At 37.8% G+C, this 143,176-nt stretch overlaps 12 protein-coding genes across 23 annotated transcripts; 9 read left to right on the forward strand and 3 right to left on the reverse strand.

Annotated features, from left to right (window-relative positions):
* Nucleotides 1-15,674: 15,674 nt before the first annotated feature.
* On the forward strand, nt 15,675-23,434 carry RB195_020681 (uncharacterized protein; the record flags this gene model as incomplete). Of its 4 annotated transcripts, XM_064189083.1 has the most annotated exons (14): nt 15,675-15,777; nt 16,247-16,400; nt 16,512-16,607; nt 16,701-16,800; nt 17,696-17,818; nt 17,953-18,018; nt 18,080-18,148; nt 18,239-18,330; nt 19,248-19,340; nt 19,450-19,543; nt 19,949-20,028; nt 20,258-20,391; nt 20,847-20,912; nt 21,724-21,740. In XM_064189083.1, the coding sequence occupies 14 exons, from the start codon at nt 15,675-15,677 to the stop codon at nt 21,738-21,740; spliced, it is 1,287 nt and encodes a 428-aa protein (XP_064044962.1). The 4 variants fall into 4 exon arrangements, with proteins under 4 accessions (XP_064044962.1, XP_064044963.1, XP_064044964.1 ...); XM_064189081.1 differs by lacking the exons at nt 20,847-20,912; nt 21,724-21,740 and having other exon boundaries at nt 20,258-20,408; XM_064189082.1 differs by lacking the exons at nt 15,675-15,777; nt 16,247-16,400; nt 16,512-16,607; ... (8 more) ...; nt 20,258-20,391; nt 20,847-20,912 and adding exons at nt 21,928-22,023; nt 22,120-22,254; nt 22,333-22,420; nt 23,133-23,250; nt 23,314-23,434 and having other exon boundaries at nt 21,737-21,859.
* Nucleotides 23,435-23,485: 51 nt separating this feature from the next.
* Nucleotides 23,486-25,671, forward strand: RB195_020682 (uncharacterized protein; the record flags this gene model as incomplete). Of its 2 annotated transcripts, none has more annotated exons than XM_064189085.1 (6): nt 23,486-23,686; nt 24,212-24,354; nt 24,423-24,579; nt 24,634-24,723; nt 25,203-25,330; nt 25,587-25,671. In XM_064189085.1, the coding sequence occupies 6 exons, from the start codon at nt 23,486-23,488 to the stop codon at nt 25,669-25,671; spliced, it is 804 nt and encodes a 267-aa protein (XP_064044966.1). The 2 variants fall into 2 exon arrangements, with proteins under 2 accessions (XP_064044966.1, XP_013298321.2); XM_013442867.2 differs by having other exon boundaries at nt 23,615-23,686.
* Nucleotides 25,672-27,079: 1,408 nt separating this feature from the next.
* On the forward strand, nt 27,080-31,418 carry RB195_020683 (uncharacterized protein; the record flags this gene model as incomplete). Its single annotated transcript, XM_064189086.1, has 11 exons — nt 27,080-27,208; nt 27,488-27,580; nt 27,662-27,748; nt 28,908-29,041; nt 29,104-29,255; nt 29,310-29,409; nt 29,490-29,600; nt 30,372-30,500; nt 30,576-30,676; nt 30,945-31,072; nt 31,317-31,418. The coding sequence occupies 11 exons, from the start codon at nt 27,080-27,082 to the stop codon at nt 31,416-31,418; spliced, it is 1,266 nt and encodes a 421-aa protein (XP_064044967.1).
* Nucleotides 31,419-31,944: 526 nt separating this feature from the next.
* Nucleotides 31,945-37,702, forward strand: RB195_020684 (uncharacterized protein; the record flags this gene model as incomplete). 3 transcript variants are annotated; one of them, XM_064189088.1, is made up of 14 exons in its annotated part: nt 33,032-33,166; nt 33,260-33,363; nt 33,969-34,172; nt 34,312-34,437; nt 34,535-34,701; nt 34,831-34,970; nt 35,030-35,147; nt 36,024-36,171; nt 36,249-36,423; nt 36,496-36,642; nt 36,742-36,852; nt 37,041-37,182; nt 37,263-37,429; nt 37,496-37,702. In XM_064189088.1, the coding sequence occupies 14 exons, from the start codon at nt 33,032-33,034 to the stop codon at nt 37,700-37,702; spliced, it is 2,091 nt and encodes a 696-aa protein (XP_064044969.1). The 3 variants fall into 3 exon arrangements, with proteins under 3 accessions (XP_064044968.1, XP_064044969.1, XP_013298323.2); XM_064189087.1 differs by lacking the exons at nt 36,024-36,171; nt 36,249-36,423; nt 36,496-36,642; ... (2 more) ...; nt 37,263-37,429; nt 37,496-37,702 and adding an exon at nt 31,945-31,979 and having other exon boundaries at nt 33,010-33,166; nt 35,030-35,221; XM_013442869.2 differs by lacking the exons at nt 33,032-33,166; nt 33,260-33,363; nt 33,969-34,172; ... (2 more) ...; nt 34,831-34,970; nt 35,030-35,147 and having other exon boundaries at nt 36,032-36,171.
* A 691-nt stretch (nt 37,703-38,393) lies between these two features.
* Nucleotides 38,394-40,307, reverse strand: RB195_020685 (uncharacterized protein; the record flags this gene model as incomplete). The annotated part of the gene is made up of 8 exons (XM_013442870.2): nt 38,394-38,546; nt 38,941-39,069; nt 39,136-39,246; nt 39,358-39,463; nt 39,714-39,857; nt 39,915-40,063; nt 40,129-40,202; nt 40,256-40,307. 8 exons carry the CDS (start codon nt 40,305-40,307, stop codon nt 38,394-38,396), a joined length of 918 nt encoding a protein of 305 aa, XP_013298324.2.
* A 404-nt stretch (nt 40,308-40,711) lies between these two features.
* Nucleotides 40,712-43,366, forward strand: RB195_020686 (uncharacterized protein; the record flags this gene model as incomplete). 2 transcript variants are annotated; one of them, XM_064189090.1, is made up of 6 exons in its annotated part: nt 40,748-40,812; nt 40,890-40,998; nt 41,248-41,356; nt 41,458-41,580; nt 43,200-43,262; nt 43,326-43,366. In XM_064189090.1, the coding sequence occupies 6 exons, from the start codon at nt 40,748-40,750 to the stop codon at nt 43,364-43,366; spliced, it is 510 nt and encodes a 169-aa protein (XP_064044971.1). The 2 variants fall into 2 exon arrangements, with proteins under 2 accessions (XP_064044970.1, XP_064044971.1); XM_064189089.1 differs by lacking the exons at nt 43,200-43,262; nt 43,326-43,366 and having other exon boundaries at nt 40,712-40,812; nt 41,458-41,645.
* Nucleotides 43,367-46,135: 2,769 nt separating this feature from the next.
* Nucleotides 46,136-54,749, forward strand: RB195_020687 (uncharacterized protein; the record flags this gene model as incomplete). 2 transcript variants are annotated; one of them, XM_064189092.1, is made up of 13 exons in its annotated part: nt 46,136-46,173; nt 49,575-49,723; nt 49,803-49,929; nt 50,221-50,315; nt 50,622-50,857; nt 51,748-51,888; nt 51,965-52,126; nt 52,196-52,281; nt 52,357-52,537; nt 53,150-53,277; nt 54,325-54,447; nt 54,513-54,598; nt 54,682-54,749. In XM_064189092.1, the coding sequence occupies 13 exons, from the start codon at nt 46,136-46,138 to the stop codon at nt 54,747-54,749; spliced, it is 1,620 nt and encodes a 539-aa protein (XP_064044972.1). The 2 variants fall into 2 exon arrangements, with proteins under 2 accessions (XP_064044972.1, XP_064044973.1); XM_064189091.1 differs by lacking the exon at nt 46,136-46,173 and having other exon boundaries at nt 49,579-49,723.
* A 1,025-nt stretch (nt 54,750-55,774) lies between these two features.
* On the forward strand, nt 55,775-58,760 carry RB195_020688 (uncharacterized protein; the record flags this gene model as incomplete). Its single annotated transcript, XM_064189093.1, has 3 exons — nt 55,775-55,822; nt 55,942-56,094; nt 58,707-58,760. 3 exons carry the CDS (start codon nt 55,775-55,777, stop codon nt 58,758-58,760), a joined length of 255 nt encoding a protein of 84 aa, XP_064044974.1.
* A 229-nt stretch (nt 58,761-58,989) lies between these two features.
* RB195_020689 (uncharacterized protein) lies at nt 58,990-66,344 on the reverse strand (the record flags this gene model as incomplete). Its single annotated transcript, XM_064189094.1, has 8 exons — nt 58,990-59,107; nt 59,819-59,949; nt 61,273-61,350; nt 61,428-61,597; nt 63,701-63,786; nt 65,341-65,484; nt 65,570-65,730; nt 66,288-66,344. The coding sequence occupies 8 exons, from the start codon at nt 66,342-66,344 to the stop codon at nt 58,990-58,992; spliced, it is 945 nt and encodes a 314-aa protein (XP_064044975.1).
* Nucleotides 66,345-69,479: 3,135 nt separating this feature from the next.
* RB195_020690 (uncharacterized protein) lies at nt 69,480-87,044 on the forward strand (the record flags this gene model as incomplete). Of its 2 annotated transcripts, XM_064189095.1 has the most annotated exons (11): nt 69,480-69,544; nt 73,408-73,557; nt 82,931-82,998; nt 83,232-83,317; nt 83,438-83,550; nt 83,940-84,046; nt 84,306-84,427; nt 85,642-85,742; nt 86,123-86,222; nt 86,336-86,466; nt 86,999-87,044. In XM_064189095.1, 11 exons carry the CDS (start codon nt 69,480-69,482, stop codon nt 87,042-87,044), a joined length of 1,089 nt encoding a protein of 362 aa, XP_064044976.1. The 2 variants fall into 2 exon arrangements, with proteins under 2 accessions (XP_064044976.1, XP_064044977.1); XM_064189096.1 differs by lacking the exons at nt 69,480-69,544; nt 73,408-73,557 and having other exon boundaries at nt 82,938-82,998.
* A 1,413-nt stretch (nt 87,045-88,457) lies between these two features.
* Nucleotides 88,458-90,980, forward strand: RB195_020691 (uncharacterized protein; the record flags this gene model as incomplete). 2 transcript variants are annotated; one of them, XM_064189097.1, is made up of 9 exons in its annotated part: nt 88,458-88,544; nt 88,696-88,809; nt 88,863-89,012; nt 89,277-89,360; nt 89,414-89,514; nt 89,569-89,758; nt 89,904-90,099; nt 90,261-90,337; nt 90,876-90,980. In XM_064189097.1, the coding sequence occupies 9 exons, from the start codon at nt 88,458-88,460 to the stop codon at nt 90,978-90,980; spliced, it is 1,104 nt and encodes a 367-aa protein (XP_064044978.1). The 2 variants fall into 2 exon arrangements, with proteins under 2 accessions (XP_064044978.1, XP_064044979.1); XM_064189098.1 differs by lacking the exons at nt 89,904-90,099; nt 90,261-90,337.
* A 3,143-nt stretch (nt 90,981-94,123) lies between these two features.
* Nucleotides 94,124-108,332, reverse strand: RB195_020692 (uncharacterized protein; the record flags this gene model as incomplete). Of its 2 annotated transcripts, none has more annotated exons than XM_064189099.1 (17): nt 94,124-94,252; nt 94,826-94,899; nt 95,999-96,078; nt 96,149-96,250; nt 96,460-96,541; nt 96,669-96,768; nt 97,464-97,603; nt 98,786-98,923; nt 99,093-99,152; nt 99,864-99,922; nt 100,113-100,315; nt 101,130-101,191; nt 101,256-101,332; nt 101,558-101,575; nt 105,862-105,992; nt 107,926-108,024; nt 108,249-108,332. In XM_064189099.1, 17 exons carry the CDS (start codon nt 108,330-108,332, stop codon nt 94,124-94,126), a joined length of 1,638 nt encoding a protein of 545 aa, XP_064044980.1. The 2 variants fall into 2 exon arrangements, with proteins under 2 accessions (XP_064044980.1, XP_064044981.1); XM_064189100.1 differs by having other exon boundaries at nt 108,240-108,332.
* Nucleotides 108,333-143,176: the final 34,844 nt, after the last annotated feature.

The following is a 143,176-nucleotide window of genomic DNA, read 5'->3' on the forward strand; positions in this document are numbered from 1 at the left end:
ATTCATGGAAACTTCTCGAATCTTATGGAGAGAAATCCTACCTAGGGCTTGAATCCAGCACGATTTTATTTTTCTCAAATAGTGAAGCTTTTAGAGAACTAGGTTTTAGTGGTCGAGTGAGTGCTCAGCGCTACGCTGCCTCGAGCACGTAATCACCTCCACAAGTACCTCGTTTGTGATCGCTTACAAGCACGATGTTTTTCATGGAATCAATTCGTAAATAAATATGGATTAAGGAAAAAAAGAGAAAGAAGAATAATCGACACAATAAAACAGTTGGTGCCATTTTTCGAATCGCATTTATGGAGAGAAATCCTAAATAATTGAGAATTTCATGCCTATGTATTTAGATCCTCAATCTGTGCATTTACATTTACCCGGAAAAATCATTCAATAGATTACTCGCTGATTTAAATGATAGTTTTTTTTCGTTCGAGACCTTAATTAAATAAATACAAATAAAAACCAGTAGAAATAGAAATGTAAATAACGGTATCTAATAATTCTCCAAAAAAAAAAGCTTCTATTAACGTATCCAACAATTTTTACATTCCACTTCACAGTTATAACTAACGCGCTCAAATCCATGCGGGATAATTTTAGAACGTCGGTTATAAGAACGGTAATGATTTTATACACAAAGAAGCTAGACATGAGATTGTAGATTGGGGGATCCGCGCTGGTTCCGCTCATCTCTTCTTCTTAATCGTCGTAAAAGTGGCGTGGGAATGTGCTTTAATTCCTACGAGGTACGTTAGAACGCGCCTCCATGCACACATTGCTGTCCTCCCAGCAGCCTATGTAATTGTAGCTTTGTAATTTATGAGAAAAACCAGGATGTTTGTCCGAATTACGGTGTTCTGACAAGTGTCTATATCAATACCGGGACCAAATAAGTCGAAAAAGAAGGAGAGAACGGATAGAGTTAGAAAGTAGTACGGTATATGAAGTAACTAGTTTATATTTGAAGAGAAAACTATTGAAATTTCCTTTCTACCAGAAATATTACTATAATTAGCGTTAGTAGTGTTAGCGGAACGATTTTATCACGCGGAGGTCCGCTGATATCACGGCAATGCGGCTACCTGGGTAAGCACAACGTTTTGGGCTCTTTTGGCTTCGAATTTGGATGTAGCATCCTAGGGAATGATGTCTTGTTCTGGATGATACATTTGAGAGGATATATCACAAATGATCTGACTTTCCAGGCGCTGACGAAGGCGACGACGACGAAACGTTAGCCGTAATAAAGTTTGTTAACAATCTTGGCTGTTGCTAAATTGACTATCGACATAATGCTATAGTATTTGCTTACTATTAACTTAGAATTATATTAGAACTGGACCCACGATCTGGAGAAATATTCTTAGATCCAGACCTAACAGCTGGTGAATTTTTCGTTGAAGGGATGAGCATGCACGTGATAGGTTTGAGTAACTTGAATGGTTATGACGGATGGGGACGTAAAGCGCCATCGTCATGTGTTGCACCGACGCTTTGCGATGCATCTAAACAACAATAACAGATTTTTCGTGTCATCCGTTTAGCAAGTGAGTAGCAAGCCCTGGGAGCTTGAAGATTGATCAGTTAATAAATTTAACCTAATATCTGTAAATAACGATCTGTAAAGATCGAGAACCTTCCGTTTAGTGGAATCCATTTAGTAGAAGCGAAAATCCATGTAGTTTTTGGTTGCCGAAGAAATTCCTGCGATTAGAAAACTTTAAGAAAACCTACGAAAACACGTTTTCCAGAGAATTTTTGAACTTTTTGTTCTAGAAAAATGTAGCAAATTTCTATTTGAGCTGCACACTAGTAGATAACAATTTTTTTTTTGCCTAATCGTTATACTTCAACTAAGGTGAGAGTATAAGCAAAGACCTGCTCTTCTGGAGCTCGGTTGTACTTTGAATTAACATAAAGAAAGAGGGACCTAAACGGTGGAAATGATATCCCTTCTTGGAATCCTCGATAGAATCCGGAATGATAGGCGTTGTGTTGAGAACGTTTTTGTACAGCTCGTATCCTTTCTCTGGGATTCTTTACTAGAAGAGAATAATTTTGAAAAACTTGTGAAAGAAAAATTCTCAGGAACTCCAGAAAAATAGAGAATAGAAAAGTAGTAAAAAAAATTATAAAAAAAGTAAAAAATAGTAGTCAAAAGTAGTTTAAAGAAAGTAGAAGTAGTAGTGAAAAATAAAATAATAAAATAGAATAGTAAAAGTTTTTCTATTCCTGTACCTTAAGGAATGTTCATATGAAGTGATTACCAGGATAAAGTGTGTTTATCGGCTTGAGAACGACACTTACTACGATCCTTTGCGATCTTACTTCACTTGCTCCTCTCCCGCTTTCTCCATCATCCAAAAATTGACCAAATATCGCAAAAGGTTTAGCTGGATCGTCACTAGATCCTGGGAAGGAAACCACCAGAATTTTATCTCTCTATCATATTCCTTTACCTGGCTATGATTCCAAAAGTTGCCAGGTCACCGTACCGTTAAATCCAAGTAGTATCGCTAAGATATAAATAATTATATAATCAGTCAAGGATAAAGGATAAAATCACTGGCGTATCAACCCACTTGACCCAAATTCTTAATTTTTACTGCAATTCTTAATCGTTGAGGGTTGGGTACTCGTTTTGGCCTATAAAATGACTTGCGGGGGCCATCAGCCGATAATCAAGTAAATGTTTTTATGCTCCCAGACAAGTCTGGTACCAATTTATCCATCCTGGAGGGATGAAAGGTTTGGTTTTCCCTAGGGCGGAACCATCAACCTTGTGGCTGGGTACAACGGACCCCTGCCCAGCTGTGCTCCAACGTCGAATCTAGGTGTTCAGCCTTAAATATAAAACTTAAAAATCGCAATAAATAAGTCGTCTGGGAACTAAATTCTCTCTTAATATAACATTTCTACATTTTTCCCAGAAAAAAATCTAATATAAATAAATATAAATATAGATAATAATATAAATATATTAGGTTGTTCGGAAAGAAATGCGCGTTTGAGTTAAAAAATTTTTTTATTATAAAAACGAAATTAAACAAGATTAATTCAAAAGATAAGTCTGCATCGACCGGAAGAGATGGTAATCGGATGATGCCAGGTCTGGGCTGTATGGCGGATGAGGCAGGACTTCCCAGCCCAATTCCTCAATTTTTTCCAAAGTGATTTTTGCGACATGCGGACGTGGAGGAATTTTGTCGACGTCGTTTCGACACCTTGACGCAGTGCTTGATCCACGCGGTTCAATTGATCTTTGTAGATGTCCGCCGTAACTGTTTGACCCGAATCCAGTACTTCAAAGTACACCAAACCTTTGCTGTTCCACCAAACACAGAGCATCACCTTTTTCCCCTGTTTATCCGGTTTCGGAGATTTCATTACCGTTCTTGAAACGCTGGAACCATCGTCGACACTGGCTTTCTGACAGGGCTTCTTCGCCGAATACCTCAGATAGAGCACGATGAGATTCAGCAGCCGATTTGCCTTGCTTGAAGTCGTACCACATGCAAGGTACCTATTTCTTTCTGAACGACCTAATAGGCTCGCATTCGAAATTTTTGGTCACGCATTTCCTGAACTTTTTTTTCTTTAAAAAAAAAACAAAGTAGACATAGACAAAAATATATCAAAAGATGTACAATAAAAATCTGTTTCTAATAGACAAAAACTGTTTTAAAAAATCTTCTATAGTAGAAGAGAAATAAATGGACAAATTCAACGCGCATTTCTTTCCGAACGACCTAATAGATAATAAATACATATTTAAATATGCAGTATTATTATCATATTTTATTATGAACATAAGCAAATGTAAATATATATGAATGTGAATCTGGACGCATGGATAATTCAGTTTCGCAGATTTTCTAGTTCTTTTGGTTAGGATAAAAAAAAATGCGATTATCCGTAGAAGTGTTTTTTAAAAGCGAAAAATTTTATCCCGATTGGAACCGAAGAAAGGTCGGATCGGTGCTGCGAGCTGTGATTTCTGGAAAATAAGGCGCCAAAAAGATCTGTTTTCGAGAAAGAAATAGGTTACTCTATTGTCCTTGGAAAAGTGTTTCTTCCGATTTAGCCGAAAACAGCGACCGTAAAGGCTTCTAGAAAGATACGCAGAAAATTTGTTTTCTTGTTTTCCTTCATGACCCTAAACTCGATTTTTTCTGCGACATCAACGCTCAAATTCGATTTTTGGCCCTGAAAATCAGGTTCGCATCCGTCATCACGAGGAAAATCGCACTGCAGTCCATCTAACTTTAGAATGGAATGCTTTGAGAACGTACGGTGAACTGCAAAGTGAACGAAGAATGAAAAAAGTCTGAGGAATTCTAATTTTTAGTACCGGAACTTCTGATATTTCAATGTTTCGAACCGGGAAATTCTTTAAAAAAAACACAGTAGGGCTTCATTCGAGGAGGAATCTTTTACTGGATATCCCTACAAAATGAGCATTTTGTGGGAAAAATGGCTAAGGGAAAAACATGTACCGTCATCAGCAAAAGCTGTACATTTTGAGAAAAGACTGCAAGAACTGTGGTCTCCGCCTCTACGATAGAGCAAAAAGTTTCATAAATTTAATTAAAACTACGGTGCTACGTGCGATGAAGGTCGTATTAGTCCGGAAAAGTGCAGGGTTTTTTTTCTTAAATGTTCCAGCACTTCTTTTAATGAATGTTCCCGTAGTTAGTTGAAATCTTTGATGCAACGGAACAAATTATTTTTTTTTTAAAGTTTGCAAGCTCCAGAATGTAAGTTCACATGAATGTCAAACGAACGATGACCTTAGTTGGGGAAAATTCCAATTAAAAACTTTTAAAAGAATTTGAAAAGAAAGAAGATAAGAAAAATTTTAATTCTAAAACTAAAAATAAATAAAATAAAATAATAAAGTTAAAAAAATTAAAATTTCAATTAAACGACGTTAAACAACCCCTCAAAGAAGGAAAAACTGTAGGAAAATCAGGAAAACAACTTCTGCCGTCTAGGATTTTTCTCCAGAACTCTTCAGTACCTACTCATATTCTTATACTACTGAATTCATTACTAGAATTGGTATAACGACGTTCTATCTCTTTCTTTTTCAACCACAAAAATGGCCAGCTAAGCGAAATTTCCCGCTGAACTATGGATTTAAGCCAGATTTCCAAACAGTTGATGGTTAAAAGGAAATCGATTTTTTGAAATAATTTTAAATAAAAAATAAATGGTACAGTTTATAGAAATGTAGGAATTGTAAAAAAAAAACGTTTTCAATGGATGACGCTATGCTTTTATTCCACACTGCTAGAGATAACACAATATTAATGCTTATAATCCTAGATTTTTTCAACTACTTACTTTACTAATTGATTGTTTCGAGTGGTATAAAACATTCCAGGTTACAAAATAAACACAAAATATGTAAATATTAAGAGAGGTATAACGAGGAGTGCAAACACCCTAAAAGCTAGGTAGCTTCTTGTGTGAAATGGGATACACCTCTTCCAGAGAATGGTGTCTGGAAGTAAGTAAATTATGTCTCTGGCTCTTTTAGCGCCTTCTTACAGAATTATTTACGATCCTCCTAACAATTCTGACATGACTATTTCAATATTTTTGTATTCAGTGTACTATTTGATCTTGAGGAATCCAAATTCTCTTTAAAATAATGCAGATCCCGAAAATTAATGACTTGACAGGTCCCTGACACAAGACATAAAATGTGCCACAGAATAATTCATATGATTTTACCATTTACGGATTTTTTTCCATTGTTTTTGTTTAGCAACATTTTTTCTATTCATCTAAATGTTCAATGAACGTTGAGAATGATGGCAGGCCTGGAAAAATATCCATGAAAATATTTGGAAATGTGATAGTGGTGAGACAAGACACTCTCAAAGACGACGACGTTATAAACATGGTAACGAGATCCAATGACGAGAAACAAATTCTTTTATGCCTACAGGAGGAACGGGAGGGATCTTCTTTTTCTGGAAATTTTCTTGGATATTAGAGATCAGTAGATCACAATGCTTTAATTGATCAGTCGCGGATTATTTAATTCTTGGGTCATGTTAAATAAACGAAAACAAATTGGATTGATCTACAGTACCTTGACGTTAGCGGGAAGACCTGAATCAGTGAATTATAAATAATACTGAATATATTTGCATACATTAGTTCAGTAGAGCACCTAATTATGTTGTTTTGATTTTATCCAAGTCAAAATCAACGGTAAACAAATGTTATTTTTTTTTCAGATCGAAATAAAAATGTTGTTTTGGATGTTTTGAATCCTTTTTTATGGTTGAAAGTAGGTGTCAATGCACATGAATGTTGTTTTGATACGTCTGTCGCCGTATGTTTATTATGAGTTTTCAGAGGAGTGTTTTCGGATTATCTGAAGCATGAAATTGTGGACAATAACTTGCACGTAAATATTATTATTATTTATGTATTCCACACGGAAGAAAACATCGTCGATGAGCTTGCTTGAGAAATTCGATTCAAATGTTTTTCTTTCTTCCTTTCATTATTTTGTAAAAACATTTATTTGAACTTGGAATGGTGGATTTATTTATAAATGAAATCAAATAAGAGTTCATTGAGATATTGAGCAGCAAATAGCAGAAAATAATAAATGTAAATGGTTTTCCAACACCGATAATTAATCAAAATGAGGTCAAAACTTTGGTTTTTTTTTTCAAAAAGATTCTAAGACTGCACTTTTTTTTTAAAAGAGAATTGCACTGTAAAAGCTGTTTTAAGGTTCTTGAACGAATTTTTCACTAAAAATTAAAGAAAAAATTATTTAATAGTGATAATTTTGTTGTAAATGTAGATCTAAATGAGTTAATGAGGAAAATTAATGTTTTCAGTGAACAGTTGAGAATGGCACCTGCAGAAATAGACGTTTTTTGTGCTTTCAAAGCATCAGAATTAAAGATCTCATAAATGGCATTTTTGGTGCGTGCCGCTTCGTGTCATGCTATGGAATTTAAGGATAAATCGAATAAAAAACCTGTCCTTTATATATTTACATATTTTCTTTTAAGAGATCCAACCGATGGGGTTGAGACTTGGTCCCCAGGTGGCGTATAAGTGGCTAAGCACGATCGGAAGTGACCTTGTTCTTTTCCGGAAACATGTCTCGACTAAGAGGGATGAATTTCCTTTCTGTGCTAGAATTTACTTATATTTCCCTAGGTTACATGCGCGTATGTACATATGTGCCAGATATGTTTGCAAGTCTGCACCTGCAGTAAAATGGTTTTGAGGTGAAAGAAGAAAGAAAAAAAAGATTTCAAGTCCTTCCCTTGTATTCCTAACTGGCCAGATATGGACGGGATGGGGTGATTCCGATGTGGTGTGACCGTAGACGATTTTGATTTTCTCCAAAGTTCTGCAGCTAAATATTTAGAAGTTCAAATTAGCTTCATTGGTGACTTTTCCATACGATCCACAGCAAAAAAAAACTTTAAACATCTCGGATACCGTAAAATATTGAAGTAAGTGAGTATAGTCATGCAGCATCTATAGAACCATTCCACAATCAAAATTTCTTGAAAGTAAGATTTAAATCAGATGAAGGAGCACGTTTTTATGGTCTAATTTCTATTTTTATAATTTCTAGCTTGGCATCCTTTGGGTACCGCAACAATAGAATGATCTGCAATCTGTTCGCTAAACAAAAAACCTCAACACCTGGAAAATGCAAAACTTCTCCCCGGCCGGGAATTGAACCCGGGTCTCGCATGTGACAGACGCGGATACTCACCACTATACTACCGAGGATCTGGGGATATGGCGACCCATACCCTTTAGTAAAGATCTCATCTGGAATGCAGAGATATTTAAAGGCATCACTCCACGAATCTGAGGTGGTACGGATTTCAGGTGGAGTATTCGTATACGGGATCGTAGACTAAGGATAGGGGTGATTCCGTCCATTCCTTCCTAATCCCCGTAAAAAACGGCCTGGAAGATACGCCTTCGAGCGTTCCGGTGCGCTATTTTCTACAACGAGTCCGATTGGAGCGCGCCAGCCGTGTGCACACGCCACATCTTCAGGGCCGTTTTTTTACGGCAATTAGGAAGAAATGGACGGAATCACCCCCTTCTCCGTAATCTACGATCCCGTATACGAATGCTCCACCTGAAATCCGTACCACCTCAGATTTGTGGTACGCGGCCTTTAATGAACACATTAATTCTTCTCTGCTACCGTCACTGAATGTCTGAATAGGATAAAACATTCTCCCCGGCCGGGAATTGAACCCGGGTCTCGCATGTGACAGACGCGGATACTCACCACTATACTACCGAGGATGCGTTTGAGTGTCATCGACAAATCCTTTAAATCTAGCCGCAGCAATAGTTCTACGATGTGGAGGTGGCTTTTAGTTATGCTCCTATGGTTTATGGAGGTATGGATATTTCAAATAGGTAGATCAAAGGATGTTATCAATCCACGCTAACAATATTGGGCACGTTTGCATGGTAAAATCACGCAAAAACAAACTAACCATCCTCTTAAATGCTTCTAAAACACAATTACACAAATTCTTAGGAAGCAAAGATGATCAAGCTCATACTTTGCGAAAAAAAAAACACCGATATTTTCAAATTGGACTTACACCGTATCTGCAACACACATAGAATGTAATATTTGTTTGAAAATATCATGAGAACATTACAGAAACTCGAATAGAATGAAACCCACCTAATCTTCTAATTTCCTTTTACTGGACCAAAAAACCCATTCCGCTGTTGTTTGAAAGGAAATTAGAAAATTGAGAAGAAAATGCGTTTCTCAAAAAAATGAACGAACTAAACTGAGCACAGCAGTTCGAATAAAACAATAGGGTAGTGGGATTCACGAGGTAAAGTCAAGAAGACAAATTTCCAAAGTGTACGCTGAATCACGTAGGACACGTAGGATTTTCTAAGGAACAGAAAACATCAGTAGAATTTTATTTACCCAAACTTTGAACCTAGACGGAAATTTTTCGAAGTTTGACTCACTTAATTCAATTCAGTTAGCAATACGCCGCTTCTGGACTCCTCTGATACGCTAAATATCTCACTATCAGAATCTCAGTGTCCACAGAGCGACTGTACGCAGTCAGCTTACAATTCAAAATTTTTTGAAACAGTACGGAGGGCGGGTTTCCGAGAAATTGGAAAACAGGAAATCCAAAAATGTTAACGTTTCTTGGTTAATGTCATTTTTTTTACGAACTCTTCTAACCGTTGAAGAAACACATGGTTGGGATTTTGGGACATTTGAGGTGAACCGTATTTCTCCATGGTACCATGTCCGTAACAAAATATTTTTTAACTCCAAAATTCCCTTAAAATAGTATTTACGTACTTAAGGAAAGGACGTAGCCACAATGTCGGTTAGTACTGTTTATCATGTTTTTTTCTTCGGTAAATCCTCGAAGTTTCCATCCATATTGTTCTATATCTACAACATACGGATATCTCACTATTGTTTTTCTGTTTTTACGTTAATACCGAAATGAAAAGATGAGAAAAAAGAATTTAATAGAAAAGAAAATTGCTCTACTTTCACTTCTCAATGACAATAAAAATTCTAAAGGTCAGAAAATGAAGTTATTGAGGTAAAATAGTTGCAGTAACTGGTTAAGCTGAGGTCGTCTACTTTTCAAGGTAACTCACACATTATTCCTTCTTAAATATTGTATTATTGAGGATAGATGCCAATTTTCGCGCATCACATAATCACAGAAATGCTGAGGCAAACCTATTCACCTGTTCATTCATAATTAAGTCATTATTGAGATTAATGAGGAAAATAAATAAGTAAAAAATAGTAAATAAAATGTAAAGAATCTTTGTTTTCTGTTATGAGTTAGAGTGATGGGGGGAGGGACCCTAAGCCGTACAAAAATTTTGTTGATGTGAACATATGTGAATATTTTACTTTATTTACTTTATTTTACTTTATTTACTTTTTTTCTTTATTTTATTTCAACTCAAATTCACTCTTTGAGTAAGCAAGTAAGTATCCTATAAGTGGAACCTATTCATCTTTGATGCATATCTCTTCGTAATTGCCTGTCAGATGCCAGGAACCGCGGATGTGTTCCGGATTTGCAAGGTTCATGGCAGTCTAAAGATCAGCGTTAGCATCTAGCATAGCGTTCTACGTGCGAGGTGCACGCCTGCTTTCACAAACGCGGAAGCTGAGCCTATCTGAGGGAAAAAAAGCGATTCGTATTCTATGAGACTCTAATTACATTAGATCTCCAGAATACGTATCGCTATATAATTATTCTTGCAATTTCTAATTGTAGCTCTGAAACGGATATAGTTGGATTCAATCAAGCATCAGCGGAAAAAAGCGTTTATTTGCGTCTGCGGGAGAGGTCATCGAATAAAAAAACTCTTGAATAAAAAATACTCGTGAAATAATAAGAAATTCAAAGCGAAAATAACAACAATAATAAACAACATAAATAATAAATAGAAAGATAACAATAGTCCTCGGAGTATGGCTAGAACAAAAACTGAAGATTACAAAGGTTGGGGTTTAACATTTGACGAATCGTTCGACGCATTCTGTTTTTAGGTTCAGGTTCAGGAAAAAAAAATAAGAAGATGGAAATTGAAAAAAAATGAAAATGGAAGAAGGAATTCAAAGGGAAAAGAAATAGAAGGGTAGGATTAGTTGTCGAAGTTCCGCAGGAACAAAATTGAGGATCGAGAGGACAAAAAACTTTTAGAAAAAAATTTAAAAAAATAAAATAAATGCAAAAAAATAAGAACTTAAATTGAGGCGATTTATTTATAGAATTTTTTTAGAATCTTTTATAGAATTTTTTATAGAATAGCAAATAATCTGTGGAAAGCGATTCTTTCGATGGTATTTAACATAAACAGTAGGAAACATGAACCTAAACAATCTAATTTCTAAATAAATCCATCCAGCCTTATCCAAAACAGATATGGGTGTCGATTTGGTTTTTTCAGATGTCATTTACACTAAACCGCGCACGCCATCCTATAAGAACTAGGAACAGATTTCGTGCGCAAAGTTATGGTAACTAGGAATTAGCGTGCTAATACCTAATTCCAGTCAAAAGTGCAGAATCATTCCAGAGTGTTCAGAACCTAAAAAATGATAAACAAACTTCAAACTCCTCCTCTCTCCTTCCCGAGCTTCGATATCGTTCTAAGTACATCACGTAGGAACTCAAAAAGGGAAGCAAACTGATCAGTCTCACCGACTAGCGGGACTGGTTCTCCAGAGCGTGTTTATCTCAAAATTAACCATAGGGATAAAGTAAGGATAAAATTTCTGACGTTAGTCATTCCGTTTGGAATGCGTCACCGCGTTCACCTCAATTCAGAATCGTTAGAGGTTTGCGAACCTGTATCTAGCCTATACAAAGAATTGCGGGACCCACTTATGATCAAGTCAGTGTTTTTATCCTTCCAGACAACTCTGGTACCAATTTATCGACCCCGAAGGGATGAAAGCCCTGGTGAGCACTAGGGCGGATTCGAACCTTCGATCGATCGAGCAGGAAGCGGAACCTCTAGAACTTGTGGCGGTATATGCATGACAAAAATTCCTGGTACGAATTCATGGATTCACATACATGGATTTAAGATAAAACAACTTCAAGCAATCTATTAATTGCTAACGCAATAATCGCTAGCATATGCAACCAGGAATTTTCGAAAAAAAAAATGTAGGAACATAGAAATTCCTCCAGATTCTAGTTCAGTTCTGGTGTAGATTATGCAAATACGATTTTTTTAAAGCGATTAGCTTTTCGATTGAATCGAAGGTATTATTTATTATATGGCTGACATTTCTTGATTCATTGCGCGATCATCAGCACTGAAAAATAATCTGGAGGAATTTCTACGTTCCTACATTTCTTTTTGCAATTTCTAGCCGCATACGCTAGCAGTTAATCCAGTCTCAATCGCAGAGTTAGCAAAAATACGACCAAAAACATCTTTCTTCTCGTAAATGTTGAACTGGGCTTTTTCAAAATCCAACATCCTTCACAGATTATTTTTTACGAAAAATTCTTTAATTTAGTTATTACTCCTTAACGTAGTCATCAAAAACCACGGAAGTTTTCTTCATCTAACTACATAGAGCTAAGAAGCTTTTTTTTTCTAAGATAAAACCCAGAGAAGGGGTAATATTTGATAAATTTAATAAATATATCAAGAAATATTCGCTATAGAATTATTCTCTGCGCTTTTCACTGGAGTATCAATCCACTTGGGATGCGCCAACGCATTTTACTGGAATTCGTAATCGTTGAGGTTTTGGAGCACGTATTGGCCTATACAATGATTTGGCGGGGGCCAGCCGATGTGTCAAGTCAGTGTTTTTATCCTCCCAGACAAGTCTGGTACCAATTTATTGACCCCGGAGGAGGCTTGGTTGGCAGTGGGGGTGGGGAAGGGGGGGGGTTTCGAACTATCCTATCGATCGTTCAATCGCAGCAGAACCTCTCACCGACCGTGCTACACTCGCCTCTAAAATTGACCAACCATATCCGAGAGATGAGAAAAAATGGTTGTATGTTGATCAAAAATTATAGTTTGTTTTATGACTGAGGGTACCAGATATGCGGATATTTTCGATAACGTCGGAGCATTGACATAAACATTGCATACACATTAGGTTTTTATTCCCTACAGTACTTCTCTCGAGATGTGTTGTACTTCTCATCTGAAAAAATGTCCCATTACTGTACCTGAACAACAACAACAACAACAACAATTCGTCTACGTCTACTACTTCATTCCGCAACTTATAAAACAAAATTTCGAGAAGAAAAAATTGTTCAAATTTTGTTTATTAGGAGTTTTTGTGGTGGTGACGGTGGATATCTTATTGCTGGCGCCGAAGGGAATTGCGTTGAAGTACGGAGCATACGGCTGAATCTAAACTCGTCGACGGAAAAGTACTTGTTAAAAGTTCCAATAAACTTCAGAAATGTACAGATGCCTTGAATAAAATGTTATGCTTCACACCTAACTACCCTGATGTGTGATTTTCCTTGGATCAGATAATTTGTCGACTTTTCTCGCACTCAAGTCTACCATTTTTGCCTCGTGGACGGAGACTTAAAGGCATCACTCCACGAATCTGAGGCGGTACGGATTTCCGGTGGAGTATTCGTATACGGGATAGTAGATTATGGAGAGGGGGGTGATTCCGTCCATTTTCTCCTAATAGCCGTAAAAAACGGCCCGGAAGATACGGCTTCGAGCGTTCCGGCGCGCTATTTTCTACAAGGAGTTCGACTGGAGCGCGCCAGCCTTGTGCACGCGCCGCATCTTCCGGGCCGTTTTTTTTACGGCAATTAGGAAGAAATGGACGAAATCACCTTTTTTCCCGAATCTACAACCCCGTATGCGAATACTCCACCGGAAATCCGTACCACTCCAGATTCGTGGGGTGGTGCCTTTAAGCGTAATCGGGTCAAAACGACATGAAGAGCGGTGCAGCTGCGTAAGCGATTGCGTTCGAAGCGGCGCGGTGGAGCTAGCGGTTGGAATCGAGGTGGGACCATCGCGAACCACAGCAATGAATGGTGGTAGAGAGGGTCCTCACTCGATCCTAACCACTACGCTCCATCGCACCGATTCGAGGTGTTCTGGAAGTTACACTGGAGAACAGAAAGTTTATTTTATAATTATAGATAAAATTAAAGATAAAATTAGAAACAAAATATTGCAGGAAATTTTCATGCAAGGTAACAAGAAAAAAGCACGAGAGAATGCGCCGAAAAACACGGATGTGTTTCGGAAAAGCAACAGATAAAGTAGGAAGAAATCGAAATAATTGCAGCTGTGCAGTAATTTTCATACAATATTTATGAAAGTAGGGAATTCAAACCCGAGAAGTTCCCGAGAAATTTCTTATCGAATTTCCGGGAGAGAGTGCTCTTCCTCGCCATCGTTCTCGACCTGTCATTCCGGAAATCCTGCAGAATTCAAAAAAAGTGAATTATTCACATTAAGCAACGCTGGAATTTGTATATTTCGTATAAGGTGGTGGATCCTTCAGATTAGATGGTGCACATCGCATGGTGGTGCTTCTCGTCAGTTGTTTTGATCGGGGTTGGCGAACTTAAAACCTCAATTTCTCAAAAATAATAAATGAATAAATAAATAAATAAATAATAAGTAATAAGGACCTAGTGTTCTATGCAGTTACGTAAGCGGTTGTGTTCGAGGAGGAGCCGTGGACCTGGTCGTTGGAATCCATATGGGACCCTTGTGAGTCCCACTTATCGCTGCAGTCCGAAGAGAAGCCTAGCGATGGCCACACGTCGATCCGAACTGCTAGCTCTACGGCGCCGCTTCGAGCGCAGCCGCTTATGCATCTGCTCCGAACTTCAGGGCGTTTTGTCCTGACTATATGAGGTTGGAAATGCTCCGTACTTCTGTGTGAGTAATCCGCTGCCATAGAATTTTAGTTCTTTTTTTTTAATAGCAACCAAAGCAACTGAGCTGAGCTTCTTCATATATTCCTGCTTGGAAATTTCCGAAAATAGCCATGACAAACTCTGTTGGTTACCCGCATCCGATTTCTTCAGTGTTGCAGGACCCAAAGTCGCAGGTTTGACCGTCCGCAGAAGTTCCATGTAGCTCATTTACCTGATGCTCTCTCTCTCTCTCTCTCTCTCTCTCTCTCTCTCTCTCTCTCTCTCTCTCTCTCTCTCTCTCTCTCTCTCTCTCTCTCTCTCTCTCTCTCTTTCTTTCTTTCTTTCTTTCTTTCTTTCTTTCTTTCTCTCTTTCTCTCTCTCTTTCTCTCTTTCTCTCTCTCTTTCTCTCCCTCTAATTTTTTCCCAATGACTCTCCTTCCGCCCCAAGCAGAACTAAAAAGCGACTTCAGGGTCACCATTCCGAGCTTTTGTTGTTGAAAAGGACCATTTTTTGGACTTCATTGCTCTTATTAGTGGCTCAGCGAAAAAAAAAACACTTGAAAACTCTGGCTTTATGGGAAAATCCATGTCGCTGAATGAAAGAGAAGTCTACAGCGATGCTAATCTTGGAAAATTACTGTACAGTATTGATGAAATGCATCCATGCTCGGGGTAGAACGACATGAACGACGGTGCTGTTGCGTAAGCGGCTAAACGCGAAGCGGTGCGGTGGAGCGTAGCGGTTCGAGTCCAGCTAGAATCCTTACCAGCACCATTCTTCGCTTCAGATCGGAATGGTCCCACCTCGATTCCAACCGCTAACTTCACCGCGTCGCTTTAAGCGCGGCCGCTGATGCAACTGTTCTTCATGTCGTTTTGACCCGACTATTGGAGTGTTGGTGAAGCGCCAGAAATGGACGTAAACCACCGTAACGAAAGATCCGCGGTTTGAAACTTCGTCAAAAGACTAAATAGATGAGTACGGGTAGTCGTAGTACATCCATCAAACGAAAAATCAATCACCAAGTGATCGCTTATCCACTAAGCATCGAAGACTAGCAAAAGCGCGCTCTATTTTGTCAATTGCGCCCCAGGGCCAACTTCGAAATAGGTTCTTTTTTTCATCAGCTGTTCCACACAGCTAAGTGTTATTTATTCATCGGTTTGCTTGTAAATCATTTTCGTTTGCATTAGATCTCTAATGTTTATGCAAGCGAATACTTCTACTGGGATTCTTTTCAGGGTAAGATGGATCGCCGTCTGAACGCCGACTTTTATAGTTTTATTTCTCCGGTTATGGATTTGCGGGAATTTTTAAACGAGGCTTTCACCAGCAGACAAAACATGAACGGTCAGACTTTTCATTCGTAAAATCGCTTTCATTTTTTGGATTTGGCATTTTTCTTTTGTATGATTTTTTGAGTTGTTCATAAAGTCCGCATCTAATATAACATTCTAACTGTAATCAAAATATCTTTATATTCTTCTGCATTACGTTATAGCTCTTCAGTAATCCCGGTTTTTTGCCTTTTAAATAAAAAGTTGCTTGTCTCGATGGACCTTATCTTCCAGTTCTTAACTGTAGTCAAAAGTACCATTTTTGATTGATCGATGGTGCACCAGATTGTTTTCAAACTTCACAGAGTACAGTATTTTATATATTTATCTATTTGCTGCTTGTATAATCCTATAAATATATGTATATATTCTCTCAGTTTTCCTTATGTCGAACATTCGCTACTGTTACCGTTACGAAACAGAAGTTTGCATGAATTAAAACTTCGATTTTGCTAACATGCTGCAAATTCGCTTGTTTTTAGATTTTTTTCTACTTACTGGACGAATTTCCAATTCATCATCGATGAAACCAATGGCTAAGTCCGAATCTCAGGACATCGACTGGAAGCGGGACTTTGCTACCATAGCAAACTGTAAACCGTGGACGGCAAATAAGATTTGTGATGGCGATTTGCAGTGAGTTCTTCCTCATTTTTAACTTATCTTCGAAATTAATTCCTAGTTATCCCAATCCCCCATAATATGCAGATGCTTCAATTTCTGCTTCGATGCTTGATTTTCTTTTAGACCCACGCGTTTTCTTGCTTTTCCCGACCTACGGTCGTTTGAAGAACTTAACGGTCTGAACAACATCCATCCGACTCCAAAATTAAAGACATTACAGTTAGTTGGATTTTTCGTCAATAGCTGTCCCTATTATTCTTATTGATTTGGTTCTTTTCACTTTTTTTTTTGTTAAATTCGACTACTATTTAGACTCGCTCTTGAAAGGAACGGAATTGCAAAAAATCCGCAAAGGAAGTCGAACTATCTCCGCGATTTGAAATACGACAAATATGATACATGTGAAAAGGATGTGAGTGATGCAATATAACACTTTAAAGGATAAGGTTTCTGCCGTTAAATAATCCGCTTAGGATGCGCCACCAAGTTTACTTCAATTCAGAATCGTTTGAGATTTAAAAACGTGTCGGTAAGAGGTTCCGCTATCACAGCATAATCGGAGGTTCGAATCCGCTCTGGTGCAAACCGAGTCTTTTATCGCTCCGCGGTCAATAAATTGGTACCAGCCTGTCTGGGAGGGTAAAAACACTGACTTCTGTTGGCTACTTATGCGTTCGTAAACCTTAAACGATTCTGAATTGAAGTGAACGCGTTGGCGCATCCCAAGCGGATTGATTAACTCCAGGCAATTTATCAGTTATTCTTTATGACACTCAGTACCTTTTATAGCACAATTTCCCGCTTTACTTCACTTGTGCTGTAAACGGCCTTAATTGAACCTACCTTATCGATTTTATTGTATACGTGCACTTTACACTTCCTGATGTATGATGATACGCTCATCCGGTTGGACACATTCAGCGCAGATTTTATGTTTCATGCATTTTCCAAGAAAATATGTGATTTTTTAAATATTATATTTTCGAATTCGAGAAAAAAAGTATGTGTCCTGCTTTCCGCTATCTTTCCTCACTTAGTTATTTCAGTTTTTATTGTCACTTACTTTGATTTCTAGTTTTTGATAAGAGATGCCACCTTTTAAGAGTAGCCCTCGCCCTATTTCGTAAAATTTTTGTTGTATGCATATTCTATCTTCTAGAAATTGATTTATGGATGGTGTGGTAGCCCGCGCTTACTATTATCGTAATGAATAGGGATAATTTGCCATAAACTAGACTCCATCAATGCGTGCAGTTAAGTAGGCATTTTTCTGGTTGCCAGTTAATCTATACCAAAGCTGTTTCCAGCTACGAAGAAGTCATAGCAGTCCTATTTCTCTGCCGTGTGCTAGAGACATTGTCATCACGTGTACCGTCGTTGTACCACACAACAAGATTTTATCGCAAGAAGAGACGAGAAACACAAGGCTTGTGAGTTTTTTTTTTCCGCTGAGTTCAAGAGTTGTTGGCTGTAAATCACTGCTTACATTATTGTATCTCTTCATTCTAATAGATCGACAGTGATTGAACAGCCTTCTTCTCTAAACGGCATATATCATTTTCAGCTTTTAGCAGAGCGGAAATTGATGCTTCGAGGAGATTCTACGCTGATGAGCTTAAGACAAAAACTCGTACGTGATTTCCCATGTTTTTTTCCGTCGTTAAATAAGCCTCTTACATTAATGTTTTCAGTTGTGTATTTGCGACTCTGTTGTAGAGTTGGAAGATGGTAAAGAATTGGAACCAATCGAACAAGAAAAGGTGAAACTCTGTTACTTAACCTTTGCTTTGATTACTCACAGTTATTTTAACATTTTCCGTATTTTTTTCCGTAATGAATTAGTAATTTAGACTCATATGGTGTTATATCCTTCGTCGTTTATTTTCATCCATGATACGTTTTACGTGGATTATTCGATACCTAACTCAAAGGATATTTCAGCGTGGGTATCTTTCTCCTCTCGTAGTTTTTTTTTGTGTTTAAAACTAGAAATCCGCCTTAATGCATGTCTGCATGCTCCGTATACAAATTCTAAGGATAGATTTTACCGTGACATATACATTGCACTGATATTCGCTTCCTGAAAATCGTTCTAACCTGCATTTAACATTTTTGTTCTTTCGGGGACCAACACTGTAGGATGGATCGGTGCCTTCTGTTCCCGAACGTGCTATCCAATATTATTTGGTTGATTTTCTTTCGCAGACTCGGCGCAGTGTTGCCTCAGTGCTTGAATTAACCATCCACAAAAATGTTCGGCACTGATATGGCAGAATATGTTTGAATCTGTCGGATGGTTAATGGAGAGCAACATATACATCCAACATTAATTCGTCATAGCATATTCGCTTGAAAAAGTAATGTTAGATCTAGGTCTGCGCTATGCAGAAGCTTCTAGATGTGTGCGTGGCAATAATTACTTTATGCGAGATTATATGTTTTTTCTTGCGACGATTTCCAGGCAAATTCCGAACGAAAACTCTCATTTAATAATTCTTAATTTTGTTGACAGCTCAGCTAATAGTCATTTCATAGATAGTTTTGAGCTCAGTTTCTTTTGTTTGCAAACCCCTCCTAAACTATGAGAGCAGCGCCGTGAAATCGCTTTTGGGAGGGAACCTCAAGATCTACAACCTCTTTTCAAAACAGTGCATCATAGATCGACAGTACATCATAGATCGATCTACGTAGATAGGCCATATAGAACATGATTTCTGAGCATATTCCTTTGATCTCATCAACTTCTCCATCTTATCGTTTGATCTGACATTCCTTCACTTCTTTTACCCGTTCCGCATTAATAATAAAGTTGTCCTCTCTAAAATACCATGTTTGCGATGTTACCATAGTTCTCTTCAGCCCTATACGCGAATTTATGGGAAGGAAGAAATGTTTTGATCCAGTAACATCGCGCGACATTGAAGGAGTAAGGATAATTGACTTAAAACTGCGGTGTGTTTGATTTATTTGTTGCTTTTTCAGTTTTTATTTTCGCGTGCAATTAGTATTATAAAATTCATATATCTTTTTGAACATCAGATTGCTTCGTTCTGAGTTTCAGGTTAGGACAACCCTACGTTTTTCAACACTCAGGAACATGCGAACATTTATTAATATTTCACGATCTGAGGTTATTGGAGAGGACGGATGTTCAAGTGAGATTTCAATGGTTGTAATGTGTTAATCTGGTTGATTTCCACTTATTGGTTCTTATTTTTCTTTTTTTCCATTCATAGCTGAGAAAATCCGCGTTCTTTTCCCTGTTCACTTAGAAATTTGGTGACCTCAACTTCTTTTGAATATTCGATGCAAATCCATGAAGCTTTCTTTTTGATATGAAGATTTTGGAATTCGTTCTTTTGAAACAAGGTTGGGTGCGAAGTTCAAGCCACTAGCTGTGTAGGTTCTATCTGCTTTTGAAATACTCTTTTTGAATGGTCATTGTTTACTATTCGAATAATTATATCAGCTAATAATTATAACCTGTTCATTAAATAGAGATAGAGACTAGACAACATAAATTCGTAGGATAATGAATGCTAGGAATGAAACTTTTACAGGATTTGGAACGATATCCAATGGTGATTTATGAGAAGAAAGGTGACGTTCGCTGTTCCGCGTGTAAACGAGGCTACGCGGCGTGAGTTGTGTTACATGGCTTTGCTTAATTATTTATTTTGACTGGCTAATTAGTGCACATTCCCCGAAGAGATTTTGGTTGGTAATCGGTATTAGTAATTAAACCGTTTTAATTGAATGGACGAAAATTTTTCATAATTTCAAAACGTTTGTTCAGATTTGTTCATAAAAGTCTCTGGCATTTTCGTTCAATGATGTTTTCAAAAACCATCAAGAAAAACATTTTTCAGGTTTGTGGTTGAGGAATGTGAACGTCTACCGTCCCCATACATGATGTTTTGCGAACCATGTTTCCGCGAATTCTTTTTCTTGCACGGTCACAAAATCGGTCGATTCCGTGCTCATCCGTACATGCCGATCAATCGTTTTACAATTTTATAACCTTTTTTTATGTGTTTTTAAGACGATCGTTTGACACTGTATCATTGCGGGTTTTCATCCTTTCATCAATACTTAGATCTTCTCATTTGATCTTTGTACTTTGTCCTTCTTTTCTATCTGATAATACATTTATTTAATCATGTAGCGTCAGATCTAGTGTCTATGTTGATCCTTATTTTGTGGTCTGGACAGTTGTTATTGTTTTGCCTCAGTGATCGTTATGTTTTGTGCCTTCTTCTATGTTCCCATTCGGTGAGAAAATTTTTAAAAGTTTTGCAAAAGGTTAACGTGTAACGTGTCAACGTCTGGTAAAAGGACACCGTTCCATATCTGTGGTCTTTTTATGCACACTTTGATTCATTTTTCAGCGTAAACCAGTTTCAGAATAATTATTACTTCATGAAGACGTGTAGTTTAGAGTTTAGATAAGGAATTAAGAACAAAGACATTGGAAGCTGTCTGGGTTGTTGGCATCCATATTTGATCCGGAATCCTTTAAATGTTGTAAGTTAACCTTCCACTAAATACACTGTTTTGAATTTACAAGCTCAAAGCTCTCATTTCGTTTGATACTGTTCTGCTGGAGGGTAGACATGAAACAAGCTTGCTAAAATTTATAGGGCTATTCTATTTATCTGTCGCTATGAGATTGCTCAGTGCTTCAAATAAGTAACGGTTCCAAAAATATTGGAGTTCTCCATCCCAGGGAAATGATCTGAAGATGGAAATTGTTTTTTGATGCTAACGTACAGTTTTGTTCGCTACATTTCTCTTAAGTTTAACTCGTACAGGTGCTTTGGGTACGTGTAAGTTGGGAAGAATGTGTTGTGTCACCTGGATTTACCGTTTTTACTTATTTCTTCTCCGCAACACTGATCTTTTTGTTTGCTCTTATCTGACCGATCGCAACAATGGAATAGAATTAAAATTAAATTAAAGTATAAAATTACAATAGAAAAGAGTGGTGTCGATATATTCTCATCATTTTTCATGTTTTTTTCATATTTTTAAAATTTATGTTCTTATGTTGCACTGTTCATTATTGATTAAGCTAACAGCGGTGTTGTGCACTCGGATCAAAACGAGTGAGGCTAGTTGTAATCCGTAAGCGTTTGCACTTGAGGCGGAAACGTCGTAAGATCAAATCGGACTGTAGAGATGAGCGAAAGTCCCAGTGTCCCACATGTTGGGCAACTAACTACGGAATCGCACCAAGCTTCAGGCCGTTTTGACCCTTTTGTAATTCATGAATCGTAGAACTGAAATGAGCATATCTGGTATTTTATAAATATTGTTTCAGCCTAAAACTTTCTAGATAAATCACGACTATGATTCTGTTACGATTTCCTCGCGTAATTACGTATGCGTCGCGTTCGATTTCAACTGCAACAAGAATGCAGAATAAGTACGATCCACGATTGTTCCGAGATCCAGTGACTGATATCGAACAGGTGAATTCGTGGTGCTGCTTCTCTTCGTCACTAACCTGATTCGGTCTCATTCAATTTTTATACTCTAGATGCATCAACCTCTTGATGAGAACGATGAACGCAATTTTTTATTCCTGAAAGCAATGAAAAGCGATGAAACACCCGTCATCTACAGAGATCATACGGTTAGTGTTCCGTGCGACCAACTAATTTGGAACGTTTGTTTTTTTTTTCAGAACTTCTTTGATCAGTTTATATCCTCCTTTCATTTCCTTTTTCAGGTCGACAAGCTAACACGTGTTATAATGAACAGCGGCCGAAAGGAAACAGCCAGACATCACGTTTATGCGGCCCTCGAAATCATTAAAAGGCGACAATATAAAGCTTGGCTCGCAGCCAAAACAGAGGAAGAAAAGGTGCTTATCTCAGTTGAAATGTGTCGTTTTTAAGTGGTTTTGAAAATTTTAAGGTGTAAAAGATGATTTTAATTTAAGAGTAAGATCGAACTTAATCCATTTGTGATAGCTCGCAAAGCGATTGAAAACTGTCGTCCTCTCATGAAGCTCCAGGGTGTCACTAGAGGTAAGACCTGAAGTTTTATTTCTGTTTGGGTCCCCAATAGTGGCTGTACAGGCCATAATTGTCGTAGTTATGAATTGCTCTGTTATTTTTGGAAAGTTTGAAGTTTTTGCATGTATTTGAAGCATGATAATTTCAAATACCAACTGGGAAGGGGTTTCCAGTACAGCATAATTGACACCTTCCGTTTTTTTGTATAAAAGAAATTAGTATTAAAGAGTGAGGTTCTCAAATGATTGAAGCAAATGTCACGCACTTTGTAATTTCTGTTAGTTGTGTTAGTGTTGAAAGAGATCTGATCAAAATGAAGATCCCTATTGCATACATGTTTAATCCTACGCTCATGTCCAGAAATCGATACTACAGTAAATAGAATCTTAGAGCGCTTGTGGAGAATAATTATGAGCAGAAAAAACGAGGCGGCGTATTCATTTTTCGCGTCTTCATGAAAGAACCAAACTATTCTCGGCGCTATAGTATCTTATATGAATGTTGTCATCATTCGCATACTTCTCTTACGTGTTCGCATGCTCAAGTTTCTTGTAGTTTTTGAATGCTGCGGCGTAAACTTGGAGGAAAATCTTTGTTTGGCCTTGTTGGTTCAATTTAATGACGCACATGTATGCAGTGAGATAATCATTTAAACAAATTATCAGATCATTACTGTTGCTAGATTGCTGCTGTTATTACCAGAGCAGATTATTTACTATTTAAGGAGGTACAACTTATCAAGTTCCTTTTCCTATCGAGAAAGAGGAAGCAGAATTCAGAGCTATGAAGATGATGCGTGATATTTGCCGGCAAAAAGCTGCTCATGGCGAAACACATTTGAAGTAAGTGATGTTCGAGGGAACGTATTTGCGTTTCTCTTTTTCTTTGATTTTTTCCGTTTTCAGAGATATATTGGCAAGTGAACTGTTGGCTGCTAGTCAAAATGAAGGCCTAACTATTCAAGCTAAACAAGAATTACATAAAACATGTGAAGCTAACAGAGCATATGCTCATTATAGGTCATAAAACTAGATGATATCTTTGTTAAAGTTGTTACAGTTGTACGCCACGAGTTCGATGTTATTATTTGGACGAAATGAATTATTTGCAAATTTCTGTGGTCTCTTAACGAACTGGTTTCTATTCACAGCGTACCGATTAAGTGAATTTTTGTTAGTAACGAATTTAGCTCATGTAAACTTACAGATGTCGCTTGCCGGCATGGCAACGACGACACTTGCAGAGTTCGAGCAGCAGTATTCACTACAAACAGCTGAGGTGGGTTTGTATTAAAACACTTAACGTTTCTTTTTTCCTCAATGGTTCGTTTCCCCTATTTATCTCGTTTGTATTTTACTTTTAATTTGTGAAGTTATTTTTTTTACGTTCGATATCAGCTTTCTGTCAAAGTTGCAGGATGATCACATCCATACACCTATTATCTTTTTCCTACAGTTCCTATTGTTTGAAGAATATAATAGCAATTAGAAGTACAAAAACAACTATGTTGGTGGTCATGCGTTTTCCGCAAAAAAAAAAAAAAAAAAAAACTTTTCCTTCTAATCTTATCATTACAAACTTTTCCGGTACTTGTTTGGAATGAGATTATCTGTATCTTTGGAGAAAATTTTTTTGAACCGAAACCTGATCGCATTTTACCTTTTTTGAATCGTTCGAGTGCTCAGTAAAGCACTAAAGCATCTGCTGTGTATTTTCACAATTTAAAAGTGAAATAAAAGCAAGTTAAATAGGGGAAACGAACCATTGAGGAGAAAATGTATTTTGTAGTAGTCATAATTTCAGGTGACCGCAACAATAGCTCGTCTTCCATCATTACCAGCATCAGATAGACCCGCTAGCGTACAATCAGTGCAGAGGGTTCTTAGCGATGTTGCCGATCTCCTTGAACAGATGGAATTAGCAGTACGGGACTTGGCCTCTGGAAGGTTTGAATAATTTTGGAATTCCACATAATGCAGGTAGCTAAAGCTAACTTGTAACTTTTAATTTTCAGTGCTGAAAGGAGCAAATACGAGTTGAGAGTACGCAGTTACCGCAATGATAAGCGACTTCTGGATGGAGAGCTTGAAAAGGCAGTCAAGCGTTTGAGAGAATCAGCTGATCGAGAAGAATTGCTTGCATACGACGAGGCAGTAGAAATGGACCAGCAGGTGGGTCTAAGTACGCTTTTATTGATCTGCCTAAGTTTGAGCTTTCTTATTCAGGAAGAGCAATTAATAGCGAATACGGAACGTCTAGAAAGATCGTCACGAAAAATTCAGGATGCATATCGTATGGCGGTGGAAACTGAACAGGTAGTTATTTTCGTTATCTTACAATCTTACAATCGATTTTCAAATTTAAAAACCGACAATTTCGTTCCTATTATCTATTCCGCTAGTATGTGTCACAATCAATAGAATTTCTTGTTGACTTTCTAAGATGGTTAGAAAATAAAAAAAAAAGTGAAAAAATCAAAAAACTATACTTATAATTATTGCTGAAAGCGTTTAACAAAGTTGATGGATGCAACGCGTGCGCAACGAATAAGGAAACCAGAGCAGAATATTAGAACCGCGAGACTGTGGTCGATCAGTGGGTTCATAAGAGAGAGAAACGTAACTATGTACGAACAAATCCAGGGCATGCATCACAATGCAATAACTTAACAAGTCTTGTAACTTCTTGTAACAATAATAAATTTTGTTTCATTTTAGGATTTAACACCGGGAACGCATTAAATCACTCTCCATTTTCATTCACATCCTTCAAAATATAGAGTTTATCCTTACAGATTGGTGCAGAAGTGCTTGGAAATCTTTCTTCGCAAAGAGAGACAATCGGCCGTGCACGTGATAGAATGCGTGAAGCGGACGTTGAATTGGGTAGAAGTAATCGCCTTCTAAACACAATGATCCGTAGGTAAAGGGCATTACTTGGTTTCTTTTGTTTTTCTATTTGTGCACAAGCACTGAAACATCCGGTTAGGCGCCATCACATTCCTCGTGGAATTCTTCTTGTGAATTTTTTTTTGCTATGTTTCTAGGAGATTGAAGAATGAGTGATCGTAACCCTTTCAATTTCATAGAAGTTTTATTATCAACTATATTTTTCCTTACTTTTTTTGCTTACCTTTGTCTGTTCACAATTTGTCCGCAAAAAAATTCGTTTGTTTCAGAGTAATCCAGAATCGCCTATTACTACTTGTTGTTGCCATTCTACTGATGTTTTCTCTACTATTCTTAGTTTACAAGTCTCTATAATTCACTAGTAATCATTCGAGTCTATTGGTTCTCATAAAAACATGGACATGACGTTGGGACTCGAACCATTTTGCATTCCTCAGCACAGGTAGTCAGGTCCTATTTTTTGAGAAATCGAAGATGATTATGGTGCTTTAGTCGTGTCAAAACAGCTTGAAGCTCGGCACTGTCGCCTGAACGGGAGCTCTCGAAGAGGTGCGCTGGAGCGTAGCAGTTAGGATCGAATGAAGCTTGCTAGCTCTACTAAGCGCTGCAGGTCACGATGGTCCCACCTCGATCCCAACCGCTAGCTCCACCGCACTGCTTTGAGCGCAGGCGCTTGCACATCTGCATCGAGCTCCATGTCGTTTTGCCCGGACTGTATCACATTTCCTGGCTCTGCATTTCGGTGAAAATGCGAAAGATCGCAATCTATTAGTGCGAATTTGATCAATGTTCACGAAATAATTTTTGTAAATATCCATTTAATTGAAATTTTTGCTTACGTTTGTCTCTCCATATGTGCAACTTTAGTTTTCTGTCAAGTTCGACATATGAATTTTATCTAAGGTTGGATTGATATTTTAGCCCCGCTGTGATGTTATCTGCTTGTCTATGAATGTTCTGGTCGGATTTCTCAAAGATGAAATATTTTTGAGAAAAAAAATGCCAGTATTTAAATATTTCTAGTCCGACCATTCAAATAATCCGTTTCATTTGTTGTCAGAGATTTGTGCAGTATATGGCTACGCCTTCTACTCGTGTTCTATTAGAACCGGCGCTCTTGTAATTTTTTTTTGTCTTCTGGAATTTGATTACACGCATGGCATTATTTCAGTAAGAATTCACAATGATAAAATCGGAGAAAAACTAAGGAATTCATCCTTCTTGTGATTAGATTTTTTAAAATTACGTTGATGCGATCGAATATCACTGATAAATTGGTAGAAAAATAATTCTGTTGAATTCCCCTTCTGATCTTTTTTATTCCGATTTTTTTTTTGTTTCTGTCCATTCATATCGTCCGTAACTTTTCCAGATTTGTGTGCATTACTCTAAATAGTTTGTAAATAAATATTCTGTATTGAACTTGTGTCTTTGTTGAAAAGTTCATCAATCTATTACTATTTAATCGTGTTAGAGACACCAATTGTGATAACAGTATTTTTTGTTGTTTGATCATCTGCTTATTTGGCAGTCTAGAAGGAGTATCAATACCAGTTAGCTGTAGTTTGTTCATTAAATTTGTTCAAGATTAGGTGCGTGGTACGGGGATCCAGAAAAGTTCACGCCGAAGAAGTTTGTAAAACACTAGAGGCAGGAAATCGTTTTTTTTTTATATTTTCGCTGTCCGAAAGTACGAAAGTTCTGGTGCAGCTATCGCGAACACTACTTTTGTTCAAATTTGCAAGAATTATTCCTTATAGAGATGTATTCCTATCGGAGACCACCGCAGGAACCAACACAAGCAGATCTTATTGTTATTCAGTACCCGGGCATTGTTAAAAATCTTGATCGAGCATTGGAAACACTAGGGGGATTGTCGAGAATTTCGCAGGTACAGAATTCGTTGCATTATTTGATACACTAGTAGGGTGGTGCATGCTCGTACTAAAGGAAGTACCAAGAGGTGGTGCCATATGTAAAACAATTTTTCTGGAATCAAGAATTAGAGATTCAGAGGACGCGACGACGGAGGATTTAGAGGTGACACAACACAGCAAGGAAGTGATATCTCCTATACAAAGCGTAGAGTTAGAGGCAATATGTGCAAGGAAGCACATATTTGAAAAGTGACAACCATGACATTAATTTCAATGCTATATTTTGCTCTCAGAGTCATTTTTCTGGTCATGCGCTCGAGCTACGACATACTCCAGAGAATCCATACACTAGTGCATCAATTTCGGAGAAGAAAAGTGACGTTAACGTAATTGTTGCTTTCGATTGGAAACTATCTACTTGTTTCCTATGCAAAACTTTGTAATATCTAAAAAAAAAGATTTTTCAGGTGACTTCTGGCACTTTACGAGTTGTGATGGAAATCCGCCGTAAAAAGAAAAAACCGGATGTTATTGAGACGAAATTCTTGGGTTTGGTGAGTTTTTGATCCTTATTCTTCATCTAATTACGCTATAGAAGGAGACGGAGTTTTTACTGGATCCTATCTATCGGTATCTTTTGAAATGAACAACTCTTTCTCAAAGTTTATTATATTTATAGTCGGGTCGAAAAGACAACGGTCAAAATGAAACACGTTGCAGTTGTGTAAGCGGTTGAGCTCGAAGAGCAATTGGAATCGAGATGGGACCGATCGAAATCGCGAACTGCAGCAATGAACGGTGATAGTAATGGTCTCCACTCGATCCTAACCGCTACGCTCCTCCGCACCGCTTCGAGCACAACCGCTGACGCAACTGCACCGTGCTTCATGTCGTTTTGACTTTACTACACGTACTTATACTTTCGATATATCTACTTCAAATAATTTTCAGTTCAGAATATTTCATTTTGCCTCCCGGATGTGTTTCTAGTGCTCTAATTTTTTGCGCGATTATTTCAAAATTCTTTGAAATCCTCCAGTTCACAGTTTACTTGATCTGTCTCCGTCTGAAAGTTGAAAGACTTTTCTCTTTGGAAACTTCCTCTACCATCACCAATAGGTTCCTTGGGAAATTCTAAGTTTTCCATCCGCTATCATAAGGTCTCTTCTTTATCATCGACCCACATTTGTTCTCAATGCGTTAGAATTGGTTTTATGCTTATCAACATGATGCTAATGTTTCATTCTCCTCCCAAAGAAGTTTGCGATTATACTGTAGCTGAGTAGTGATTCTCATTATCGTTCATCTTTTCTTCCTTTCGTAGCAACATTTTTCTTTAACTGCTGACAGTAATAAGTAGATATCAACTACGCAACCATTGTATAGCTCGACGTTATTCTTTCACTTTCTTTCCTCTTCTTGCCAACAATTTCCCTTTCTTCCGTTCCTAACGTGCTGTTTTTTTTAATGGTTTCCTGTAACTAGCCATTATCATATACATAGTCTAAACTGCTTCTCTTTACCTGGAATTAATTAATCACTGCTTTGTAAATGATTGAAAATTTCAACTCCCATCTGAAAAGGCTGTAATATATGTTCAAATGGGTTATGCGTACTCATAGATATCCCGTGTCCTATTCTTGCGCAGTATTAGAGCTTATTTTAAATTTTTCTTCTCTAAACGCTTACTTTCATCACATCAGTCATTTACAGGTGAACTACTTGTACACATTTGATACGATATGTGATTTTCAATATCTACCATTGAAGAAACGGGAGGAAGATGATGCATTTGACGATCTTTTACCTCGTCTCATACCACAGGATCTTCCGACAGCTTTGTGCTGGTGAAACCATTTTGTTCCTCCCACTATAGAGTTGAAGATATAGAAATTCGTTCATTTTTTAGGTGGGAGCGACCCGATCCATCTCCAGACTACACGCCACTTTATCTTCCGCCTTTCCAGTTCAGTCGCTATAATACTCCATCAAATAAACTCCTTTGTCGTGAAACCGATTTCGCCGAGGAAAAAATGCGTAGGAAGACTGGACACGGACAAAGTAAGTGCTTCTATGAACACAGTTTGTGGTAAGCGGTTCATCAAAATGTTATAGACTTGCGAGTAGAACGAAAGGCGCTCTCCGTTACCGTACAGGCAGGTGATCCGTTCCCCTCTGCTCCCACTTCTGAAGCGGTTGCTGATGCAAATTTCAGGTTTTCAGTTTCTACTCATTTCACTTTGATCTGCTACTATTTGTCTATCAGGTGAAAAAGGAACAGTTGTTTGCTTTAAGGTGCAAGAATGAAGAACCGCACAGAATGTTGTCGCTTCTGTTTGATGAACGACCATTATGGACAAGAGTCGGCATCGCGTACAAGACAGGGCTCGACGATAATTTACTCAAGTAGGTGAAATGAAGAGCAGATTCTCCGAAAGATGATAAAATAGTCTGCTGCCAACCGTTAACAAACAATACTCTTCAAAATTTTCTGCAAGACCGGTTCTCCATAGCTTCTTCCACCAGGATATTTTATAAAGCTAACGCTTATTTGCTACATATTATCGATTTTTGGAGATGAGTTACAATGAAATCCTACGCGTTATTAGCCATTTCATACAAAAATGATGGAATTCATTTTCTTCAATTCTGTAACTTTTTGACATATTTTGGGCGCAAATTCATGCAATTTTTATTTTGACAGTACTTTGCTGCTAATCAATAGTGAGAATTGAAAAATTAAAATATTCGAGGTCAAAGTCAGCTCAACTTGGCTCATAATTGCAGTAGCCAACAGAAAACGAGTGTACATCTGCAGCCACTGAAACGTTGCGTTCGTATCCTCTAGCAGCATAACTTAGCGTTATGTACTAACATAATACTATGCACAGTGAGCCTTCACAGTTTCATTCTTGCGAAAATCTGAAAAATTAAGTTCGAGCATTGCTTTTGAATTGAACATCCTAAGTTTCTGTTTTTTTTTCATGAGAAACTAAAATGAAATTGGTATGGAATTACACCGGATACCAACATCATACTAGTGCTCCACGTCGGGTTAATCCTTGAAGCTTTTCTGATGCTCGGAAATACTCAGAATAATATTTCTTCTCATACCTGTACTCCAAATATATTATTATTTTTGAAATTCCCTCATTCTAGGACAATTGTGCATTTTAGAACTCTTCTGCAGAAGTTTGCCTTCTACATTCAATCCGGACCGTGGGGAAGATTGTGGTGTAAATTTGGGTATGATCCACGAACAGATCCTGAGTCGAAAAACTACCAGACGCTCATGGTTACCTTTAGGTACATCTAGCACTATTTTCATCTTCTTTGCATGGTTTGGTAGACAATTTGTAGTCGAATAATGAAATTTTTAAGGCAACATTCTAAAATTCCGGAAAGGCAGCGCCTTAAGGTGTCAGCGGAACGCGGCTACCAGTCAGATAATTCAACTCCTATACATTTTACATATCAGCCAGGTTCGTGTCACCTTTAATGTATGTGACTTATTGATAATGTCAATTGATCAGCATGGAAAAATATTAGACTTTTATGTAAGAATTTAACTGGAAGTGGAAGGTGGAGTCGAAATTTTTGTTGTTATATTCATATATTATAGTAAAAAAAGGGATTGCCAAAGAATTCTAAGATTAGTCGTTAAAAAAGTTTTCAAGTGCTAGACTTACTTTTTACAGGAACAGGTTTTTCTGTTTATTATTATTATTTTTATCGCTGACAAATTTTAAGGTCGCTTGCCAAGAGTACGACAAATGTGGTATAGCCTTTGTGATATAAAGTTGCCATTTGCGGAGGCGATGCTCAGAAAGGACCACAGTAAAGCACAAGAACCAGAAGTTAACGGATGGATTCATGCGGTGAAAAAATTCCGAATATATTTTCGCTTTATTTTTCACAAATAATCGATTCCATACTTGTGGTTTTACTATGGAATTTCGCGATTCTACCACTTTAAAGCGAATATCGTTTTTATTGTTTACCCAATTGTTTTGTTTTTTTTTTAAACTTACTCCTAACTTATCAGAATCTTACTCATGTCAACATTGAGAGTTTCTACTCATATTAATATTATTGTTAGCTGTACAACTTTATTTGTTAAAGGACTTGTTGGAAGAGCTGCGTGAACTCATCAAGGAAGATGTTAAAAAGACGAGTAAGGATATGGATGCGGATGAGGAAATGGAGACTGGTGACGACTTTTAAACAAGATAGAAACACTAGAAAGTAATTTTCAAACGATATGATCTTGTCTAAGGTTTCTTTTTTTCTTACAAGTTGTCATGTAAGCAATGGTTACGATATTATTCCCGTTCGAATTTTTCTTTTGAATTTGTGTATATATGTGTTCCTCTGATAACTTTTTGTCTCCTCACCTTTCTATCGATCAAAGGTGTTTTAACTTGTTTTGCCTTATTTAGGCATCACTTAAGAGAAACTTTTGTGACAGTTGTATGACATGGGTGCAGTGTTCGTTGTAAGTTTGTTGCATATTGCTGTTTTTTCAATGTTTACCTTTCTCGATCTGATTTCTCAAGAATACAGTATTACATACAGGTACAATATGAGTGTATTTCAAGGTTGTGATCACCAAACTTTGTATTGAATTTCATCGTTGTCGTTTCTTGATTACGTGATCTCATACTTGTATGACAGTGAGCTATTTTATTCTATTACAGGTGAAGAGCTAAATTTACTTCAAATCTCCGAGCTCCCGCAAGTCTGGTGACGAATGTTCCTTAAAAATAGGACAATAGAAGTATTAAGGTAAATTAGGAAAAAAGATTTATTTCAGACACAAAACATCACATTTAAGAACTCAGCAGATATTGTTGCAGCTTATTTTCTATAGTGTTTTGAGTATCCCTGGCATGGACATCGTATATTTTGGGAAAACTTTGACCTCTTTTTCACAGAAATCATCAAGAGATTCTAAAAAGCGGTTTTACTTCAAGCGCTTTACTGTCCGTCAGCGATGCATTTTATGATGGTAGCTAAGGACACTAAGAATTTATTCAATCTCACATCCACATTTTGTTGTACACCAAATACACCTACGGACTCCGCCAGAATTCGATCTTTCTTGGCCGTTGTTTTGTGCATCGCTGCAACACGACACTGCTCGCGTTTTGAAATGTCGGTTATTTTCCACCGTAACGCCAGTACTCAAAATAGTTTCTCAAAATCCAAAATAATAATAATACGATAAAGTTAAAGCTATGTTTCAATGATTTCGACCACTCTCTAATGCCCAAGGAAAATCGATATGAAATGAGGGCTTGAACTAATCCAACCCAAATTTTGAAATGTGGACACCGCGGGGGCAGTGAAGTAAGTCGTCAAATCATGAACTTGAGGAATAAAATGTTACTGGGAGCTCACAGTAAAAAATAAAAAAATAAATATGAAGATCTGGAATGACAATCAGATTTCGACTGAAGTCTCGAAGCCTGCGTTCTCCGTGTCTTTCTTGTATCGATGGTTCATAAGCGTCACTTTAAACAAGAATTGCCATCCATGGATTAGCCGTTCCGATGAACCTCAACAAATTAGGGGATTATACGAGAAGCGGAAACCTGCGTCCGCTTCCCGTACTGCCTCATTAATCCCATGGGATCTAATAGCGCGTACATTCCGATGTCAATAGTGCGGCACATACTCAAGTCGAGTCTACGAATTGATTTCAATTGCAAAGCTGCTTTTCATTTATTTTATTGTTTACCGTTTCATTACATTTGTAATGGTGTTCTTTCTATTACGAAAAGTACATCTCTTACGGGTTTAGGCTAATTTGAAGGGAATTCCCAGATCCCAGAGAAATGACGCCTTCGATCCTTGACCGTTGGTGGTTCCGAGCGTTTGCTGCCGTTGCACTATTCTTTCTATGCCAACTAGGTTTTATTATTTCTAAAGTGCAAAATCTGGATGAAGAGAAGATTACGCTGCTAGCAGAGGTTAGACCCCCTGTTTCCTCTTCTGTCCACATGTTTTTTTTTTCGTTTTTTTCAGTTTTGCTGGCAGTACGTTTGATGTTTTGTTTGTTTGAGATCCAAACATTGGAACGAAAAAGGGATGGACTACTTCTGGACATCTCGAATAAAGAACGTGAAATTTATCGACTAGACAGAAGAGAACAACAATTAGAGGTCTTGTGAGTTTTTTCTTCGTTATTCCATTTGTTGTGTGACGTCGATGTTGCCCCCGTTTTATCGCGTAACAAGTTGCATCGTTGGGGAAACGAAGTCATGCCAGGCTGCTGTACATGCGTTTCTCTGGATTACTAGTTGTAATTGGGCACTTCATACTTGTGAACAACACTCTCACCCCCTACCTGTACCTCGAAAGATCCGAATAAATTATATCTGCTGCATGTAAGATTTTCTCCACGTATAAGTGATTTCTATTTGTTGACTAGTGCTTAGCTGCTGACAGAACAGCGGTGAAGAGGTCGAAATTAAAATATCATTTTGAAACTTGTAGATAGGTACGGTACTGGGAAGATATCGAGAACGTCATTTCCGAGCACAACGTTTTATTGGTGGTGGTTTTTATTGCTTTCTCGCCTCTTTTTTTATCTTCTTGGGTGAAGTTCTGAACAGAGGCGGTTTGTCATTAGTTACTGAATTCGACTGTGTAGATTGCTACAAAACAAGATCTTCCCTATCTTTTAAGAATTTTTATTGTATACCTTCCAATACTTCGTTACTTTATTTCTCAACGAGCTTATGGTCCAACATCTCAGATTCGATATTGTAGAGTTCGTGATCGTTTGAGTCTTGTGGGTCCGGATAGGAAGAATGCTCCTATGATCTATTTCGTTACTCCTACCGCTTTTCGACCTGCCCAAAAAGCTGATCTCACAAGACTGTCCTATGCTCTCTCCCATGTTCCAAACCTACATTGGATAGTGATTGAAGACGCAGATTCCGTTTCGGATAGTATCGCGAGGATACTGAAACGGTAGAGTATTAGATTATTACTTTACACATTGACTATTGCACATTAACGAAATCTATACGATTGTACAACTTATTTTCATTGTTTGTCATGTTGCTGTGTTGCTTCCTGTTTAAATTCCTAATGCAAGACGTGAATTTAGATCCCGATTGCCTCACACTCATCTAAATGTTAGAACTCCGACGAACATGAAGATGAAGTTTTCTGATCCAAGTTGGTATTTGCCTAGAGGTGTACCTCAACGAAATGCTGCCTTGTCTTGGATAAGGTGAAACTATCGTATGTATTTTCATCGAAATTGGTTCACATCAACTTCGATTCAATATTATTAGTTTATACAGTACACATTATGAGTTTATTTAAAGGACGCAGCTCTCGCGAGCAAAGACGGGAGCAATTTATTTCGGCGACGATGATAACACATATGATTTGCGATTGTTTGATGAGATCCGATCGATAAAAGTTGTGGGAATTTGGCCGGTTGGCATCGTCGGAGGTTTGGTGGTGGAAAAGCCGTTATTAGCTGGGAATGGTAGGTTGTGCAGATTTTGCGGCTCGCCTTTAGAACGCGGATATCATACGACATTTCTGTATACTACAATAATCTAAAGTTATCGTATCCCTAGGAGAAACTAAAATAACTTCGATTTCATTTCTTTAGGTTCAGTAATAGGATTTAACGCTGTTTGGAAGCCGGAACGTCCATTTCCCATCGATATGGCTGCTTTTGCAGTAAACCTTACTCGTGTTATTGCAAACCCCAAAGCTTCATTTTCGTATGACGTAGCAAGAGGCTATCAGGTTTTCTAGCATATTCTCTTCTGAAATAGTAGAACTGTTGTGATGTTTTTTCTTTTCAGGAGTCGAACTTTCTGACCGGTTTAGGACTATCACGATTGGATCTGGAACCGAAAGCGGAGAATTGTACTCGTGTTTATGTGTGGCATACTAGAACCGAAAAGAGCAAACTCTCAGAAAGTGACTGGGCAAGAATATCATCTCAAGATAGAAATTTATTCGACGACTTAGAAGCTCATAGCTTGGGGTTGTAGCCCAATAGCTCATTAAGTTTTGATGAAATTCCAGTAGGAATCGAAGGAAAATTTCTATGATAGCTTTTTATCAAATGAAAAAGCGTTCCCCAAACTTCTGCTTCATTCTTCCTGTAATCTCTTCTCCCTCAAACAAGAGGTTAGTTAGTATCTCATTCTCGATTTTTTTTTTTGAACTTCGAAATTGTGTTTTATCTGTGTGTTAACTGTGACCGGATGTACATGAATTTCTCACGAACTCATTTACTTTACTTTGTTAATCTCCAGTATTTTCGACGATTTTGAACAGTCCGTTCAGAGAATTCTTTGAAGAAATGTACATTTATAGTTGTGTGCTTTACATATGTATTGCCCAGTTTTTTATGCAGGATACATTGATACAGGTATTTTTGCTCGCCATTTTATTGGTTCTGATTGTAGTCTACAAGGTTTATCATTAACTAATGCATTCTGCCATTTCTATTGTTACAACTACTCTAATTAGTTTTGTTTGTTGATGTTTGAATCGCCATATTGCAAGAGATTTATACGCTTAAGCATTCGTAAACGTTTTCTATAATTTGCATCATTGTCGTAACATTTACGGGTAGAACAGGAATGTCACTTTTGCATAAAACATCAAGGTACATTGTTCATAATTTAGTCTTAGTTTATTTTTCTTGGTGGCTATAAAAACTTCAGTATTTGCTGTTCAAAGTGTTTGTGAATGGTTGTTTGCCTTATAGATATCGACGACCACTATTTATTTATTTCTGATAGATTTTACGACTCGTACGGTATCAAACGTGTTTGTTTATTATAGACGCAACTATGGGAGAACGAAAAGGTCAAAATTTCTACTATCCACCGGATTTTGACTACAAGAAGCACAAAAGTTTAAATCGATACCATGGCACGCATGCACTACGTGAACGAGCTCATAAAATATCGCAAGGGATTCTCATTATTAGGTTTGCCATATTTTTATACTTCAGTTAAATATTATACATGCTCTTTTACATTATCAAAAAGCATTTTCTTTATTCAGATTTGAAATGCCATTTAACATATGGTGCCTTGGTTGTAATAACCATGTTGGTATGGGTGTACGGTACAATGCGGAAAAGAAGAAAATTGGAATGTACTACACAACACCATTGTACGAATTTCGAATGAAGTGTCATTTGTGCGATAATTATTTCGTTATACGAACGGACCCAAAGGTCAGCTCATGGACCAAGTAAATAACCACTAAGACTTGAAAGAAATAGAGCAATTGAGTGCTTTTTTTTCAGAATTTTGACTATGAATTAGTAGAAGGATGTTCACGGCAAGAAAAACGATTCGAGCCATCGGAAATCGACCAAATTGATACTTCGGATAGCGACTTCAGTCACAAATTGGCTGCGGATGCAATGTTCAAGACAGAGCATCAGGAGGAGGTACATTTACTTAGCTTGATAAATTTTAGGTTGAGATTTAAACGATAAACCAAATTAAAAATATCACTTGCGCTCGGGCATACATTTAGATCTATTCAGGATAAAGGCAAAGCGACCAACGAAGAATCTCGCATGGAAAAAATTGAATGGGTTCAAGAGAGGCTTCGAGATGATTTTGCTGCAAATCAAGCTCTGCGAGCACAATTTAGGGTATGAAGACATTTAGGTCAACTACAGTTTAATCGAAACTATATTCTTGAAGTTGTATAGCAGAGATCCAGTTAAAGGCATTCTAAATGAATATTCAAACCGTTCATCAGCTTTCTTTTTATAGCCGGTGGAGGCAGAGAATTTATAGAAGGGTAGAAACATTGTAGACAGATTTTGTTTCGTTTCAGAAAGAGAAGAAGGAACTCACCGAAAAGCGAGCTCGCGACGATGATCTCCGCTCACGATGTTCTCTGAGCATTCCTCTCGTTCCAGAAGATCCACATGATAAGAAAGTGGCCGAGATGCTAGCACGATATCGAACAGTTAAATGTGAGCATTTTGATCTTCTTCTATTATAGGGGATTTCTTTTTCCATGTGACATGAGATGTTTGTCTAATGCCTTCTACAGCATATGATGAACGTAAAGAGGAGCGACGGAAGGAAATCACTGCAAAACGGATATTCCCATCAACTTCTGGACCATCGACATCATCTGCTGAGATAACCACCCCTTCTTCAATCGAGCGCTTGAAAAATAGCATACGACGAGATCGTGATCGAAGAATAAATGATAATGTAAGTGGAGGAGGGAGTTACGATATTTCAGTTCTATTTTTTTTTCAAATCTATACCAAGTTTTAGTTTGAATCCGGACCGACTCCCAAGAAATCGTCTTTGTCGCTCGGAGTTGTACGAAAGAACATAAAAAGGGAGGTGGACGAAGATGAGGAAGACGTGATGGTGGATAGTGTTGTGGCCGTGGACTTGAAAGATGCTAAGAAAGAGGAGAATGGCACCGTCTCAAAGAGTGGCCTCGTTGCTGATTATGACTCATCAGGATCAGAGTAAATTCATGTATTCACTTCAGACATATAATAAAAAATAGTAAACTGAACAAATCAACAAGCAAAACTCAACAATAAAGGACAACAACGGTGTACCAGTCAGTACTGAAGTTATTTCTACTTTCTGAAAAACAATCAATCAATCAGTGACTTACTCAATCATACTTTCTTTATAACAAATATATGCTCGGTAAGTGTGTTCAACGCGAGAGATCTGCTAATGAACGACGGCCACATACTTTCGACCGTCCAACGTCTATTTTCACTTCTTTTTTTGTGAAGTAATCGCAGTCATCCGTCGAATATATTGTACCGACTCAACATATTATATCCTTTAACTATTCACTTCCAGAGCTCGATGATCTACTGCCAATTTTACAAAAACATAATAGTTTTACGTCCCCTCCTAGCTGCGCCCGATTAGGGTTATTTCGTAGTCACAAAGACAGCAAAATCACTGGGATGATAATCGATGCAAGCAGATCAGCACCATCTTCAAATGAAACGCAATACGTTAGGTCGACACAATATGTTCAACGGTGACTACTTAGTACAGTTCTAGTTCTAGGAAATTTACCTTACTCATCCTCTCAATTAAAAGAATACAGTCTCCTCAAGTCATTTACAGTTACAGTGAATAAAAAAACTAAGGAGGTGTACTTATTGGAGAGAAAAAAAAATGAAAAAATACAGGGCTATGAATGGAAGTGAATACCGGCTTTGTTGAAGGTGAGAAGAAGAGCAAGAAACTGCTCGATGCTCATTTTTCTAGCACGTTTGTCGGCAAACCCTCCTTCTGCTAGGGTGTTTTCAATTAGCTTCTTAACGTCAAAGTCTTTAGGGATTGGCTGAAAGACAGAAAATTTACACAATGATAATAAATCCATCACTGTGAAGAACATTTGATTTACTGCAATAGAACATATAGAGACAAAGGGAGCCCATCGGTAACAGTATTTAGAAGAAAAATAGCAATTAAAAGGGAACACAGACAGAGAAAATGCAATATTCGTAGCTAGGTTGGTTCTAAAGTCATTGTATAGGCCAGCAGGCGTTCCAAAACCTCAACGATTACGAATTGCGGTAAAACGTGTTGGTGCATCCTTTGGACATTTGGATCTAATATAAAGTCCACAGGTTTGATACACCAGAGACTTTATACCAGGTCCAAATTCAGGTTTTTCATTATAAAATAGAAAAGGTATTTCAAGAAGTTCGAAGAATCCAAACTACCTAACTTACCTTATTTAATAAACTGCACAACTTCTGGTAATTTTTCTCTATCAGCTCAGCTACATTATTTTGTTTGAATATTGAGAGCAACGTTTTGTTTTTCCTCAGGAAACATAAACGAAGCATGCCTTCCCATTCCTAAACAAACGTATCGGTACTTATTTCGAAGCAACCACTTTTAATCATGAAAATAATAAATTTTACATCGAAATTAATTGGGGGTGGTGGATTTTTTGGCGCAATACGTACAACAGCAGAGTCTACTTTCGGTGGTGGCCGAAATTCAGTTCTTTTGACCTTCATGAGGTGCTCAACCTGCAAGAAATCATAGAAAAAACCAATGAAAATGAAATCATAGGAATCAAAACTATTTCTAAATGTTGGCAAGAACGAAAATTATTACGAGGAAAATCAGTAGAAACAAACTTTGGCAAGAAGTTGGACATTAACGGATAATCGGCAGTAGTCCTTGTCACCAGGTTTTGCTATCAGTCTGTCGGCAAACTCTTTTTGGAACATCAAAACAGCGTATCTGAAATCCATCAGAATGCATCTAAGGCACTATATCTGAGTAAAAAAATATGTTATTTATATAGATGCTCCAGCAGAAGCGTCGAAATATCTATTTTTATCAAAAGAAGAAGAAAACAAAAACTGCACAATAATGCTTTAAGACTTTATATTCCTCTGCTCAGAAGCCCCTAAGGTCATAACGCAACGGTACTACTAAAAAAAAAATGAAAATGTGGACGACAGACAAATGCAGACAAATGAGTTATTACCTTGGCAAAGGCCTTTGCAAGAGTAATTTGAAGACGAATGGAGAAGAGATCTGATAAGGTAAATTCGCTACACAAACATCGAAAAATGGCCATTCAGTCTTCATGACATCACCAGGACGAACTTCGAGTTTATTTTGAAGCGGTCTATAAAGTGAAAACTGATACCTAATCATCGTATTAATTAGTTAGATAGTGACTCACGTAGCCATAACACGTTTCTTCAATTCCGCAATCATTCGAGGGTCAATCTCACAAGCGATCACCTTTTTTGCGCATTCAAGCATCTTCACCGTCAAATTACCAGTTCCAGGACCTACTTCAAGCACAGTATCCGTTGATTTTAGAGCGGACTGGAAAGTGTACGATTGTTGAGGAACTAATTGAAAATGTGTGATGACGTAGGAGTTCCAAAGACCTTCTCAATTATTGAGTTGACGATTCCTGGATTTTTAAGAATGTGTTGACCTTTGTCCGTATTGAAGGGAAGTGCTGAAAAAAGACTATCTGTGTTTTATTAGGCTTCTCCGGAGAAAATTAAACACCTTGTGTGTTGAACGCAGCAGTGGGCTTCTTCGTTTTCTTCACTTTCACCATATCTAAGTATTAAATAACAGATTACAAAAACAAAACCTTCAAGCACAGTTCTCTTAACACAGAGACCGAACGAAAAATCGGAGAAAGCAAAGTGTCAAAAACAAAAGCTAATCTTAACTCCGAATAAGATCGCGTCTATGGATTTTGCGTCATGGAGTTCATAGATAGTTTCCAGTTTAGTTCCAGTTTATCAGCACAATCATTGCAAAAACAATGAAATAGACAGTTTTTCGACGAAATAGCTGATCTTTTTCTTCCACACTGTGCAGTCGTCGCGCGCTTTATGTGAGGTTGCGTCCTACATAAAAATTAAAAAATCATTCAAATCATTTCATTTTATCGCTGTTTTATCCTCTCTCTTTGCGTACTTCATTAACGTCTTATTCTTGTTTAAGATTGAAAAAATGGACAATATACATCTTCGAATGAATATGGCAGAAATGGCATTCCAACATGACGAAATCATCGATGATATGGAGTTTGCGATTCGTAGATTCTCGGAATGGTTAGATCGCTAATTTGTTTTCTTCTCCTAGATTTATTTACTATATAGGAAACACTCGCCACTTCCTTTAACTTCAGTTGTGATCAGTTGGTCCCTCATGTAATACGTCTGATGAATTCACCCATTGAATCAATACGCGCTTCGGCTTTTGGATTTGCTCTTGAGATTATCAACCAGAAGCCTCAGGTATTTTTATGGTTCGTTTGCACCTCGTTCTGGTACTTTTTGCTATTTCTGGAGAAGGATAGCTTTTTCACCGATATCTGATATTCTTTTATATTTTTGTGGTATAGGGGAGTCAATACGACCCGGAACCTGGTACCGATTTAAGTCTAAGACTACTTATATCCTATAATTTCTTATTTATATCCATTTAATGTTTGACTTTTGACGTAAGTTTTTTTTTCAGTGCTAAAGTTCAAGTCTTTTTTGCAGACCCGTACACAACTCAAGGAAGCGTACATAAATAAAATACAAAGCAACGACCTAGATGTTTCACGTCAAGCTATCACTTTTCTGCCAGATTTCGTTAAAAATTGTGTCGGTGAGCAATATCTAAGAAAATAATTCTTGTACACATTTATTCCTTCACGTATTGTCGCTAGAAGAGGCTTTTTGACGAAATTCTCATTTGAAATTTTCCAGCCTATGCCGATGAACTCATTGAGGCCGCCGTGAACTGCAGCACACGTAGAAATGCCCTTAACGATGTGAATGATTACATAGTCGAAGCAATGACCGTATTAGGGCAACGAAGTGAAGAGGATGGTCAAAACGCTGATGCGAAGAAGGAGGGGAAAAAAGGAATTCATGAGGATGGAGAGATCAGCTAGAAATTACTGCTTTCGTTTTGTTCTTCTTTCTAGAATCATGTACGGGTACGAGTCATAATTTCTGCCCCTTCAATATTGTTGAACATAACTTTTCAAGTTGAGCTTTACTATTTGAAAATGTATCATATTATATAATTATGCTTCTTAAATTTTGCACCTCACAATGACTACCTTGTCTTACTGTCGGGTTGAAAGTGTTAGTTTACGGTGCAACATAGCGTAAGCTGTTACACACAAGCAGAGCAGTTTTCAATCGCTCGCAGCTGAATCCGAGTGGTCATTGTAGCGCAGATGATTGATGGCCTCCAGCCTAATTGCATTGCAGACTCAAATTAGGGTCCCGTAGTGCAGACCCCTACTGTGGATCCGTCGGAAGCACGACAACACAGCAGCAGTAGGAGCACTCCGGATTCTGAAAGGGAACAGAAGCAACAAAATTGAAGTGTTATGCGACAGCTGTTTCAATAAGTACGGGGGCAGTTCAATAAGTACGTCATAGTATTGTGGCATTTCCTATTAATACAGCTGGAAGAGAACGGGTGTAATGCAGACGGTTAGAGGTCCCGCTGTCTGCACGATCGATCAGAGGTTCGTATCCGCCCTAGTGCTTACCAAGCCCTTCATCCCTCCGGGGTCGATAAATTGGTACCAAACTTATTCGGGAGGATAAAAACACTGACTTGATTCATTGGGTACCCCCGCAAGTCATTGTATAGACTAGTTACACGTTCGATTCTGAATTGAAGTGTACGTGGTGGCGCATCCCAAGCGGATTGATTAACGCCAGACACTTTATCCACATTTTATACAGCTGGAAGATGATGCAGTTTTTGCACTATTCGTAGCGTATAAACTGTTTCGTAGGAGTATTACTTTCAGATATTTGATTTATGTTGTATAACTCCCTAAGAAAGCCGCAGCAAGGTTCGTTAGATCATACCCTTTGCTTTGATTTGAATTTGTTACCGCTAGAAAGTAATGTTTGCAAACAATTTCAAGATATGGAATTTTAGGACTATGCTGTCGTAGCAAAGTTCTGTGTATTATTTCTTTAGGACAATTTCCGTATATGTTCAAGTAGGACATTTGATTTTAAGTGTGTGTTGTGATAAATAATATGAAATAATAAGTGGAAATGTTGTTAAAATTTATAAAATTGGAGACTGAAATCTTTGTAGAGATTTTACGATCTCGTACGAGCCAAACTATTCCTCTTTATTTGTAGCTATTTAAAAAAAGTGAAACCGCTGATGATTTCTTCATAGTGTAATGTTTTCAGAGATAGTTTTCCTAACATTTCTTAGTGCTATGACATATATATGTCACCTCGTTTTCCTCTCACACATTTTTATTTCTTACATTGAAGTTTGGAGTCAGTACAAAGTGAGCATAATGTATTTTATAGCTTGAGTTAGTAATGACATAGACGTATAGTCCTACTATACATCTATATCATTACTAACTCTGGCCAGACAATACTATGCTTATGCTGAATATGTTTAACGTGGATAGCACGATGCTGCTTGTGGGAACTTCTGAGGTGAGTTTTTCAAGGGGAGAAGGAGCATTCGTCGATTTTTCCGCTGTTGAATAGATTCGGTATCGACCGTACTGCAGGTAAAATGATTCATATTTTACTTTTTTTGCGATTAGTTAAAGAATTCAAACGCTATCGTTCAGGAATCTTCCATGAATTCATAGTGGTTCTTATGTCGCTTTGATTTCATTTGTGCGAAACTTTCGGGAAGTGTTGTCGAACAGAAACGTTGAACGTGCGAAACCAGGCGGTACACTTGGACAATCAATCATCACATTTTTCTAATTGATAAATGATGTATGATTTTTGGTGGCTAGCAACGAAATATTTTTGCTTACTTTAGCTGGTACTGACATGAACAAACACCGAACTTTAATGGAGACAAAACGATAGATGTGTAATAAAACCAATAAAGATTTGCGGAAATCTCCGCTGAGACATTTGATTAGACACATTTGATTACTGTGAATTGAAGAATCTTTGGCATTTTTTGTTTAACAAGAATGATGTTGATGTTAACATCTCTAGTCAATCGTATCGCGGCAAGAAATTGCAAATTTATTGCTCGATCACCATCAGATTTTTGTGCATCGGCGGAATCGTTGCGAGAGTGCAATATTGCAGCGAAAAGTTTGGTGGATTATGGATATGATTGATCGTATATCGTGTCTGTTTGTTTGAGTTAAACACAGGTGGCAGTAATCGAAAGCAAACATGTAGTCCGATTATTATAGTGCTGCATTTATTACACCGCTAAGAAATTTGTGGATAGTGAAGTAATCAGCCAGGACATAGTTTTACTCTTTTCCCATCTTTTCTATTGCGGAGAATATTCTTAAAAGATGTGCAGTGTTCATAGAAGAATGCAAATACATGTTTTTGGCTACGAAAAGGAGAGAAAAGAGCAAGGGAGGTTGCCTGATTCTCGAGAAATCCTCTTAGATATGGTTTTTTTTTTGCTGGTCATCTTTATCTGGAGTAAGATCATCTACGTTTTCCATGTAAGGATGAACAAAAAAGAACCCATGTGTGGGAAGTTTTCTCGAGAATCGGGCAGCAGCAGTGTCCTCTTCCAGTGACTCCCTTTTCCCCAAAACACTTGTGAGTTCTACAAGCACCACCGCTTGGTTTACGAGTTTGTCCAAACTTGTCCATCCTACGTTATTTTTCAATCATTTTCCATGGATTACAGAATTAAGAGTTTATCAGTTCACTGAAGGTCTTGAGTAGTTGTAGAAATAGTCTACATTGGAAGTAGTTCTAGCCGTGAATGCCTTTACCTCAAAAACTGATCCAAAAGTCTTAGCTTTAAATCTAAAACATAGTAATCAGTAGGAATCACACAATCATTTCCTTCCAAATTCTCAGTGGCAAAATAACAGATTGGAGAAATGATGTATTATCCATTTCAATGGCTTTGTGCGTAGGTGCATATAGTTGGAATTCACTACAGTTCGAGAAAATCATGAATTAGGTAGCTACGACGGAGAAAAAAGCCAAATTAGACAAAGGATACCCATCCGCTAATCCTCAGTGCAGAGAATATGGAGTATGTCGAGGCGACAGCCAATTCAGCCCTCAAAATTAGCGTCTGTTCGGACACATCCAATTTATTTACGACATATTTCGTATTTATTTATGTGCGTATGCACTCAAGGTGCTTCAGAGCATTGGATAAAACAACTTAGAAGAAAACAGGACAAAAAAATGAAAGAAATACATATATGTTGTGCACAGAAGTTTACCAACGGACGAGGAAACAGTCTTTGGATTGAAGTCCTCATTTTAGAGTATTTAGTTTTATAGTAGATAATTAATAATGAAACATACCAGAGAGTATTCCAAAGCTTTATCTACAAACCCCCCCTTTAAAAAGGGGGGGAAAATTTTAGGGGGGCGGTCTTATTTCTGGAAGTGAATAACTAAGTTAGTCGGAGCCCTAATACCTAAGCATTAGCCTTAAAGGATCTATTGCGTGTAAGCTGAAGCTATTAAGAGAAAAAAAGAGAAGATATAGTTTCCAGAAACAAGAGCGAGGCCAAGTACATTTTCCTCCAATAAGAGAAATGTATTATCCTACAGACGGAATACAAATTGGGGAAAATGTAGCTGGGGGGACTCATTGGCGCCCTTATTTTCCGACATTCTAACTTACTTTTTTTCTCTTAGTAAGTTTAGTTCAAATGTCATAGAACCGGTAAGACTAATGCTTAGGCTTTAGGGCCTCGATTAATTTGATTATTTACTTCGAGAAATAACGGCGCCACTGAGTGTGCCCCAACTACATTTCACCCATGTAAGTTATGTGTTTGTATTGTATTTTATGAACAATGTCCACTTTTCTTAGCCGGGTCCCATAATATCCCGAGAACTCGATTAATTTGTTGTGGTCGACGCGCCTTCTGTCATGGCAGCTGCACCGGGCCGCGCGTATCGATCGGGGACTGGGCGTTGTGTGGGGCGGTCGGCCTCACTCTTTCCATTGACTTCCACCCGATTCAGCGAGTTTCTCGCCGGTGGTCGAGTATCGTTCTCATTTCCTTTTTTCTCTGTTGCTTATTTGGCTTTATATATTTCATCTACGGTAAGTACTAATAATAAGTAATAAGGTTAGTTAGATGGGATTTTTCCTAGACAGAACAAGATCTAGTACTTTCAGAGATCTGTGATGAAACGATCACTAGAACTAATCTGAATCTAAAACTAAATCTTTCCTTACTAACAATCTGTGGTGAAGCAAACAGACGTCTTATGTGTTTTATTGTGGGTCTGTAGCGGCGGTAGCAGAATTTGTTTCATCGGGGAAAAATTCCGTCTTACTCACTCCTGCTAACGAACCCAAACAAAAACGTCTATTTCCACGTTTCATTTGAATTTACATATTTATACGCGTCACCGTTCGTATGGAGATAAGCTAGGTCAGATAAGCGAGAATGGTTTTCAAGTATTTTCAATGGTAAAACGCTCTCAATCAGACATTCTACTTTTAGGGTAGGTCTTTTGACGTTAGTATTAAGTTAAGGGTTGTTGGGATAAGAGATTAACGATGTTGTGATCTCTCTACGAAAGATAAAGGTAAATGAGTGATTCAGGAGCTTGGACGTGATGATGCCCAATTTCTTCTCTGATAATCTTGAAAACGCGTGTGAAGCAGCCTTACATGAACCTCTTTCGCAACTTACTAGGGTTATTCAGCTCTCAGTATATCCACACAACGTATTAGAGGTAGAGTCGGGTCAAAACGACATGAAGCACGGTGCATTTGCGTACGCGCTCGAAACGGTGCGGTGGAGGCAGTAGTTGGAACCGAGTTGGCCGCTACGCTCCGCCGAAGCACCTCGAGAGAAGTCCCCTACGCAATTGCGTACGTATTTCATGTCGTTTTGACCCTACTATATAGCCGTTCGAAACGACATAAAGCATGGTGCATTTGCATAAATGGGTGCGCTCGATACGCCGCTGTGGAGATATGGTTGGAATCGACGTGGGACCGTCGCGAACTGCAGCAAGAAACGGTGGTAGCAGGGGTCCCCACTCTCTCCACCGCACCGCTTCGAGCGTAACTGCACCGTGCTTCATGTTGTTTTGACCTTACTATACCCTAGCTGATTGGGTGCTGCCGAGAAGATAAGACTAGTTAAAACAAGTTATACAAAGGTTGACCAAAGGTCAAGGAACCCTAATGAAATGAGTGACCAGAAAACAGCTTGAAGTCAAGCTTTCACTCGTAAGAAAAGAAAAGGAAGGACATTTAACGGTAGCGCTCGTCGATAGTGATTGTGGTGATATAACTACTAGGATCCAGTTCTTCTTTAAAATCTAGTGCTTATGTCACCGAAATCACTATCAACGAACACTGCCGTTAAATGTCCTTCCCTTTCCTTTCGTTCGAGTAAAAGTTGGTATTCAAGCTTTCTCTGATCATTCATTTCGTTGCATTTTGGAGTTCCTGGATCAATGGTCAAACTTTGTGTTTTAACTAGTCTTGTCGGCTGCAGCCACACGATATGCGTCTGTATTAAGGTCACAACTGTAGTCATATATGACTGCGACGAGGTGCTGAAAGAATCAGAAGAGAAAAAAACAAAACAAAAGTTGGTCATCACCTTCGATGGCCGCTGCGTAAACATTAACAGCAATGACGCGTGCTTTACGTCAGAAGTCGTGTTTTCTTTTTCTCCCGCTGTTCTGAACAATGCGATCGAGAGCGAAGAACAATTGTCTTAGAGGACAATTTATGTTTCTTTCCAGAAGCGGGGCTTGAGTGTTCTGTATAGAATTGTCATCTGTTCTGGTTAACCTTGGTACATCGCAATTAGGCTGTTACTGAGACCTATCGCTCGTATGGTCATAATTACTCTTGTGTATCCTCCCTTCTAGTTTCATCTGGTGTCGTATTTTATAATGAAGAAGCCACTTTATAGTGAAAGAATCCTCTATTGAGTTTCTTATATTGTATGCATGCATTTTTGGGGGACTTCAGCCTGCCTATCCTATGAATTTTATAGGCATCCTGTCACGAAATCCATGATGTTGGAATCCCTGCTCGAATAAATAGAGGTACTTCGCAAATTTGAGGGTGTTCACCTTCTCTCAGCAATTCACAAAAAGGAGCGTGAAGCAGCTTCGTGTGACCTCGTCTCCTCGACGGAAGCTTTGTCTTCGTTCAACGTCCTCAATCCAACTGAAATATGCAGCAAAGACTGCCCACACTCTCACGATCGTAGACGACTGCCGTAGTTCTATTGTCCGTAATAAGTAGTATCGTTAGGGAGATCACAAGTTAGATGTTTAACACGTGTTCTTCCGGAATACAAGGGGGAATTGAGCGCAATCTTGCTCATACTCATGAACTACACTTCTCTTCCCACCTGTTTCTGGAGAGGTTCTAACATTATCATTCTCCCGATACGCTCTTTTATGTTCAAATTAAAAAAAAAACGGGAGAGAACTTGAAAGGGGATCGCTTTTAAATGTGTTCAGATCAGTTTTGAGTTTTGAGATGGAGAAGTCGTTTTAGAATAGAGAGATTCGTTGTTTTAAAAGGAGTTTTTCTTCTCTAGCTTGAGTTTATATATGAGTAAGTCGGGATTGAATGGATTTGGTTAAGTTGAGTAAGAAACATCTGGATAATACTGCTTGTCCCATCTCTGTCACTTGAGTTAAAAATCGCCAAATCTATAAGGAAGCTTACCTTAGGAATCGACAGCTACATCGAGTTACCTAGGAAGGTCTCTCCGTTTGTCACTCAACTTACTACCTAACTTCGTGGTCAACATTCACCGATGCGGTATCCATGGAGAGCTGCAAACTCGTCTTTTTGTGTACGCTGTGAAGCCACTGCGCACCAGTCGATATTCAACAACTAAACGCATTGACGTATTTTGCTGATGGGACTCCGTGGGCAGTTTAACATATAATGTAATATATGTGTTCATTGCAGCAGCGTCCTGTTTGTTCTCTTTCCTCTTTCGATAGTGTTTAGTGGATGTGAATAGTTTATGGTGAAATGTGGAGATTCTAGGACTTAGTGCTGCTCAACCAATATTGTAAACAATCTCCTCACTAATCTGCTGAATCGCACTCTATAATACACATGATGGAGGGACTCATGGAATGAGTTACTGAAAAAATGTCGGATCCAAGCATATCGTCGGCAGTTTGGACAACGACCGATTCGAAATCCAAATAGAATAGATGACGTGTATAAGCTGAATGGGAGGTGGATGGACGAGTTCGGACATATCAAACATATCTGGGACAGTTGAAGAATATTGATGTTCTTGCTGGTCATAGCGATAGCATATACTTCTAATGCGGAATGTGCGAAGGATTACACTATCGTCGGCACTTGACTTCGCACTTGTCCGCCGCGCATCTGCTCTTGTCTTCCTCTTTAATCGGGTCAAAACGACATAAAACTTGATGCGGTTGCCTAATTGGTTGTACACGAAATGGTGGAGTGAAGCTACAGTTTTTGATCGGTGTAGGATCCTCGTCAGCTCATATCGACTCTGCAGGACGCAAGCAGAGTTCACAGCGGCGCGATATTGCGGCGGTCAACGTTCACGATTGAACGCTCAATAACCACCTTCGAAGCCACAGATCGCGCCGCTGAGAACTCCGCCGGCAACCTGAGTCGCTGAGCTTCAGGTCCCTCTGACCCGATTATATCTTGTTCCAGTTGTCGTAGGCCTTGCAAACGTAGCTAGAGACCTCGGAGACGTCTACGTACTATTTCTTCGCTATTGTTTATGTGTCTTATTTTTACCATTAGTTAAAAATCGCTGAACTTCCAGTATCGTGTGAGATGAACCAGTTCTTATTGTGTTGTCGTTCCACAAACATCCACTTTAAACTTCGTTTATTAATATTACTGTTGCTTATTTCAGAACAATGGGTGATTCTTCTTCTTCGACGGGAACGGGAGAGAAAAGAGCGCATGAAACTTCATCAGACAGTCCGGATATTAAAATTGAAGCGGAATGGAAGAGTAACTCTGTCGAACGGTCAGACTATGTTGTTGTGGCCGACAGCAGTGGTAAGTTTCACCTTCACTAACCTTCTCCTATTTGACTGTTTGTTGGTACAATTTTGAATCTTAACTTCAAACATTGTAGGTGAAGCGATGGAATTACCAACAGCACCGGATAATTCTTTATATATGACTACACTTCAAGCCACCTATCCTGGTGCAACGGGAATGAAATATAAGAATCCTAAAACGGGCGCTTTACGAGCTGTGGCGTAAGCTATTCATTTTCTTGAAGTTTAAATATCTGTCTTTTCTATGTAAAACGCATCTGGATCTCGTGAAATTGTTTCACGTATAGAAGCCTGCACTTATATTTGCCTGGAAGGGCACAGTGCGCATTCAGTTGACGTGCATTAGGAGTGCAGAGGGAAGAATTACTTTGTGTTAAACAGAGAAGATGTGTTGTATGCAAGAATTATTGCGGTAGATGCGTCGCTGTCGCGAGGGCAAATATAAATATTGGCCTACACTTGTAAACTTTGTGATCATATTGCTCTTATCAGGGTTGATGCTACGGGCACGAAACTTCTACCTCCAGTTGATGGTTGGGAGGATAAGGTATTCACTGTGATCACATCAAGCTCGCGCAACGATCGAGGTCGGTGAATTTTCCTTGGGAAATTTTTTTTGCATACATCGTTGCTTTCAATGTGTACGAAAGGGTTGTTGTAAATGTTTTGGAAGTGTTTTCCTTGAAAGAAGTAATGCTTCTATTCTTCACTCTCCCCATAGAGATAGGAATGTGTGCGGGTCTGTATGTTCTCGTTGGCGAGCAATAAGCTTTGCAAAAATTATTGAATCATTAAATATCCAAGCTGAGAGTTCCCGAAGATAGTATTGATCTGAATCTTGTTTTTTGTTTTTTTGAAAAAGAGCGCGTGCGGTGAGAAAAGGTGGTGTCTAGGATCGGATGTAAGTGTGAAACGTCGGAAGATTGGAACAAGTGATGGAGAGTCCGACAGTGACGGTGAGGGTCGAATTGGTCGGAAACGTGCCGCGGACTCTCGAGAGACTGCGGTCGCCGAACCACCGCTACCACGCCGACCCGTTGATCTCATCGTACTCGGCGTGAATTACAAGACAACTGACGAAGGATTCAAGTCCTACTTTGAAGCTTTTGGTACAGTGGTGTTTTCTGAGGTGAGTGTGGAAACATGAATGTGAGTTCCGGTGTATTGTGGTTTTTTATTGGCAAGAGTTTCGTTCTGAATGTGTTTCGAAGCAGTTGTACGAGGCCACACGTTAGTATTTTGAACAATATATGTGACAGTTTCTCACAAACACTTTTTAATTGGAAAGTGCCATGATCCACTTTTGACTGTAAATTTGGTTGCGGGAACATTAATGCGGCAGAAAGAAAATGTACTGGACAAGAGTTTCTTTTTTTATGGCAACCGTTGCAATTCGTGTCAGATCTTTTTTCTTGGGATTGCGCAATCCAGTTTCTTAATGTTCACGCAGAAGTCTCTCTTGTGCTTCTGTGATGATATGTGACTCGAAAAAACCACGCTTTAAAATACTACATGATACTGATTGTTTTGAGAAACGTGATCAACTCAACTTATTGTTCAGTCTTATTTTTGGAATGGGACACTGAAATTCGGGAAGAAGCACATGTAAAGAGCTAGGTGTTGGGTTTTAGGAATGTTCCTTCACAGCACAAATTCCAATTTAAAAGTGAGAGAATTATTTCATCATCAGGGGATTAGAAACTGGATGCTTTTTTCGACATGGGAGCTTGAAATGGGTGCGATAAAAACTCTCATCGATTTACAAGATATAAACAGTATAAATTTTACCACAGTCCCGAAGTAATTGATGAAGCACCGTACAGTATGTGCTTTTTGTTTGCGCTTTCATTTTAAAAGCACTTCGTAGAAAATGGTGGAATGAATCTGAATTGTTAGGTGAGGTATGAGTGCGACTTGTACAGCTGAGTCAAGTGTGTGTTAGTTGCTTTGGAGTTAATTGCATGTTGTTTGAGGGTGGTAGGATTAATAAGTTCATGGAATTGAGGTCCCTGCATTTAGATCAAACGTACCCCAGAGGGTTCTTCCAAAGGTTTTGGCTTTGTACAGATGAGCACAGTAGAAGAGCAAGATAAGGTTCTTGCGACCGCCAGTCACATGCTAGACGGTCGCCGATGCGAAGTACGAATCCCTGATCAGAGAGTAAGTAATTTTACGTCTGGGATAGAGACTAGGAGTCATTTTTTGAAAGAAGTCCAGCGAAAGTTCTGAATTTCAGCACGATATCCATGGAAATACACCTGGTGCTAGCCGTGCAGTGGTTCCATCGAAAACGCTTGTGAACAAAGTGTTTGTTGGACGCCTTTCAGAGAAAATCGAAGCGGATACCTTGCGTAGCTTTTTCGACAAAGAAGCAAAACAAATCGTGGAATCTGCATCTGTAATTTATCTACTATCATTAATATTTTTACTTCCTTTCATCTATTCTCCTAATTATGATTTTCTTCAGGTAACCGACGTATTTATACCGCATCCGTTCCGAGGTTTTGCTTTTATTACATTCACACATTCCGAAGTGGCTGATAGACTGGTGAAGTACGATTCCTGTTCCGATATTTTCTGCAGTTTGGTGTATTCGACAAAGTTCAATTCTAATATATAATTATTTAGAGCAAACAATTTTGTGATTGATGGAACATCTGTGAGTGTTACACTAGCTGTTCCACGAGAAGATCCACATCAAAACGCTGCCGGGTATTTCAATGACTTTGGCTTCCCATATGGATACGCTAAAGGCGGTGCTGGATTTGGAGGAGCAGGAATACCAAATAATGGTCACTATCCCGCTCGGGTTAGTTGTGCAATTTATTTTTTCCTTAAGATATTTGCACAGAGGTAAGAGAACGCCGCCAAGAGGTGGTTCGCGCGATGCAGATGCCGGTACAAAAATACAATACAATATAATAAATACATAGGGGGTAAAATATCGAATTTCTTAGTTGCGGCAGTGTTTATGTGATTCCTTCATTTTTTATATAGCATGAAAATATGTGTTATAGGAGGTAGCCGTATAAAAGGTGCAGAAATTTATTAGGGGTGCATTCGCTACTCTATGATTTTGGTGACTGCCGACCGCAGGAGCCGCATTCACAAAGCTTAATCAATAGTCACGCACTGCCGCTTACGCAGTTTCACCGAAAGTATTGGTCTTGCATCGAAGTCGTCTTACTAAATGTTTGAATGTAAAGCTGAACGTTTACTCTCTGTAGAATGCGAATTCCGTCTTCTTCCTACTGGAATAATCCACTTGGAATGTAGCCGAAACTATCCACATGGTTTCGACCGAAAATAGCATACTTTGGCGACTCAAACTCGGTCTTTTTTCAAAAAAAAAAACATAAGTAATGGGAAAGTTAATTTTTGTTGTAAATTATTTAAACTAACAAGTTGAAGTACTTTCCAGGATGTGTTCGGGTACAGTCCTCCTCCAGGAGTGTATAGCCGTGCTCCATACGATGGATGGGTTCCACCGCCGTCTATTCAAGGCACACCTCGATCAAGCCGAAATGGACCACCCCTTGAACAACCATGGTATCGTATTATCCGCTAGTGGAAATCGGCCTTTCTCACACGTATCATTTCATCATCACCTTTTTGTTGCACTCGATTTCGAGTTATTGTTTTTGGTTGTCATTTTACTTGTTTTGAGGAAGAATCAAATATTCGTATTTTCTCTCTCTAGTAGATATGCGCCCACAAAAACTGTAAAGTGAGTGTGCTGTGGTGGGAAGTGAGGAATTGGGGACAATCAAAAAATTGAGCGTTTGCGAGCGAGAGAGAGAATTCGAATCAAATTGGTTTACTATGCGGTTGTTGCTGGTGTTTGTATTAGTGTCAGTGTTAATTAAACAGAACAATCAATTATTTTCTTCGTCAAACCGAATAAATTTGTTAAGAACAGTTTTTATGGGCATATATTTACACATCATGAATAATAGAAGTGCAGATACATATAAGTTTAATAGCCACAATTAAATTAAAGCGTGCATAGCAACAAAAATGGCGGAGGATAACTACTGTAGCATGAATATTTTGTATCTTTTAAGTATTGGTAATAGTGTTGTGCTTCGAAGTGGTTGTGCGCAGCGAACACGAGCACTAGCGAAGAAATACTTTCTACAGTTTCAAGTGCGACAAGTGCTGAAGAGTAATGTTTAGCCCGTGTTTGAGTCAACTCCGTTCTAATGAACGAGTAGTTAGTTTAAAACAGCGTAGATGAATTGTCCTTAGCATGCCTACCTTTAGTTTCTTTTCTGTTTTGCTTCCAAGAAACATCACTCTCTATTGGAAATTTTTAATTTGGTTCATTACTACATCTATATTATCAGCTGCTGTTGCAGTGGGTTTGTTGTTAAATGAAAATGTGAGTTAGAGTTTCATGAAAAAGGCGCCGACTCACTGGAATCAGAGGAATTAAACTGAACTCTTGCTATGCTTCTTTGTTTGGTGATGGTAGTTATGTGAAGGTTTCGTCCAATTCGTTTTGTGCATCCTCTTTGTGAACTTGCGCATTGAAGTGTAGATTTTTACTCTGCTTATTCATGTATCTAACATTGGAAAGAGTTAGTTTTTTTTAAGTGTACGAAATCGATATCATCCATCTATATCGAAAGAAGCAGCTTTCCCTGGCCCCGTACCTCCCCAAGGCCCATCACCGGTTGCTCCACCTCCACTAGCATATGTTTTCCATCAAAGGGATGGGTGAGTAAACTGCTACTCCTGTTTTGTCAGGTTTTAGAGCTTTATTAATGACCGAAATGTTGCAGATTGACGGGCCAAGCAGCTTCAAATCAAATAGCAAGTGGTTTGGATGCGTTAAATTTAAATCAAAAGAATCCAGAATTATTAAATGGTTAGTTTAATGCTGATGAATTCAATTCAAATAACTAAGTTCTTTATGTTTTTTGTTAACTAATGTTTAGTTTTTTTTTTCAGCTGCATGGAGTGCGTTCTTCAGTACATTAAATAACGGTGGAGCTTCACCGCAGCCACGAAAGTGGTAGATTCATTCAGGGTTGAAAAAAATATAATTTGTATTTTAATAAGTGTTTTGTTGTGTTCAGTGGACAGTACATCTCAATGATAAATAAATATGAAAGAATTCCATTGTTTGTTTCCACACGGATTTTAATTTTTTTTTTAAATGAGTCTTGTATATGTATTGCTCTAAGAACATGAGTATAAACACACTCGACGGCAGTACAGTCGAAAGAGTTCGATTTGTAGAGAAGGAAGCAAACAAAAACAAAAGAAAAAAGAAATAGAATTAGCAGTTACGAGCAATTTGATACAGACAGTTGTGTGGAAAAAGAAAAAAAAAGCGGAGAGAAGAGCTAGATCCATATTCTTCCGAGTTTTTCCTGCAGAGCAAAGATAAGGGGTCGATAATGTTGCCATTTTCATAACATTACTTACTTACCATGGAGCGCCGAAGCGTCTTCTGAAGTCCGGAGCGGATGGATGTCTTCTCAATTTTAACAACAAGCCTTACTTACAGTGGACTTGCAGGAAAGTTGACTCGCAGTAACGTACCGGACAGGAGATCGATGAAGAATTTTTCGACTGGGACTGTCTTGGTGGTTGTGGATGCAGGAGGCATAACGTCCTCACTGATCCGTTACGCACATGTAGATCAAACTTTGACTGGCGATAGCTCTGTACATTTGCTGCTTTTGTAGATTTCTTGCTGTCTTGTAGAAGAAATGAGGTACACAAAAACCTAAAGGGCCTTCAGGGCGGAACTCTCTACGAATGCCGCATTTACACCTAATTCACCTATAATTGTAAGTATTCTGATTGAGATGATGTATGGATTGATTAATGAATGAATCTGTCGACTGTAGATCATTGAAAGTACGAGAATTTCGAAAATGTCACCTTTTTATCTGGTCATTCACGGGACAGGTCCCATCCATTGTTCTCCGTGTCGGAGTAGCTTTGTTCAGCCTGTATTTGATAATGCAAACTCTTTTCATCCATTCCGGATTAGACATATTTTGATCTCCAATAAGTGGGGTATTGTTGTAATATGGGGATTTATGATCGCACCTTCGAACACGTTGTGAATTATCAACGGGTAGGTTTTTTTCGTTAATTTATAGTCTAGTTTCTGGAAAAATGAATTTAGCTGTTTTTTTTTAGATTCTAGCGTAAAGACTTTACCAAATAAATTTCTGTTTATTCCAACTTTTCAAGCTCGGAAGAAGGCAAATCCACCGAAACGTCAGCCTACTGAAGATCACATCGACCCTGTGTTCGATTCCAAGCGAGGAAGACCAAGGAAATCAATCCTTCAGGCCAAGGATCAATAGATGTTGTGATGGGACCTTGCCGTGCCCTTTTCTAGAGGTATGTTGCACAAGCCTCATTTAAAAAAAAGGCACTGAGTTCATCTCCATATGCATGTTAGTTCGCATACTTGGCTTAGCTCAATTGTAATCGATTAGCATGAAAAACACTAGACTTCCCATTTTTTTGAGACACAATGGATTGAAGGGTGGTGCGATGCAATCTCAAACTCTCTGGATTTTGAGATGGACTGGGAGCGGATAGGTTTTGCACGTAATTCGTAGAGGTGTTTTTAATCCTGAACCACCCACCAATACACCAATCAATATGACCTAGGATCATAAGAAAGGCTACTCTTGTTCAATAGCGATGCATTTCAACGTTACAGGTTTTAAATGACGTGGGTTAAGGGAGAATTTTCCGAAAAAATAATCACATTTAATCTGTATTATCCCGCCTATCTACTTGTTAATATATTGATCACCAAGAGGTTTTAATTGGTCTGAGATATAGATCCAGAGCGTTATTTTCAATCCCACTCATCCTGACCACCCACGTGTCATCTTGTCTCCCCAAAAGTAACATTTTCGTTTTATCTATTTTTCTTTGTTTTTTTTAGAACTTAACTTCAATTAATTTAAAATAGTGAACGAATGAATTGGATAACGTACGTAATGTAACGTATACTTATTTACGGAGCCTCAACAGATGCTAATCTAAAATGGGTCGTCTAGGTAGAGGTGGAACGATCCACCCTTCCAATTTTAGCTTCTAAGCCTAAGATTTTAGCCTCCTTTCTGTTTTTTCGACTTTTTTTAGTCCTACGCGTAAGTAGATCCTATATTTGGAGTTGAAACGACCTAATGCCTAGCCCAGCTGCGTAAGCGGCTGCGCTTGAAGCGAAGCGGTGAGGTCAACGACTGCGATCGAAATGGGACCTTAGTCATCTCCGCGGTCCGACTGCAAAAGTCGACGGATCCTGTCTCTCTCACTCTGATCCTCTCCTCACCGCCATCTCATACTTTTGGTATCTTCGCCTCAAATTTATTGAATTTACCCATCCGAGTCCACAGAATGCGAAAAGAATCTGCATGCGAAGGGATTCGAAAGTGCTGATTGTAGATATGTCGGTACCTCATGAATAGTAACTTTAGGAAATCGTCCATATTGTTGACATTAAACTATTTTTGCTCTGGAGAAGGTGGGAATGTGACAGTATGGTTTTTTCTTTTGAACAAACATATTCTCATCACAATTCCTAAATAATACCAACAAACTTTCGGACTTCTTATGGTAATGTAGAGCCTTCTTCTGTGATTTGTTTGTTGAATTTTTTTTCTTAAAAACATGCATTATTTCCTATGATTAATGTTGTGCTAGGAAATTCAATCGGTGCCACAAAACAGACCCGAAGATCGTGGATCGTGGTTAGAAGTGAGGTGGGACCCCTACCGTCTCTACTTATCGCTACTCTCCGAGTGAAGCTGGCGATGGTCCCACCTCGACCGTACCGCCAGCTCAATGCCTCGGCGGTTCGATCGCAGCCGCTTACGTAGCTGCATCGATCCTCAGATTGTTTTGATCCGAGTGAACCTGCGCGAGAGGAGGGGCAACCCTGTCGCTTGTGCTGATGAGTATGTAACTGGACAGAATCTTCTTTGTCGGAATAAGAGGAATTTTTATGCAATATCAACAATAATAGAAACGCATCTAAACCACAGAGTAGAAAAATTGTAGCAGTAACTCCCAAAATTGTAAAATGTTTTGTCATAAAGATGATAACAAGGTGATTCTTACGAAATAAGAACACATCAAAACAAAAGGAAGATAAAATGTTGATGGGGGCCCACTCAGTGGCGTCCTTATTTTTTGAAGTAAATAAGTCTTGAAGTCTTGAAATAATTAAATCAGTCGGGACCCTAAGTCCTAAGCATTAGTCTCATGGGACCTATGACATGTAAGCTAATTCTACTAAGAGAAAGAAGTAAGAAAGAGCGTCGAGACATAAGTGCGCCACTGAGTGCCCCCGTCATCCCCACACTATGGTCCCACCTCAATTTCAGCCGCTATCTCTACCGCGGCGGTTGGAGCGCAACCGCTTACGCAGCTCCACTGTGGTTCATGTCGTTTGTTTCGTTTTGACCCGACTATAGTTATAGTAAGGTCAAAACGAAATGAAGCACGTACGCAATTGCGTACGCGGCTTCTCTCGAGGCGCTTCGGTGGAGCTTAGCTGCTAGGAGCGTGGTGAGACGTTTGCTATCACTACCCATCGCTGCAGTTGCAGCGACGGTCCCACCCCGGTCGCAACTGCTGTCTTCACCTTGCCGTATCGAGCGCGTACGCAAATGCACCACAACTAAACTCGTGATTAGTGTCGTTTTGACCCGACTATAGGTGAAGGATTGCTCTCTTTGACTTGTACTTCTGCGAGCAAAAAAAAAAAAAACGTCCATGGAGCACTAGGATCGTTCTTTACGCTCAAATGTTCGTTTTTTTTTGTCTTTTCCCACTTGGGAAGCATTTGAGAAAAGCAATAGTTCACCAGTCGACAGTTCAGGACGAATGACCCCTTACCCTATAGTCGGTACACTCTCATTCGTTGATTTCAATCCTTCAATCATCAAAATTCTTCCTGAACTTAAAGATGCCAGATATTTTATTAAATTCAGATGGACAAACTAGGACAACCTTCTGACCACATATTCTTCACGGGACTCGGATAACCTTACGGGATCCCCCACCAGAAGAGGCCGTAGAATGAAACCAGTGCATGTGCCATGAATCCCATTTTTTGAAACTGGGACTGCGAAGAAATGAAAGAAAAGAATCGGAAATACGTACACAACAACAAATATTAAAACTGATTGGAATAATAACATGAATTGCGGAGAATTCGATAATCAAACGAAGAAGAATGTCTACTGGTACATTGCCATAGACGTCACCAGGAATTCAGGTCGAGGATTTAGTTCCGAAAGTAGGTAGTTGATCAATTGCTTTTCGACCACAAAGTAAAGCGGGGTAACCCGAATTGCAACGGAAGTTGTCGTTGAAAATGAAGATTATTAGCCTAAACAATGGCATTCGTACGAGATTATTCAAAACTTTACATAAACAAATTTAAAGTGTAGTTTATTTCAGTTTGACGCACATCTTCCTTCACCGGGAAGGACAAGGCTGCGACGCGGACACGTCGCAACTTCCGGCTTCTGGATTAGAGTGCGCTCCAAACAAGAAAATTGTAACGAACATATCGCGATTGCTGAAGTTGGGTCAAAATGACATGAAGCACGGACAGCTGCGCAAGCGGCTGCGCGCGAGGCGGCGCGGTAGAGTGGGGCGGTTCGTGTCGTGTAAGGATCCTCGCCACCGCCACCCATCTCTGCAGTTCGCCATGGTCCCACCTCGATTCCAACCGCTGTCTCCACCGCATCGCTTCGAGCGCGCAGCCGCTTACGCAGCTGTCCGTGCTTCATGCCGTTTTGACCCGACTATATGTGTGTAACAGAAGCAGAAAGTTCTACCTCACAGCTCCATGAAAAGAAAATAGGGGTGAAGTGTCGTTGTTCGTTGGGGGATGGGGCACTCAGTGGCACCCTTATTTCCCGAAGCTTTTTTTCTTACTTTTTTTCCTCTTAGTAACTAAAGTTTACATGTAGTAGATCCTCTAAGACTAATGTTTAGGCCTTAGGGCTCCGACTGCTTTGATTACTTACTTCGAGAAATAGCGGCGCCACTGAGTGCCCCCCTCAACGACACTTTATCCGAAAATAAAACTCACCCATTCATACAATGAGCCATTTCCCATGTTAGTGTTCTTGTCGCAAAAAACTGCCATTTTGTCGTTGTTAACTTGGAGAAGAAGAAATAGATGGAAAGAGCGATAACAAAGAGAACAGCTTGGGTACAACTCTGAACAGCAATAATTGGCAATTTCGGCTTTTTTCATCATAAAGTAGTTTTTACCCACTTTAGAACTTATTTATTTATTTATTTATTTGAAATCACCTTTGGGCGTGCATAGACAGATAAGAACAAGCTTTTATACAACAATGTTGGGACTTTCTAGCATATTATGGTTATTTTCTTGCTGACTGGTTATTTTCCTGTTACAGAAGATGAGAAATCCTTAAAGGCATCACTCCACGAACCTGAGGTGGTACGGATTTCAGGTGGACTATTCGTATACGAGGTCGTAGATTATAGAGAGGGTTGTGATTCCGTCCATTTCTTCCTAATTGCCGTAAAAAACGGCCCGGAAGATACGGCTTCAGGCGTTCTGGCGCACTATTTTCTACAATGAGTTCGACTGGGGCGCGTCAGCCTTGTGCGGCGCTGCATCTTCCGGGACGTTTTTTTTTAATGGCAATTAGGAAGAACTGGACGGAATCACACCTCTCTCCATAGTCTCCCATCCCGTATACGAATACTCCACTGAAATCTGCACCACCTCAGATTCGTGGGATGATGCCTTTAAGCGATATCCTTTCGCTAAGCCCAGAACGTTGCAGTAGAAAGACGATTACCACGGTTAGGATGATCAACTTAAAAGCAGCACACCACGAGACTGACGTGGTAAGGGAATCTGCGAAAAAAGCTAGAGATGGCATCGTAGAATGCGGTATCCGTAATTCCAATCATTCCTCTCTCTAATCGTCGTGAAAAACGGCGTGGGAACCGCTCTAGCCCCTAAGAGGTACGTCAGGATACTCCTCTATGTAGACGTTCCGGTCCCTCAGCAGCATATTCATTGGTTCCACTTAAATAAGTTTGTGAGACCTCATTGATCTTCGACTGCTCGCACTCACTTGTGGCGCGTGCGCAAGGGTAGCTCGTTGTAAGAGAACAGTGTCTTCAACGCGGTGGTTTTTTTTGCGACGATTAGGGAGAGATGAGCGGAGCCACCCCGGATCCTGCAATCTAAAATCCCATCTCTAGTTCCTCCCGCAGATTCCGTTACCACGTCAGATTTGTGGTATGCTGCCTTCAGCACAGAACACACGAATCTGTCAAGGGGACCCTCGGCGAACGGATGGTTGATCCCAGGCGGAAGGGCTCACCAACTTTGCTATCTTTGAACGGCTAACCACCAGTAGCAGAGAATAAGGATCAATCATAGGGATGAAGTTTATTTACGCGAGTGATTGATTCAACTCTGGATTTGAAACTTTTCGGTCGCCGCATTCAGTATTGAAACTCTGGCTTTTTTGACAAATAACCTATAAATATCCCCACCTGAAGAAAAAAGTTGAGGTTTCTCCTATGCATATTCGTCTCCATTTTTTGAAATACGTCACTTACAGATGATAATTTCTGTAATGGCAAGAATATGAGATGTAGGTGCCCCCTTCAGCAGTTTGATACAGAATAACTCAAAGTGATGTACTTACCCTGGTGTGTTTGTATAAAACAATGAATGTAATCGTATTCAGAATGATTACAGTAATGCAGATAATTGTTGCTATAATAAATTCCAGATATAGCTCAATAAACTCGATACAATCAGAGCCTCCAGCTTTCCATGTGAAAGAGAATGAATCGTGAGTTATTTCACAACCACCTGAAATACTAGGATTGTATAAATCTTGCCAGGGAGTTCTTGTTTCTCGTGCGAGCACAAAAAATGAGAGGAAAGGAGCACAGAACTCTTCTTTTACAAAATTTGTGGAGAAATTTGGTCATTCCGTGGTCAGTGGTCTTCCTTTAGTGCGTTCAATATCGCGTGGAATCCAACCGCTTACAGCTGTAGTCCATAGGTTGCCGTTGAAACGCATCATGTGTCTTATTCATCCATCTTGTTTTACTTTCCTTGAGATATGTGTGGGGCTTCTCCGATCTTTGATCGTTGAAGTAGGATGCAGGTCGAATCCTTTCTTATAGTTGTTTAAAGCGGGATACTCCTAGCGTTAGCCCTCGTACAGCATTTCCTGACGCTGAACGAATTTTTCTCTCTTTTCAGTGGCGTCCTGATTTTGAGACGTAGATCAGGTCATGGATTTCATTTTGCTCGATTTAGAATGACTGCAAGTTTCAATGTAGAGTCGTTTGAGATTTGTTAACGAGTATGTGCCTACACAATGACTTGAAGAAAAAGTGGATGTATCAAGTCTGCTCGTCAATGACCCCGGACATCTACCGTGTCTCGACATAATCTCATTGTATACATTGTAACGAAGATATCGTCGTGACATCGTAATTACCATTTTAGGAAAGAAGCAACCATTAGTTGACCTCAGTCTATTGTTGTCGATATTGGTGCACTATATAAGAGTCAGGGCGGTGTGGTGCTGTCGGTAAGAGGTTTCGCTGTGGCCATAATCTAATAGGAGGTTCGAATCCGCCTTGACACAAACCAAGCCCTTCATATCACGGGAGGATAAAAATACTGACTAAGCACATCGGCTAGCCCTCGCAAGTCATTGTACGGGTACACCATGAACCTTCATAAACCTCAACCAAAGTCTGAGTTGAAAACGAGCAGGTACATCCGCATGGAGATTGATCAATACCGTGCATTCTTCTTTTATATAAGATCCAGCATACCAGCTGACCTGAGTACGTATTCGTGTTAGTGCCTACTCTCTACGCTGTTGTTATTTGAACCGTAGGTGCTAATGCAGAGACAGATTTACTAATGAACCATCCTATATCTACACACGGCAATACACAAATTCACTGTTTTTCTTCTCTCAGACAATCCTGGTATAGTCGCGTCATAGCAATAGGGTGCGTAGGTAGCTACGCTCGAAGCGGTACGACGAACCGTAGCGGCTGGATCAAAGTGGAATCCTCCCCAGCTCTACTCATTTCGAAGTGAAACTAGCAATTGTGCTATCTCGATTCCATCCGCTTCATTCATCCGAGTGCTTCGAGCGCAGCCGCTTATGCAACTGCACCATGCTTCGCGTCGCTTTGACTCGACTACATCTCCCCCGGAGGATGAAGCGCTTTAGGTGAGGTTGACCGCTTCGAACCGTCAAACGTAGGAAGGCAGAAGAAATCTCCAGTCCTCCTAATTCGGCAGTGATAACAACAACTGTAGCTGTCCTGAAAGTGTTATCGTAACTCCTTTTTTTTGTCTTCGGTTATCCGTAGGATGGTAGTCGATGCGGTGGCGCCGATAATGCCTCTCGCAGCTCATTCCTCTCCTCTTTAGAAGTTTTTTTCTTCTTTTCGTTGGTACACGAGTAGGAGTACTGCATAGCCGTAGCGGAGTCTTTTTTTTCGTAAGCAAAGCCGTCGTCGCTCGATCGATTATTCTCTCATTGATCGGCGAGTGCAGAAAGGAAGAGTGCAAGTCTTATATTGCGCAGAGGGCGTAAGGCGCTAGAATGATGTCCGGCGGCAACTGTACACGGATGCACTGTTTCAGTTCAAGTTTGAGGAACTGAATGAGTGTACGTGGAAAATTGCGCCCGATGGACAAATGTTACTGTTTCTTTATGTTTTCTTGTTATGCCAACGAGGTTTAGGTGGAACTTTTTTATTGGGCTGACGTTTCGACAAACTCGTCTTTTTCAAAGGCCTGAAAATGGTTCGAGGTCTTTGATACCATGCATATCCCATCAAACTCTTCCTCTCCCCTCGCCAACCCTCGAGACTTGGAGATTGTTACTGTTTATGTTTACATATTCATTATAAATTGTAGTATGATGATACTCACCTATGAAGTAGACGGTGCAGCGGAATAGACCAATAACCCAAAATAGAGCGAGAAAAGAAACTGTACGTCTAGTAGAAAACAGAGTGCTAAAACAAAACAAATTAGGGAGCGCTGAACTCCTTATTTTTGTTCTCTGTCATTTCAGATTTTTCATTTCAAAACATTTAATTTCGTTGCGCTAATTGGTTCTTGTTAAATGGTATATCGAAGGATATTTAAAAGTTTTCATAGTAAATACCTGCTCTACACACTTCAACAAAGGGCTACAAAGTGCAGTTAGTGCATATTGATCGTTGCAAATTGTGTGGTGGGATGATTTCCGTAGCTAGGGCAAGCCCTTGGGCTCCGCATCTGATATGGTCGAGTCAAAACTACATGAAGGTCGCTGCTCACGCGTAAGCGGCTGCGTTCTAAGCGGTGAGGTGGAGCGTAGCGGTTAGGATCGAGGAGGGAGCCTTGTTAATACTGCTCTCGCTGCAGTTCGTGATGGTCCCACCTCGGTCCCAGCCGCTAGCTCCACCGCGCCGCTTCCGAGCGCAGCCGCTTACGCAACTGCACTGTGTTCCGCGTCGTTTTGACCGACTATACCCGCCGTACACGGTCGGGTACGCGTCAACATACGGTATATGTCACGAATACAAACGTATCGTAACATGACACGTCGTCAGTGAAGGCGAGCCTTCTCTGCCGTACGCAAGGAACTCTCTGGACTTCTTTTCTCTTCGTTTTTTGGAGTTTTTCATGTAATAGTAGATAATTTAGGTTATTTGATCTTAATGAAGCCGTTTCCATCATTTTTACCGTTTGCTTTGCTTTTAGGGCGCCTCTAAAATCTTCTCTAGTAGAGATCTAAGTTTCTAAGTTTTTCTGTAGTTCAGAAAGCTGCCGGAAATTCTCTCTGGGTCCTCAGCAGCACCGGTAGCATCTTTGCTTTCTGTCCTCGAAAACTAGAAAAAAAAACATGGGGATCGGGTGTTTTGATCCGTTCGTGAATGATAGAGAAGTATTTGCACTCAATTCTTTTGTTTTATCAAAGAAAAAAAAAACTTCTGGACTACTTTTATCTAAAAGACATCACTCCACGAATCTGAGGTAGTACGGATTTCAGGAGTATTCGTATATGGCATAGCAGATTATAGGGAGGAGAGTGATTCCGTCCATTTCTTCCTAATTGCCGTAAAAAACGGCCTGGAAGATACGGCTTCGGACATTCTGGCGCACTTTTGTCCACGAGAAGTTCGACTGGAGCGCGCCAGCCTTATGCGCCGCATCTTCCAGACCGTTTTTTACGGCAATTAGGAAGAAATGGACGGAGTCACCACCCCTCCACCCTTTCCATAATCTACGATCCCGTATACGAATACTCCACCTGAAATCCGTACCACCTCAGATTCGTGGGGTGATGCCTTTAATGAAAGGAGTTTAGAACGGCTAAGATTCTCAATTCTCAACTTACTTCTTCTTTCTACCACTATCCTAATGTAAGGCTAATCTTCTTCCATGTTTTGTATTTCATTTGATCGAAAACAATCAATTCTCTACTGACGACTCTACTACATCCACATTTAGATCCATTACTATTACTGTAGGGGGAATAGAAGTAGAATACGGTATTATACATCTAAATACACTTCACTTACCTGTATGACATTGGTGCTACGACGGCAACGAAGCGATTAAGTGCGATTTCCAGTTGACTATAAGTGGAAACACTACAGAAAAAGACTAAAAGTTGTCCAATAAGATCACCATAAACTGATATGGTCAGAGAAGGAGGCCATGCACTAAAATGGAGTAGATTTTTTCACACATTTGTACTTTTTTCACTGTTGGTACGTTCAGTTCTTAAACGCCATGGTTTAAACGTACAATATTTCCGATGGTGCAGCCCAAAAAATATGTGGAAGAAGGAAGCCAATATCGGAAATTATATGTGAAGCACATAAGATTCCGAAGGAGTTGTGGAACATTGGTGAACGATAGATAACCATAAGCGCTGAGATGTTCACTGCTCCTCCGACTAATGCAATCTGAAAAAAAAATGTGATAGGTGGCAGAAGAAGTGTTAACGACCTATCCATAACTCATTGAACTCATTGCTATAGTTCGGTCAAAACAGTTTGAAGGCCGGTGCAGTTACGGTACGGTACAGGTACGTGGGCGGCTACGCTGCGGTGCGGTGAAGCCACCGGTTACGCTTGAGGTTGGACCATCACTAGCGACTGCAGCAATAAGTGCAACTAGCAATTCCACCACGAAATGAAGCTCGGTACAGTCGCGTAAGCGGCCGCGCTCGAAGCAGCGTGGTGGAACATCGAGGTTATTGTTGAGGGGTCCCATTGCTAGCACCACCTTTTGCTGTAGATCATGATGGTTCCACTTTGATTCCAACCGTTTTCTCCACCGTACCGCTTCGTGCGCAATTGTGTACGCAATTACACATTAATTCAAGACATTATGACCCTACTATACTGAATTGCGATGACGCATATAATGAGATATATCGTCAAAAAAAAGTCTATGCTTTTTTTTGATGACCTCAAAAACTCAGACCAGAACAAAAGCGTATGAAGTAATGCTAACTCACTGCTAAAATAATTATTCCAGCAATAATCTGATCAAGACGATCACGATCCGTCTCCATCAAAAAAGGGGAAAAAGGTGCCTTTTCAAGATCTGAAAAGGAAAAAAAAATTGCCTCTGATTGAGTTATGACTCTAACGATGTTGCACTCTGTGACTCTACCTAGAAAACATTCAGGCACTAATCAACAACATTTTTCTGTTCCCGGGAATAAAGTGTAAAAATAGTGTTAGGAAAATAAGCATGTGAGGATACTAGAATAAAAAGTAGAGAAGAAAGGAGTTCGTTTAACAAAAGAAAAAAGAAAATCTCACGGGGATATCCATTTGACATATTGAGTTATTTAAATTATTCGTTAAAAGGGATTCATTAGCAAAAAAAAAACAGTCACAATTACATATTATGAGCTTTATTTATTTATTTGTTTATTTATTTATCTATTTGAAAACACCTATAGATGTGCCATGGAACAAGGTTCACTAGAATTTCACATAAGCTCTACTCAATAATGTTGACCTTTCCGGAATAATGTGTGGATGGACAGGTCATTCTCTTGCTACAGAATATGAAAAATCCTCACGTGAGATCCTTTCCCCAAGCCCAGAACGCTACAGCAGATAAACGTGGTTACCAGGGTTTGGGTGACCAACTCAATCCAGAACGGAGGAATCCGTCAGAGACCCTGCGTGAACGAGTAAGTGGTCCTCGAGCGGAAGTGCTCATTAAAGGCATCACCTCACGAATCTGAGGTGATGCAAATTTCAGGTGGAGTATTCTTATAAAGGATAGTAGATTATGGAAAGGAGGGTGATTTCGTCCATTTCTTCCTAATTGTCGCAAGAAACGGCCCGGAAGATGCGGCGCCGCACAATGCTGGCGCGCTCCAGTCGAACTCCCTGTAGGAGATAGTGCGCGAGAACGCCTTAAGGCGTATCTTCCCGGCATTTTTTACGGCAATTAGGAAGAAATGGACAGAATCACCCCCCTTTCCCATAATCTACTATCCCTTGTGAGAATACTCCACATGAAATCCGTACCACCTCAGATTCGTGGAGTGATGCCTTTAACTCTGCTATCCTTGAACGGTGTATCACCGCTAGGAGAGAATAAGGATCAGTTTTAGTGAGGAATTCGAAAAGGAGCATATTAAGGCAGAATTCCATATAGCTAACGTCATAAAAGAACATTAGGGCAAGGAAAATAAAGCTATGAGCTAAAAACACGGATCAACCGAATTCTTACTGTGGTCGTTGTTAGAATTGTGGATTTACATCCGAGAGTTACGGTAAAAATTTTGAGCAGTTCATCTAATCGATCTACTCTGTTAGGCATGTCGAGAATATTGTACACTGTATGAACTGCCTACGAATTACTTTGTATTTTAATGAAATACTTTACTTATACTTACTTTATTTACTTACTTACTTTATTTACTTATAGCGTTATAAAATCGAACATCGATCCATTTTGAACAGAATCGTAGAAAACAACAACGAAAAAGCGTCAGAATTCCCCTCAACGTATCCTACGAGGCCAAAAAAATTACGGTTTGAAATACTGTCGGAGGCGTTCTGACTAGCTGCTCAGCAAATTCCGAATTGAATGAGGAGGAGGAGAAGGAGGAGGAGGAGCAATGCGGAGTCGTGTTCAATGATTTGACTCAAAAAACCTGCGTGGGTTGCGATTTCTTCTGTGAGTTCGCATGGATATAACTCCTAAATGTGTCTGAGCAGAGCAGCTACACTACAAGGTGATCAGTAAACAAAATACCACTACGGCGATCTAAAAGAGTCGTAGGAATTTAGCAGTTCTCGGCTCAGCTTTGGATTTGTTTAATCTTAAATTTAAATTTATTTAAAAGATAAAGAAAGTGAAATTGCTGGAGTATCAATCCACTTGGGTTGCGCCAACACGTTTTTACAGCAGTTCGTTATCGTTGAGGTTTTTTTCTGGAACGTGTGTTGACCTATGCAATGACTTGTGAGGGCCAGCCTGTGATCAATGTAATTTAATAGTTTTTAACTTACTTTTCATTTTTTTTTTGAAAAATTTTTATAATTGTAATTGCTTTTTATAATTTAAATTTTTATTCATTTTTTAGAACTCCTTCATGAAATGATGCCTTTTCCAATTAATATAATATTTAGATTATTTATTACTATAAAGGTGCAACCACAAAGGATCTTTAACCGACTGCACCACATCTAGCAACCAAATAAAAATTTATTTTTTATTCAATGTAAAAAATTTTTCACTTTGTTTATTTTCTATTTTTCATTTGTTTTTTTTTCTTTTAAATTTAAACTTTACTTATTTTTTATAAGATAAAAAATGATTCTCCTTCATAAAATGGCAACTTCTCCAATTAATATAATATTTATCTTATTTATAATTATATTTATAATTATTATATTTGAGAACGTAGATCATATATGATGTACCGGCGCAAGAGCAGAGCTTAGTGACAACACTGTAAATACGGTAGGGCGTCAACGATGAGGATGTGAGGATTGTTTACGTGGGCTGTGGTGATGGTGTTTACGTGTACACTAAATGAAAAATTGTATACATAATTGTAATTGTTTGTAATTTCCACAAAAAATTCAATTTATGCTAACAAAATATAAATTGTTATTTCAGAGAAATAACTTACTCTTACTTTATTATTGTTTTGTTATGTGTTCGGGCAATCTGTCGGAGAATGTCTGATAATATCGTCTAGCGGGGAAATTGAACATAGCATGCGCACATTAATCTTCCTTATTATTCGTTTAGCTGTTTTTTTTTTCATCCCCACATTTTTTCATCCCCAAATAGGGCAGCTACAGTAATCGAAGAAAAAAATTTCATTCACTTACTGTAATTACCCTATGTATTTATTCATGAATAACTGATAAACGAATAACACGATATACGTAGAAAAATTTCTATTCCCAGCCGAATGTCGGATAATCACATTAAGGATCTGATGGTATTTGCTCTGGAGAGACGTTGTTGCAGACAGATTATCCAGAAAAAAAACACATGCCATATGTAGTCGAGAAATTCGTGAAAATGTTATCTACTAAGAAGTTCCTGGAATGTTAACATGGAATATATTGTGAGTTATTCTATCATCTATTCTATCCGTAGTACGGCTACACTTTTGCTGGATTCTACCCCCTTTAATCCCCGCTGTCTTTCTCCTACCCAGCTCATGTCGGTCGTCACGACTGTGCACACCTCGAATCCACGAGCCAACTGCACTGCTTCGTTCCCTAGGTGCGTTTTAAGGAGAAAATTTCCTTATTATTCAGGAGCTTCTCAGAGGTGAATTGAGGTGAAATAACTGTCGGTCGAGGTGCTCTCAAAGGTAATGAAGGTCTCTGGGCACGGGTGTCCAAGCGGGACCAAAGCAATCGGTTAGGAGCTAGGCCTGGACGAGTTTACTGCACTGCACCTCATCAGATGTACATCTCTACGCGCATGTATCCGCACGTGATTATCATGTGGACAATTTTGGTAGCGGTTCTCTTGCACTTTTAACCTGAATAGATCTAATGAGTATTTGTCGTCGTAGATTATCCATACAAATGAAAAGTGCTTTATTTCCTGAATAGTACACATTGCGAGGAAAATATTTGTCCTCCGGAATCTGTAGTTACTACATATGTATCTTAGGATTTGTGAAGAATTAGTGACTACAGCTAGTAGAATAACATTAAGCTTATGAATAAACGATGATGATTTTTTTTTCCAAAATTCTTAACTTTTGAATTTTAAAACTCTCAACTTTTTAAGTTCTAAATTCCACTCACGTGCAAAAAAAAAATTTAGCGTTATGTGACACGTTTTTTCTTTCTCTACAAGATACTTTTTTTCCGTCAATATTTAATATTTATTATTTTATTATTTTGTATTTTTAAAATATTTTATTATTCAATATTTAATTTTTTTTTGAAAAATAATGAAGTTTTTCGTCAAGATAATCGCTAAGGTTACAATTAATTTGAGGCGAAATACATATGAATAGGGATCCAGAACCACGTCTATCAGAGCGTCTTCTTTTCACTGTTCTGGATTTTTTTCTCTTGTTTATGTTGATGATCTACTTAGGTCTTATTTTGTAAACATTTCACTGCATACTAAAATAAATCATCATCATTATGCGCATATAACATGTCATAGACGTTTACTAAGCTACATATATTGTTTATGCCTGTTGTGATCTTTCGAAAAACAAATAAGAGAACGTAATTTGTGCATAACGCGAATAAATCTAAACATCTATAAATCAAGGAAATTAATCTCAATAACTCGTAATTTACGATCACTACAATTTTGATGACTAAAAGTAGCGGGAATTCTCAAGGTGAACTTCCTAGTATTAGTAGAGGTGAAGTAATTCGTAATAAGAACAATAAAAATGAAATACTCTCTCTCTCCCTCTCTGTACCGTTCTAAGAATCAAAAAACTCAAAAGGACGAATAGAGTTCAGTTCCTAACTCGTACCGTAGTTACTGTAGAAAGTAATACGGATATACGGACACAAAATTCCTAGTATTTTCCAAGATTTATGCACTAATCGTTACCAGATCCTAACTTCGAATTGATGACCATATCCAATAACCAATAAAAATTTTAATAAGAATAAAAATCCTAATAAAAATAAGTGGATAAAAAATGTTGGGATTCTTCCACGAATCAGATATTACTGACGTTTTGGAAGGAGTAGTTGCTCGTAAGTAACTATGGGTCCTTAACGTCTCTTCACGATTTCAATGTCTATCGATTTGTAAGGGTTTTTTTTAATATTTTTATTTATTATTATTGTTTATTTATATTTTGTTTTGTTTGTATTTGTTCTTATAGAAAACATCGGCCTATATCAGCCTAATTTGCACATTAAAATCTAGACTAATCTAACACATTAAAATAAATCTAACATCTAACGCATTAAAATAAATCTAAACATTTACAAATCACAAATACTAAACTAGTTCCTAATATACGATGACTGCGATTTTGATGACTTGAAATACTATTTCGAAGATCTTTCCGTAGGTTGTTTTTTTTAAGTGAATATGTTTGTGGTTTCTGAAATTAACTAAAAGTTATTCAGTTTTAGGAAAGAAGATAAAATTAAAAGTCCGAGAAATGGTGAAAAAAACGGGGTTATGCTCGGGGAGTTTGGCAAATCCCCTCAGAACACCTCCATTCAGTGAATGATACTGATTGGGTGAACTTTTGTGTAGCGAAAAGAGCAATTAAGAGCATTCAAGAGATATTAAAGTAGATAGAATAAATACAAATAAATAAATAAATAAAACGGATGAAATGATCTAAGTGAAGAAGAGCATTCACGATTGACGCGTTCATAAAACCTTAACAACTCCGAACTACGGTCAAAAGAATTGGCGCATCCCATCTCGCATCCCATCGTGTCCCGGATTGATACGCTAAGGACCCTATCTTTCTATAGTCTAGACGGAAGGGTAGATCATGTCCATTCAACGTTTGCTCAAAGCAAGATCCAAAAACATACGGGAGAAAGTTTTGAGGGAGGAACGCGTAAGGAGCTTTCCATGTAAGACGAATATTTTAAGGTTAAAGGCGGCATGTCACTATTTTTACATTGAGCGGAACCCACAGTAAAAACGTAAAATTCCTGTAGTACAATAAATTGCTGGATCAGGGCTGGTTTAGCTCATCTCTCCCTGATCCTCGTAAGAAATGGCGTGGATGAGGACGTTTTTTTTTTACGACGATTTCACTTCCAGCGCCCCACCTTTGTGCACGTGCCACATTTACGTGCGAGCGGTCGAAGGTCAATGAGGTCCCTCACTAGCCTGTTAAAGTAAAACCAATGAATAGGCTGCTGATGGAGGGACTGGGTCGTGTACATAAAGGCGTGCTCTAACTTACCTCGTAGGAACTAGAGCGGTTCCCACGCCGTTTTTTTTAAGACAATTAAGGAGCAATGAGGGGAACAATCCCCGGATCTGGCTATCTACAATCTCATCTCCAGCTTTTCCCACTGGTTCCTTCTCACCACGTCAGATTCGTCGTTTGTTGCCTTTAAGATCACAAATACTGAATCATTATGGCTAGGTTGATTGAATGTCGTACTTGGGAACTTCTCCAGGAATTCGTTAATTCTGACGAGTTTATGAGATTTTTCCTCAGGTAGGGTTCTTCAGGACTTTTCGCACGCTGATCTGCTTCGATGTTTCTCTACTTTCGTCTACAATTGAAAACACCGAAATTTTAGTGAAAAAGAAAAATTTTTAAATGAGAAAACAACAAACATAGAAGAAGTATTAAACGAGCTTGACACTTATTCATGTAATTATTGCTTATTACTATTATCTTTTACTGCTTAGTTCCTTGTTTTATAGTTACTCATTCAATTGTTATAACTTTTTACGATTTAAACGTTTAATAAAACACTAGAAACTTGCAGATAACCACGACAGCACTTTTTTCATGCTCTTATGAAGGGTTTTAAAGGAACTATTTCACATTTTGAATTATTGTTCATTTCTTGCAAATATCCGTCTATCTGATAACACCACACATCACTATAATTGCTTTGATGAGGTTTGGTCTATGATTTGATATGATAACGTGCAACGAACTATCCCATAAAATAAAAACGCTACCTATAGAAGTGCGAAAAAGTTCTTATTCACGCTACCGGTTCTCTAATGAACATAATTCACCTCTATCTGCTGAATTAAGGGAATTTCCCCATGGAAACGCGTGAAATGGAGCCCACTCAGAATCCTCCAATCCGTTGAATAATGCGAAGATTTAGTGAGAAGTGTGATGGGAAGTGATTGGATTTAAATGGACGATTACAAATAGTCCGCCCGTTGTGCCTTCACTCCTTTTTTCTCGAGCGGGCGCCACTAATATTTCCATTTGTCTCGCCTTAACCTAATTAACTTACTAGGCTGGCAACTAATTTCTGTTACACTTTAGAGATTCCGCTCTAGGCATTTATTTAGTTAACCTATTAGCCTAATACTATAGATTATTGATCTATCCTAAGTACTCCATATCGTAAAGCCAAAGTTACCCTTTGATGTCTCCTTCTGGCGGTGCTATTCCTCTGTTTCGTGAAGGATGACCAATAGTCCAGACCGGAGCGGAAGAAGATCAAGTCGTGTAGTTGCTGGAATGCTAAGGGAGTCATTCATTGGGAGTTTCTGCCACATGGTTCTACTATCAATGCTGAAATGTACTGCAAGCAGCAAGACAGCGCGGCTGCAAAGCTTAGAGGAATACAGAGGTAAGCCTCTTTCTTTAATGATGACGCGCGACTACATGTCGCATGTGGAACCGCATGTGGTTCACGTCGTTTGCTGCGAGTTCAGCTGCAACGCGCCACACTTGCGCACGCACTGCGCCCACAAGCGAACGGTCGAAGGTTAATGAGGTCACCTCACTGGCCTGTTCAAGTAAAACCAATGAATGATTTTAATTTTCCCTCAATTTTGAAGGAGTAACGCGTAAGGAGCTCTGCATGTAAGATGACGGATATTTCAAGGTTATGGCGGCGTATCACCATTTTGACGTGGTACGAAAACCGCAGTGAAAACCACAGGGAAGTGTTCGGACAGTAGATTGCGGGGCCGGATTGATTCCGTTCATCCTTTCCTAATCGTTATAAAAAAAAACGGCGTGGAAAGCGCTGTATTTTTTTACGATTTCAGTTGCAACGCGCCACACATGCGCACGCACTGCGCCCACAAGCGAGCGGTCGAAGGTTAATGAGGTCTCCTCACTGGCCTGTCCAAGTAAAACCAATGAATAAGCCGCTGAAGGGGGACAGGGTCGTGTACATATAAGCGCGTTCTAACGTAGGAACTAAAGCGGTTCCCAAGCTGTTTTTTACGACGATAAGGGAGAGATGAGCCGCAATCTACAACCCTATCTCCAGCTTTTCCCGTGGATTTCCTCACCACATCAGATTCGTGGCATGTCGTTTTTAATGCAATGATTTGCACCGCCATCGATAGTGGCTAAAATAAGTCGTCTTCGCTTCTTCGGTCATATATTAAGGAGACCACCAGATCGCCTTGTTCAACAAATTCTGAGGAGTTTGCTGGGTTCGAGCTGGAAGAAGCCACCTAGCCGAAAACGGAGGTTCTGGACTGACGTGGTGAAAGAGGACCTGAGGACACTCGGCGTGGATAGGCGGTTCAGGCGAGACGTAAGGTTTCGCAGAATATGGAATAGCGACGAATGGATTGATTCTATGCAAGTTCTTGCAGAAGATCGAGAAAGTTGGGCAGAGCCATGTTCAAATAGGGCACACCTCGACGAAGACACGGTCAATTACGTCAGGCTCCAATATCAGTCAAGTAAATAAGCCACCAGTAGTTCACTAGAATGGGCTTAATTTAAGTTTTTAAATTGAAAAAAGATTTTATCTGATAAAGTGGACGTATCTTGAATGATTACTTATTTATGGAATCTTTCAAGAAAGAAAATGATTCGGTAAACTGGGCGAAGCTAAACTCAATGAGGTAGGTAAGAAAACGCAAAAGTCTATTGTCGTTACACGATCAAAAGCCTCCATTATAATATGGGCGGAGCTTTAGTTGGATAATTGGACTAACCAATTATTTAACAATCAATTTAAATTACACATCTATTAGAAGCAATGACCACTGCGACGAAAATATCTCTCATCTTGCAAAATCAAAATCTTTCTAAATCTCGGAAAAGAGAAGCCGAAGAAGTCTGATGACAAGAAAAATATCTGAACTCCCAAACAACAATCTGACCAAAATCCATGAGCCCGTGTCCAACAGAATCCTTCCAGTTGGATAAACCCTTCGATAACGATAAAATTTGCGTTGGTTGAATATATTGGTATCCAACAAAAATTTCCTCGCAGGCAAACGCACCACGCTGCTTAAAGGCATCACCCCACGAATCTGAGGTGGTACGGATTTCAGGTGGAGTATTCGTAGATTAAGGAGAGGTGGGTGATTCCGTCCATTTCTTGCTAGTTGGCGTAAAAGATGGCCCGGAATATGTGGCGGGTGCACAAGGCTGGCGCGCTCCAGTCGAACTCGTTGTAGAAAATAGCGCGCCGGGACGCTCGAAGCCACATCGTGCGGACTGTTTTTTTTTAACGGCAAATGGGAAGAAATGGACGGAATCACCTCCTCTGCTTAATCTACGATCCCGTATACGAATACTCCACCTGATATCCGTACCATCTCAGATTCATGGGGTGATGCTTTTGAAAACGTTTCTACGCCTTTTTGCACTGAATTTTTTTTTAAATAGAAAAGACGGTGAGGATGGTCCCGTGGCGACTTGCAGTTGCACCGAATATGTATATATATATATATATCTTCTTTCCATGAGGTGTTTAGAATTTTTTTCCTAATATTTGCTAACTATCATCGTGACAACTCAGAAATATTAAATGGATTGAGAACGAGATTACGGTCGCCACTTATCTACAAGAGATTAAGTCATAATTCGTATTCCCTGTAATTTTGTTACGTTTTCTTTCTGATATAATTTTTCATGAAAGTTATCAGAATGGTGTGTAATGAAAGAATTTCATTATCGGACATGCATGTGAATGGATAGAAGGAGAGGGTTTCATTTCAATGGAAATCTCACAAAATAACATAATAATTCTATACATTTCATGCATATTCTTATTCCCATTGAGAAATTACGTATAAATGAAGTGTGCACTAGACCGTGAGCCTTACAATGGTGGTTTGTTAAACGAGTTTGTTATATGTGGTGCTGCCACTGTATGCGGAGATTAGCGAAGAAACCAATGAGCTGATCTCTGACTACCGAAAAACATTGCCTAAAGGCATCAGCCCACGAATCTGAGGTGGTACGGATTTCAGGTGGAGAATTCGTATACGGGATCATAGATTATGGAGAAAAAAGTGATTCCGTCAATTTCTTGCTGATTGCTTGCGTAAAAAAAAACGCCCCGGAAGATACGGCTTCGAGCGATACGGCGCGTTATTTTCTACAAGGAGATCGATTGGAGCGCGCAATGTGCACGCGCCGCATCTTCCGGGCCGTTTTTTACGGCAGTTAGGAAGAAATGGACGGAATCAGCCCCCTTTCCATAATCTACTATCCCGTATAAGAATACTCCACTTGAAATCCGTGCCACCTCAGATTCGTGGGGTGATGCCTTTGACGAACCTGACCTACGCAGAGGCAAAAATGAAGCATAGCGACCTTTGTAATTCTTCCGTGCTTAGGCGTGCGTTGCGGATTACCGAAAAACACCCTGAACATGACATATGATGAATCATAGGGATCCCATCCAAACCAAGGGTCCATCGTCGATCCAAGATTGCCACGCTCCAGGGCACCGCTACGAGCGCAGCTGCGTGCTCAACTCAATTTTCCGTTTTGAGCTCATTCTCTTCAATATGCCGTCCTTCTATGTGATGAGATGATGAGTCGGAAGAAGTGGTAGTCGGATGGAGCAATGTTCGGACTGTATGGTGAATAGGCGACGATGGCCCAGTCGAAATTGCGCAGCTTTATTTGAGTCAACTTTGCGACATGTCGTTGTCGCGCAAGAAAGAGACTTCCCCTTATGTCCCTATAGGTTTTGCAGCTGTTACTTTTCAGTATTGGTAGTAGAACCACATGGTAGAAGATCCAAATGAATTGACTTGAAACCTTTGACAATTCAGCAGCAGCACAACATAACCTCCTCGGACTGCGGACTGGGCTACTGGACATCTCTCACAAGAAAGAGGAATAGCACCGCCAGAAGCAGCCATAGAAGGGGGACCTTAGCGATACGATATGGAGTACTTAGGATAGATTAGAACCATGTGGCAGAAGCTCCCAATGAATGACTCCCTTGACATTCCACCAGCTACACAACCCGGTCTTCTTGCACTCCGAACTGGACTACTGGTCATCCTTCACGAAACAGAGGAATAGCACCGCCAGAAGCAGCCATAGAAGGGGGACCTTAGCGATACGATATAGAGTACTCAGGATAGATCAATAATCTGTGGTATTAGGCTAATAGGTCAACTAAATAAATGCCTAGAGAGAAATCTCTAAAATGTAACAGAAATTAGTTGCCAACCTAATAAATTAATTAGATTAATGCGAGACAAATGGAAGTATTAGTGGTGCACGCTCGAGAAAAAAGAAGAAAAAGAACAACGGGCAGACTATTTGTAATCGTCCATTTAAATCCAATCACTTCCCATCACACTTCTCACTATCTTCGCATTATTCAACGGATAGGAAGATTCTGAGTGGGCTCCATTTCACGCGTTTCCATGAGAAAATTCCCTTAATTCAGGAGATAGAGGTGAATTATGTTCATTAGAGAACCGGTAGCGTGAATAAGGACTTTTTCGCAGTTCTATAGGTAGCGTTTTTAATTTTTGGGATAGTTCGTTGCACGTTATCATATCAAATCATAGACCAAACCTCATCAAAGCAATTATAGTGATGTGTGGTGTTGTCAGATAGACGGATATTTGCAAGAAATGAACAATAATTCAAAATGTGAAATATTTCCTCTAAAACCCTTCATAAAAGCATGAAAAAGGTGATGTCGTGGCTATGTGAAAGTTTCAAGTGTTTTAATAAAGGCTTAAGTTTAAAAATTGTAACAATTCAATGACCAACTATAAAACAAGAGTGCAGGTAGAAGAATTTTTAAGTAATAATTACTTGTACAAGTCCTAAAAACCTAAAGAACTCTACCTCAGGAAAAATCTCACAATTAAGGAATTCCTGGAGAAGTTCCCAAGCAAAAGCAGTTTCCTCGCCATGATGATGATTCAGTATTTGTGTTCTTAAAGGGAGCACACCACGAATGAATATGACTTGGTTAGGGAATCCGTGGAGAAAGCTAGAGATAGGAATGTAGATAGCGCGATCCGGGATGGTTCCACTCATTGTTCCTTAATTGTCTCAGAAAGCGGCGTGGGACTGCTTCAGTTCTTACGAGGTACGTTAGATTGCGCCTCCGTGTACACGTTCCGGTATCCTTCGCAGCCTATTAATTGGTTTTACGTGAGTACGTTGGTGAGGAGACCTCAGTAATCTTTGACCGCTCGCATGTAGATGCAGACCGGGTACAAGATTTTTTGTTTGCAACTGAAAAAGGCCCTTTCCACGTCGTTTTCTTACGAAAATTTTCCCGATCAGTGAAGGATGACTGGAACCACATCGGATCCTGGAATCTACATCTCCATCTCTAAGTTTTCTCGCGGATGCTCTCGACTCGTCAGATTCGTGATATGCTGCCTTTAAGTTCAACCTGACACGACATTGCTATAGCTCTTTACTACTGACCAAAATTTCAGCGGTTTCACCTTCTTCTGAGCCTGAAAAGGTGAAATCGAACGTGAGGTAGTGCGTGGCTCCCGTAGTTACAAGTGGAAGTGTAAATCGAACCTGAGGTACGATTTGCGCTTTTATTTGTAATTATAAGTCCCAATATACGGTACGGAATATACGGAATACGGAAAGGAACCCGATCTTCGTAACAATATCTATGTTGTCATCGCGCGAGATTTCATTCTTACATTTTAAAGAAGGGTGACTTCACATTTCTATCTTGTGGATTTTATTATTTTATTATTTGTACCATTGTTTCGCTTAAGGCTGTATTCGTGTTGTGTGCGTGTTCGGCTGATTATCGTGGTGTTTTCATGGATTTAATTATCCAAGTTTGAGGTGACGCATGGTGGCGATCGTGAACCACCGAAAAACACTTCATCCAACAGTAGGCTTAAGATCTTGTTTGTTGAACGATTAGGGCGTTCCATCGGATAAATCACGTCCGATTCCACTTTTTCAGGATCTGAAGAAAGCGAAGGCGTCGAAATGTTAGCCACGAATAAAGAATTATATCAGCCTCGTATCAGGCTGAACTTAAGGACACAAATTTCCAGCGAATTTACATCAACCTATTATATGCGTACATAATTAATTATTCTGAGAAGCTTTGAGCCCAAATTACCTCAATTAATTATTTCTTGTAATTGGCGCCTCTAAAAGGTCACTTTTTTATATTGGCAGATGCATTAGCCTTAAGTTTGCCTCATTTTAAGTCATTCAACTTTGTCGCGTGTTTTCTAGCAACCTAAAAATGTTTTTTTTTTGAGGATACTACTTCTTTACTTTACTAGGATAGTAGGAGAAAAAAGGAGTGAACTCTATGAATGAAGCCAGTTAACGCAATTCTATATTTAAACACAGAAAATTCTACATCTACTCATATTTTATGCGTCAAAATGGGATTTTTTTTTGCGAAAATTTAATCTTATATTTCATTAGTTGGTAATGCAGTAATCAAATCACTAACTAATTCAAAAACTTGCTCCTTTTCTATTCAATAATGGGATAGTTTAGCGGGAATTACTGGGATACAGTATCCCTCAATTAAGGTGTTATCCATTATTATGTTCACTCACAAAAGTAGTACTAACTATTATTTTTATTATTTAATTATTTGACCTTACGCTTAGGTGAGGCTCAATTTTTGGAAGACTTTTTTTGAAGTTATGCTCTATTACTCTCAATTATTATAGCATATCTGCCATTTGTGATAGTCTAAATCTGTAAATTAAATTTGAAAATCAAATTAAAAATTAAATTTATTAGAAAATTAAATTGAAAAATTGATAAAAAGGATAAAGGATGAAATCACTGGCATACCAATCCACTTGGGATGCCCTAATGCGTTTTGCTGTAATTCACAATCAAGTCAGTGTTTTTATTATATCCTCGCAGACGAGTCTGGTACCAATTTATCGACACCGGAGAAATGAAAGACTTGGTTTGCACTAAGGCGACCGTGTGGCTACAACGGACCTCTAACCGACTACGCTACATCCGCACATAGATTAATAATTAAATTAAATTATAATAAATAAATAAATACATGCATAAATAAATAATCTACATAAATAAATAGATAGATGAATAGGTAAACGAAGAGATAAAAAAAATGAAAACAGGCAAAAATAACAGGGTACAAAAGTAGTGAATATGATTTCAAAGGGATGCCTACAGAATGTAAATGTATCCGAACTTAAGACTTAGGAGAACAAAAAAAATTCAAGCTTAACAAAAACTTCGAAGTAAACTTTCAAATCAGGCAAATCCACATCCTTTCATGTGTACAGATCTATTCAGATCTGTAAAATTTGAGAACCTGTACTATCTCAAAAAAAAGTGGAAGAAAAGAATTCGGATGAATCGGAAGGGTTGACTCAGAGGATCATGGAGCTCTTTCCAGGCGTTTTACGGGAATAATTGCGCTGCAATCAGAACATTTATCGAATTAAAATTAAAATTAATTGCAGCGCTAGAAAATTAAGCACTTGTTTGTAAATATCATCAAACACCTTCGAATACGTTCTTTAAAAATTCACTACGTTGTATTGTTATGGTTAACCACCGAAACAAAGATATTCAACGGTATTATGCGTACACGGCTATGAGTTTTGTAACAAAATGTAGATTTCAAACTCGTAAATATTATTTCATTTCGCGAACAAATTATTTAATAGGAATTAGCGACATTAATGGATAGGTTCTAGAAACAATCCGTGTTCGCTGCCGTCAACGAAAATGAAAATAAATGAGCTCATAGCGCAAGGGACTTTCGGCGATGATTTTTCTAAATGTTTCTCACAAATCCTTTTCTTCGTCGCTGAAAAAATCTCATCATAAGCATTGCCTACGCTCGCACTAAGGATAATTCCCATGAGTGTGTCATAATTATGAAACCGAACCTGACCAGGTTCTTCACGTCATTCATTTTTTTTAAAGCTAAAGAAAAACCGTTATTACGTATTTTCTGTCTTTTTTCCTCAAATAACTGAAATAATTGTCGTTACTCGATATTATTACCACACTCGTATGACTTAATTCCTTCATTTAACGATTTGCTCTGGCAGCAGAGGCGTCAGGTTTAAAGAAGACACGAAATACTATTCTATACCGTTTAATGTCCAGTTTTGATGACAGCGTATCACTAAGCAGACGTAGTTGGAAATTCTATGGGAAAGTATAGAGTTCAGGGTGTAGATTACGAATACTAGTGTGGTCTCACTCAGTTTTCGCTAACTGTCCTAAAAAACAGCGTGGGAAACTGTGCCTTTGTTCCTACGAGGTATGTGCAGACGCCCCACACCTGCGTACGCGCCACGCCTACGAGCGAGCAATCGAAAGCTAATGAGTTCTCTTCACCAGCCCACTCGAGTAAAAGCAATGAATAGGATGCTGGGGGGACTGGAGCGTATACAATGGTGGCGCGTTCTTGCGTACCTCGTAGGAACAAACTCCTTTCCCACGCTGTTTTTCAGAACAATTAAGGGGAACAGAGTGGGGGCCACGGTCACATTCGTAGTCTACACCCTGAACTCTGTATTATCCCAGATGTTCCCAACTAAGAACTGAACAGAAAGTTCCGGTCCCAATCAAAGTCTTTTGCAGTCTAACCAAAGGTTGGAATCTTTTTTTTGCTCCGGTCGTTACTCCGTATTTTCTGCCTATGAAGCAAACAAACAAAATGCGAAGGTCCCACTGAATGGATTTTACGAGCAAGAGCGTCCGTTTCTGGTATTTGACTTTGGTAGAGATGTTCCAAGAAGAATATCTGTGGTCTCTGACACATATGTTTTCCTTGGGAGCCGTGACGTCTCTACAGCAGCTCCTACGTCCCCTCACCTTGAAATTTTTGCATGAAATAGACTCCCTCTGTTTTTCGGTTTTGATCCTCGTCCAGTCCAATCCCGTTTGGACTGGCTCTATATCCAGGCGTATGAAGTATAGTAAAACGGCCTGAAGACCGATGCAACTGCGCAAGCGGCTTCGATCGAGGGATGGTCCCATCTCGATCGCCACGTAGCTTCACCGCGCCACTTCGAGCGCAGCCGTCTGCTCAATTCCATTGAGTTCAGGCCATTTTAGCTCCATGTCGAGATTCTTGGGATACTATGAGGTCAAATTTGTCTCTGGTTGCTTCTGTGTATCAGTTGAAATCTCTCGCCAAAATACCTTACTGTAATTTCTCTAGAAAATGTGCCACAAAAGGCCTAACCGCAACCGAACCGGTATCCTGAAGTCTCGAGCGTTGCGCTACCCTCGGGAAGATCTTTATTATGCAAATATATGGCAGTAAACGAAACTGTAATGTTTTCTATAGCCTCATCAAACTGAGTCCCAATGAGACGAACGGCATAACCGCACAGTAATAAGTTGTGTAGGATCCCTAATGAAATAATTTACAAATATATTTACTATATATATGTAATAATAAGTAGCAATGCTAGATAAGTAACACGTCCAAGAGCTTTAACGCCACTAATATCAGTAATTTTAAAACGAACTTGAACATATGACGCTCGATCAGGCAGTGCCCGCAGATACGGAGAAATGTTTTCGGGCACGCCTAAATTACTGTCGTGTGCGTCGCCGGTTTTTGCCATCGGTTTTTCCCGGGTGGGATCACGTGCCTGTTCCCACTTCGATCCGTTAATGCTTAGGATTTCATTGTCTTCTCTGTTTTCTCCAACTGTAGTGTCTGTGATTGTTCATTGTCCTTCTTCCTTTTATATCCTAACTTTTGATTCATCCTCTTCTTTATTTACCTCATATTTCTCTTCTAGACACGTGATGGGTAATAATCAGCCTGGTGGTATAAATAAACGTGATCGTCCCGGAGATGGTTTCTCAGGTTCGCAAAGATATCCATTTAATAAAGTGACATTTTGTGATGGGTGTGGACATAAGTAACAACGTTGCCGAATTCACGCGCTGATTTCGATGCTAATTAACTTCAAAGTGGTCTGCGTCATTGCAACAACTTGCGACATGATTCAAAAATTAGATCTGTCTACACTAAAACTCAATCTTTGTGGAGAATATGTAGCGTTATTCAATTTTTCTCCACTAAATTACCTCATTTAGGAGGTGTAACTACTCCTGGGCGACATCGTGTTTTCAGTGGAAATCCTCAGAACATTTCCAATCCTGAGGATGGTTGTCCTGTTCAGGTAAGTGAAGCTATCATATGTTTTCGGCTTCGAACCTAGCGACAAGACAATTTCTTATCAGCAAAACCGCGCCCTACTGGCGCAAAATAGATTTGCTTGCTATTGCTCGCAATACTTAAGGTAAAAATCGCGAAAAGCGATGACGATATGGAAGGTGGCCTAGCGCCGACCGTACAGTTTAAAGAAACGAATGAGTATCCTGTTGTTTTCAAGTGGCATTGCTCCGCAACGAGGTTGGTTACGTTCAAATCGATCATTTGTGCGAATCGACGCCTTATGTTTCTACTTGTGGACTTTTTCTTAATGCATAATGTTAGTCTTATAAGATGTCAGACAAACTATTTAATGGTTCTATCAATACATCTTTTAAAATTATCTTTTGTCATTTTATTACTCAGAAAGAAGAAGGCTAAGTGGGGAAATTTTCAACTACATGTTTAGAGTCAAAATTCTGCTGTAACAACAGTATTGGAAGTACCTGAAATTGCTATTTTCGTATGCTACGTTTCATATGCTTTGCAGCACTTAAACTTACTGTCTAACCTTTTTAAAGTTGTTTTTGCACTGGCGAAGGTCTAATCCATCTTTATTTTGGAGTTCTAATCAATCTGAAATTTTTCAGTCAGCCACGTTCTGTGTATATTTGTGGGTCATGGGATGGATGGCGTCAAAAAATCCCGCTAGTAAAGTCTGCAAACGATTTTAGCACAATTCTCGAACTGACGCCTGGTAAGCGCTGTTATTTTTTTTCTAGCTGACTTAATTCAGTTCCTTTTCGCGTTATCACGGAACGCTCACTGTTTGCTCTGTAGTGATTATGTCGAAGTCCGCGTAGTGTAACGCCTTTCACGCTTATGCAAATGTTCAAGGGTTGACGCAGTTTGCAATATCGATCGCAGTTAACTGCTTGTAATGTCGCTGTATAAAGCGTATTAGAGCGTGGAAGCAGAGGTATTAATAGTTTTTTTTTGTTGCAATTGATGTTCAGGCCATCACGAGTACAAGTTTATGGTGGATAATAAATGGGTGGTTGACGATAATCAACCGAAAACAAACAACAACTTAGGTGGTGAGAACAATGTGATGTCGATTGATGAGGATGATTTCGAGGTAACGGTTTTCTTATCCACTTTCAGTATCTGGTAACAGAAGAGGATCATCCTCAATATTTGTCTTTCTGTACGATATAATGATAAGGGTAAAATGCTTCCCGTAAGCAGTATAGGTATGGAAAGTGCTGTATGACGTCGTTCCTTTGATGCGTGGACTTTAATACCTGCAATAACCGCGTAGGTACTTGAAACTTTTCTAGTACGTATCCATAGCGAGTAGAGGTAAGTATGTAATGAACGGTGATGAAACTTCATGCGCTAATATCGAGATCTGGAGCGTGCATTTCCGAACTCGCTTAGGCATAAACACGCCCGCGCCGGTTGCACAGATCTTGTCCACAAAGAAAAAAACAGCAAATGTCTGTTGGATTTTAACCCGTCTTTATCTTTCAGCGTGTTGATTCTCAGAACGGTAGAATCACAATTTCGTTTCAAGAGAAATCATCGAAGAAGAGGTGTACTTCATGTTTATCCTGTGTGAATGGCATTGAAAACAACGCTAACGTCGGCAGTCTTTTCTGAATTTGATTGTAGTTTAGGCCGAATTTCTATGAATTTGTTCATTGAATCGATCAGGTTTCGTATGATTATAATTTATGAGGAAGTATGGCCTCCATCACTCTGTAGCTGGACATAAAGAGTGATAAAGGGTTTTCTTGCGCTGGCAATAAAACTGGAGCTAATAGACGGATTGAAGGTAATGCTGTGCATCACAGCCTGGGTGATTCTGGATAATATCCGATGTTGCACTGGTTAGAACAGTGTGTGAACGAGATAGCATGTGTTATGACGCGATATAAATAGGATTGATGATCCAGATCAGATTTGACAACCTAGAAAATTCGCCACCCCCTCTAAACTACACTCCCATTGGCGCATTCACTCGTTGAATTCATCCTTAATGTCGTTCATTGACAGAAAAGTCCGGGTGACGAAGCACTTGTTGGGGTGAATATACTTTTGTTTATGCTATCACTTTTTACTTCAGCTGATACTCAATTTAACCTCACTAACTCTCTGATGGAGCTGCCTAATTAAAAAAATAAAAAGTTATAGATAAATTCCAAATATAAAATAGAAAGACATTGATGTGTAAATTTTGTTTCACCTTCAGTAGGTTTCCAATTCACGTTTTTGGTCCACAGAAGTATGGATAGAGTTTGAGATGTTCATGCTTGTGATGGTGTTTTGTAAAGTGTAGGAAATATTCAGGTCTTCGATGCACTAGACAAAGATTTGGCATCGTCGAATGCAGGAGAGGCTTTGCGTGGCGCACCAAACCATCAGCCGTCTCACGATACTCCCAATGATCGGTTAGTTTTAGAATCAAATTGAGTTATTTTTTTGTTTCAGCACAACCCCTTTTGTAAAAACTAGAATTACGTTTCGGTTCTCTTTTTTTTTTGAGGCTATTTTCGCAAGTTACCAATGTGATTCAATTTTTACTAGCACAGCAAGCATAGAAGATGTTCTTTTGAGAGCATGTTTTCACTGCAAAGTTTCTGACTTTCACTAATCAGTGTTTGTCTGATTAGTGAAAAGTTTTCTCTGTCAATGCAAACGCTCTGCAATGAAAATATTTTCTCAAAAACGTAGTCAAACTAAGGTTGCTGTGTTTAGTTTTCTTTATTTAGTACCATGTACGTAGAATAATGGTTCAGCTTTTCATTTTGAAACATCAATGTCTGTCTAGGGAGCTGGAAAAACTGCGCACTTTTTCACAAGACATCCCTGATAGAAATGAATTTGCCAAGGCACACAATCCACCTGCACTTCCTCCGCATCTACTCCAGGTAGTTGTTTGCTTATCACGTATTTTTTAAAGCTTGTGTGAACATTCTGTGCATTTAGCAGATTTCATAGTTTTCGCCTCTACTTTGTGATGTGTTTTACGTGGGTTGTTCAGGTCATTCTCAACAAGGACACACCAGTACAGTGTGATCCTAATGTGCTACCAGAGCCAAATCATGTGATGCTCAATCACCTTTATGCTCTCTCGATCAAGGACGGGGTGATGGTGCTTTCGGCGACACATCGGTAAGTTATTTCATGGGATATAATACATTGCTGTATTGTAATACACGGATGTGCAGTGCTCATAGTTCTACCTTATGTTTGATCCACTTTTTCTTGCCATCAAAAATCTAGAGTCAGTGTTTTGAGCTTCTCCGGAGCATAAATCCTTTTCTAAAAGATTTTTCACTTTTTGGATTTTTAATTCTGAAGTGCTTTTGAAGTGGAACATTTGCAGGGCAACAATTTTTGAAAATTTTGCTCAAATATGTTTGCCGATTTATTTATTCGTAATTCTTTTTGACTATTTGTCGATGTACCAGTGTACCTTCACATGTACTGTTTTCGGCATCTATTTTTTCGACAAATTTCCTTCGAAAGTACCATCGAGCTTTTTTCTTAAAGACTAGTGCGTTTTTGTTCATGCCTCATTCGGCTTTCTCCTGTATTTTTGCTGATCTTCTTTGTTGGGTGTGTTCGGCGATCGCCGCTTCGTGCTCAAATTTTTTTTTAAAAGACCGTTTTATCCTTGTCTTTCATCTATTATTTTGTTCAGGTATCGCAAAAAGTATGTGACGACTTTGCTCTACAAACCGATTTGAATCCAGTTGTCGTCTAATTTGAGAATGTCAAGAAATCGTACCTGTGCTTAATGCTGATGACGTATGCGAAACTGCTTCTCTTTCGGAGTCCACTATGCGCCCATTACGGGTGGTGTTTTATTTCCAGGCAGAGAAAATATAAGTTCTATTGTTGTGGCCTCAGCTTATTTTCCATGTCCTTGTGTTGATGCGTGCTAGTTGTTTTGGTAGTAGATGTAATAAAATGTTGGCAAAACTGAGTAAGAGTGATGTTTTGATGTACGTTCCGGTAATTTGAATGTGTTCGCCTCATAGTAGGCCAAAGAGTTCGACGTTCAATTCAATGTTTGTCATATTTTCACTTTTAAAACTTTCTTCTGTTATCGTAGATCCATTGCTGCTCAGTTGTTTTTATTTTTCTGATTGTCATCGTATTTTCAGTCGCTTGCTGGTTATTTTGACAATTTGAAGTGAGCAAGTTTTGTACTCTGTTTTATCTGTGTATAAAATGTATATAAATGTGGTCAGATTATTCTGAAGTTGAAGTTGTATTGGTCAAGTAGTTGATATTACTGTTTGAAGCAGCCGGAACAAGTCCTGCATTCCTAGATTTGAAAAAAAAATACAAAGAATTTAGAAATGTTAGGAGTTTTAGTGATTATATGGTGAATGTGTGACTAGTATTTCATTCGAGTCAGAGGGGCAGTTTCTTGTGCGTATCTGCTTTTATGTGAGCATGATTATCCTGTAGAGAACAATAGAAGGATGCTAATCATGAAAGAATCAGAATTTTGGAAGAACAGAGATGATAATGTAAGCGAAAGGTTGCAACGGTCGAAATTTTACGTATTTAAACATTTATTTACAAGATTTTCAAACACAGAAAGTGGTAAAAAATGACTGGTAAGTTCCGCAACGACAAGGAATATATGCATTTTTATTTCTAAAGCATCTGAAAAGAGAAGAAGATACTTTCTGCTGCGATGATCATTTACAGCTTCATCCTGCGAGATGAGATTTGTGGAATGGTCTATGTTCATGCTGTTGTTAGAACTTTATTACTCTGAGTTGCACCATGCCATACGTCTGGATATTTACTTTTGATTTTTGCTGATATATGAGTGCTTAAGTGTTTAGGCACTACTTCTTTCACTAAATATATGTGCAGTAGGGTCAAAACGACGTGAAACACAGTACAGTTGCGTAAGCGGATGCGCTCGAAGCTTCGTGGTGGAGGATAACAGTTTTTTCTTCTTTCTTCTTCGCTGCAGTTTGCGATGATGGTCCCGCCTCGGTTTTAACTGTTTTCTCCAGCGCGCAGTTTCCAGCGCAGCCGCCTATGCAACTGCACCGGGCTTCATGTCGTTTTACCCGAATAAAATTTACTGAATTACACTGAATTTATTACACTTGAAGTGATAAGTAGTTTCAGAGATGTCTGAGTACACTACAATCATACGGTCGAATACGAAGAAACGTAAATCTGAAGGGAATTTTGAATTGCTGACGCTGGAAATTGAGGTGATTGGAATTATTAAGGTTATTATTATTGAAAACTGAAGTTGTTTCTTGATTAGATTGAAAGGAAATAGTCACATGTGTAAAATAGGAATGATTTTTGATAAAAAGAAAATGAAATTGACATGCTAGAGGACAAGGTCACCTATTTAAGGTCCAAGAACTCGCTGGAATGAACACTGTGACGGTTCGTATTCTACCGTTGGAATCCACAGAATGTGCGATCTTAGTTGATTATGTGCTCACAATTGATAAAGAAACAATTGAGGTGAACTTATCGCTTATTCCTCTTGCAGCTATTTTTATTTTTAAAAATTTCAGGTAAAAAGAGATTTATGGGAACCTGGCAAAGTAGTACTAGAAAAACACACAGCTAATAATGGTGCTTTGGTCCTCATGGCATCGACCATCCAGCTTTTATCACCTGTGGATCTGAGTCGTCCAAGTGCTTATCGAAATTTTGAAATTCGAGTAAGTATGAGGTTTTTGCTTTAGCTGATACTGATATAATTGCAATTTGTTCAATTTACCATTGTAGGATGGTGTTTACTTTTGAATTTTCCGTGGAATCTTTTTTGAATGAGGGTTTTATAAGGTTTAGTGAACGAAAGCATGTAAATAGTTTTTTCTTGTAGTTTTGCAGTGTTTATGATCGTTAACTTTCTCAAAATTGGTCCATTTCAACACTTGTTTTTTCTCAGTTTTACCAGATTAAAATTTCTGCTAATATTTTAGTGTGGTCCATACAACTTCCACGTTGATCTTCGTCTCCTAGCAGAACTTGGCGGTCCACTTTTTACGAGTTGGAAAGTTAAACAGGTTCGTCTTAACAGTGAATCACACTAGAAAAGTATCCATTGGGGATTTTATAGGAAGCTGGACTGGACTTCGTAGAAGTTACAGATATGTCGCCTGAAGATGTGAAAGTATTATTGCACGCTACGGCTCGATTCGGATCGATAATCATACACAAGTGTGTGTTTTTCTTCATATAACTTCAATATTTTTCCTATTCTTCTCAATTAAGGGATAATTTCCTTCTGATGAGTATTTTGGCATCACAGTATCGATTGCTTACCGTTCTTCGAGAGGTCGAATCGTATTTAATAGCAGCGAAAATGCCGCTAATCCGAAAGTTAGAATTTGCGGCCGAACTTCGAATGGCGAGGTTGTATGATATGACAATGAGAGAAATTGGACCAAATGCTGTGGAGGAGGTACGTTTTTTTTTCTGAGGTCTCTATTTTCTGCTCCAGTTTAACCCTTTGCACTCCTTTGTCGCCCGTACGTGCGACGTTAGAAAATATGTGCTTTAATTCCACTGTCGCTGTGGCTGCGACACGCTTGTTTAGCTTATTTCAGTCAGATGGAGAATTCCGAGATGATCGATCAAGACCATCAACTTCATCTGAGACCAGGCTCGACAAAAAGCTTCACATATTACGGAAAGGAAAGAAAAGAGACTGTATCGTATGTTCAAACAGACATGAAAAGGGAAAACGTCGTGAGACTAGCGAGTTTTGTGATACTTGTCCTGGGAAACCTCGAATGCATATGGGTGACTGCTTCCTAAAATATCATACTTTGAAAAATTTTCGAATATAAACAATTTATTTCATTACTAGTTTATAAACTAAAATTAGATAGTAATGGTGTTTAAAACAAATAAATAGTATTGCGTTAACTGTATTTTCTGCTTCATAAAACGTGTGACTTAAGATTCGGAAAGCGTTTGTTACGAAAAAATGCTGGATTTGCTAGTGTTCCATGTGCTTGACTGGGCTGGAGTGCAAAGGGTTAATAACCTCTGATTGTCGTTTGTTATATATTCAGAAATGTACATCTCAAATAGGTTTTTTTCCTTATTGGTGAATTATTGCAATTTATATTCATAGTAATGGTATGCATCATAGATTAATACAGATATTGAAAATGTGTTAAGTTATACGGTGGACCTATGCTCAATTCCACATCTTGACTGAAGTTAGCGAAGGTCTTACCACGAACGTAATCGCGTATGCAGTTGCTTCAAGAGACGGGTCGTTTTGACTGGACTGTATTGTCAGTTTTATTTAATGTGAGCAGAGGGTTATGCGCTTAGTTATCATATCCGCTAAATAGGAGTTAAGATCCTTAAAAAAACGCTTAAACTAGTTTTCCCAAGGATGCTAGGGGCTCTTGGGATCCTAACCTAAGAAAATATTTGTGTTTATGGACGTGACGTGGCTGAAGTTTATGTTTCCCATAGCAGCTTTCAAATTTACGATCGCCATATTTTGGCGAGGGTAAAAAAATTTACTGAAAAATGACTGATAGTTGATCTCTGGATTTAAGCTGCATCGATATTTGCGAGACAATGGCGATCGACTTCAAGATGTACATTGGATGTTACGATCGGCTCTAGGCCTCAACAACGATTATGTTTGTATTCCTTGGTAGTTTTTGTGGAAGACGGGTTGTTGTTAGATCTTTCCTTGAATAGCTATGCATTGATGTTAGACGATTCATTCTTGTATAATTTTGGAATTTTTGCTCACTAGGGCTGTGTGGAAATAGGGATTTTTTTTTTAAATCACGGTTCACAACTGGTTTGAAAAAACTGGAATTGTAGCGCAAGGAGTACTTTGAGTAAAGTTAGGAACTTAAGCATGAGACATTACGGTATCAATAGAAATGTTCTTGTGAACTCAATCTTCTGGATGGAAAAGTTCACCGTGAAGAAATCTCTTTTTTTCCCACTGAAACCTGGTGTTAAGGCCTTCCCCTTTCATCTTTCGATCTGGTGTGTGTGTTTTTTTCCTCCAGTTGTACAGGGACCACTGAGTATAGCTCAAAAATAATAAAACATGATATAATGTTTATCGGAATTGTTTCATGTACCGAATCAAAAATGAATTTCTTATACTTAAACACTCTTGTTTGTACACGAAAATAGAGCATAACAACTTTGTCCTCAGAATATTTAATGATCATTTTTAAGCACATTTATTGGGATATGGAAACCTTTCCTTGTTTTTATAGAGGATTCCTGGGTTTTTTTTTGTGCGTGGGAGGGGAAAATAACGTTTGGTTCATTCTTAGTTTTCAATTTTTCACGTAGATTTTATTTTTGTTAAGAAATGTACAAGTCGAAGGGAAGATTAGAAGACGAATTTATTGGGAAAAAAGTTGAAACCTCATCTCATACATTTATAGATATCCATGCTTGATCTCTAGGAATTTCTTGGATTCATTGATTAGGATGTGTAGTTTTTTTTTCATAAAAGAAGCTAAAACATGGTCATTCAGCTGTTTTGGTTCCATTGCGTACATATTTTTTGTCTTATTCAATGCCTAAGTGGAAAATCTAATAATAAAAATACTTAGAAAAATAAATATAAGATGAATTTTGATGCTGATTCTTAAATGAGCAGATTAATGAAATGAATTTTGAAGGATATCACACTTAATATATAAGTTTTCTTCTTCGAACAAAATAGTATTCGTTCTCTTTGATTCTCGAAAATATCTTCATTTAAAAAAAAACCTCCTTTAACTTCTTCCTTCCGTTGTTTAGTTCTTTGTTTACGCTGGTTTTGAATACAATACATACAATACAATACATATAAATACATATAAATTAATACATATACATATAAATAAAAGAAAAATATATATAAAAAATAAAAGACATATAAATAAACATATAAATAAAAGGTCAATACATATAAATAAAAGATCGGCAACAAAGTTCACCACGTTTACGTGTAAGGTAACTTTATTCTCATTTTCGTTCCGAATTGCGGAAAATTAAAAAGAGAAATCGGAAGTAGAAAATAGAAAAAATAGAATAGAAAATAAATGAAAAAATCTTATTTTTCGAGATCTCACGGTATTTTTGAATCTCAATACTGAGCTCCTTTTTTTTGCTGTTTTGAATACTGTTGTAGGTTCCCAATAAAAACTTTATCATACAAACCAAAATATTCATGATTGTTTATCGTATAGAACACAAATAAATACACTCGTACAACAAATAACTAGATGAGGATACTCGTAAACGTAGGGAACTGATTCGGCTAAGCGCTTCGTTTAAAAATACGCTGCATTGCAGAATATGTTGGTAATTTCGGATAGTGCATCCTGTGAGGAAGCTGAAAAATCTAAAAGGGCCATGGTTACACTAGGAAAAACGAAGTTATTATAGGACAATGAGGATATATACTCTGCAGGTTTTATCTAGAAGAATAAAATAAAAATTTACGAATAATATGGAGGATCAGGACGAATCCTTGTGAACGTTTTCACATCAGAATTACCGTTTAGCCAATTTTGCCGAGAAAAAAATCTTTGAATCAATTTCAATAGTCATCTAGTCCATCTAATCTTTTTTTTTCTCGACAAAATTGCTACAGTACGATGAAGGATGTGGCTAGCTACAGAGTATTACTGTACAACTGTAATACGGATAATATCACAGATATTGATTTGATAAATGCACAAAGAATAATCCGTATGGATGAAAATAGAATGGTTATATAAGTTGTGCAATGTGCGGCGATGAACTGTCGATGATTTGTGGTGGGGAGAATTTTTTTTTGTCTGTGTTAAATTGAAAGGACTTCCACGATTTGGCATCATAGTTTCATCAAGTTAGTGGATTTGATAGGAATACAGCTAGGGAATATTTAGCATTTTCTCAGGACATTTTCTGTTAGAAATTACGCTAAAGCTGAGTTTTTTTTTGTAGGTTTTCCACGGAAAAAGAATCTGATTTTTCTTTATTTTTATAACAAAAATTTGATCAAGCAACCGTCTTCGTAGTTTCTTCTTCTGCAAGAACTGAGCACATTTTTGGTGGTGAATTCGAAAGAAAAGTCTTTTTTTGCGTACCGTGTGAAAAATTCGATGATAAACGGTGTGGTGATGGTGAAAATAAAGGGAGTGTGAGTATCAAAAAGTTAGCGAAATTGGAATTTTATTCTGTTGAACGTAAGAGTTAAGAATTTTTTTTGTTAAACTACTGATATTTTCTTTCAAATTCATAAACATATTTTCTTTTAAATTCATAAACAAAGAACCTTATTTTTTATTTTCCAAATTAGTTCTAATTTTTTTTTCTCGCATTTTTTTTTCCATTTACAGGATGTTTAGTAGTTTTCTGTCCAAAAATTTGAGGCTAAACTATTCCTAATGCACCTCCTTTCGTTCACCTTCGTCAGAAATCGGTCTCGGCAACTATCCACAGTTGTTGTTTTTTTTTCTTTTTTTTTCTCTCTCGAAGCAAAGTGGAGTAATAGATAAAATTTTTATCTATGAAATCGTCTCTTTCGATTTCAAGGAACTGCTCGAGACATCTCGAGACCCGTTCTATACTTTGTTAACACCTAGAATGCACCATGTTCTGGTTACATATATCCAGTTTAACGCCGATTACGCTCCATCCATGAGGCTTAGCTTATTACTTAACGAATAAAGTTATTAATTGATCTCACACAGAACAGCTCAACAGGTGATCTGATACTATAAAAAAATTGGAAGAAGACATTGTAGGCCGCGTTGGAATCCGTAAAATATTGATTGATCACCGCCTTCAGTACGACTTAGATGATCTCCGCGAACCATTCAGCCTGAGTTTTCTCGCATGCTGGATCAACGCTCACCATATGTAGATTTGGATATACGAGGAAGTAGAAAAGGCAGAAAATAACGAATCCAAAGAAGAAGAGCATCTAAATTAGAGATATTAGACGTGAAGGCAGTGTTCAAAAAAATATTTTTTTTTCATTTTCTAGTGTCTTCATCATTGCCTGGATTCCTAAAGTAGTTATAAGGAATCGCAGCAGAAACACCACCCAGATTCTGGGCATCTGAGACTCGTTGCCCCTAGGAGCACTCAAGGACCTTAATTTCCCGACAAGCTAACTCCTTAGATCTGTACGAATGATGAAATTGACTTTATACGCTTGTATTTCCTCATTTTTATGAGTGTAAAGAGTCGCCTTGTCGGAAAAACTGAGATCGTTGAGTACCTTTGAAATTTTCTGATTTTTGGAACAGTAACGGGATTATTTCCCGATGTTTCCGCTGCAATTTCTGAGAACTATGTACGTCCCGAATCCTTGTTTCCCGTCCCGAATACTAGTGGGAAGAATTTTACATCAAAATTTGACGTTGGAAATTTCTGCAAATCCTTCCTTTACGCGAAAAGGGTGAAATAAAGTAGTTATGGTTTTTTTGAAGCCGAGACGTTCAAAAAGAGAACGGCGTGTAATCATATTTGAAGGATTTTGCACATGACATACCTGAGAAATCCACTGAAATCTGTGCATAGTTCGTGGTGTGAAGTGGAAATCTACGAGTTTGAGCATTTTATCACCTGAAGAGGAATTTTTAGAAGTATTTAAACTTTATTAAATGGGTTTAAGTTTGTTTTTTACTTGGGTTTTTTTTAAATTCTAAAACATCCATGCTCACCATATTACTGTGTATGTATTATATGTCCAGATTTTCGATTTTCCATCAAATACTAAGGATTTATTGTTAAATTCTCGCTGTCTGCTTCCGAACGTGGACGTAAATTCAACAAAGAATGAATTATTAGGAATTGCGCGCCATCTTTAGATTCATTTTCTCTCGGACCATTCCTTTATTTTTGAATTAGTGTTAAAAAAAAAAGAGGGAAAAAATGTAGAATGAATGTAGAAAAAATGTAGAAAAGAGAAAAAATATCATGTTGATAAAGGTAATGAAGCGTCAGACCCTTTAAACTAGTTTATAGAGGCATCCATAGATCCATAGATCTTCAGGATTTCTTATTAGTGGTTTTGAACAAAAATGACATGCTATGAATGATAAAAGTCGTAGGGAAAGAGGAAGGATGTACGGGAAAGACGGTGATGATGAAATAATAGTATTTATTATTACGTACATTATTATTATTATTATTATTTCACCGCCTTTTCCCATATTCAGCTATAATCTGTTTTTTTTTTTCTAATTTCCAGCAGCTTAGTTACGATATTGTGTAGATTTGCGTGGAACTAGGAAGAATAAAAAAAACAGATGAATTAACCAATCACGGGATTCGTAACACACCCCTTTTTTCTGCCCGGGATACTCCCAATCTTATGCAAAGAGCGGAGAATTTGCGTGCTGCGTTGTGCATTAAAAAAAACGTATGAGCAGTCGCCGGGACTTATGTTTATCCGGTTTGCCGCGACGTGTCTGTAGCAACTTATGGAGTTTCTTGGCTATACACGGGCATTCTTTACCCTCTAGCTACCCCTACGGTTCACTCTCTACCCTTCTATTTTTCACTAGCAGTCCTTCCACAATTCAGTTTTTTCGGAATAAAAGAAAATCGCAGTTTATGAGGAACTGCTCCCAATTTTTGTTATTGGTCAGCAGATAACTATAATTTATTTTTAGCAGATAATCGAATGAATTTCTCCCAAGTGTAGAACTGAAACAGTTACCAAAAGTATCTTTGTTCCCGTCTGGAATATAGGAGTCTTCCACATCCGCAACAGGAACCGTCACATACTCGTTATTATATCTGTAAATGGTCAGCGGCATAAAAAATGGGCGGAGGAAATCAATAAATCAATAAACAGAAATTTCCTCACTTCCCATTGCGTAGCACAAGATTAGCACCGGTTCTCGGCGGTAGAATCCCATTTATTGGTCGAGTAGGTGTCATCACTGCGCTCATCGATTGGAAACTTTCACTAAAAAATCTTTTTTTTTCTCGCATTGATCGATTTGAAATCAATCCTAATTATCACTAAATAATAAGCGAATAAAAATATAAGTAATTAGGTAATAACAAGTAGATAATAATAACAGTTAATAAATTAATCAATTAATAAATAAATAATAACAATTAATTGATACAAATAAAAAATAAATAAACAATAAATTACTACTTGATACGTACCTTTCTAATTTGATTTTTTGTCGCATATACTTGACAAACGCCAGTTTTATTAGGGATAGAAAGACGATCATGAAACATACACCTAGAACAAGATGTAGATTAATTTTGATTGATTGGGATTTATTTTAACTTATTTAATTTTGATTTTATTACATAATACATCTTTACTTTATTGTTTGATTTTAATTTATTTCAAATTTTTCCCTCACCAAGGTAGATATCCATAGCTTTGATGTAGCTGACCCGTGGCATCATCTCGTTATAGGAGAAGATCAAGAAAGTGATGGCAAGAATAATTGATATCATGTCCTTAAATATTAATTGATTAAGGATTAGTAAGAGAAAGGGGAGAATTTTGATGAAAGGTGTTGCTGGATAGAAAACGATTTTTTTTTACTAGTGATAAGTCGTTTTAGAAAACTATGGACGCAAAATTTGGAGTTACTGTAGCCGTTCCATACGTATATAGTCAGCGTAGGATGTGTTCAACCGGGTGAACGCGACGCTTTCGCGCTCTCTTTCGGCGCACATTTCTGGGGAAATGTTATAGCTGCAGCGACAAAACGAACAGAAATCCTAGGTTTTTGTATTTCATGACCCTCCAAACCTCAATACATTCTTCACCATTGATCCAGTAATTGAACTTCCGAATTTTTACTCTAATTCGTTCGAAAATGGGCTCGGATTGAGCTGTCATTGTGTTTATTGATGTTATCCACATTTTTTATTCTTCTTTATTGATTATCTATATTCTTTAATGACTACTGATCCATCCTAAGTCGTTAAATTTTACTTTCTTATTTAATTTTTTTTTGAAAAAAAATTTCAACTCATTTACTTTAATTTTTTCGTCTTATACGTACGTGTGTGAAGTTTTTAACCCTTCATTGACCCTATAAATATGTTTCTTACCACTGATTAGTTCACTGATTAATCATACTCAGATTTTTCCCACGTTCTTAATTCGTTCAATTCGTTAATTATGAATAAGCGTTTCTCGGTACCTGAAATTCCGTTTCACTCTCCATCCATAATGACACCCATGAAGTAATAACGACAGCTGTGGATGGGATAATGAGTTGCAGGAAACAGAATCCGGATGAACGAGAGAACACGAAGCATACGTAAAGCCGCGAGTAGTTTCCTAGAAACATCATCGAGAGATAATGAAAAATGTATATCCGTCAACAGTAAAAAATATGGCTGTATTGTGGTGTTTAGTATATGACAGTATAAGTGTATAACGAAGAAAATGAAGAAAAGAAGAAAGGGGGAATTTTCAATCTTTTTTCTTATCCGGGAGAACAAATTTAGATTTTTTTCGCTCATCGTTGCGGCATGGGATGCGTAGGAAGCGAGTATTCTGCTTAAAGGCACCATCCCACGAATCTAAGGTGGTAAGGATTTCAGGTGGAGAGTTCCTATACGGGGACCTTGATTATGGAGAGGAGGGTGATTCCATCCATTTCTTCCTAATTGCCGCAAAAAACGGCCAGGAAGATGCGGCGCATGCACAAGGCTGGTGCGCTCTAGTCAAACTCCTTGTGGAAAATAGCGCGCCGGAATGCTCAAAGTCGTATCTTCCGGGCTTTTGTTTACGGCAATTAGGAAGAAATGGACGGAATCACACTTCTCTCCATAATCTACGACTCCGTATTGGCATAACCCATCTGAAACTCGCACCACTCCAGATTCGTGGTGTGATGCCTTAAAAAAAGAGAGGTCATGTTGAAGGTTGCTTTTTTTAGAGGTTGTATTCAATCTAAACAGTAATGCAGTTGCGTAGAATCTAGAACGTAAGATCCATAAAATTTTGGCAAGAGATCAGGTTCTCGTTTTGCAAAAGAGGAGAGTTCCACTTCGATTCTTTTTGTGTTCAACAGGATCAGATACTGAAGGGAATGGGTGGGACCGAAAAGGATTTATGGACTATTTTTTTCGGGAAGAAACGGAAACGAGGAACAAAAATGGAAAGGCTACTAGGAATTCTGTGAAAGAATGTTACTATACACATAGAAAGAATAAAGGATAAAGTGTCTGGCGTTAGCGAGTCCGCTTGAGTTCCGCCATCACCATAGCCGATGTGTCAATTCAGTGTTTTTATCCTCCCAGAGAAGTCCGGTGCGAATTTATCGACCCCGGAGGGATGAAAGGCTTGGTGAGCACTAGGGCGAATTCGAACCTCCGATCGATTGTGCGGGCAGCGGAACCTCCAATCAACTGCGCTACACCCATCCCATACACATAGAAACAGTTACGAATTGCAGTTCCTGGACTAATTTTTTCCAGTCCTGGTGTTAGTTGTATAAGTATTTCGGGAAATTACCTGTTGCATATGCTTCCATTTGATTCGTTACGTATGCCTCTTTGATGGTGAAGTCAGGAAGACGGATTTTATGTAGCTTTAAAGCAGGACGCGATCCTGATGACCATTTATAGACAACTTGATCGGCTGTGTAACCATCTGAAATTTTTGCATATCTGGAGAGAAAAATATTGACAGATATGTCGATTTTTTTTCTGTAAGTGAGTGCACTTGGAGTAATTTGCACTGGGTTACAACTTTTCAGAACGTTTCCTGCTGTCAATCGATTTGAAAAAATTCTTTCTTAGGTTTCAAGAATTTGACTCACAACTTTCGATGCCCAACTTGCAGATTTGTTTGTCAAATGGGAACAGGGTTAAATCCATTGCTGAAAAAAAATCAAATAAACAAGAGAAAAATGTGAAAAAGAAGTATCTGTGGACGATCTTCACTAGGTTTTTTTTAGGAAATTAAAAATGTAACAGAGTAAACGTAGCCGTAGAATTTTTTTTTTTTTAGTAAAAACCCATTATTGTGCTAAATATTAATTTCTTCCGAAGTTTTGTCAATTGATTTCGAAAATCAGGTCATTCTATGCTATTTTTTTCATTAGAACAAGTTTTTCAAATTTCTAGTTACTAGTTCAAGTAAGTTAGAAATGGCGGCATTTTCGTGTTTGAAAATTTTTGAAGAAGGAATTTGAGGGCTTAAAGCGGCCCATGTCGACGAATATTTATTCTCAAGCTTATAGCGTTTGGAATAAAAAGTAATGAAAAAAAGGATTAATAAGTTGATTATGGTACTATCTTTTACTAGTAATAAGGGAGAAAAAAAGGTAAAGAAACAAGTTAAAGAACTATAAGGAATTATTTTAAATAAAAATGAAAATTGCATTACTTGGTCTTTTAGGTCTTAGATTTTTTCGACGAACCGACGTTTTTCCCCCAAGGATTTACTTGGTTTCAAACAGTAATATTGTCCTTCTTTCCAGGGATAATGTACATTTATAAAAGTGTAAATATTTCAATTTTCATCCAATTCAATGAATGTTGTCTTGGATATACCTTTATAAAATTATAAATAAAAAGTAGTCACTCACTGCATTCACAAACTAACGATATTCGACGACTGTAGAGCAATTGACCATTGCTTTCGAGCCTGAAAAGCATACTTAGCCAAAAGATTTTTGAAATAAAAGGTTATTTTTCGATCCATTGAACATCATATTCTATTTAATTTTAACTGTTCAACACATGACATCGAACTGTGAATTAAGTTATTTTTTTTTATTTTCTTAGAATTATGAATAGCTAATTTTTTTAAAATCAAATGTGGCTCATAATCTCACCTCAACAAAGATCTATGCGAAATGCTATTCCTCTGTGGATTCTTCGATGCGATAGCATTTGGCACAAATGTGTCAGGAAACCAGAGAAAATTTGTATAACTTTCATGTAAGGCAAGTCTTGTCTTATTCTTAAAAAGTGAGGTGTTGAATTGAAGTCGTTCATCTTGCCAGGATTCACGGTAGAATAACTCCAAAGCGTAGTCCTGAACGGATATTGCTGTTAAAAAGTCAGAGGATTCTAATTATTTTTTAAATTTAGACAACTTGATCGGCTGTGTAACCATCTGGAATTTTTGCATATTAGGAAGAAAAGTAGATAAATCGACTTTTTTTCTGTTATGGGTGCACTTGCAGTAATTTCGATCAGTTCATAGTTTTTCAGAACTTTTCCCACAGTCCCCTCGATCTGACAAAAATTCCAGGTTTTAGGTTTAAAAAATTGACTCACAACTTTCGATGCCCAACTTGCAGATTTGTTTGTCAAATGGGAACAGGTTAATATTATAATATTCAGAAAATAATAAGATTTTAGTGGCTGTACAAGGCTACCCGAGGCATTTGTGGATAAGTTCGGGAATTCTAGTAAAATTGAAGTTAGAGGAGTAAATAGTGTACTTTCTTGCGCTAATAGCGAAAAGAATACTTCATTTAGTCGAAAGATCTGGTCATTCAGAAAACTTTTTTATTTATTTATATTTCTACTTATTAAATATTCATATTTTCATTCAACTTTGCAATTTTTTGTTTGTTTATTTTCCTTCAAAAAACAGAAATCCTGTGTTGTGCATCGCAGTTTTTTTGAACGAATTCTCACTCGTAAAAGTTCTTCAGAAAATTAATAGATGAAAAATTGGTGAATAATATAATTATATGAATAAATACTATTAAATAAATAATACAATAATAATTAATTTATAAAATTCCCTAATATTTCTTTGTTTACTTCATTTGTTTATTCCATTGCATTTATTTACTTTATTATTTCTTCTCTATGTATGTACCGGATAGATAACTCACCATAGTGACCTCAGATACAGCTCGTATGTTGCTGACCACAACGGAAACCTCGACTTGAACAGCTGAACGATCAATACTTATCTGATACACATATCAAGTCCAAAAATCCATAACCATAACGCTTACCACCAGCTTTATTCTCTGGACATTGCCTATGATCATAATTGATACGTCGAAGAAAATGTAGAAAATCTCTTGTCTCTCTGAAAATTTTTTCATAGAATATTTTTTTATTGATCTTGTCGGAAAATTCTCATAGCTATGGGAATATACGAGAAGCCGCAACACAAACTATATAGGCAACATGCTGGCAGCATGCTAAGCTAAAGCTTTAGTGGATTACTTTGAAAATAGAGTGAAAATGTCTACACATACATAAATATAGCAGTAGTTACGAAGTTATAAGGTGAAATTCCATCGAAACTCACCCATACTCTACAACTTCTCTGAAATAAAAATCGATTTATCGATTTTTCCACGTTTTTCTAGTGATCGTATTCGAAGGAAATCTTTTGTTTTCATTTCTTTTTTTCTCATTTTTTTCCTTTTCTTTCCGAGAGTTGTGTTCTTTCACATCGTTTGTTGCTGGCTGACCTTTAAAACATATGGTGGCAATGAAATTAGGATTGATTTGTGTGACTGAGATATTTTCGCACCGTTTCAAGAATCTAATGGGATTTTTTTTCCCTGACATTTCTAGGAGTGACGCGTTTCGGATGAGCTGTGAACCAGATGTGTTACGGAATTAGCTGTACTGGAAGTGGATTTCCACACTATTTAATGTCGGAAAGGCTTCAATCACTGGGAACCATTCGAACTTCTTCCGTTCGTCCTTTAAGAAAACAAAAACTACCATTTATTCTAATGAGTACATGCTGACTCGATCCCTTTTTTGAAGGAAAGTCTGCCTGAAGCACATTGATATTCTGGATTATGCATAGATTTGCATAATATCCAGTTTGACTCGCAAGTTCGTACTCAAAACAAACTAATTCTACTCTAATTAGAACTCCTAGGATGATTTTTAGCTTTTGATTCTTAAGAAGTACAAAATGGTGGAAAGTTGAGGTCTTAGGAACTAACACTTCTCAGGAATTGTATCAAAGTGAGGATTCCACAAATCCGACGTAGTGAAGGACTCCGCGAAAAAAGCTAGAAGTGGGCTTTTTGCTTTTAGTTTTTTAGAATGGTAGAAATCCGGGGTAGATCCACTCATATTTCCTTAAAAGCATCAATCCACGAATCTGAGGTGGTAGGGGTTCCAGGCGGGGGGTTAGTGCCTATACGGGGCGCAATGATTGCGCATTGCAACAGAAACCGTCGTAAGAAACAGTGTCGTAAGAAACAACAATCACACTGATACAGGAAGAGATGAAGGGAATCACCCCCTTCCCCACAATCCACGACCCCGTACAGGAATTACCCGGCTGAAATCCGTGACACCCCAGATTCGTGGGGTGATGTCTTTAGTCGATTTCATTCGCAGCTCGCCACCCTTGCGCCACCCGTGTCGCATCCAAGTGCGAGCGGTCGAAGATCAATGATGTCTTCTCATCAGTCTATTCAGGTAAAACCAATGAGTAGGCTGCTGAGATGACCGGAACGTGTACATAGTGGGGCGTTCTAGGGTTACTCGTAGGAACTAAAGCGGTTCCCACGCCGTTTTTTTTTTACGACGATTAGGGAGAGATGAACAGAACCATCCGGTTCCCGCAATCTACAACCTCAACTCTAATTGTTTCTGCGGATTCCCACACCGCGTAAGATTCGTGGTAAGATGATAAGATTCGTGGATTTGTGCCTTTGAATCACTGGATTGGCTTCGATAAAGTAAGGATAAGGATAGGTCAAAGAAGTTCAGACTAGTACACATCTTGTTTTTTTTTCCAACGAAAAGTTTCTGGAAAAAGCTATTGTAATAGTAGAATCGAACGAGTTTAAAAGTGAGTAGGAATAAACTTGTCGAGACAGCATTCCATGAAATTTAGGGCTATTATTATACTACTAATATGATACTGTACTACTATTATTATTAGTATCTTCGATGTTGATGGTATTATTACTGCTAGTACTAGTATTACTGCGAGCATTACTATTGCTAATATTATTGTTTCTAAGGTAGTAATTTTGTAACACCTAAATTCCCTTTGTAACGCTGATAGAAAGAGAAACTGGTTTCAGCAACGTATTTAGAGAACAGTAATCTGAAATTCACTCTCAATTGAGGGGAAAGAAAAAGACTTTTGGAGATCGGTAATGTTTCTGGAAAGGGTCGAAGTTATTTATTTATTTATTTATTTATTTATTCAAACACCTGAAGATGTGCCATTAAACAGAAAAAAGAACAAGATGGAACAGAGTTCACTAGAATTTAGCCTGAATTTTACACAACAAGGCTGGCCCTTTAAAGCATGATGAGTGGTGGGTTGGCAGGTCATTCTCCTGCCACAGAGGGTGAGAAATCCTCACGCGAGATCCTTTTCCCAGACCCAGAACGCTACGGTAGATAAACGGATACCGAAGGGGTTGGGTGGTCAACTTAACCTCGAACGGAGGAATCCGTCAGGGACCCTGGGCGAACGGGTGGGGGGACCTCAAGCGCAAGGGCTCACCAACTTTGCTATCCTTGAACAGCTTTCCACCACCAGCAGAGAAGAAGGACCAACTGTTGAAGAAAAATGTCGTCTAAAATTTTCCACAGTTTCACAACAAATTCTCTATATTTTACCTTTTGAAAGGAATTAAAACTGGAGTAATTTTTAAAGAATATCATTTTCTTTTTTTGGTGATATTGATAGTTGCCGGCCACGGTTTATACTTCAGTTGCGCCGGGGCAACAGTTTCAGAAAAAAAAGTACAGGAAGTGATAACTGCTTAACTGAAAACCATAACTAATTGTGATATCGTGTCAGGGTGTGATCGAACCAGATTCCAATATCCTATGGATAGGGTGAGACTACTGTGTGCATTCCGTGTTTCATCTACCTACAGCCGTGCTCAACAATGTTCCTCCTCACTCAATGAGTTTCCGATCGTACTGTGACTATTGTGCAGGCACGTGCATGCGCAAAGCATCACACAAAACGTGAACTCGGTGATATTCTCCTCACGTTAAATCATAAGAACATAAGACAGAATTTACCTGTGCGCCATTATTGACCCTTTTTCTAATGGAGCGCTTCTTCTAAAGAAGGAAGAAATTAGGGAATTCTTAATGTGATAGTATTTTTCAGTAGTACTTCTGAAACACATTCAACTAATATTTTTTAAAATTATTTTTATATTGATTAGCTCGAGCTATTCCCGAGATTGGATTAGTGTTGATCTGTCTTTATTAACAGCTAACGTTTCGCTTTGGAGTTATCTTCGGTATAGCTTAAGCAAATCAATCAAAAAAAAACCTCAACTCAAAAAGGTCACTGGATTAGTTGGGACCTTCACCACTTATAGTATATTTAATTTTACTCATCACCACCAACAGTTTTTGGGGATTTTTTGTTCTTTTGCTTCGAACAAGGAAACGTTTTTTGTGTGTTGATTTAAACTATGTAGTGCCTCTAAAAAAGCGTTCAACACTTTAGATATCACATCCCGCTTACAGTGTACACTTAAAATTAGTTGAACTTGATCCGAAAAGTTGAAATAGGTTTTCTGCTCAGCTAGTATTCGCTCATAAATCAACCAACGACACTACAGTAGAGGTCGAACGCGAAAGATAAAGAAAAGAACGGGATGTGAAAGTTCAAGAATAACGTCCTGAGGTAATACCTTACTACGGAATTAGAAAAAAAAATGTGAAAAATTCGAAAGCTCGGTCAATGTGTTGAAGGTTTCCCCTAAAAATTGCTACTTTGTGGAAGGTTTTCAAATCACCAAATGAGGGCGCTTGCATGCGAGAGCTGCGGTCAGATTTTAAGAGAAGAAAAGGTGAAATTTACTGAAAGTTTGTTGGTTCGAAGAATTCTACACTCACTAGCTGAAGCCATGTGGTGGTGCTGTATAATCTCCAACAAATTAGGCTAGGAATAGGCCTTGTTGGAAAAATCATGATTAGAAAAGTCTTTTTTGAAACCGTCAATTAGCGTTCACGTCTATACAGTGATTGAATATAAGAGAAAAAAAAGGATTTACACACATTCTTCTGCAAGGCTGTGCTTTGGTGCGTGGACGGTTTTCAGGGCGGATACTGTAGTTCACATAGTGTGCATATTGTTTGTGTGTGGGGATAAAGCAGCGTTTGTGCGTGCATAACTTGGGAAAAGAAGCGAATTTGAGAGTGTGTGAGGATAGTAATGGAATGTGAGAAGAATGCAGGACAGATTTTGAAAATAAGGATGTAATGGAAAGGAAATACGTTGGGGATTTCCGACATGGATAGATTCTTAGCCGTAGGGTGAAGGTTAAGCTCGAGAAAAATGTTGTTTTGAAAATTAGACAATACTTTCTCTATTCTATACAAATCATGGGCGTGTAAATTCCAGAATTTTCCTAACTTTCTAGAACTTTTTCTTTTCAAAAAAATCCTAGGAACTTATGGAATCCAAAAGAAATTGAGATCAAAAGCATGCAGATTAGTTGAAACTCTATTCGTCTTATGGTAGGAAAAAGTGCTAACTTATTTCTAGGAGTTCCACCCATCCAAAAATATCAAAAATTCCCAAATGTCCAGAAATATTTGGGAAACTGTCAGAAACCACAAAGTCACCTTATCAGTATCAGCTAGATCACTTACCCTTGGCTGAAGATGGCCCCGTTAGCTCCCGGCAGAGGTGCACCACCTCCGCCCTCGTCCCTCATCGACGTTCGCATTGGTGTTCCACTTCGTCGATGACCATGACGTCCGCCGGTTTTTCTAGTCTCTTCCTGAAATTATTGGGTGAATAGAACCACTAGCAGGTTAACAAAACTGTAATCTCTGGTGGATTTTAGATCTCGTGAATGTTATTCGTTTAAATTGAGTACAAGGTAATTAATCTATTCATTTAAATTTGCGACCGGGCACGAATACAGTAGTTCATTGTTTTTCCACTGCTAATTCTGCTAAAATTCGATTTTTGTTAGTCGGAAATTGATTTCGGAAGCAAAACAGAGAATGTGGGATTAGCTTGCACTTTAATTAGTTAGTAATAATTTTGGTGGGAGCACAAAATATCATTTTTGTCGATTAGGACGTTCGAAACCCCCTTGTGTGAGGTTCTTTGTAGCAATTCTACGAATTTATTCAAAATAAATAAATAAATAAATAAATGTCTTATACTAAATTGATTTATTGCTTGGAAAATCTCCTCACCTTCTAATTTATTTGTGATTGTTTAAAAATTTCTTCCAGTGAAGGAATAATTCTCCCTTTTAAAGGTTGAAGTTGTTTTTTTTTAAAAAAGATTTTTAAAGGTTGGCATGCGGTCATTTAAACCGTAGTGAACAAAGGTGTCATTAATTAGTACATAAAGGCGCTTCGAGAGTTGAGTACAGTAACTTCACGACCAGAATTTTGACATTATTACAATAATATCACAATTAAAATGAATTGATGGGTTCCTGAGGGTGACAGAATATGTTCCATCCGAAAATATTTATCGGCACGCTCGGGATCACAGCATAGAAATCACCTATCCGTCTGTGTAGCCTTAAAATTCCTATATTAGCTGATCTAGCGATAGAATGACGAAAAAAGTTTTATCACGCGGGGGAAAATATGCTGTACGATGTGCTATAATAAATAGTACTGTACGATATAACAGATACTTATCAAATTCAATTATAAATCATATTAAAGGCATCACCCCACGAATCTGAGATGGTACGGATTTCCGATGGATATTCGTATTTGTATACGGGATCGTAGATTATGGAGAGGGGGTGATTCCGTGCACAGGGCTGGCGCGCTCCAATCGAACTCCTCGTAGAAAATAGTGCGCCGAAACGCTCGAAGCCGAATCTTCCGGGCCGTTTTTTCACGGCAATCAGGAAGAAATGGATGGAATCCCCCCCCCCCCCTTCTCCTCCTCTCCATAATCTACGATCCTGTATACAAATACTCCACCAAAAATCCGTACCACCTCAGATTCGTGAGGTGATAGAAATTTCGATGAGAACCCTAACCTCATCTTTCTCCGTAGCGTTCAGCAAGCTTTGATCCATCCTGAGATCTATGCATCTCATCCAAAGCTCATCTTTTTTTCTACCTATGCGGGCAATCTCATTCATATTTACGAACACCGGACAACTGTTACAAGTAATAATTCGAGCAGAAATTGTAAGCCTGAGAGGTACATAATGCTTGAAGGGCGTTTATTATGGATTTCTAGAAGATTTCTCAAATTCTGTTAAAATTTATTAATTTATTATCACATTTAAAAAGTCAAAGGATAAGGTCACTGGCGCATCGATCCACTAGGGATGCGACAACGGGTTTCATGGAATTCGTAATAGTTGAGGATTTTGGAATGTGTGTTGGCCTATACAATGACTTGTGGGGGTCAACCGATGATCAAGCCAGTGTTTTTATCCTCCCAGATATGACTGGTACCCATCTATCGATCCGGAGGGATGAAAACCCTTGGTTTGCACTAGTGCGGTTTTGAACCATCGACCGTGCGGCCACAACGGATCTCTAACCGGTTGCGCCATACCCACACTATTATTACAATTAGTTGATTTATTATTATTTGTTTCTCTATATTTTTATCGGAACTTTTAACCTGAATATGGTCACTGTAGACAACATCTAAGCGTTCGAATTTTCAATATTCAGGTTTCTACTGTCCGGTTTTTTTTTCTCAAAATTAATTCAGACCTCTTCATCCTCAACTTGATCGTCGATATAATAGTCGAGCGGTTCCATTGAATGTTCCCGTTCTCGCTGGGTGTTCTGGCGCTGATTTTCCACATTATGCTGGAATTCCACGGTTGTGATAAAGTTCGGCTTCGGAAAAAAATGGTTTTAGGTGAGAAAGAGGTCACCCAGAAATTCCAGAACATTTGAAAATTCCAGGAATTGGGCTGATTTTGAGATCAAGATTTTGTGTGATCTTTCGACTATGAGATCAGTTCAACATTTTCTTTCTGCCAGGATTACAAAACTATGAATAAAATTCCTGAAAAACTAGCCTGACTCGCCTGTCTCATCATAAATGCGCCGGATTGTTCGGCATGTTGATAGGTGTGCACTGGTAGTAGGACCAGCGTTAGGAATAGGTGCATGTGTTGCCGAATTTTGCTGAAAATGGGAAAAATTTGGAAAATTATCAGTTTTCATTTCAATCGCAAAAAATTGTCGTGATCTACGGTGTACAAGGTTGGAAAAAAAATGTCTTGCGCAACTTGGAGGAAATCCAGGAAAATCTGTAAAATCCGTTCAAAATATGTTTGAGGAATGGAAGAAAGGAAACGGTAAAGTTGCTAAATTCTTCGAGAAAAGACGAAAATGACCCGAATCCTCGTGTTTTTCGTTTTTCAGTTAGAGAACTAGCGATTCTTACTGTAGAATTCGGTTCGAAACTTGACAGATGAGAACAAGTGAGAATAAGGGAAGAAAAGAAAAAGAAAAAAGAAAGAAGAAAGTGTAAGAAAAAACACAAAAAACAGACTTTTTGCAGAATAAAAACGACTAATTATTATAGAGAAAGAGATAAGTGATTAGAAATTAGTGGATTATTCTACTATTGGAAAGATTATTGGATGTGCTGTGCGCGGGTGACGAGTTTCTCAGAATTCGCTTATGGTGGATTTTATCCCGGAGAAACGAACAAAACTGTGACTTCCGCGGTCACCGAAACACATTTCATTGTGTGTTCATACTGTTTCCATTGCACATATGCTTCTCTTCAAAACGTTCCTTTTTTCTTCACATTAACTAGATTTCCCGTTCTTTCCATTCACTTTGCCGCATGTGCCGCGTTTGTTCGTTTTTTTTTTCCCGCCCGTCCCGTTCCCCCCTGATGACACATTGACATCCTCCTAATGCCGCACATCTGCAAAGGTCGGAGATTCTCGGCGGGGAACGAATTCAGTCGGTGGAGAATTTCTGTCGGAATTTTAAAGGAGGAGCGAATTTTTAAGGTTCTTTTATCTTTATTAGAGAGTAAACTTAACATTTCAGATCGTTAGTAAGTAGTACAGTAATAACACTAAGAATAGTCCACTATAAAGGGTAAAGGATAAAGTGTCTGGCGTTAATCAATCCGCTTGGGACCTTCGCCCCCACGTTTACTCCAATTCAGAATCGTTTAAGGTTTACGAACGTGTAACTGACCTATACAATGACTTACAGTGGCTAGCCGATGAGTCAAATCAGTGTTTTTATCCTCCCAGACAAGTCTGGCACCAATTTGTCGACCCCGGAGGGATGAAAGGCTTGGTGAGCACTAGGGCGGATTCGAACCTCCGATCCATCGTGCAGGAAGTGAAACCTCTAACCGCTACACTACACCCGCCCTTTTTTTTCTAATTAATTTAAAACTTTACTTCTACTTAACCTACTAAAAGGTTGCGTGCTGGAAGTGGAACCTCGAACCGACCGCGCTACACTGCCCCTATTGTATAGGGCGAATTGCGCCTTACAGGAAAATTTCTGTCAGAATTTTAAGGGAGGAACGGATTTAGAGTGGACGAATTCAGCCTATCAGGAAAATTTTGTAGAAATTTCAAAGGAGGGACGATTTTCTAAGGTTCTTTTATCTTTGGTGAAGAATAAACATAAATAACTCCTTTCGGGCTTAACTAGCTAATAATTTAATCTATGTCAGTAGCAATCCTGTAATAATATTTAGGAATCGTATACTATACTATACACCATTGAATTTCAATGAAACTTCGTATAAATGAGCAGTTCATTGATCTTCTAAAAGGATATGGGCAAACTTTTTTTTCTAGAAAAAAAGCTTTTTTATTGGCCGACATTTCTGAAAATTGCCGTATTCGGAGTGCGAAACTTTACGATACGAGCCGTGAATTAATCCCAGACAGACCCTATCAAATAGGTTCTATGCAATACTCAGCCTTTTGCCATTTGGAGATGAAAATGAAATGGGAGATAATTTCCTGACCACTTTGACTATTATTAATTTAGAATTTGATGTTCCGGAATAGAAAGTTTCTTTAGTTTTTCTTCCAGAAAAATATTTTCTATTCTATCTTTTTTTATTCTTCGTATTATCAGTAGTACGGTATGGTAATGAGTCTACGTACATGCGATGAGAATAGCAGTTCTTCAGCAAAATCAAAAAAAAAGAAACAACATATGTCCACGTCTTTTTCGCCTTCTGCCGACGAATCACTCGTCTTACGGTAATCTTCTAGTCCGTACTGTACCCTATAGCTTTTTTAGACCTAATATATATTAGTTTTAATACCGTTGACGTCAAGCGTGGTCTCGTTTTGTACTAAAATAGAAGTTCGATCAAGTTGTCTAGAAAGTCTTCCTCCAAAAAGAAAATTTTGTTTCAGTTTTTGAAAGGTCGTATTGAAAGAAGGTGTGAAATATTCAGTAGCATTTTTTTTCTAGAGGTTTGACTGACTCTTTTTTTACTGGAAAAATGCAAATCCAGTAAATCTCATGGATATATTGTGAGGCTAACACATACTTTCAAGTTCCTTTTGAAGCTGCTTATAAAAAAATTTGAGAATTTCTTTATATTAAAATGACTACGAATTACTTCACACTATAAGTTCGAAAGGAGGTCCTAAAAGGAAAATCGGTCTATATTATCCTTAGACATCTCAGATTAAGAAAAACACACACACAAGAGGTTGGCTGCAGATGCAACAAGGTAAGTATAGGCTTTGTTGTTATAGAATATAAATAATAATACTAGTAAATTAAAATTAGCAAACAAATACTAAAATAACTTGTATATTATTTAATTGATTTTCGTCTACGTAGTTAGAAATTTAATTTTCTAATGATTTAAAATGTGTAGAAAGGCAGAGTTACAGAGTTTTGTCAGATTTAGAGGAGGATACTCAAATATCTTCCCACTCCTAATAATCCTCAAACTCTCGGATCGATCAGATCGATTAGTGCATAAATACAGCACAAAGCTGACGGTATTCATCACAATGGTGATAAAGATCCTGAAATTCCTGAGATATGAAATTTTAGGAATTTTTGCGACATTTCTGTCAAATTCCTCTAATCCGTAAATAATTAAGGATAAGAATCAGATTAGCGAATAGTGGAGGTCTAAAATATACTGTTGAAATCTGAATATGAAAAATGAGGTGAAATTTTGAGTTCAGAAGGAAAATAACTTCATCTATGGCCAATAAATTTGATGACGGTCTGGCTGAGGGAACTCGATAGATGAAATGAGTGCGAGAGTGAGGGTGGGTGGATGGGTGGGTTCATGTGGGAACAAACTAACGTTTCTGCGGTTAGCTGTATGGTCACCAAGGTTCAAAATGAAAATGAATCCAGAAATAGCACAAGATCTGTTTGGAGAATTCAGCAAAATTTTTGATGTAAAGGCTGATTGATAGCGGTGAGAACCTAAAGAACGCGAAGTCAAATTGACTAAAATCTGAGCTTAGCCTTTTTTCAATGGTCTCATTTCATGTTCTATTTATTATTCTTATTTTTCTAAAAAAATTTATTATTATTATTACTTATTTTCATCTGATATTTTCGAAACTTTCCAGACAATCAAATCCTACTCTACATTAGCAGTAGGTCATCTAATTTAAAACTTCTTTTTTTAAGTGTAAAGACTCCTTTAATAATATATTTTAATCCTTTCAATTTTAGAAACGTATGTTTCGTGTGAATGAATCGAATAAGAGAAGAAAAATCAAATATTAAGAATAGAATAGAACGAATAGAAGAAAGAAGCTAATACCGTTCTTAATATTAACGAAAATACGAAGAAAAATAACATTTTCAATAATTGGTATGCTTCTCCCCGGTTAGAAAGAAAACGCCGGCTCATGAAAAATTTGATGGGATCTTTTTTTTCTCTCTAAAGAATGCTAATTATGCAGTAGATATGTGGCCAGTCGATGGAGAAATTTTGTGGAATGAAGGAGCTACGACTCCGGAAAACAGGACATCGGCTGTATTTTGCTTGTTTGATGGCTGGAAAATTATTTGACAGAAACTAATTCTTTTTTTTTCGATTTTTACATAGTATTTCCTTTGTTTTCAAATTTAGATTTTTCAAATTTAATTTTTAACTAATTCAATCGCAGGTAATTTACGGATATCACGGCAATTATTAACTCATTTCGTGGAGGTGAACGTCACAGGGACGTGAAAATCTGCTCAGAGTCGCTGGTAGTGCTCTAATAACCGCGCGTGAGTTACGTGCCTCACTAGCGGATCGCCTTTTGCACAGATGTGAACGTTCATTGAGGAAGATGTTGACTCAAGATGAGAAAAAAAGAGGAGGAAACGTTGTTGAAGTGATTTTATGGTTTTACAGTATCCACGGGCCGCTGTGGATACTGTAGAGCCGTCGAATCACGTGTGATTAGTGTAGACCGAAAAGTACAGGTAGTATACGGTAAGGTAGACGTTGAGATAGGTTTCTTTTCTGTAGTCAGTGGGATTTAGAACGATGTAGACACATCGGTGCTGCCTTACGGAACGGAATGTCGTGGATCAGTGTCAAGAATGTCATGAATCAGTCCCTCTCAGTTTTTAGTCTTCGAATCAGCTGTTATTTCTTGATCGTTATTTTCTACGATGCGCAGCTGATGTCATTTTTTTAGGACGAAGAAAATTCCACAGAAAACCAACCAGTTCAATTGAATTTAATTTGAATGGTGAAATTAGAAGAAAATAAAAGTCGGTGCGTAAATTAGTATCAGATTCTCCAAAGTGAAATATTGACTCGATTAATCTTCATTGGGAAATTGCTGGATAAAAAATATCACGAAAAACTGGATGAAACATATCGGGGGGAAAATTTGGAAGAAAGCACAACTTTATTTTATTTAAACTTTATTCCTTCATCAGTTTCTATTCCAAGAAGCCCAGCGAACACTATAATCCTCTAAATTACATTGAAAAAATACTCAGTTTTCAATGAGGCATGGCTACAAGGGAAATAAGGAGTTCTAATTATTATTTCCAACTTTACAAACCACTACAATTTAATTCAAGACTGTAATTTGAGTGTTTTTATGGGGATTTCCCGAGAAAAATTGCTGGAAAATGTCAAAAACTACTACAAGTAAATGTTAGAAGGTTGTCCAGTTGGCATCGAGGCAACAGCACAGCTAAATCAACCGTCCCCGCGGGGATTCGTAGCCATAAACGGAAGAGGAGGTGGAAGGCGACCACACACGGATGAGAGGACCTTGGAAGACCAGGAACTCTTTTTTCAGCGCCCAATATGTAATTACCTCGAGAACAACTGAAGAGGTACACTTCAACGCAGCAAAAACAATCCCAAAGAGAAATGGACCATTTTTTTCGGCTACTATTTTCGTTCATCGTGGAAATTGTAGGTGTCCCGAATGGATTTTTTTGTTAATAACTGCATAATATACTTTTAGAACTATCTCGTCATCGAGGAAAGGGAAAAGTGCACACCGGAAGAAATTGTTGCTTCCGGGAACGAGCGGGAATGAAAAAAAGATAATTGTTAGCTACTCTGCTCCTTAATTTTTGGGGTGTTATTAGAGGAAGTGAGTTAATTTTAGGTATTAAATACTAGGTTGTCTCATAATTTTCTTCCTACGCTTTAATTCACACCAAACTAAGCACTAAGCGGTAAAAAAAAATCAAAAAAGACTTTTGACTATTATTCTGCTAACTTTAGCGTTGTTTGAAATATCTTTGTTGTTGGATAAAAAATAAAAATACTATAAAATTATGGATAACGACAACTTTATAGTCCACATGTTGAAATACATCCAATTTTTTCATACAATTTTTAACTTTTTGTTCTAATCTTATCCAGAAAACTCTATTATATATAACTAGTGACAACAAGTAGAACTTGCGCTGCACCATGTCGCCCTCGGCTTCACCGCTGCTTCTGTACAATGCCGCCCCTCACTTCCAGCTGTTGTGATTGGACAGTAAACTTTTAGTAGGTTAATTAGAAGTAAAGTTTTAAATTAATAAGAAAAAAACGGCGGGTGTAGTGTAGCGGTTAAAGGTTCGGCTTCCTGCACAATCGATCGGAGGTTCGAATCCGCCCCGGTGCTCACCAAGCCTTTCATCCCTCCGGGGTCGATAAATTGGTACCAGACTTGTCTGGGAGGATAAAAACACTGACCCGACACATCGGCTAACCACCGCAAGTCATTGTAGGAGCCAGTTACACGTTCGTAAACCTCAAACGATCCTGAATTGAAGTGAACGTGGTGGCGAAAGTCCCAAGCGGATTGATTGACGCCAGAGACTTTATCCTTTATACTTTAACCCTAATTAAAAAAAGAACTTTGAGGGTAGATATGGAGAAAATAATTAGATGACCAATTTTTTTCGGGAAAAAGTATGTGCTTAAATGCTGAAAAGAATATAGAACGAAAATTTGACGTTCAAAAAGGGTATGGATATAAAAACAAATCTCAAAGGTTAAATTTTCAAGAATGATTACTGTTGCTATGACATTCTGTAATCATACATGTTTTCCTGCGTTTAATAATGAATGAAGAAAGAAAACGGAGGTGGAAATGTGAAGAAAAACGGTTTGTAGTCAAGCCGCAAGTTCTGGATATGAATTATACATAATTTCCAAAATGAAAATGTAAAATTAATATAGAGGATTGTATCATATTTCAATGAAACGACGATTCTTAGATTTGCTGGAGAAATGTGGAAAAATACAGGGAGAAACTACACTCATTACAAATTACAAATTTACTTAATTACTTACTTTTTTCATTACTATTATTTTGTGCAGAAAATGCTGTGAAAAATTTCAGTGTGTGCTTGATTTTCGGTTTTAGCGCTGAGGAATTTGAGCAGGTAAGATAGAAAAGAGTGGAAAGAGGAAAGAGAAATTTTTTGAAGTGCAAACTGGAAACTGTCGTTGAAGGAAAACATCCAGAGAGGCGTGGATGTGTGTTGCAAGCTTTGCAAGCTAATAGAGGAATTTCCGCTAAATCCACGAATGACGTGAGAGCCGTGATGCCTTTAGAGCCGTTAAATTCGTATCCGGAAACTCCCTTCAATGTAATGTAAGCGTTTTAATGGAATTTAAACGCGCGTATCTATGACGCTCAATTTTCTCTCTCCAGTTATCCAAAAAACGGCGTCAGAAACGCTGCTGTCGCACTTTTACACTCTACGAGGCACCTGATAACGCTCCATGTCTGCGAGAGCTGATATAAGCGCTGCTCCTCTACAACGTACGTATACGAAAGACACAGTGTCATCAGACCTTTGATTTCCCACTGTTACTGTAAAGAAATCCAAACTGTTCACTCTTCCACAATTTTTGTTCCATAATTTGGCGTATTTCGAATTTCCGAACTCCGAAAATTGTGGACACTGCCTTTGGAGAATAGGGGATGGGAGAGGTAGACTCTATTCCGTGTGGGTTAGGATAGCAAGCGTACGGTAGATCCTTTTTACGGTTTTCTATCCCAGTTATTGTTATCGATTACCGCAGCCGTTTCGCAATGATTGTATTGCACTGTGACTGGATTTCAGTCAAAATCAGCCTATCACAAAATTGATCTAAAGCGGCAACCTGGAAAACATAAAGTTCGTTGTATGGATTAGGAAAAGTGTGCGTAGTTCGCTCAGCTCTCCCTACTCGTCCTGAAAAACGGCGTGGGAAACTGGCCATTTGTTCTTACGAGGTACGTAAGAACACTCAGCGATTAGGCATCGCGTCAACGAGATCGAGCGGATCAACGAGGTCTGCTCACCTGCCTATTCGAATAAAATCTATGAATAGACTGATGGAGGGACCGAAGCATGTGGTGGAGGCTGCGTTCTAACGTACCTCGTAGGAACAAATGGCGTTCCCACGCCGTTTTTAGAGTCGATTATGGGGAAATTGAGTGGGGATACGTTCATACTTGTAATTTACATCCTAACTGTATATTTTCTAACGGGTTCCTCGGCTACATTTATTTCTCGATGCGCTGCGTTTAACTAGGAGAAACCATCATTTCCGTCCTGTGTTTTTTTCCCGATGTTTACTTTGTTGCCGAGAATGAAATGTCAGCTCCGTTACCAACTCAGCGAGATGCTGTTTCGGAAACGTTGCTGTTTTAGCCGATAGAATTTCAAAATGCACTTTATGCTAGAGAATGACGTAGACGACGAAGAAGAAGACGAAAGAAAAAAGAAAGAAAAAGAAATAGCTGCTTTCTAAACATTATCGTTGATGAATTGACAGAAAATTGAGCTGAGATGTGCTCATTTTTAATAGGATTTAATTTTTCTTGTGCAAATTCTTCTAGAAAATGTCACATTTTCGGCTTTCTTCAGGGATTTTTTTTTCTCGTGAAGAAATGACATGTCCATGGAGGTTTCCACAAACATAATTTTGATTGGGTGAAAATGTGACAGATGTGCCGCAGAGGATTGAAATTGGATATTGACTCGAGACATTTTTTTTTCGATATAAAATAGATTTTTGCAAGAAACTGTTTGTTTTCTGGATTCAATGACGATGCGAGACGTGAACTGTGGCTACGCAGCGCTATAGACGATTCTAAAGAACGGTCCTGTGCCAAACGAGTTTCCGAATTGAAACGTCTTTCAAATATAGAGAAGGAAATTTAGAATTCATAGTTTATAAAATTTTTTAGAATTTAATTTTTTTTTAAATCGAGAAATGTTTTTTCGCTTTGAAACAAATTCCTTGTTTTATTGCTATAAAAATTTAGGTACCCTAACGTCTCGTACCTACGTAACTGCTCTATAGCAAAAATTCGTAGAAAATTCTTATTGAGTTCTCATTAAATTGAATTCCTATTAAAACGTTAGTTGAAATGTTTAAATGTTGAAAATGAGATCAAAATCGATGATTGAAATGTTTTAAACCTCAAAAAAAAGCGAAATTTCGACAATGAAGTCAAAATCAATGAATCCAGTGAGATTATCGAATTTTGAGTTCACGTAGACAGAGCTACGGTAATAATGGTTTCCTGGAAGGTTTTCGGGAAGTAAAAAGGAGTTTTGCGAACGAGAGAGAGAGCATGCCAGCATACTGTATGTTAGACAGCGAACAAATAAGAAAGCAATTTTTTCTCCAGAAATAAATGCTTGAAATTCCAGAAATAAATATAAAAATGATTTACGAATTGTCGAGGATCATAGTACTTTGCGCCATCGCTGGTATTGATCGGTTAGGGAAAGGCATATGGTGTGCTCGAGACAAGTCGTATTTTTGTATTTGAAAATAGCCCTGTGATTTTTTTGAAAAAATTAAATTTTGAGGAGTTGGGAGAAATTTCCGAGCGCTTTTTTTTGTGAACAGGAAGTAGATAGAGTTACTAATAATAAGTTTTTATATTTTGTGGATAGCTCCCTATAATAATATGAGGATAATAATGGAAAAGAGGAAATAGAAAAGATGATTGAGAGCATGGAATGAGGAGAGAATTATACTCGTATCGAGTTGGCCGGCGATTCGGCGGATAAAACAGTTTCATTAATGAGTTCGAGGGGAAAAAAACGTGATGTGGATTTGAATTAAAAGAAATGAAAAACTTTGCAGTAATGCAAATAAATGAGGACTATTTGGCCGGGTCGGCCTCAGCGAGGACTCGGCTAAGCATGAGCATTTACGGATAATCGAAAGAAAATTACATTCGATTGTTATAGGAATTTAATTTCCTCGAAATTTCATCGTTTCCACATAGGGTTTAAAATTTTTCATACACTAGCAATTTTCTCTGTAAAATATAGCAACATTCAACATGGAAATTATTTTACAGAATATGTTTATTTATTTGTTTATTTACAAAACTGCACTTATCGATGATGGCTGCACAAAAAGAACTAACTAGAAATTAAAAAAAAAATCATTTCTGAAAGTAATAAAACCGAATAAAAATAATAACAAAAGTATTTATAGTAATAATGATAAATATGTGAATAGTAATAAATAAATAATAATAACAAATAATTATAATCAATCAATGTAAAAGCTATGAATTTAATATGCCAAGGTTTAAGGACAGTTGAAGATGGACAATAATTTTTGAATTGTTCTAGTCTACGTTTTCTGGATTTCCTGGTTTCTAGACTTCAATTATAGTTTAATTTTGCAGCTTTTGATTCGCTTGGTGAGGTGATTTGATAAAATTAAATGTAGATATTTTAATGTGTAAATATTTTATTTAAGCGAAAAAACTGAAAATCGATTCGTTTGACCAATTAGTCAAAGTTCATCAACGTAATTATTTGCTCGGGAGAAAATTATACAATGAAAAATGAACTCATAATTTTTGCAGTAACTGAGAAATTATTTTTATGCAAAAATTCAGTGAATTACAGTATCCCATCTATTTCTCATCAGTCTTAAAGTCGAGTGAGACGAAAGGAGGAAATTAATTAATCAAACTAGTGTTAGATTAATTACTCATAACTATACAGTATGGAAATTTGATCTTGACGCCTTATTTTAGAATTATTTAGGGACTGGAAATATTTCGGGACGTTCATTGCTGTAAAATTAATGTACGCTACAACTAAAAATCACTAAAATTACTCGAAAATTCTAATTCTTCGCTCTCATGTGACGTTATTTCGTTCTAAGAGCGTTTCTTTGTTTCGAGGAAAAAATCATGTGGATGCCCGGAATTTATAGGATGATTCGTTTTTGTCGTTAACTTTTTGAAGGTCCCGTTGGGAAAGCCGAATGGTGATGCAATGCAGATGCTTCAACCCGGTGTACATATGGTGTGGTGTTATGGGGGGTTTTTTGGTTAAGATGTGGATTTTTACCAATCCACATTCATTCTTATGTGTTTATCTCGGAACTTCATACATACATATGTATATGAGTTCAATCCAACCACACGTAGCACTTGGAAATTTCCAGAAAATTTTCCACTTATGATAAAAAAAAAAGGAGAAAAAAAAACGTAAAGAGATAATGTAGATGGAAGATTTATTGCTCGGTTCACTTTCGCTTTCCATTTATGATGGCAATTTTCTCTCGGAGAGCTCCTTTGATCTTTCCAGAACGAACAAAATGAATTATATTGGTCATAAACGGTTGTTGGATGGGTAGAGGTTTTAGAATCTGGAAGGTTTTCCGAACAAAGAAAATGAACCAGAAGTTGAGACGGTTTGCAAAAATGTAAAAAAACCAAAAATTCGATTATTCGTGCAGAAAATCGCAACACGGCTAAACTACCGTTAAATTTTATACAGTTTCTGAATAACGGTAAGGGGATAGTATCAAAAATGCATTAAATTTAGTTTTTTTTCTTTCTGATTCTTTATAGAGCAAGCATATTTTTCTCATTTTTTTAAACAAAATCAAAACTATAGCGGCAATATATCGAATTATATTGCCTGTTCAGTTTTTACTATTATTATAAAATTTCGATTTTGTACTTGGGGCTAGCTTTTTTTTTATTAATTATTCCACAGCAAATGACACAAAATTTTCCTCGTCAATCGTATTTTTCAATTTTTTTTTGTTTCAAAATGAGCTCAGCTACACTTACAACAGAGTTGGCCTTTCTCAGTAAGATTAAAGAATTCAGAAAAAAAAAATGTTGAAAAAAGAAGATCGACACTATGGGATTGAGGCGTATTCGTTTCATGGAGAATTGTTAGAATTTAAAAAAAAACGAATAAGGTGCAGACTTTTAGTAATTTTTAATTTTTTCCAGAGTTAACTTTACGTATAACAATAGTTTTTAAATTTTTAAAATAATTTCTTATTTAAAAAATGCTCTAGAAGCAGATTATGTATGTTGAAGAGTTTTTAAAAAGCTTTCATTGTTAGTCAAAACATATAGTAAATTGTTTTTTCTCATGAATTGCTCAGAAACAAAAATATTTTCAAGGGATGCTTTGAGGTTTTTTTGTAGCATTTTTTTTGTTCTCGGAACATCTCTCCGAGATATTCCAGTAGCTGTGGAGGAATTTGTAATAGTAAGAATTTAGCGATGAGAAACTGTTACCGTATACCGTGACGTCATCAGTTTTAATGATTTTTACTCTTAAGAATAATAAGTACAGCAGCAAAGATGCGCTCTAGTTGTAGAGCTTCGCGCTGGGACCCAACAGCGATCCAATGCGAGGGGTTGCACTCAATTTGCGCTGAAGAAGTCGTGCAGTTTCGTGCGCGCCCGTATTTTTTTCTAAACACCTACAGATTGAATACTGTCAACTCTATAATTGTTTCTCAGTTCTATCCAGTATCCTGGTTATTATTTTTGTGGATAGGTAGAGAAAATTGTTTTATTTTATCTTTGTGTTAGTGAGCTGGAGCAAAGAGTAAGAAAAAAAAGAGAAAATGTCAAGGAAATTTCTGCAAAGAATCCTTGTCATTCGCCGTGGAATAATCCATGAATAAGATGTCTTTCAAGGACAACATCAATAATTGTGGATTTTATTTGGAGAAAAAAAAAGATGAAAAAAAAGAAGGGATTACTATATATGGACAATAAGTGAGTTACAGTGGCAAAAAACAATATTAATTTATTTGCGGTTTCCCACTTTGGTGCATTCATGTTTTTTTTGTTTTTATTTATTTATTGTTCTCTATTTCTTTGAAGTCAGCTGTTTTTTTTTTATAGGAAATCTTTGAAGTTAGCTCTGACAGATGAGCAGACAAACAACAGAGGAACGCTTTCGTGAAAGTGGATCGTCCCTAAATGTAATCCTGAAAACAGGAGAAAAAAAAGAAAAAAGTAGAAAAATGAGATAAAGACGGGAAAAAAGAAAAACTAAAAGTGCTACAGAGTTAAACTGGTGATTTATTCATTGATTTAGATTTTAATCTATTTTTTTAAGTAACAACAACAGTATTTAAGTAACATTTAAGTATAAAACACTAAACTATCCTGGATAACTTAAGAAATGGATCACTGTAAATACACTGAGGAAGTAAATTCTCCTCCAAAGCACATGCGAATCCCGTAATTTACGATATTCGCTTCTCTTTCGTTGCAGCACAAAGCAACATTCAGGATTTTCTCATAAACTTAGCAATTAACGAAAAGTGCATACTGAATGTTCTGTTTTTTCTTTGCTGTTAAGAAAGAAAAAGTTCAAATAAAAGATTTAGAAGATTTAAGGAAGGTTTTCTTGCGAATATCCAGACCAAATGAACATTTTCTTGCTCGAATCAATTCCTCTATCCTATCTATCCTTGATTATTCTATAACATCTTCCCTCGGATGAGTTTTGCGCCGAGATCCTTGTGAATAATTTATTACCGGGTGATTTCATTGGATTCAACGGACTTGAACTTGAAAGTTCGGGAACAATTCCCGGGAAAATGGGTTAGGGACGTGGATATTTTTGTAAATAAAATATTAGAATAGTGCAGAAATGCGTCGTTCACAGCGTTTATACCGTAATAATTCCAAAAGTTTTTTTTTCTTAAATTAGATTTAGATTTGGCGGATAACTTTTGGCTCCTGTATCACAGCAGCAGGGGAAAAGTCTAAAAAAAAATTCAATTTCCTGAAAAAACGCAGACTTGATGGAACTAAACTAAACTGAAGGATGTTTCACGACATGGTTTTTTCTATCAGTAATCTGGACGAGTTTTCCCTGGTCAGGATTAGAATGTATCCGAAATTTTCTGGCTTTTCAATCAGAGTGATGGATTTTTTTCCCCCGAAAAAAAAAAACTTAAGAACAATTGCGGATAAAGAAACGACAGAAATAGAAAATAGAAAAGGAGAAAGCTGTATGTTCGGTAGATATGCCGTGAAATTCTATTAGGATTCGTAATATCTCATTTGAAAATGGATGTTTTTTCCGGGAATTTTTTTCCTCGAAAATTCAAAGAAGTACTCTGGAGCGCCTTCATTTTACTTGGATTAATTACATGGATATATTTACTTCTTTTGAGCCTCTCCAGAGATAAACACGATAGGAACAACAGTTTTTTTTGTTGTTGCTGGAATTGCTATACAGAGAGGAATTCCTGAGTTTGACAAAACATCCACTAATGTTCAAGCGTATAATTTGCATAGAGTCCTGGAGAAGTTCTGGATTTATGCTAACTAGAAAATACACGGAGCTGCATTTATAATTATGTTTCCCATGAGTAAAGCTGGGAATGTCCGCTCTTTAACTCCATTTTGAATATAAAAAAAAACTACATAAAATTAAGATTTTATAGCAAAAATGAAAAGAAAAAGGAGACGAGGAAGGAGAGAAAGGAACACTCATGAGAATGCAATTATAAATCATAATAGATCATCATTAGCAATGCACGTCACCAAGTACAAACGGATTTTTTTTTCCGGATACAGTCTGCATTTCAAATTCTACATAGACCAGCTACTTATATACGTACCTATAAGGGAGCCATGGAAAGAGTTGACACAGAATAACGAGAAGATTTCTCTGTGCCTTAAAGACGTTTATCCTTGGATGGGGTTGGAGTAAATAAATCAACAGATTAAAAGGATAAAGGATAAAGTCACTAGTGTTTCAATCCACTCGGGATGCGCCAACGCGTTTTGCTGGAATTCGTAATCGTTGAGGTTTTGGAACGCGCGTTGGCCCGTACAATAACTTGTGGGGGCCAGCCGATGATCAAGTCAGTGTTTTTATTCTTCCAGACAGGTATGGTACCAATCTATCCATCCGGAGGGATGAAAACCCTTGATTTGCACTAGGGCGGTTTTGAACCAACGACCGTGCGGCCACAACGGACCTGTAACCGACTGCGCCACACCCGCCCATCAACAACAGATTATCCACTTCAAAATCCTGTACGATCTATACGAAGATGTAGAAAAGAAGGTGACAACGCTGAAACATTAACCGTAATAAAATCTAACAATCTTGGCTGCTATGTATTGCTTGACAATATCAATCAGCTGTAGAAAAGTTTAATTGTGCTGCTATTCTCCCGCATTTCTCCGCTACAATACTTTGAATGTTTTGATCTACGCGATCAATTGGTCGCGTATGCAGGAAACTTTAGCTCAGACTTGTAGCATGACACTTTTTTGTCGTATTCAGTGTGTAGGGACACTAAATGGATACGTACGCGTATATATCTGGGAATTATTAAGTTCTAGGATGTATTATTTAACAGAAAAAGCGTAAAGACATCCTAGAAACGAATAGGATTCGTGCTAAGATCAGGGACCAAAGGATACATCGTAAGTTAGCGTCAAATCTTTACACTACACTCTAAAGATCTGCTTTCAAGACCAGATTCAGACTTCTTCAAGAAGGAGAGGTTTAATTTTAAAAAAATAGAGCTTCTGATGTTGAACGTAGTTTGCCAAAAGTGGTTAAAGTAGCGTTTTTTTTTAGGAAATAAAAAATTTAAGGAAAAATTATTGATGGACAAAGAGGAGGAAAAAGAATGTACCGACGCTTGTTTTATCTGTATGCAATAAATCAAAAGCTATTAAGTTTGGAACCTTTTTTTTTGAATGAACATTTATTCGTTCACTTCGATATACGGAAGAAAACCAGAAAAATCCAAGAAATCCAAGAAAGTATAGCGAGAAATAAAACTTTTTTATAGAGTTGAAAATTCGATAATAACGAAAACGGCATCAGAATCGTGGAAAAATAGTCGCAATATCACTGTTTCTTGTTTTAATTTTTAATTTTTTAATTTTTTATCTCTATTTAATTACAATGCTGTGGTGAGCTTTGTGGACATGAGGTCCTTCAGCGATCGATGAGGTGACAAATTATTTCCCTTTGAATGCAGAAAAAAAGGCTGAGAAACAGAAGAAAAAAAAACAAACGACAAGAATGTTTCTAAAATATGAATGGGTTAAAGCCATAGAGAAATTCTCCCGAGGCTCCAGTGCTTTTCTGGAAAATGACGTTCTCTTTCCTCCATGACGTGTTAACTATGCGAGCGGAGGCGTGTGGTGGGAAATGTGTTTTTTTTTCTATGAGGCATTAAGTAATGAAAAAAAGAGGGAAAACACCGATTTATTGCCTATATAAATATTGTTGGGATATTTATTTTTAGAGCTTATTAGCCGTGATTTTTTCTCGAGTAGATTCTCATAAAGTTCTCACGGATCTGTGTTAGAGGAGGTAGAGAACTTCGAAATTTTCATCTACGATCTCCCGCAATTGAAGAAAATTTAATTCGTGATCAACATAGGTGCATTTTTAAAAGGTAAACATCCACATTTTTCTAGCATCATTACTTTTTGTCCAGCTTTTTTTGCTATAAATTCCCTTTAGGTGTTTTGTGGAATTCACAGAAAAAAAGAAATCGATTTTTTTAAAAAGGAATTTTCTCGAATCATTTCTGGATAAAGATTTCTGGATAACTGCTGAAGATGTCTTTATGACTTTATTTATAAACAAACGATCAAAACTTCAAGAACTAAGGTATTTATTTTTCCAATTTCAAGTCATCAAAACCACAAGAAATAATGTCTGGATTTTTGGAAAAGCTCGAAAGAACACTTAAATGACTTCAAATCGATCACTCATTCGAAAACTAGTGAATTATGGTTCATATCTCTACGGTATACGAGTTTTAGATTTATAGTCTTATGTATACTATACTTACATACTTACAGTAAATTTATGGACGACAATTTCCCGGTGGTTTATAGGTTTGGAGAGATGTGAAATCGTTTCCATAGATCCAAGTGGTTTTTCCCAGAAGAAAACTGCTTAGATCTTGAGTATGGAATCTATTTCAGTGCTTAAATCGATTTAAATAAAAGTTGTAGCCGATGTTTTCTTGAATCTTGGCTTATGAAATGTTTAAATGAATTTTTTGTAATTTAACTAAATCTTTTTTTGAACAGGCGGATCATATACTGAAGATCGCAAGTTTTTGCCTGCAGATTACTGAAAAAAAAAGCCAGAAATCTGGAACGTCGTGAGGAAACGATAATCGTAAACGAATATCCTGCAAAGAGCAAGATTTTTTTCCCTCGAAATTTAAAGCCCACGGTGATGAATTGTTGGGACAGCTGATTCTAATTAGCATTGAACAAAGGAAAAAAAATCCATAAAGATGAAGGACTTTTGCAAATTTGTGTCAGATAAGAGGGAAAAAGTGTTGCGCTGAGGACAAAATTTATTTTATTTTATTTATTATTTATTATTTATTTATTTTATATTTTATACTTATTATTTATTTTTATAATTTTTTTTATTTATTATTTATTTTTATTCTATTCTATTTTATTTTTAGCTCATCCAAACGATTAAAGAAAAGTATTCATTTAAGTATTTGAAAGAGGAAAAAGGAAATTTTTTTTAATCATTTTTTTTTATTAGCCGATTTTTTACAATTAATTTTTGTCGCATCAACGACATGTTTATATTTATTGAATTAAATTAAAATTAATAAATTAAAATTGTGTTTAATTGTATTTATTCTCTATCTTATTCTTTCACGCGGTTGTGCCATCGTTGCTGCATCGATTAGCGCTTCTGCGGCGCTCGTGTGTGACAATTGACGGGATATTATAGCTAGTGAAGAAAGTATAAACGCTTATTGAAGAGAAATTTTTTTATTGGTAACATAAGTGAATATAATATAAAAAAATATGGTAGGTTGAAAGGAATTTAAACAAATATGATATAATAAATTAAGTATAGAGTAATTGGAAAATTTTTGAGTAAGTCTGTTTTATTCAAATAAAGTATGTATGTGTACTGCAGAAAAAGTAGATGAGAAGAATTTGGAATCAACCGGGAAAAACCAGTTCTTCACAAATTCATTACGGATTTTTTTAACCGCTCCTTAGTTTTTTTTATGCGAGATTTGATCTCTGTGTTTTAAATTATTTATAGGATTCGTCTCGATACGGATTTTTTTTTTTACTAAAAATCACATTTTTGTTAAGTAGAAATTAATTGGCTAGCTTTTTTTATAAGCAATTGTTGAGTGGTACACTCATATAATATTGGAAGTGTTCTCCTTTAGGACTCTAGGGGACGAGTTCTCGCACTTACGGAAAAGACTCTTTTTCTGCAATTTCATCATTGTTCCATATGAGTAAGAATTTTTTTTTCGTCAAAGAAATTACATAAATTAAGGAATCTCTAAATATGATCATCCCCCGACTTTATTTCTACCTGCACTTCTCAGAAAAAGTGTTGAATGATGCCATTTTTGCAGAAAATTAAAGGAATTGACGAAGTTTTACGGTAATTGTCTGCAAGATACAGTAATCTAATTCAAATTATGGATATAAGGTGCATCCGTGCATTACAAATAAGCGAATATAAAAGTTTGCACGAGAATCTGAAAGAGTCGAGAAGAGAGCGATATATGTGTGCGCGTACTGCAGTTCTAAGCGTCCACGAAGCTTGGCCACGCCCCCGCAACGCACTGTGAGAATAAAAAGTGCAGTAGAAAACGCTACGCGGCAGCCAGAAAACCTTTTATATGTACATAAATGTAATCCAAGGTGACAGTCAGGATCGTATACGCATACGCTCGATAAGGATGCACGTATGGAGCTCTAAATCGCTCCTACTTCACTCAGATACGACGTCAGGTCTCGAAACGATCGGGGAGGAAAAAATAATCGTCTCGGGTAATTATAATGTAGCAAAATATAAGATAAAAAAGTATAAAATATAAATCAAAAAATATAGAATGAAAAATATAGTATAATATAAAAATGTAATCTAATAAATAAATATGTAAATGTAATAAATAAAATATAGTATAAAATGAAAAAAATATAAGCTATAAAATAAAATATAAAAACATACAAAATCATCGACGCGCCGCCTATGTGTTGCGATGTGTTGTTCGGCTAATAGCGAACAGTATCGATGTATACGGTAGATATAGGTGTTATTTAGGAAAAGAATAATTAACGTATTGAGGACCGAGCGGAGTTTTTTTTTTGCGCGAGTTTTTTTTTGCGCGCTCATTTAGTGATTGGAAACTTTTTTGGTTTATCTGACTTTGTTCCACAGGAAAAAAATCACAGAAAATGCAAATTTTTTTTCATAACTCCTCGTATTTATTTTTTTTCTAAATGATGCTTTTCTTCTACATTTTCGGAAATTTTCCCACAAAAGAAAATAATTTCCGACGTCATTCTTTCGACATTGTCGTCAACGTGTTAATGGAAATTCTTGAGCATGAAGTACGCTTGCAAGAATTGTTCACTTGCTTGCAAGAGAAAAATTCTGGAACGAAAAAGAAATAGCGAGAAAAATTCATTTTTAATGATCTGTATTTATTTTGCTTAATCGTAACCGGCAAATTGTTTTATTTTTATTCTAACTAATTAATTTTTTTATTCGTTTTCAAGAATTTGTTTGTAAAAAAATTAATTTTTACTTGCTATATTTCCTGGAAATGACATCAAACCTTCCTGTTTTTGCTTTGAAGAAAAGAAAAGTAACGACTTTCTCAACATCGAAGAAGCAGCGGAAAAAAATAGCGACTTTCTTGGAATTATTATTCCTTTTGAAAGAATTTGAATAGGAAAAAGAATCCGAATTTTTCTATTTTTCTTTTTTCATTTTCCATGAAACTTTTCTGAAAATCGCACTTGTATTATTTATGCTATTTTGTTTTTCCTGATCCATAATTTCTTCTACATTTTTTATTTTTTTTTTACATAATACATTATAAATAATTATACATCTCCAAATACATAAAACATTTCAGTAATTAAATATTTCATGTTCAAAAGCATTACTTATATGTACGTGTGGATTTCTGTCACGATTTCGTACGCTTAGTCACCGTTCGTGGATTTAATAAACGATGAATGAGTTCATGGAAAATTTCCAATACGCTTGAAAAGTTCTCGATGAGTAGAACGACATTGCGGACACGAATCCGTGAATTCGTGCCCACGGCAATGAATCATAGCGAATAAGATGCTGTAATCGTTTCTGGATCCTTCCTAGGATTTCTCCTCGGATAGGAACGAGATAGAGTAATAAGCTCGCTTTTTTTTAGGATGTGATAGCTCTGTAGATACACCAAGCGTATCCTTTGAGATTTAGGACTTAGAGGATTTAGAAGCCACCAAATCCTAAGTCCTGGAGATTTTAATTTGAAAAAATCAAAAAAGAATCTCAATAGAAGTCAAGTCTAGGTTGAGTCTGGAGTTAAGTTGAGTCACTAAGTCTCAGTTGCTAGAAATTTTAATTTAAAAAATTAAAAAAAATATCAATAAATGTCTAGGATGAGTGAGCAGGATACACATACATATACTAGGGAATGTTGGGTTTTAGCGCTAATAACGGACCAGGGGGATAAATCCTGGATAACATCTAATTTTTGGAGCATTGAGATGAATTCTTTTGATTTGGAAACCCCTGATAACGTCTACTGTTTAGTCGTTCCGGGTTGGTGTTGAGACCTCGGATTTATCCCGAAGAAACCAGCTCAGGTCGTTATAGCATTTAGTCAGGACGAATTCTACTATAAAAAAATTTAAGGACCTACGGGTAGCTGCAGTTATTGAATCACCAACTAGTTAGCGAGAATGGAAGTCGAGGGAGCAGCGGAGGTGTAGGAGGAGGTGTGGCTAAAAAGAGTACACGAGCTGAGCCAGCAGCAGAAAAAGAGGACACCCATCCTCCCCACAAAAAAAAAGAACAAGGAGAAGATTTTTTTAGGTGTAAATGAGAGTAAAACATAAAAGTTTTATTAGTTTCGGTTCTTTTTTTAAAATTTTATTTTATTATAATTTATTATAAAGTAGTTGTAGTTGTTGTTATTCATTTACTATAGAATATTTTAAATGCTTTATCTTATTACATATTCGATTAATTAAATAGAATAGTTCTAGAAAGAAAGTTGTAAACGAACAGTTATGGCAGTTTCGCGCGATCAAGGATTTTTTTATTTCTTTTAATAGGAAATAAAAAAAAACGCGTACAAGGATTTTTTTATTTTCCGTAATACGATAACGCCCCCCCCCCCAATGTATCACCAATTTTAAGGAATATTTCAAGTAAAGTGATGTTTTTTGAAGCTTTCAAGAGAAAAAAAACCTTCAAATTTCTGAGATTTTGCATTTTCTCTGTTGATCTAAGCTAGTTGTTTTTTCTAGGAATTTTATGATTAACCTTTGTTTCGTACAATTATTTCTCTATTTATTTATTTATTGTTTCTGTATAATTATTGCGTAGAATACGTGGCGCTGGGATTCTCTGTATGTATATATTTAAAGAAATAAATAAACAAATAATCATAAATAACGAATTTTTTTTCTAGAAAATTTTAAAAACAAAAAATTAGTTGATTTTTCTATATTTTTTGCGTAGATGTGGCGATACGTTAGCAATTTACGGTGCTCCAACATATTTCGGGTCCGTTTTTAAAGGCATCACCCCACGAATCTGAGGTGGTACGGATTTCAGGTGGAGTATTTGTATACGGGATGGGAGATTATTGAGAGAAGGGGATGATTCCGTCCATCTCTTCCTGATTGCCGGTGAAAAAACGGTCCGGAAGATGCGGCGCCGCGCAAGGCTGGCGCGCTCCAATCGAACTCCTTGTAGAAAATAGCGCGCCGGAACGCCCGAAGCCGTATCTTCCGGGCCGTTTTTTACGGCAATTTGGAAGAAATGAAGGGAATTACCCTTCCCTCAATAATCTACGATCCCGTATACGAATACTCCACCTGAAATCCGTACCACCTTAGATTCGTGAGGTGATGCTTTTAACAAGTTTCAATAATCCTTAGGTTTATAGATGTCAGATTTCCGCTCGGGATTGTCCTCATATCGGTACTAAAGTTTTGGCAGTGAACACTTCACGGAGAAGACAAGATCTCCGTTTTTTTTCTTCTATTCCCTTATGTATTGTTTGAAATGGCATTAAATGGTCTTTTTTTATAAGCTTATAAAGCTGTAACGATTTCAAGTGCAGTGGTCGGCGCAGGCAGTTTTTTTTTAACAGTCAAAAATAAGAATAATATGGATAAGTCCGTGAACGAGTGCATAATGCTAAACATCGTGAAGAAATTGTATTTATATACTTACGATTATTCATTTATCTCTTTTTTAGGGAAAAATTGTAATTTTTGAGCACAACTATGTGATAAATAATTGAATAAACAGATAAATAAATAATAAACAGATTTAAATCTTATTTTTTTCGTTCCATTTTGTTTTAGGAATTTATTTCAGCTCAAGAGGAATCTCGCGCATTCAGCTGAAATAATAAAAAAGGAGGAGAGGGTGAGGGCTGCTATGTACATATTTATTTATTATTTAGTGCTATTTACATATTTATTTGAAAATTTTGCTGAAGATCACGATTGATCTACATCCCTTTGTATCCAGTGATTATCGATCGAAAAGATCGAATTATATGTGTGGGGATATAAGAGCATGGATAATTATGGTGATTAGGAAGTTCTTCCTTGTGTATCTATCGCTGCGGGTCTCTAGAAATGCTACTTTTCACAAAATTTTATGGATTTGGACCGTCAACTACTTTTTCTCCCGCTATTAGCGCCAAAGTGCTCATTTCACACTGGTCATAAATCATTGGTTTCCTCGTCGGCTCATATGGTTTGTGGCGATTTTTTCTCTTTAATTGGCATTTGGAATTTCGGACGAGAAAAAAGAAATGCGCGGAGTAACACATTGCGATGCGAGCAGCTATAGCGACGAGATTAGAGGAAAGTTTTAAAAACATTTTTGCCGGCGGGCAAGAAAAAAAGAGATGAGAATCGATAATGATTCCCGGAGAATAAAGGAGATGAGCCGGCCGTTGTACACCACGGGAACTGGCGTATGTGGGGCACGGGATGAGCAGAGACAGATGCTGGCACTTCTGGACTCGATTTAAGAGTGCTGACGCCAACGTCAGTGTCAGCGTCAGCCGCCGCAGCCGCCGCCGATCACGGAAGTCACCGGCGCGGATGTCAATTGTCAGGTTATGAGCGAAGTGTGCCTGACAATGTGATCTACGACCTGACACAACGACGACACGAGGCTTCAACGGATTCTTTTCAGAGTCAGTGAGGCAAAAATTTTGAGGTGCCCCGGGGAAGTGTTATATTGGTTCAGCAATAGCTCAAGTCGTTCCTCGGTAATGTGTGAGGCGGACGGGCGAAGCATTGTTCCTGATATTCAGGCTTCAGGGGTAACTAGAAGGAAAAAAAACATAGCTCAAATATGAAGGAAGAGAAAAAAAAAACAGACATAAAGAACAATTTTTTCTCCAGGGTATGTTGCTACAAAGAAAATGTGTAGTTGAAAGGATGAAGAAACAGAAATTGAAAAAAATCTTAATCTTTTTTCTTGCTAATTGCTTTAAAAAATTATTTATTCACTTTTCGACTTTTTATTGATTATTTTCTTTTTGAACAGTCATTTATTCACTTTGAAATTTTTCTCCCAAAAGAATTTCTTCTTAAAAAATCCCTTAAAACTCGCAGAACCCGAGCTAGAGCAGGAAAAATAACGAAGAGAAAAATATGGTTATTCTGAGGCAGAGAAAAAAAAAGAGAAAATCGGGAATTTTTCTGTCTATTTTTTATTTGTTGTTTTTTTCATTTTTCTATCCTAAATGGAATCTAAGTGGAGTTTATCAGTTTTTAATTGGAATCTAATTTATTTATTTAAAGCTAAGATCAGCTAAAAATAATATCGTGGCAGGAGTTTTGAAGATGAAATTCGGACAGAGAATAGAATTAGTTGGTTTTTTTTTTTCCAAGATCCTAGAAAAAAATAATCCACAGTATTACCCATCGTAGTTCATCTCCATCTATTAACTCTTAAAAGCCAACGAAGCATTAAAGCAACGACTTTTCTGCTTATATATTCATTGTGAGGACGTCAGTAAGAGGTTTTTGTGTTGCACGGAGTTTTGCAGAAAACTCAGCAGAATGATATTCATTCATCGTTTTGCTTCCTATTCCGATAAATGAATATTGTTTTGCAGTGGGATTTTTTCCTAACTTTAAAAAAATTAAAAAAAATATCAAATTAAAGATAAAAACTCATCCACGACAAAGTTATGCTCTTTTTTTCTGCTCACTTATCTGATTTCAAAGATTTCAGAAAAATATTTCGATATGGTTACGTCCGGACAAGAAATTGTAACAGCGGAATGATAAAAGAAACGAGACCTAATCTGATGAATGAATATTATTTTGATGTGGGTTTTTTTCTGAATGTATCAAAATTCATCCCCAACAAAGTTATATTCATTTTTTTTCTGCTCACTCATCTGATTTCAAAGATTTCAGCAGAATATTGCGATATAGTTAAGTTCGTATACGAAATTGTAAGAGGGAAATGAAAAAAAAAAACGAGAAAAACGAATAGGGAGGAAATGAGGAAGATTTGTCCATTTGGAGTCGGTATTAATTTTTTCTTGATAACAGATAAAAAAACAGATTTTTTTTGACCCGTTCGCTTTCAGTTCACTCCCAGTATAGTCATTTTCTGATGAGGAAAAAAATCTTCTCTAAGATATCTAATCACAGTTTTATTAGACACTTTAGCTTAGTTTTATTAGAGATATAGGTCGTGATCGATTTTTTCCCAATGTAAAAAATGTTCATAGATCTTTTAAAAAACTTTAAAGTGCCATATTTTATTCGGAGGATAATTTCTCACTCTACAAGACAGGAAGAAGGATGAATACATAGAAATAACTTTCATGCTTTGTCTTCGGGCCTTAAAATTGAGAATTTCGACCTCAAAAACGGAGCGTTCACCGATTGAAGCAATTATAGTAATTATTGGGTTGAAAAAATATTTCATATTTTTATGTGCATTCGTCTTTTCCAGAAAAAAAACGCTTACGACTTTATTTCTCAAATCAAAAGTTATTTGATGGTCTATAACTGTTCCACTTTCTCCTTAAGGCGCATTTTTTGTTTAGTTCAAGTTCATTGGTTGCTGTTTTTTTGAGAAAATGTTCGAAAAGAAACCCAGAACATCCCAACATCCTTATTTCTAATCAAGTAGATGGAACTACGAAACGTTTCTCTAGTGGTTTTTTCTAGTGCGTTTTTTTTTCTAGTCCTTAAAGAATAGTACAAACTATGTAGTAGGCGTATGGTAGGAATAAATTAGTAGGATTACAACGCTATATTTGATGAGAATCTACCCACTACCTCATCACATCAGCAAAAAGTGGACCAGCAAAAAAAAAACACGGCAACAGTAAGTGCTAATGGACTTTTGAATGGAAGAGCAGAAAAAAAATAGTGCAAAAAAATTGCAAAACGTCCGGGGGATTTCCACATGAAAGTATTGACAATGACGTTTTCAGAGGGGGTATTTAATCTCTAAATCCATGTTTTTAAAGACATCAAGGGATTACGAAATTGGCTTTTTGGAACTGCGGAAACCTGATGGAAAACATAGAGTTCGATGTGAAGGTTAGGAGTACGAACGTGGCTCCGCTCATTTCTCCTCTAGTCGTCCTGAAAAACGCCGTGGGAACAGCGTTTGTTCCTACGAGGCACGTGGAAACGCGCACGCGCCGCGTCGACCAGCGAGCGGTCGGCGATCAATGAAGTCTGCTCAGCAGTCTGTTCAAATAAAACCAATGAATAGGTTGCTGAGCGGACAAAAAAGTGTACAGTAGCGAGCGTTCTAACGTGCATCGTAGTAGCAAACATCGTTTCCACGCCGTTTTTTTCGGAACTGACCGGAGCCGTGCGTGCGAATAGGTGCTATAGGGTCGAGCCGGACCCTAATCAGGTGAAGGGGGTTTAGCTGATGGGGTGCAGCTCAAGTGAAGGGGGTCCTTTTGCCATCCATCCAGGAGTGAGGTAGGTTATTTTGCCAACCGTTCAAAAGTGAAGGAGGTCAGAGCACCGGCTCCGACTATCGCATCTATGCGTATTCGTGACCTTCACTCCGAACTTTACGTTTTCCATCCGGATTCCACACAACGTGAATTTCGTGACACGCTCTTTTCAGAGATGTTCTGCTTGAAATCCACTCAGTCCCGGATTAACTTATTCGTAGAAAGCCGGAAATTATGTATTGAATATTTTGAAAATTTTTGGGTATTTGTCATTAGTGACTCGGATATGCGATTACAACTGTGTGAGAAAGTAGCACTAGTAAAAAAAGTGAAAAACTAAGGAGTATGTAAGGGTTTTTCTAGAGAGTTTTGAAAAACAGCGCTTTATTCATGAAGTATTATTATATTTATGTTTTCTCTGTTCATCTTTCTTTCATCGTTATCTTTTTATTTATTCGTTTTTATTTTTCTATCATCTTATATTTTTATATTTATCAAAATATTGATTGGAATTTCTTAACTAAAAACAACAGAACGACCACAAACGTTTCGAAGTGGAATTTCGGATTGTGTAATCTTTCGAGATGATCTGATGATCCAAGTGATGTCAGGATATTTGACAGGCCGTTCGTTGTAAATTGATAGGCACAGAATCATCCTGAAGCCAAGGGTACACTAATGCGTATCACAGGAAACTGTTCTTTTTTTTTCCAAGGAACATTTGAGGTAAGAAATCCACACAAAAGAAAACCAAATGGTTATGAGGTGGCGGGATAACGGGCATAGTTATGCCTAGTAGCTGAGGAAATAGATGGTTATGAAAAATTGGAAATAACTTACTGTTAGAGTAAAATAAATACAAAAATATCAAAGTTATGTTTGAAAAATTAGATTAGAGCGATTAAGATAAACCTGTTGCTTAGTTTTGCGCTCAAATGAATTGTTCCTTGTAAAAATTTAGAAATTTCCTCAAACTACGACGTGGATAAATTTTATTCTCAGGTGAAAGGGCAGTACTAAAAGAGAAAAATTAAAATTTTTTTAAAAAATCTTGTTTTTTTGAATATTTTTTAGAGCTGCTTTTATGTTGAATAGTGTTTATATAATTTACCTTGGACAGATCTATTTTACGTATGTATCAAGGAACTTTCAACAATCCCGAACTTTTCAGTCTTTCAAAATATTTCTTGAAAAAAAAAAACAAAGGAATTCGCTGGTACCTTCTTAGTTTTTGTAGCTTTCTATTTTTTCCAGAAAAAAAAATCCCATAACCATTTCCTTTGGGAGCATTTTTTCCTTATATCCAGTTATTCTGTGATGAGAAATGAATAAGTAAACCATTTTTTCTATTTCAGCTCTCATTTTCCGCTATTTTTGAGAATTGGAATATTCTAGACGTTATGATCGAGATTAATTGTTGTGGAAATTTTCAGTCAGCAACCTTTTGCTTAGCATTTCTTTTGTTAATTTCTTTAAATTCACCTTTAATGATGTTTCCGGAGTTGTTTTCACCGCTGTTCCGCGGTGAATTACCATGAAATATTTAGAAAAATCTCGGCTAGACCGCCTTGCATAAATGAAATACCCCGGAAGAAAAATAGCTGCATTCCTTCGTGTGAACGTCATGGGATTCGAAGATCGTGCAAAAGGTTTGGAGTGAAGCGTAAAAGGCCGAGAGGTCGCAAATAAGGTCCATGTTTAAAAATTCGGCGCTTCTTCACTCGATTTTATTTGTCTTGGCGAGGAAACTGAGGGGAATTGTTTCTTTTTTCAAAAATCTTGTCTCTGGACCTTCACTCTTTGAATTTTGTGTTAATTCTATTGACGTATCCTTAGTTCCCTCACCTACGCTCCTCCCAATAACTCGAAGATTTTTCTCTTCTGGGGAAAATACTCATTTTACTCAGATCCTCTTTTTTTAAATTCTACTCAACCACATATGTGGTTGTTAGTTCATTTGGACAAATTGTCATCTGTATACAACTTAAAAGAGAAATTAGAACGCTTAATGTTTTTTTTATTTAAAGTGGTCAGGATTTTGTGGAGAAATATCTGATATCTTTTAAGGGCATCACCCCACGAATCTGGAGTGGTGCGGGCTTCAGGTGGAGTATTCGTATACGGAATCGTAGATTAAGGAGATGGGCGTGATTTCGTCCATTTCTTCCCAATTGTCGTAAAAAAAATGGGTGGAAAGATACGACTTCGACCGATTCGGCGCGCTATTTTCTACGAGTCCGATTGGAGCGCGCCAGCCGTGTGCACCCGCCGCATTTTCCGGGCAGTTTTTACGGCAATTGGGAAGAAATGGATGGAATCACCTCTCTCTCCTTAATCTACGATCCCGTATACAAATGCTCCACCTGAAATCCGTACCACCTCATATTCCTGGGGCGATGCCTTTCAAGATGTACGGTTTTTTCAACGACATATTCATGCTACAACATTCTCGTGTTATTTTTTACTTGCATGCAGTAAACAAACTGTAAACATGTTTATATCACAAAAATGTTGGTGTATGTTGATGAGGATTATTTGATTCTATAAGATTTTTCCATTGGTTCTTTGATGCCCACAGCAGTGAATAAATTATACAGATGGAATTGAAGTATAGATGGATCGATCCAAGATCGGAGAAAATCCTAGGAAATTCACTATAAGAGAGGAAATGGTGATTTTCTGAAGTTTTTATAAGTTAGTTAGTTTTTTTTTCTCTGGGAGAGAGGAGCGATTAACATTTATTGTTCAGAAAATGAAGTGGTAAATAGATAGTGACGTTATTAAATGGAGAAAGCACAGTACAATGCGTGGAATGTTTGATCCATGCAATAAACCTATGGAGAACTCAGAAAAAAATCCGTTGATCAGCGGGAAAAGTGCTTCCCTGGAGAAACTGGAAAGCAAAAATAGGAAGATAAAAAGATACGGATTTGAAAGTTGCCAACTTCTCAAATATTGGAAAATGGTCGTTTAAGATGGAACAGCGTGGAAAAGTTAGAAAATAGGATATGGAAAATGAGTGAGTTGAAAAGCAAAGGAAAAAAAAGCAAAATTGCTCAGAGGTTGAGAAAAAAAAATCCGGATATTACCTGTACGGGAGAGAGTGAAGACAACTAATGGAGTGAACATTGACCTGGTTGTAAACAACTGTATACGGTTATATCTACTTATTTACCTATTCATTTCTTTATTTATTTATTTATTTATTAGCAAGTGCCAGTGATGCACCGAAAAAAAGAAGCTTTGTTTCACTAGAGTCAAAATAATAAATGAAAAAAATTCAATTTTTTTTCTCTCAATTTTTTTTCAGGAAATGGTAGCAGTTTTTCCAGTGATGGGTAGGTAAACAGGTCATTCAAATTCTAAGAAAAATGAAAATTTTTCTTTTGAGACTTGTTTCCTCACGAGATTTCCAGAACACTTCCTATTAATCAGGTTATCCACCAGGGCTAGGATGACCCAACTAGCCTGAGGCGAGTGGTGGAGCACGTTGGGGACCCGGGTAGAATCTGTCTGGGACCTTAAACAGGAGGGTTTGGTATGCTTAAACACCAATTTTGGCTGCTTGAATCAAACTATAGACAGAAAATACTTCAAAAAAAGATTTTTTTTGCCAATTATTGAAAGATGTCAATATTGTTCGGATATTTCCTTGACGGGGAAAAAATTCCTAAGAGTGAACCACATGTGCATACTTCTTAGCCAGTTATAATAGTAAAAACTCAGAAACAGAATAATTATTCAACAATAGCATGAAACGTTGGGAATTTAACAATAAGCTAATAAATAATCCGAAAAAATCCTCTTGAACACTCAGAATCAGCAGCGCCTAGCGAGAAAAGCTGTATCCTTTTGACCTACGGTGAGTGGGCGTGGCTTCGGCCGCAAATTTTTCTCTCGCCCTAATCTGCGCCCGTGTCTCAACGAAGACGAGAACGAGGACGAGGATGAGGTAGATCGTCTAAACAAATTCCTTCTCCGTGTGCAGAACAAAAGAAAACAACAAAAACGATGTGGATTACCCGCGCTTTGCAGCGCGCTGGAGAAGTAAAGCACGTCTGACTACTTTTTACTAGGCCCTGAGGGTTTAGAGTAAACAATAAAACAATAAAACAAGGACAAGAACGTGGAGAAAACTTAGTTATTAATAGTTAAAATTTAGTGAATTTTCTGAAGATTTTCTATAGAGGGTCGTAGATTATGAGGAAGAGGGTGATTCCGTCCATTTCTTCCTAATTGCCGTAAAAATGGTCTGGACGATACGGGTTCGAGCGATCCGGCGTGCTATTTTCCGCAACGAGTTCGATTGGAGCGCGTCAGCGTTGTGCACGCGCCGCATCTTCTGGACAGTTTTTTTACGGCATTTAGGAAGAAATGGACGGAATCGCTCTCCTCTCCGTAATCTACGATCCCGTATACGAATACTGCACCTGAAATCCGTACCACCTTAGATTTGTGGGGTGATGCCTTCAAAATTGGAAAAATCTCTTAAGGATGCTTTGAGTACCGTACTTTTGAACGTAGAGGTGGGTACAGTTCGGTCGAAAAATTCTCGAACTTATGCTGCTTCTCAAAAAAAAAATCCTTCGCACTTTGTCTTAGTGCTACTTCTAAGACACAGCCGAGGATTTCTTCTTGCATTTTTATTAGATTATTTTATTTTTACTTTGATCTGCGATGTAATTTTATTGAACGACATTGGAGGAGAAAAGTAAGCATTACTTCTTTTGGGTTACTCTGACCGTTACGTCATGATATGTCTTTTTTTTGACTTCTGCATCCAAGTGAAGATTTGTGAATATTGACATCGCTTAGAAAAACGTTCAGCATTGTTTCTGAATTTTTTAAAGAGAACCTCAAGGAGGAGGGTTAAAAAATTTCTTTTAGAATAAATCTTGTTCTTTCATTTTTTAAAGAGAACCTCAAGGAGGAGGGTTTGCTTCCAACAAGAAAAATTCGAAAAAGTGACTAGAAAGAAATATGTAAGTGCAGAATAAGGGTGAGTGACGTAGCGTGTTAGAAATATCGCATTCGACATGTGCACTTGAAAAGTTTGACATCGTCTGGAAAATCTGACATAATCCAGGACGGGTTTGATGTGGAGAGATAAAAATGAGATTTGATGGCGGCTGAGAGGTCCTTCTTCGACAGGAGCCTTTCGAAGGCAGCGTATCACGACGTGGACGAGGTGCGGGAATCGCAGCGATAGCCAGGAGTTCGGCTTTTAGATTATCGATCGAGATCCTTCGTGGTTCCGCTCATCTCTTCGTAACCGTCTTCGTTGAAATAAACAGCGTGGGAATTTCTTTAGTTGCTACGAGACACGTTAGAACGCGTACTTTTTTACCCGTTCCTGGGTCCCTTCTACAGCCTATTCACTGGTTTTACTTGATTGGCAGCTAAAAAAGACCTTATTGGTTTTCAACGCCTCATTTTCGGGCACAGTACCCTCAACCTCGTTCTGCCCTCCAATATTAGGGAAAGATGAGCGAAACCGCGCTGGTTTCCCTAACCTACATCCGGAATTCCAGGATTCCGCTATAGATTCCGCACCACGTCAAAATTGAACTAAAAACTGCCCTCAAATCACCGGAACGATCCAATTGCGATATAAATTTGACCGAAATTGATTCCTAGTAGATGTTCAACTAAATAAATAAAAATATAAACAAAAAAAAATAATAGAATAAAAATAAAACTAGAAATTCAAGACGAGTAAATATCGATTTGTTGAATTCTTTGTATGGTCCATATATGACCAGGACATGTTGAGTTTATTCCTGTGGACGTAATCCACTAAAGTTTTATCACGATCTGGGATTGTGCTGATATTTAGAAACGATCGGCATTTTCGCTATTGCGGAAACATTTCACAGATTGAATTATAAATGCGCTTCGCTTTCTGATAAAATATTTTTTTTTCAAAATTTCAATTTTTTTCTAATTTTTTAAAAAATTTAAAAAATTAAATAACGATGTTTCTTCGTTTCTTTAATGGATATTTAAATTCCAAGCGTTTTATGACTATCGGTACTTATGTTCATATACGCAGCCGCATCTGCCTCCCTTCTCTCCCCAACGAAAAAAAACCCTTGAATGTTACGCAGAGGTTTTCGGGAAACATCTCTTTTCAGGAACATTCTTTGACAGCCAGAAGTGTTTATGTAGCATTCATGGCTGGAAATCCGTGTCGTAATTGTAGTGGTGGCTTGGCGGGCGGCGGCCGCCATGTGTTAGTGGAGGGTAGAATAGGATAAATAGACGAATTATTGAATGGCTTTCGGCGATTTTCCCAAAATCATTGTTTACCGCTTTGTCCAGGTTAGCCGAGATTTTTCAGCACAATACCCTGAGTTGAACAACAATATATCAAGCTGAAAAAAAAACCCCAAGAATTTTTAGTATGCTAAATAGACGGGGCTAGACACTGAGGGTCGTACGTTCATTTAAAGGCATCAGCCCAGGAATCTGAGATGGAACGGGTTTCAGGAGGGTAATGCCCTTACGACGAGGTCGTAGGATTGTGTGGAAGAGGGTGTGATTCCATTCACCTCTCCCTCTGGATCAGTGTATATGGACGACCACGGTACGCTATTTCTTACGACGGCTTCGGTTTTGCAATGCGCAACCATTGCGCCCCGCCCCCGCCTGCGATTCGTCGAAAAACCATTCAGTGGAGCCTCGTATAGACATTACCGAGGCCTGAAACCCGTACCACATCAGATTCGTGGGGTGATGCCTTTAAGAAGGGTCATCTACGTTATTTATTGAAGTAAGTGGTAGGAGGAGGACGGAGGTAACGGTTGTAAGAGGACTAATGTGAATCTATAGATAAGCTTCTTCCTTAAAGGCATCACCCCACGAATCTGTGGTGGTATTTCAGGTGGAGTATTCGTATATGGGATCGTAGATTATGGAGAGGTAGGTGATTCCGTCGATTTCTTGCTAATTGCCGTAAAAAATATGCCGGAAGATGCGGCGCCGCACAAGGCAGGCTCGCTCCAATCGAACTCATTGTAGGGAATACTGCGCCGGAACGCTCGAAGCCGTATCTTCTGGGCTGTTTTCTACGGAAATTAGGAAGAAATGAAAGGAATCACCCTTCTCTCAATAATCTACGATTCCGTATACGGATACTCCACCGGAAATCCGTACCACCCTAGATTCGTGGGGTGATGCCTTTAAAGCCAGTAAAGATACTTTGCGAAGAATCCCTTCGGCTACGTTTGAGTCGTCCGACATCGGCGACGCAATGCGTAACGTCGTCGCACCTCAAAAAAATTGCTAGGTAAAAATGCAAGGACTCTGATACTATGGGAATAACGTTGCCATGAGGGGTTTTTTTTCGAGACAATTCTTCTCAATTTTGATTTTAATTTAATAATATTAATACTTATTTGATAATTTTATCGCAAATCTAGCGCAAAACATCCGTAACATGTAACCCGGTAAAATGAAGAAGAGGAAAAAAAGAAAGAAAGGATGGAAAATCAGAAATGTGTCCTCGAAAAGTCCATTATTCCTAGGGAAGAAATCCTGAGGCTAAGAAGCTAAAAAAAAGTGTGCATAACTAGATCTTTTTCGGAATGGCGGGAAAGAGCAAACAAATGCAAAAAATCGGGATTTTCGATAAATCAACGAATTACTTGTGTTTTGAACATTTTTTTTTATTTTATTATTTTTTTATTATTTTTATTATTATTACTATTATATTTTTACTTCTATTTTTATTATCAGGATAGGAGCACAAAGGATTGGAGAGGAAAAGTGCTATATACACTTCAGATTAGAAAAAAATCAAAAAAGTAAAATCTGGATTTTTGAGAATTCTTGAGAAAAGAATTATTCGTATTTGAAGATATTTTTACCTATTTTTTTAATCTATATTTATTTTCTCTACCTTTTATTCTTTTTTTATAGAAGAATGAAAAAAATGCATAGAAAGTGCTGCGAATGAGTCAACATCACCTAAAGGATTTAGAAACTGATGAATTACAGTTTTTTCTGCTCATCACTTTTGACTCGGAAAATAATCACAGACGAAAATTCCTGAAAATGTGATTTGCGGCGATTATTCTCGGACGTCGTTGATTCGAGACGATCTCCGCACGAGACGAGATCCATGTAATTCGCTTTGTGTTGTGGCTAACAATCCATTGTTGTGTAGTAGTAGGATGACGTTTGATGAGGTGAGGATGAGGGGAGAGCTTAGAAAATTGACCGTTTTGACTTTCACCGTTTTTTCTTTCCGAAAAAAAGTTTTTGTTAAAAGAAAGTTTTTCCAGAGGTCTCTGTAAGATAAGAGTTAGTAATCCAGAACATTCTCTCGCAAGGATAATTTATGTTCCTCCGAGGATAGGTTTTTTTTAAAGAATGGAGAACAGTAATCACATACTCCTTTTTCCCTGTAGACAGTTTAGAGAAAGCTATGGATTTTTTTGAATTAAAGAAAAATTTGAATTATGATTAAGAATTGCTCAATACCTCAGGAAAAATGTAGTTAATTTCAATTTATTAATTTTTAATTAATTATCAATTTAATTAATCAGAAAAAAAAAACTTATGAAAACGAACTCTGTGATCGATTCAGCCGTTCCATTTTCCTTTTTCCATGTATTGGAAAGCCGTCTTTAGAAGAACTTGTGGAATAGAGAGGAAAAATCCATGAAACTATCACCAGAGCCTGCCCCCATTATATCTCTCCTGGGTAGGATAAATACGATGGAAACGAAACCATCAGCGACTTCTTTTCCCAATCATCCTATCCGATATTATTTGCTGGAAGTTTGCTACACGCAAACTCTGTGAAAAGGCGCTTCGTTGCGGGACCCAGCCTAGTTTTTTGCAGAAGAAATTTCAGTGCTAAAATGAGTGGGAACGTATTTTCCGCCACGTTTGTCCGTGGACAAATTTTTATTGGATGAGACGTATCCAACCAGAACACACTTTTCCGCTGGGATACGTTTATCCAACTGGAAGAATTTTATTGGATACGGGCTCAGAAAAGGTAGGAATCTTTTGGAAATGAACGTCGTTGAACGTACGGATTCTTTTCTTCCAGATGTGGATTTTTGTGATCATTGACGGGACCGAGTATTTTTAAAAGAAAATTTTAGTTACATCTTTGTACCTAAGTAACAAATACGCTAACAATCAGTAGTTCGAACTTCCAGCTCTGCGGTTTTTTTTTGGAATGGGGGAGGGATGATCAGAAAAAACAAAATAAAACCAGAGTTTTGTCCGTTAGAAGCGTATTTTGTGTCGTTCAGGAAAATTTTC

Source organism: Necator americanus, chromosome II, assembly GCF_031761385.1.
Source record: "Necator americanus strain Aroian chromosome II, whole genome shotgun sequence".
NCBI lineage: Eukaryota > Metazoa > Nematoda > Chromadorea > Rhabditida > Ancylostomatidae > Necator > Necator americanus.